The sequence below is a fragment of the Pristiophorus japonicus genome, chromosome 4 (genome assembly GCF_044704955.1).
Source record: "Pristiophorus japonicus isolate sPriJap1 chromosome 4, sPriJap1.hap1, whole genome shotgun sequence".
Classification (NCBI taxonomy): Eukaryota; Metazoa; Chordata; class Chondrichthyes; family Pristiophoridae; genus Pristiophorus; species Pristiophorus japonicus.
In genome coordinates, this window is record NC_091980.1 from 17,022,880 (window position 1) to 17,167,058 (window position 144,179).

The window sequence follows — 144,179 nt, forward strand, 5'->3', positions numbered from 1 at the left end:
CTGACCCATCACGCCATCACTGACCCAACACCCCATCACTGACCCATCACGCCATCACTGACCCAACACCCCATCACTGACCCAACACACCATCACTGACCCATCACCCCATCACTGACCCAACACCCCATCACTGACCCAACACCACATCACTGACCCATCACCCCAAAACCCCATCACCCCATCACTGACTCATCACCCCATCACCCCAACACCCTATCACTGACCTAACACCCCATCATTGACCCAACACCCCATCACTGTCCCAATACCCCATCACTGACCCATCACCCCATCACTGACCCATCACCCCATCACTGACCCAACACCCCATCACTGACCCATCACCCCATCACTCACCCAACACCGCATCACTCACCCAACACCCCATCATTCACCGTACTTCCCATCAATGACCCAACATCCCATCACTGACCCATCACCCCATCACCCCAACACCCCATCACTGACCATTCAACCCATTACTGACCCGACACCCCACCACTGACCCGACACCCCATCACTGACCCGACACCCCATCACTGACCATTCACCCCATCACTGACCCAACATCGCATTACTGACCCAATGCCCCATCACTGACCCAACGCCCCATCACTGACCCATCACTCCATCACTGACCCAACTCCCCATCACTGACCATTCAACCCATCACTGACCATTCACCCCATCACTCACCTAACACCACATCACTCACCCAACACCCCATCATTCACCGAACTTCCCATCAATGACCCAACACCCCATCACTGACCCATCACCCCATCACCCCAACACCCCATCACTGACCATTCAACCCATTACTGACCCGACACCCCACCACTGACCCGACACCCCATCACTGACCATTCAACCCATCACTGACCATTCACCCCATCACTGACCCAACATCCCATTACTGACCCAATGCCCCATCACTGACCCAACAACCCATCACTGACCCAACACCCCATCACTGACCCATGACCCAATCACGGACCCAACATACCATCACTGACCCATCACCCCATCACTAACTCAACACCCCATCACTGACCCATGACCCCATCACTGACCCAACACCGCATCACTGACCCAACACCCCACCACTGACCCGACACCCCATCACTGACCCAACATCACATCACTGACTATTCAACCCATCACTGACCATTCACCCCATCACTGACACAACACCCCATCACTGACCCAATACCCCAACACCCCATCACACCAACACTACATCACTGACCCAACACCCCATCACCGACCCATGACCCCATCACTGACCCAACACCTCATCACTGACCCAACTCCCCATCACTGACCCATCATCCCATCACCCCAACACCCCATCACTGACCCATCGCCACATCACTGATTCAACACTCCATCACTGACCCAACACTCCATTACCCCAGCACCCCATCACCCAAATATCCCATCGCTGACCCAACACCCCATCACTGACCCAACTCCCCATCACTGACCCATCATCCCATCACCTCAACACCCCATCACTGACCCAACTCCCCATCACTGACCCATCATCCCATCACTGACCCAACACCCCATCACTGACCCAACACCCCAACAATGACCTAACAGCAGAGGTCCCTGGCACCAACCTCGCTCAGAGACAGTGGACGGTGCTCAACCCAATCCGCACGGGGCATGGACGATGCGGCCACCTGGCCCACAAGGAGAAGGTGAGGGTCGACCCGAGGTGTGACTGTGGCCATGAGTCCCAGACCATGGAACACTGCCCACTGAGATCTGTAATGGGAGGCACTTCATTTCTCCACTTGGCATCTCAGGAGACCGTTGACTGGACAGCCATACTAGACATCCCATTAAAACATTTCCCATCATATGAAAGTAGTATTCAAAATTAAACCGACTGCCCTGCTATCTCATAAGAATATAAGAACACAAAAAATAGGAGCAGGAGCAGGTCATATGGCCCCTCGAGCCGACTTCACCATTTAATACGATCATGGCCGATCTGATCATGGAATCAGGTCCACTTCCCTGCCTGCTCCTCATAACCCCTTATCCCTTTACTGGGTAAGAAACTTTCTTATCTCTGTCTTAAATTTATTCAATGAACCAGCTTCCACAGCTCTCTGAGGCAATAAATTCCACAGATTTACAACCCTCTGAGAGAAGAAATTCCTGCTCATCTTTGTTTTAAATGGACGGGCCCTTATTCGAAGATATATTCTTATAGCATCCTCTGCTTAAATTGCCTCAAATACTCTAGGCTTGTGGTCATTCCCTCAACTACTTCCAGTCGCAAAGTATTCAATGCTGCTACAATCTTGGCATAAAGAAACTGTTGAGGGGTACAGGAAGTTGGAGCAGGACCCAGTTCTGCCAGGGTTCTGCATGACAAATTCTGGTGTGGGGTGGTGTAGTGGGATGGGGGCAGAAGAGGGGTTGCTGGAGGGCAAATACTTCACCTCCCATCCCTTGTCATGGAGCAATCCCCAGGCTATGCCAAGAATTCCATCCAGTACACCCTCGGCAAATCCCAGGAGAACATCATCATAGGCAGTCCCTCGAAATTGAGGAAGACCTGATTCCATTCTAAAAGTGAGCTCTCAGGTGACTGAACAGTCCAATATGGGAATTACCATCTCTGTCACAGGTGGGACAGACAGTGGTTGAAGAAAAGAATGGGTAGGGAGTCTGGTTTGCCGCACGCTCCTTCACTGCCTGCGCTTGTTTTCTGCATGCTCTCGGCGACGAGACTCAAGGTGCTCAGTGCCCTCCCAGATGCTCTTCGTCCACTTAGGGTGGTCTTTGGCCAGGAATTCTCAGGTGCCAGTGGGGAAGTTGCACTTTATCAAGGAGCGTTGAGGGTGTCCTTGAAACGTTTCCTCTGCCCACCTGGGGCTCGCTTGCCATGTAAGAGTTCCGAGTAGAGCGATTGAGTTGGGAGTCTTGTGCCGGACATGCGAACAATGTGGCCCACCCAACGGAGCTGGTCGAGTGTGGTCAGTGCTTCGATACTGGGGATGTTGGCTTAATCGAGAACACTGATGTTGGTGTGTCTTTCCTCCCAGGGGACTTGTAGGATCTTGCCGAAACATTGTTGGTGGTACTTCTCCAGTGCTTTGAGGTGTCTGCTGGAACTCTAATCAGGTGATAGTTGGCGTGAGGTTCCAGAAAAGGCCCTAAAACTACACCGGGCATTCAGTAATCAAACCCGAGAGCCCCCTGGGGAGTTGAAGATTTAAACTCCTACCTTTTTTGACCTGAACCTTTTTAATCCATCAGAAGAGCAGAATGGGGTGGATGCCTTAACATGACTGCACTGCAGTTCAAAGTAATTAATTGTATGTGAGCATCTTTTGGACACTACTATGTGAGACATTCTTTGTTTCTTTCAGTGGAACAGTGTAATAATTTATTGTTGGTATGTGGGATATGTATTTGTGGTTATATAATGTTTTCTCAATCTGTTCCACTCACTGACTCATGGTCCACAATCTTTCTTTAATTAATTCTTGGGACATAGATGTCGACGTCAAGGCAAGCATGTGTAATTCCCTTCGGGGCCTTGTTAGCATTCAACCTCCTTCCTTCTATGGTTCAGCAGCACATTTTGAGTAAGCATGAGACACTGTGCAGTGGAGTGTATGGAACAGACTTTATTGATACCTAGGCTGATGGATGAGCTCAATCCTGATCAGAGAGCAGCTTTTCAGTTCCGGAATCTTTCGAGCCCTCTGAATTACTACTGAAAACCATTCTCCTTTATACACCAGAAAATGATGAAAGGTTTTGATAGAGTAGACGCAGAGAGAATGTTTCCAATTGTGGGGAAGAGCATAACTAGAGGCCATCAATATAAGATCGTCACCAAGAAATCCAATAAGGAATTAGGAGAAACTTCTTTACCCAGAGAGTGGTGAGAATGTGGAACTCGCGACCACTGGGAGTTGTTTAAGCGAATAGCGTCTATGCATTTAGGGGGGGCTGGACAAGTATATGAGGGAGAAGAGAATAGAGAGATAAGCTGATAGATTTAGATGAGGAAAGACAGGAGGAGGCTCGAGTGGAGCATAAACGCCGACATAGACTGGTTGGGCTGAATGACCTGTTTCTGAGCTGTATATCCCATGTAATCCTATGTAATATTTTGCCTAAATCAAAGGTACATGTCAGATAAGACCTCACGAAATATCTATTCCCTAAACATTTGAAGATAGACATTTGTAGTTGTTCACTCCAAAGCTATTTCTTTTAAACAAAACTTCCTGTGTAAAGCATTAGTTAGACCACAGCTAGAGTACTGTGTGCAATTCTGGTCATCCCACTCCTGGAAAGATGTGATTGCAGTAAGGCGGCTATAGACGGGTCGGGCAGGAGCTGAAACTCGTACCAGCGGTACAACCAGGGGTGTTGCACGCCAGGCCCAACTCTTCCGGGCGGTGCTGCTGAGTGCCGCTGCAAAACCCGACCTGAGGATCGCGGCAGATCTCACCGCCGCCATTCATGCCGCTCCGGGGTGCAGCCCGGAGCGCAAAGGACTGGAAAATTCAGCCCATAGTCTTTGGCACATCGTACTTCAAAATATCGAGGTAAAGCCTGAAAAGATTACAGGACTCCCTCCTCAGAGCCGCCTGTTCAGATGCTACATTTAAATAAGATACAAGACCTGGGAATAATCTTCTCGCCTGGATCTCCTGGATTGGAACAGAGGAGGCTGAGGGGAGACCTTATTGAGGTGTATAAAACTATGAGGGGCTTAGATAGAGTGGATAGGATGGACCTATTTCCCTCAGCAGATGGGTCAACAATAAGGGGGCATAGATTTAAAGCAATTAGTAGAAGGTTTAGAGGGAATTTGGGGGGAAATGTTTTCACCCAGAGGGTGGTGGGGGTCTAGAACTTACTGCTTGAAAGGTAGCAGAGGCAGAAACCCTCACCACATTTTAAAAATAACTGGATATGCACTGGATAAGAGCTGGGAAGCGGGATTAGGCTGGATAGCTCTTAGTCGGTTGGCACGGGCACGATGGGCCGAAATGGCCTCCTTCCGTGCTGCAAATTTCTGTGCATCTATGATTTTATATGCTTTATCAAGTGTCATCTTTCCATACTATCGCCAATGGATATCTCAACCTGTGTTTATTACCCTAGCCCTGAAACTTGCACTTTAATCACTCATGACTGACGTCAATACTGCCAGGTATTTCTTTGCAAACATACTTTACATATCAAAAGACTTACTACGCTTTCCTCTCACTGCATTTCAAAGTCGTCCTGTGTGTATTGGAAAGTCTATCGCTCCACGATACAAGGAAGCTCGACTGTTAATCCTTTAACATGTCTCGATGACCAAACGGCCTCACCATCCCAGGCCTAGAAATTGGACTGCGCAGCGCCCGATTTTCAGGCGTAAACCAGGTGCAGAAGGGTCTAATGCGGAGTGCAGACACTCATTTTGCCTCCAAGTGTATGTCGCACCCCATACTGGTTCGGCTGTCCTGCAGTCATTTAGAGTGTCTGCCTAAATGAGGTGCAAGACCCATTGCCCTTGACAATCAGAGGATATGCCTTTATCTTTGAGAGTAGAGGCAGGAATATTCACCACACTTAAAAAGTATTTGCGTTATGTATCTAACCCTTTGTAACTTGCATTCCACCTGACCAGCAGAGGGCCCACCTGTTGGAGTCCCAAGGGATCCCAGCATCCCTTGGGAGCACAGTATATAAGCCGGCCACCCATGAGGTACCTGCACTCTGGAACCTTAATAAAGGAGCTAAGGTCACACTTGCTCATTACACACAGTACTCAGTCTCACCATTTATTATGAGTATAACAATTGGCGATGAGGTAACGAACAACCGCGCGAAAATGCAAAGAACAGTCGGCATCCTGGAGAAGTTCTCAAAAGGGAACAATTGGGAGGCCTTTGTGGAGAGACTCGACCAATACTTTGTGGCAAACGAGCTGGAAGGGGACAAGAATGCCACCAAACGAAGGGCGATCCTCCTAACTGTCTGTGGGGCAACAACCTATGGTCTCATGAAGAATCTCCTGGCCCCAGCAAAACCAACAGAAAAATCCTACGAAGAATTGTGTTCCCTGGTCCTGGAGCATCTAAATCCTCAGGAAAGCATTTTGATGGCGAGATATCGGTTCCACACGTGTCAATGATCGGCGGCCAGGAAGCGGCGAGCTACGTCGCCGAACTAAGGCGCCTCACAGGACCTTGTGAGTTTGAGGGATTCTTAGAACAAATGCTCAGAGACTTTTTTGTACTGGGCATCGGACATGAGACGATCCTTCACAAACTGTTGACTGTAGAAACTCCGAATCTGAGTAAAGCCATAACGATAGCCCAGTCATTTATGTCCACCAGCGACAACAGCAAACAGATTTCGTAGAACAAAGAAGTTTCGGCCAGTACTGTGCATAAAGTAACATCAGTTTTGAGCAGAAATGTACAGGGCAGAATGTACACGCCGACTGCTTTGGCCCAACATCAATTGACCCAGAGTCCACCATCATCTGTTAATGCGAGGCAGTTAACACCCTGTTGGTGCTGCGGGGGTGATCATCGGCCCCATCAATGCCACTTTAAGCACTACGCGTGCAATGGTTGCAGAATAATGGGACACCTCCAACGAAAGTGCAGGCGAGCTGCAAACCCTGCAAACCACCACATTGCAGATGAAGATCGATCCACAGTGGATCAGACTGAGTTGGAAACTCGTACGGAGGAGGCAGAAGTGTACGGGGTACACACGTTCACGACAAAATGCCCGTCAATAATGTTGAAAGTTGAATTGAACAGCATTCCAGTATCTATGGAGCTGGACACAGGGGCAAGTCAGTCCATAATGAGTAAAAAGGCCTTCGACAGGCTGTGGAGAAAGAAGGCACACAGGCCCAAGCTCAGCCCCATTCACACTAAACTAAGAACTTACACCAAGGAACTAATCCCTGTAATTGGCAGTGCAGAAGTCAAAGTCTCCTATGATGGAGCAGTACACGAACACCCGCTGTGGATTATGCCAGGGGATGGCCCCATGTTGTTTGGCAGGAGCTGGCTGGGACAACATCAGAGCGCTTTCATCCGCCGACGATGCCTCATGTACCCAGGTTCTCAGCAAGTTCCCATCGTTATTCAAGGCAGGCATTGGAAGCTTCTTGGGGGTGAAAGTGCAGATTCATTTGGTTCCCGGTACGTGACCCATCCACCTCAAGGCTCGGGCGGTACCGTACATGATGCGTGAAAAAAGGAAATTGAGCTGGACAGGCTGTAACGTGAAGGCATCATCGCATCGGTGGAATTCAACGACTGGGCCAGTCCTATTGTCCCAGTACTCAAGGAGGACGGTACAGTTAGAATTTGCGGGGACTATAAAATAACGATTAACCGTTTTTCGCTGCAGCACCAGTACCCACTACCCAAGGCAGACGACCTATTTGCGACTCTGGCTGGAGGGAAGACGTTCAACAAGCTGGACCTGACCTCGGCCTATATGACGCAGGAGCTGGAGGAGTATTCGAAAGGCCTCACCTGCATCAGCACACACAAAGGTCTGTTTATCTACAACCGGTGCCCGTTCGGGATTCAGTCGGCCGCGGCGATCTTCCAGCGGAACATGGAGAGCCTGCTAAAGTCGGTTCCTTGCACAGTGGTCATCCAGGACAACATATTCGTTACAGGCCGGGAAACCATGGAGCATTTGAAGAATCTGGAGGAGGTTCTTAGTCGGTTGGATCGCGTGGGGCTCAGGTTGAAACGCTCGAAGTGTGTTTTCCTGGCACAGGACGTTGACTTCTTAGGAAGGAGAATTGTAGCAGACGGCATCAGACCCACCGAAGCCAAGACGGAGGCCATCAAGAACGCGCCGCGACCACAGAACGCGCCAGAGCTGCAGTCATTCCTGGGACTCCTTAACTACTTCGGTAATTTCCTACCTGGGGAACCCCGACATGCGCTACTGCACAAGGGAGACGACTGTGTATGGGGGATTTCACAAGAGGCTGCCTTTAAGAAAGTCAGAAATTTATTGTGTTCTAACAAACTGCTTGTCCTGTATAATCCATGTCAACAATTAGTGTTAGCTTGTGATGCGTCGTCATATGGGGTCCGGTTTGTGTTACAACAGGCTAAAGATTCGAGGAATTTTCAACCGGTTGCATGTGCATCCTAGAGTTTGTCCAAGGCCGAAAGGACCGACAGCATGGTTGAAAAAGAGACTCTGGTGTGCGTTTACCTGGTTAAAAAAAAATGCACCAGTACTTATTTGGCCTCAAGTTCGAGCTTGAAACTGACCACAAGCCACTCATATTGCTGTTCCCTGAGAGCAAAGGGATTAATACCAACGCCTCTGCCCGCATCCAAAGATGGGTGCTCATGCTGTCGGCATACAACGATGTAATCCGCCACAAACCAGACACAGAGAACTGCACAGATCTTTTCAGTCGGCTACCATTGCCCACCACCAGGGTGGAAATGGCACAGCCAGCGGACTTGCTCATGGTCATGGAGGCATTTGAGAACGAGAAGTCCCCCGTTATGGCCCGCTAGATCAGGACCTGGACCAGCCAGGATCTTTTACTGTCCTTGGTAAAAAACTGTGTCCTCCATGGGAGCTGGTCCAGTGTCCCAGTGGAGAAGCAGGAAGCGATTAAGCCGTTCCACAGACACAAAGAATATTTGTCCCTGCAGGCGGGCTGTCTTTTATGGGGCAATCATGTGGTCTTGCCCAAGAAAGGCAAAGACACATTTATTTGTGAACTGTACAATACCCACCCAGACATCATAATGATGAAAGCCATAGCCAGATCTCACGTGTGGTGGCCGGGCATCGACTCAGATTTAAAGTCATGCGTGTGCCAGTGCAACACTTGCTCTCAGTTGGGCAATGCACCCAGAGAGGCACCGCTAAGTTTGTGGTCGTGGCCATCCAAACCAAGGTCGAGGATCCATGTAGACTATGCGGGCCCAGTCCTAGGCAAAATGTTTTTGGTTGTCATCAACGTTTACTCAAAATGGATTGAATGTGCAATAATGTCTGTAAGCACATCCACGGTCATCATTGAAAGTCCATGTTTGCCACGCACGGCTTTCCTGATGTCTTAATCAGCGACACTGGGCCGTGCTTCACCAGTGCTGAATTCAAGGAATTCATGACACGCTACGGGATCAAACATGTCAAACAGTCAGAATCAGGGGAAGTCATAACGGGGAACAAAGAAATGGCAGACTAATTGAACAAGTACTTTGGTTCGGTATTCACTAAGGAGGACACAAACAACCTTCCGGATATAAAAGAATTCAGAGGATCTAATAAGAAGGAGGAACTGAGGGAAATCCTTATTAGTCGGGAAATTGTGTTGGGGAAATTGATGGGATTGACGGGCGATAAATTCCCAGGGCCTGATGGACTGCATGCCAGAGTACTTAAGGAGATGGCCTTGGAAATAGTGGATGCATTGACAGTCATTTTCCAACAGTCCATAGACTCTGGATCAGTTCCTATGGAATGGAGGGTAGCCAAAGTAACCCCACTTTTTAAAGAGAGAGAGAAAACAGGGAATGATATACCGGTCAGTCTGACATCGGTAGTGGGTAAAATTATGGAATTAAGGATGTCACAGCAGTGCATTTGGAAAGAGGTGACATGATAGGTCCAAGTCAGCATGGGTTTGTGAAAGGGAAATCATGCTTGACAAATCTTCTGGAATTTTTTGAAGATGTTTCCAGTAGAGTGGACAAGGGAGAACCAGTTGATGTGGTGTATTTGGACTTTCAGAAGGCATTCGACAAGATCCCACACAAGAGATTAATGTGCAAAGTTAAAGCACATGGGATTGGGGGTAGTGTGCTGACGTGGATTGAGAACTGGTTGGCAGGCAGGAAACAAAGAGTAGGAGTAAATGGGTACTTTTCAGAATGGCAGGCAGTGACTAGTGGGGTACCGCAAGGTTCTGTGCTGGGGCCCCAGCTGTTTACATTGTACATTAATGATTTAGACAAGGGGATTAAATGTAGTATCTCCAAATTTGCAGGTGACACTAAGTTGGGTGGCAGTGTGAGCTGCGAGGAGGATGCTATGAGGCTGCAGAGTGACTTGGATAGGTTAGGTGATTGGGCAAATTCATGGCAGATGAAGTATAATGTGGATAAATGTGAGGTTATCCACTTTAGTGGTAAAAACAGAGAGACAGACTATTATCTGAATGGTGACAGATTAGGAAAAGGGGAGGTGCAACGAGACCTGGGTGTCATGGTACATCAGTCATTGAAGGTTGGCATGCAGGTACAGCAGGTGGTTAAAAAAGCAAATGGCATGTTGGCCTTCATAGCGAGGGGATTTGAGTACAGAGGCAGGGAGGTGTTACTACAGTTGTACAGGGCCTTGGTGAGGCCATATCTGCAGTATTGTGCACAGTTTTGGTCTCCTAACTTGAGGAAGGACATTCTTGCTATTGAGGGAGTGCAGCGAAGGTTCACCAGACTGATTCCCGGGATGGTGGGACTGACATATCAAGAAAGATTGGATCAACTGGGCTTGTATTCACTGGAGTTCAGAAGAATGAGAGGGGATCTCATAGAAACGTTTAAAATTCTGATGGGCTTGGACAGGTTAGATGCAGGAAGAATGTTCCCAATGTTGGGGAAGTCCAGAACCAGGGGTCACAGTCTAAGGATAAGGGGTAAGCCATTTAGGACCGAGATGAGGAGAAACTTCTTCACCCAGAGAGTGGTGAACCTGTGGAATTCTCTACCACAGAAAGTTGTTGAGGCCAATTCAGTAACTATATTCAAAAAGGAGTTAGATGTAGTCCTTACTACTAGGGGGATCAAGGGGTATGGCGAGAAAGCATGAAGGGGGTACTGAATTTGCATGTTCAGCCATGAACTCATTGAATGGTGGTGCAGGCTCGAAGGGCCGAATGGCCTACTCCTGCACCTATTTTCTATGTTTCTATGTTCCTATGTCACATCTGACCAGGTCAAGCCCGCAAAAAACAGCCAGGCAGAACGGTCAGTTCAGACCATCAAACAAAGCTTGAAATGTGTGTCGAAAGGCTCCCTGCAGACCCGGCTGCCCTAAGTGCTGCTCAGCTACTGCACCAAACCCCACTCACTCATTGGGAATCCCTCAGCTGAACTGCTCATGAAAAGGGCACTTCAAATAAGGCTCTCTCTTGTCCACCCTGAACTCCATGATCACGTGGAGGGTATGCGGCATCAACAAAGTATGTACCATGATCGCGCAAATTTGTCACGTGACATTGAGATCAATGATCCTGAGTTTGTGCTCAATTATGGACATGGTCCCAAATGGCTTGCTGGCATGGTAACAGTCAAAGAGGGGAGTAAGGTGTTTTAGGTCAAACTGACCAATGGACAAACACACAGAAAACATTTGGACCAAATCAAATTGTGGTTCACCAACAGCTACGAACAACCCGAAGAGGTCACCACCAACTTTGACCTTCCAACACACACACAAGTGGCAACTGACATCATAGTTGACCACGAAACCGAACTCATCATCCCCAGCAGCTCGATAAGGCCGGCTGCCCAACAGCCCACTGAAGAAATGAGCAACCCACCCACACCAACATTTGTACCAAGACGATCGACAAGGGAGTGCAAAGCCCCAGATCGTCTCACCTTGTAAATAAGTGTACTGTTGACTTCACGGGGGAGTGATGTTATGTATTTAACCCTTTGTAACTTGCATTACACCTGACTACCAGAAGGCCCACCTGTTGAAGTCCCAAGGGACCCAGCCATCCCTTGGGAGCACAGTATATGAGCAGGCCACCCACGAGGTACCTGCACTCTGGAACCTTAATAAAAGGAGCTAAAGTCACACTTGCTCATTACACACAGTACTTAGTCTCACCATTTATTATGAGTATAACAGCTTGGATATGCACTTGAAGTGCCGTAACCTACAGGGCTACCAACCAAGAGCTGGAAAGTGGGATTAGGCTGGCTAGCTCTTGGTCGGCCGGCGGGGACACTGTGGGCCGAAATGGCCTCCTTCTGTGCTGTAAGTTTCTATGAGGCTATGATTGATCAAGGGCCCCATTGACTGTTTGAGGCCCATTCCTGAAACTGATTGGTGCCTGTCATCAGCAGGCGCCGTACCTGCTGTGCTCAGCTTTCCCCGGTGAAGCGCGGCCGAACCCACGATCCTTTAAGAGGCTGCCATAAACCTACCTGAAGTGCTCCTTCTGGTTCCACTGCTGGCCACCATTTGGCCCCCTGCTGCTCTGCTCCCCCTCCCCCACCAACCCCCCCTCCTGGACAGGTGGTTGATCCAATGCAAACGTCCCCACCGGACGATTGCCAATCTCACAATGATCTGCCCACGGCATCTTGGGGCACGACTGGCATCCCCAGCACACTGCTCATGCCCCTGATGGTGCAAGAGGACTAATTTCAGGTGGTCCTTTCGCCCCATCAGTTTTGCTGTAACGGTTCAGGCACAAACCAATTTCCAAGCCCCCTTTCTCTATAACCTCCTCCAGTACTCCAGTACGCTCCATAAATTCCTCTGCCTTTGGTCTCATGAAACCCTCCTTCCTTTTTTTACCTCACCACTGGCATCGTGCCTCAGCTGCCTGGGCTCCATGCCATGAAATTCCCTCTGTGAAATATCTTGGGCAGTTTTTCTGTGTTAGAACCGCTCTATAAATGTGAGCTTTTGTTGGGAAATTAGATATTTCCACCCCCATCCATGTCCTTAAACATTAATTCCTTCCACCGGCGCTCCATGGCTGCAGTGCGTACATCTACAAGATGCACTGCTGCAACTCACCAAGGCTTCTATGACAGCACCTCCCAAATCCGCGACCTCTACCACCTAAAAAGACAAGGGCAGCAGGAGCATGGGAACACCACCACCTCCACGTTTCCCTGCAACTCACACCCCACCCTGACTTGGAAGTATATCGCCGTTCCTTCATCGTCGCTGTGTCAAAATCCTGGAACTCCCTCCCTAACAGCACTGCAGGAGTACCTTCACCACACAGAACTGCATCGGTTCAAGAAGGTGGCTCACCACCACCTAGTCAAGGGCAACTAGTGATGGGCAATAAATGCTGGCCTTGCCAGTGACACCCACATCCCAGAACGAATAAAAAAACATCTTCTCTATTTTTCTTCCATCTCTCCTGAAGGTGTTGCCTCCACCTGTGGTATGACTCCATGGAACGGAGCAGCCCTCTGTGACATTAACCAAACTGAACACTTCACAAGTGGCAACAGCAAGCTATTTGACCTTGAGGAGCATCACAGCTGAGCCTGAGACCTGTTCCCATCATCAGTGAATATTTACACGGGCACGTCCCAGCGGGCGTCATTGGACAGCAATTGGGAATGAACTGGTCCCACACTGCATGGTTCCCCATGAAGTGACCAAGTAAGCCACTGAGGTTAACAACAATCACTACTGCGGCAACTCGGCATGGGAAAAAATGTGGCCTTGCCAGCATTGCACATATCCTGGGTCGGGATTCAGGAAAGATACAGCACTGACCAGCAGGAAGGTCGGGACACGAGGCCAGAATACGTGTGGTCACTAGTAAAGAACCAACGACCAAAGTGTGAGCGGCTGGAGGGAGCGCAGAACAGCGCAGGAGAGCCTGAGCACTGGGGGCCGAGGTACAGTGTCAGTATTTTATCGAAAAATTCACAACTGCTCCAAGATCAATGTGCTCACCGACACTGCGATCTCTGAAAATCAGGGAGAGAGGACCTGAGGGAGGGAGGGAAGGGGTCAGTAGGAATATGAGTGCGTGTGTGTGTGTGCTAGGCCCATGCAGCAGAGACTGGTGACCAATCATAGAATTATAGAATCATAGAAATTTACAGCACGGAAGGAGGCCTTTTCGGCCCATCGTGTCTGCGCCGGCCGACCAAGAGCTATTCAGCCTAATCCCACTTTCCAGCTCTTGGTCCATAGCCCTGTAGGTTATGGCACTTTAAGTGTACATCCAAATACTTTTTAAATATGGTGAGGGTTTCTGCCTCTACCATCCTTTCAGGCAGTGAGTTCCAGACCCCCACTACGCACTGGGTGAAGAAATTTCCCTTTGTATCTCTTCTGTACAGCAAGTAATCAGGAAAGCAAATGGAATGTTGGCCTTTATTGCAAGGGGGATAGAGTATAAAAGCAGGGAAGTCCTGCTACAACTGTACAAGGTATTGGGGAGACCACACCTAGAGTACTGCATACAGTTTTGGTCTCCATATTTAAGGAAGGATATACTTGCATTGGAGGCTGTTCAGAGAAGGTTCACTAGGTTGATTCCGAAAATGAGTGGGTTGACTTATGAAGATAAGTTGAGCAGGTTGGGCCGATACACAATGGAGTTCTGAAGAATGAGAGGTGATCTTATCGAAATATGTAAGACAATGAGAGGGCTCGACAAGGTGAATGCAGAGAGGATATCTCCACTGATAGGGGAAACTAAAACTAAGGGGCATAGACTCAGAATAAGAGGCCGCCCATTTAAAACTGAGCTGAGGAGGAATTTCTTCTCTCAGAGGGTTGCAAATCTATGAAATTCTCTGCCCCAGATAAATGTTGAGGCTGGGTCATTGAATATATTTAAGGCGGAGATAGGCAGATTTTTGAGTGATAAGGGGATAAGGGGTAATGGGGAGCAGGCAGGGGAGTGGAGCTGAGTCCATGATCGGATCAGCCATGATCTTATTGAATGGCGGATAAGGCTCGAGGGGACAAATGGCCTACTCCTGCTCCGATTTCTTATTTTCTTATGTTCTTATGTACCTCCCCACAATTACTTTAAATCTATGCCCCCTGATTGTTGACCCTTTTGCCTAGGGAAACAGGTCCTTCCGATCCATTCTATCCAGGCCCCTCATTATTTGAGACACCTCAATCAGGTCTCCCCTCAGCCTCCTCTGTTCCAAAGAAAACAGACACAGCATCTCCAATCTTTTCTCATAGCCAAAATTCTAGTGAATTTCTAGCCCATATTGTTTGAAAATAGGGTTTGCACTTTGAGTTGCTGAGAATTGCATGAAATGTACAACACAGAAACAGGCCATTCAGCCCAACTGCTCAATGCCAGTCTTTATGCTCCACTCAAGCCTCCTCTCCCCTTAATTCATCTCACCCTCGCAATGTAACCTTCTAATCCTTTCTCCCTCATGTACTTAAATTCACTGGTGTTCATTCACTTCAGCCACTCCCTGTGGTAGCGAGTTGCACATTCTCACCACTCTCTGGGTAAAGACATTTCTCCCGAATTCCCTGTTATTTGAATCAGTGACTATCATATATTGAGGAGTTGGGAATGTCCTCTGGCAATCGGACACTCCCCAACCATTAGTTTTGTACTCTCCCGCAGCAGAAACTTTGAGGGCAATTTTACCCCCGAGAAATGAGTGTGTTTGGTTTGCATGGGAAGTTAAAAAGTGAAAACTCTGAAAGAGGAAACCGGACCTGCCCACTTACAGTTTTAACAGAGGTGGGACGAGGGGAGGGCGGCCAATCCGAATTCAGGAGGCCTGTTGGTCATTTAAATATTTTAATGAGGCTGCGTGCCTTACTTTTAACAATGATTCTATTTTTAACTATGGATGGCCAGGTTTCCCAAGCCTCGGAAAATGCGGCAGGTGAAAGGAGGCCAGAAGGGCTGAATCCGTGAGGTTCAGGTCTTTACAGCTCAGTTTGTGGGTCAGGAGGAGCAGGAGAGTTGCCTACAGGCCTAACAAGCTTACCCGCAAACCTCCAAGCCCGCGATCTGTCTGCCCCCCACCCCCGCAATCGGAACCCTCGACCACAATCTGCCCCTCCCCTCTGGCAATCGAACACTCCCCAACCATTAGCCCTTTCCCCGCTAAACCTGTATTGAACCTTGTTTAGACCACACTTAGAGTGCTGCGTACAGTTCTGGTCACCATATTGTAAAAAGGACATAGACTCACTGGAGAGGGCGCAGAGAAGATTTACAAGGATGATACCAGAAATGCGAGGGTATAGATATTAGGAAAAGATGAACAGACTGGGTCTCTTTAGTCTTGAAAAAGAAGGCTGAAGGGTGACCTAATAGAGATCTTTAAAATTATGAAAGGTTTTGATAGAATGGATACAGAGAGAGTGTTCCCATTATATGATAGTCACCAAGAAATCCAATAGGGAATTCAAAAGAAACCTCTTTACCCAGAGAGTGGTGAGAATGTGGAACTCACCACCACAGGGAGTGGTTGAAGTGAATAGTATCAATGCATTTAAAGGGCAGGCTTGACAAGCATATGAGGGACTAGGGAATAGAGGGTTATGCTGATAAATGGCGAAAGGCGGAAGGAGGCTCGAGTGGAGCATAATCACCGGCATGGACTGGTTGGGCCGAATGGCCTGTTTCTGTGCCGTATAGCCCATGTAATCCTCTGTAATAATCTTTCCCACCTCCCCACCAGACCTACCGGCCCTCAGCCCAGCTCGCCTGCGGCCTTGTGCTGCAGGCTCTCCCACCCGATAGTGGGTAAGAAACCTAGAGAACAAATTCAAAAGACTTCCTGCAGTTAAAGGCTGCAGGGCGTGCAGGAAACCTTCCGGTACATAACTATCCCCCTCCCCCCACCTCACGGTGTACGCACCTCAGCAGTAAGATCACAGCCTCGCCTGTTCTGGATTAAAGAACTCCCTCACCCTGTTCAGTCTTTTCTGACAGCTATGACCTGGTATCATCTTTGTTAAATAAAAAAGACTTTCATTTATATAGCGCCTTTCACGACCACCAGACGTCTCAAAGCGCATTACAGCCATTGAAGTACTTTTGGAGTGTGGTAACTGTTGTACTGTGGGAAACACAGCAGCCAACTTGCACACAGCAAGCTCCCACCAACAGCAATGTGATAATGACCAGGTAATCTGTTTTTGTTACGTTCATTGAGGGATAAATATTGGCCAGGACACCGGGGATAATTACCCTGCTCTTCTTCAAAATAGTGCCAAGGGATCTTTTACATCCACCTGACAGGGCAGACGGGGCCTCGGTTTAATGTCTCACCCAAAAGACAGTGCAGCATTCCCTCAGCATTGCACTGGAGTGTCAGCCTAGATTTATGTGCTAAGTCCCTGGAGTGGGTCTTGAACTCACAACCTACTGACTTGTAAATCTTGTTTGCAGCTTCCCCAGTGCCGGTGCACAATTCTCCAAGTTGTGGAGGCTGGGAGGGGTATCTGTGCTATGATTGGTGGCGTTTGTTGACTCCTTAAATTGTAACTCTGTTTGTGAAGGTTTCTTCTGTACGGTATCTCTGGCCAAATCAGAAATGGGTTCTTTTGAAAAACATTGGCTGTCGCGTTTGCCTACATAACTGTGACTGCACTTCAAAAAAAAATGTAATTCACTGACTGTGAAATACTTTGGGATATCCTGGGATCCTGATAAGAAGCGATAATAAATGCACATTCTTTCTTGAGAGTATGTTTGCAATTTGAGTGGAAATACTAACAGTAGAGAATGACACAAATGTTGCCATGGGGCCAAGCAGGCAAGGGGCAGGGGATTCACACAATATAAGAACATAAGAATTAGAAACAGGAGAAGGCCATTTGGCCCTTCGAGCCTGCTCCGCCACTCAATAAAATCATGGCTGATCTTCTACCTCAACTCCACTTTGCTGCACTTATTCCTTAAATCCCCAAAATGTATCGATCTCTGTCTTGAATATACTCAAAAACTGAGCATTCACAGCCTTCTGGGGTTAGAGAATTCCAAAGATTTACAAACCTTTGTGTGAAGAAATTACTCCTCATCTCAGTCCGAAATAGCCGACCCCTTATCTTGTGAAATTTGTAAAACTTTTGAAGAGCAAGGAAGAGACGCTGAATGTTGTGCCCTCCATCCTGCAGAACATGGGCAGTAGAACGTTTTTTTTTTGCCAGTGTTATCATCTAGTGCCAACTTCCTCCCAAATCCACATTCTCTATCGCCAAGAAGGACAAGGGCAGCAGGCACATGGAAACACCACCACCTTCACCTTCCCCTCCAAGTCACACACCATCCTGATTGATATAATAACATAAGAAATAGGAGCAGGATTAGGTCATTTGGCCCCTCGAGCCTGCTCCGCCATTCAATAAGTTCATGGCTGATCTGATCATGGACTTAGTTCCACTTATCTGCCCACTCCCCGGAACCCTTTATTCCCTTATCGCTCAAAAATCTGTCTATCTCTGCCTTAAATATATTCAATGACCCATCCTCCACAGCTCTCTGGGCAGAGAATTCCATAGATTTACAACCCTCTGAGAGAAGAAATCCCTCCTCATCTCAGTTTTAAAAGGCGGCATCTTATTCTGAGACTACGTCCCCTAGTTTTAGTTTCCCCTATGAGTGGAAATATCCTCTCTGCATCCACCTTGTCGAGCCTCCTCATTATCTTATATATTTCGATACGATCACCTCTCATTCTTCTGAACTCTAATGAGTATAGGCCCAACCTACTCAACTTATCTTCATACGTTAACCCCCTCAGTAGACACCTCAAAGCACTGGAGAAGTACCACCAACGCTGCCTCCGCAAATGCAACGTCAGTGTTCGCACTCAGGCCAACATCCTCAGCATTGAAGCACTGTCCACGCTCGAGCAGCTCGGATGGGTGGGCCCCATCATCTGCATGCCTGACACTAGACTCCCAAAGCAAGCGCTCTTCTAGGAACTCCTACACAGCAAGCGAGCCCCAGGTGGGCAGAGGAAACGCTTCAAGGACATCGTCAAAGCTTCCTTGATAAAGTGTAACATCCCCACTGATACCTGGGAATCCCTGGCCCAAGACCGCCAAAGTAGAGGAAGAGCTTCCGGGAGGCATTGAGCACCTCGAGTCTCGTCGTCGAGAGCATGTGGAAACCAAGCGCAGACAGCGGAAGGAGCGTGCGGCAACCCAGGCTCCCCACCCACCCTTTCCTTCAATGACTGTCTGTCCCACCTGTGACAGAAACTGTAGGTCCCGCATTGGACTGCACAGTTACCTGAGAACTCAATTTTCGAGTGAAAGCAAGTCAGCCTCGACTTCGAGGAACTGCCTATGATGATCTTACAAATGCCTCACCTGCGACTTCATCTCAGTGTCTCCCCTCTGGCTGCCTCATGGGCCTGGGAAGGCTGCTGTGTTCCCTGCGTGGAAGCTACAGATATCCTTCTAGGACGCCCTCGTGCAGATTTTGGCCTGGAAGAGCGGGCTGGAGACTGGTCAACGCCCTCCTGGGAGGGTTCAGTCTGACTTGGCTCGGGAGAGGCCATGCTTGGAGGCACTGGCAGAGTGACAGGTCTGGGGCCAGGAATGTTGCGAGCCAGAGGGAGCGCATCATCTGTATCCTGACCCGAGGAGCCTGAATAACTCACCAGGGGCAGCACAATACCACCACCACCAATCTGAGAGAGCTCAGGTCGATGCTGTGGCATCACACTGGAAGGTCCCCCATGGCCCGTGGTGGACCCAGCCGCAAAGGCAACACTGAGGTCTCGGGGGGCTTCCAGATGAGACTGCATGCAAGCAGCCACAGTCTGAAAGCCACCAGATATGACAGCACTTAGACGCTAGGTCGACTCTTGCAGAGCCACGGCCATCCTCTCCAAAGCAGCATCGATACGCTCATTCTCTCACGCCTGTGCTGTAATGGCAGCTGCCACATCACCCTAAGGGTGAATTTCCCATGGGATTAACGCCCCAATTAAGACTGAAAACTTTCAGGTTTTTAGGGCTAATAAGATTGTAACACTTTTTTGTGGTCAAAAAGCTGAATTTGGATCCAATGGCCGCTGCAAACATTGTGGCGCTAATCGACAAACAAAGTCCTTAACACCACCAGCTTTCTGGCTGCACTGAATTTCAGTCCCACGTTGTTGAACACACAGTGGCCGAAATTTCCCCCCGCCCAAAAATGGGCGCATGCGCCCTGTTGCAGTGGTTTTTACAACTGCTGTGTTTGAGGTCGCCGCTTGAACAACATTCTGTTCTTGCTTTTTTTTACTTGGATCCAGAACTGGATCATAATGGGGGCGGTGACTACACCTGAGTGGCGGAGGTTAGGGGGGTGTGGAGTGACCACCGTGGTGACCTCATCACGGTGCTGCGTCACCATGGCTCTCCCCTTCACTTAAAATTCGTTTTTAAAATTCGGGCCAGTGGCCTGGCACACAAGACTATAAGACCATAAGAAATAGGAGCAGGAGTAGGCCATTTGGCCCCTCGAGACTGCTCCGCCATTCAATAAGATCATGGCTGAACTGATCATGGGCTCGGTTCAACTTCCCTGCCCGCTTCCCATAACCCTTTATTTCCTTATCGCTCAAAAATCTGCCTATCTCCGCCTTAAATATATTCAATGACCCAGCCTCCACAGCTCTCTGGGGCAGAGAATTCCACAGATTTACAACCCTCTGAGAGAAGAAATTTCTCCTCATCTCAGTTTCAAATGGGCAGCCACTTATTCTGAGATTATACCCCCTTGTTTTAATTTCCCCTATATGTGGAAATATCCTCTCTGCTTCCACCTTGTTGAGCCCCCTCATTATCTTATATGTTTTGATAAGATCACCTCTCATTCTTCTGAACTCAAATGAGTATAGGCCCAACCTACTCAACCTATCTTCATAAGTCAACCCCCTCATCTCTGGAATCAACCTAGTGAACCTTCTCTGAACAGCCTCCAATGCATGTATATCGTTTCTTAAATACGGAGAACAAAACTGTACTCAGTACTCTAGGTGTGGCCTCAGCAATACCCTGTAGAGTTGTAGCTGGACTTCCCTGCTTTTATACTCTATCCCCCTTGCAATAAAGGCCAACATTCCATTTGCCTTCCTGATTACTTGCTGTACCTGCATACTAACCTTTTGTGTTTCATGCACAAGGATCCCCAGGTCTCTCTGCACTGCAGCATTTTGTAATTTTTCTCCATTTAAATTATAATTTGCTTTTCTATTTTTTCTGCAAAAGTGGATAACCTCACATTTTCCCACATTATAATCCATCTGCCAAATTTTTGACCATTCACTTAGCCTGTCTATATCTCTTTGCAAATTTCTTGCATCCTTCTCATAAATTGCTTTCCAACCCATCATTGTATCATCAGCAAACATGGCTACATTACACTCGGTCCCTTCATCTAATTCATTAATATAGATTGTAAATAGTTGAGGCCCCAGCATCGATCCCTGCTACACCCCAGTTATTGTTTGCCACCTGGAAAATGACCCATTTATCCTGACTCTCTGTTTTCTGTTAGTTAGCCCATCCTCAATCCGTGCTAATATATTACCCCAATCTCGTAAACTTTTATCTTGTGCAGTAACCTTTTAATGTGGCACCTTATCGACTTCTGGAAATCCAAATACACCACATCGACTGGTTCTCCCTTATCCGCCCTCTTCGTTACATCCTCAAAGAACTCAGCAAATTTGTCAAACATGATTTCCCTTTCATAAAACTAAGCTGACTCTGCTTAATTGAATTATGCTTTTCCAAATGCCCCGCTACTGCTTCCTTAATAATGGACTCCAGCATTTTCCCAACGACAGATGTTCGGCTAACTGGCCTATAGTTTCCTGCTTTCTGCCTGCCTCTTTTTTTAAATAAAGACGTTACATTTGCAGTTTTCCAATCCGCTGGGACCACCCCAGAATCCAAGGAATTTTGGTAGATTACCACCAATGCATCCACTATCTCTGCAGCCACTCCTTTTAAGACCCTATGATGCAAGCCTGCTCCCTGGTTGGTTCCGCAACATACTGTTCAAGGAAACTCTTCTGGATACACTCTATGAACTCTTCCTCAAGGCAACCCTGGCCAATTTGCTTTGTCCAATCAATCTGGAGGTTAAAACCGCCCATGATTATAGCCGTTCCTTTTTTACAAGCCTCCGTTATTTCTTGATTTATGCTCCGTCCAACAGTGTAGCTATTGTTAGGGGGCCTATAGACTGCACCCACCATCGAAGTTTTTCATTTATTATTTAACATGGCAGTCGGCCGACAGAAGAAAAAAACAATGGGAGCAGCAGCAGTGCGCCCTCCCCTTTAAGTCGTCCCAGAAAGCCACTGGACCACCTTTAAAAACCAGGTTTGGCACTGCTGGACGGGCCAAAGATTTTCAGAGGAAATTGTCGCCATTGAGGTTGACGCGGGGGGGGCGGCGGGGGGTAGATTGGCGGTGCGCATGTGATGAAGCACTTATTGCGGATTGGCAGCGGTGGTATGGTGGGTCAGGAGGGTGGTAATCGAGGCACCCCCGGGAAACCGCGGAAGGGCAATTGGGCTAGCAGCAGCCACTCCACAAAACGTCTGTGGCCACTCTACTCCGCAGCATGGCCGCCGATTTGTGGTGCTCACAGGCCTCAAGGAAAGGGGCAATTTCGGCCCCACAGAGTATTGGTGCAGCCTCATCACATGGTAAGAAATTCCGAAGTGGCAACGGTGGTGTAGTGGTTATGTGACTGGGATTAGTATTCCTAATGATCCCGAGCCATGAGTTCAATTCCCCCCATAGCAGCTATAGAATTTTAAATTCAGTTAAATTAAATAAGTTGAGAATAAAAAGCTCGTATAAAAAATGGTAGCCGTGAAACTACTGGATTATTGGACAACCCCACTTGGTTGAAAGGAAAATCATGTTTGACAAACATGAGTTTTTTGAGGATGTAACTGATAGAATAGATAAGGGAGAACCAGTGGATGTAGTGTATTTGGATTTTCAGAAGGCCTTTGATAAAATCCCACATAAGAGGTTAGTGTGCAAAATTCAAGAACATAGGTTTGGGGGTAATATATTGGCATGGATTGAAAATTGACAGGAAACAGACAGTATGAATAAATAGGTCTTTTTTGGGGTAGGGGTCAGTGATAGAGAATTCAAACAGGCTGCAAACATGCTGCAGAGTTGAGAAAACATACACCCGATGTCTACGTGCTAGTGAGCACATTGCATTAAGTCATCAATCAACTTGACGTTTCAGGACCTTTGGCAGTGAGCCAATTAGGGGTTAACAATATATCACTTGAGTCAATAAGGTCAAAGAAGGCGAGTTCATTTCTGTAAATTGATCCAGGATAAGAATAGCCATTTTTGCCATGTGTTCTCAGAAGGACAAAGGACCTGGCATAAGGCCAGAGCTTGTTGCAGCTGCCAGAATAAAATTATTTTAAAGATCTACAACCGGAGTTTGCATCTCATTGAAAATTAAGAGATCTAACAATGTTGGCATCATGAACACGATCGCTGAGAGAAGAAACTGAATTTTGGACATTGGACCTACATACTGAGGTAAGGACTCCTCTTTATAAAAGTCCTCGGTCAATTGTCTAAATTCACCTCCCCTTCTACGCAATTCCAAAAGCCTCCGGTTTGCGAACCCGCCGGTTGGTGATCGGCTCGAGATCCCATAGATGTCTAAACTTCGGCGGTGTGTTAATTAATTCATCACCGACCTACTGATTCGGCTGGAAAGCCTACAACTCGAGACCCCAGTAAAGAAATTAGTAATATGGCAACAGAAGATAAGAGCAAAGAATTGCCTACAACTGTTAAAGGTGGGCAGGCACCACCTGAGGTTTCGATAGATGAAATCCTTGAACAGTTGAAAGAATACATAGAGTAACAATTTGACTTATCTAAAACCTGTATTAAGATCGAACGAAAATACGGTACCTCCAAAGGACAATGGTCCTTGGACGAGATCAAAAGGGTCTGGAGAAAAACGACCTGTATGAAAAATAAAGAACAAACCAGATGGTCCCTAGCCGTTATGAGACAGATCCGACAGCGGAATGAAATTATAACACGTTCCCAACATGATCGAGAACTGACCAGTACAAAGGATCAATTGCAAGCAGCTTGTGCACAGCTGCGACAGAAAAAACTTGTACTTGAAAAGTCGGAAACGGAAGTTAAAGATCTTAAAGGTGAAATTAAAGAATGGAAAAAATCATTAGGTCAAGAGACATTAATAGGAAAAGGAAAATGTATCGGCCAATTCCCAGGGTACCCATGTTTGGATAAATTAAAAGTGCAAACCCGAAGACACGACCGAGGAATAGATACGGATTCTGAATCCTCTGACGATACAGGGTCGGAGGATGAAAAATTAGGGGTGCACTTTGCCCTGTTTTAAAAAAAACAAGTTGTAGTCAAATCAGAAGAACCTGCGGATGAGGACGGAACCAAAAAAACAAAGAAAAGGCTGTATGCAAAATTCTTAGTTCATGATCTGGCAGACCCAGAGAAAATTGATAAATGGTCCAAGGAGTTGCCCAATCCAAAGAAAGGGGGAGTGAAAATGTGGGACCAATTGGACCGCTTAAGAAATATATATCAACTTCATACCTGGGACGGAGTGCAAATTCTGACATTAATGGTGCCAAAAACACAAGGAAGAAAATTGCACAACAAGGTAGAAGAAGCTTTGGGGCAGGATGAGCAAGAATTAAATGAAGGGTGGGAGGCGATTAAACACTGGCTGCAAGCCTTCAGTCCAGCTAAGACAGACTGGGGAAAATTTGCAGCCTGCCAACAGAAAGGAAAAGAGGAGGTCCTGGAGTATGACGAGCGGTTTCGATGCAAGTGGCTGGAACATTCGGGTATGAATAATACGGATGAGGAAATGGATGAACAAGTGTTTGGAACCTGAAAGCAGCTTTTGTGGCAGGTCTAAAACCAGAACTGTCCAAAATGCTTAAGGTAGTGTTACCGAACTGGGAAGGTAGGGGAACTACCTTTGCAGCATTGGTGGATCGATGTAACCAATTAGACCGGGATATGGGAGCTAAAGACTGAGCTGTACAGGCTATGGGACGGAAATACCAGGATTCCGATAAACAGTCATTCGGAAAATTACCCGGAAAATGTCATTATTGTGGGAAAGAAGGTCACTGGGCCAAGACTTGCAGGGCAAAACAGCAAGGTCATGGCCAGGGAAGAGGATGCAGCCAGGGATGCAATTCAGCCAACAAACCAGGCTTGTCACAAGATAACGACCTCATAGAAGCATTTAAGCGACTGACAATACATCAACAGAAGGAGTTACTTGGGATAGCAAAAAACAATGAGAGCCCGCCCTGGCCCCCCTCCTCGCACTAATACAACAGAGGGGAGTTGGGCTATATATAACTGTAGGGTGGGCGATAAGGATGTGGACTGTCTTTTAGACACAGAGGTGGAATTAACATGCTTACCCCTACAATATGGAGACTTTTTGCCGTTGGATGGTAGGGCACGTACAGCCTATGGAGTTGGGGGCCATAAAATCGAAATTAAAGTACTTATAGGGCTGGGTCCACATGAACTAACCACGCTGGTCTGGATAAGCCCAGTAGATCAACCCCTTTTGGGAATGGACGTTCTAATCCAAGTAGATTCATCGTTGCATTTCGAGGATGGTCGGGTGACATGGTCAATTAGAACTTTGAAGAAAGAAGAATTGAAGGAACACCCGATATGGGCTAAAGATAAGAACGACTGTGGCCTACTCCAGATGGAGCCTGCGTCATTTACCGGGACCAAGCCTCCATGCACTAAACAGTATCCCATCAGTCCAACTGCCATCGCGGGAATCTTACCAGTTATTCAGCAATTGGAGAAACAAGGGATGCTTATTAAAACGCATAGCTCCTCCACTAGCCCCGTGTGGCCGGTACAGAAATCTAATGAGACTTGACGTTTGACTGTCGATTATAGGAAAGCTAACCAGTGTATTGATCAAAAAGCTCCTTTGGTCGCAGATCCCTCCACCATTTTTAATGCCCTTAAACCGGAACATAAAATTTTCTCGATTATAGATATGGCCAATGGATTTTGGTCGGTGCCTCTGGCACCGGAGGTTCGACAGTGGTTTGCTTTCACGGTCCAAGGACAACAGTATACTTGGACCCGGTTACCGCAGGGTTTCCACAACAGCCCTACGGTATTCCACATGGCTTTACAAAGCCATTTGCGAGAATTACCTCCCCTGTCATCCACAGTCATCCAATATGTAGACGATATCCTGCTCGCTTCAAACACGGAAGAACAGCATGAACAAGATTTACAAGCTTTGCTGGACCACCTTTGGCTGAAAGGACATAAAGCCAGCATCGGCAAAGCACAAATATCCCAAGAAGAGGTTGTATATCTGGGACAAAAGATTTCACAAGGAAAGAGAGAACATACCCAGAATAGAACTGCAGCCATTCGGGCTGCTAAAAAACCTACCACTATTTAGGAATTAAGGTCTTTTTTGGGATTGTGTGACTTTAACAGAAATTGGGTGGACTCCTTCACACAGCTTGCTCAGCCATTGAATGATATCTTAAAGGGGAAACGTGCCTCTAAAGAAGCCATCACCTTCACTAAGGAACAGCAAGAGGCCTTCCTGAGTTTGAAAAAGGCTTTGTGTTGGGCACCGGCTCTGGGAATCCCCGACAGTGGTAAGCCATTTACCCTGTTTGTCCATGAGAAAGAAAGATACATGACAGCTATACTGACACAAGAACATGGGGATCGGAAAAGACCTATTGGCTATTATTCGGCAAAACTGGATGCGGTAGCCCTCGGATGGGGAAGTTGCCTAAGGGCCATGGAAGCTACATGTCGAGCGGTAATGATCATTGCAGGTCTAGTCCTTAACCAAAAGCTGATTGTCAAGTGTCCCCACACCGTACATGCTTTGCTGTCTATGAATAGAATGTCTCAGGTGACGGCAGCTAGATGGACCCACTGGACAGCAGTTTTGGAAGCTCCTAATCTCCTAATCATCCGGGCCAGCCCAGTTAATCCCGCAACTATGCTCCCGATGTCAGAATCGAGGAGCAAGAGGGGGGAGAATGTGAAGAGCATGACTGCGTGCAGATTTTAAAAGAAACAGAAGAAGCAGCCTGAGCAGCAGAGGAGCCTCTGCACAACCCAGACCTCAACCTGTTTACAGATGGTTCCTCCTTTGTTGACAATGGTACCAGAAAAACAGGATGGGCAGTTACAACCTTATATGAGGTAGTGGCAAAAGGATGTTTACCCTCAGGAACGTCAGCACAACAGGCCGAGTTACGGGCCCTGTCAGAAGCATGTCGAATAACAGAAGGACAGACCCCTAATGTCTACACAGATTCGCGTTATGCTTTTGGAGTCGCTCACGAATTTGGTCTGTTATGGCGGAAAAGAGGATTCCTCACTGCTGCTGGTACACCTATCCGAAATGGAAAAGAAGTCCGAGACTTACAATTACCTCAGGAAGTGTCCATCCTGAAGTGTAAGGCCCATACCAAGGAAAATACCACAGAAGCTCAGGGAAATGCCCCAGCCGACCAGGCAGCTAAAGATACCGCCTCACAGGACGCTCCCCCAGAAGAACCAACACAGATGTGCAGATTGAAAGCACTCAGGACTCTGACACGAGACCTTCAAACAATGCAAGGCGAGTGCTCCCAAGAGGAAAAATGGACATGGATTGAGGCAGGAATTAAGCTATGTGAAGATGGTGTCTGGAGGCAAAGAGTTACCAACAAGCCAGTCGCGCCACAAGCCTTTTTTAGCCCAACAGATCCACTCGTGGGGACACTTGGCCTCACAACAGATGATGGCATGGTTCCAGAAAAGCTGATGGGGTCGGGGATTTAAAAAACATGCCCAGCTGGTAGCAGACCGCTATGTGGTCTGCCAGAAAAATAATTCTGGACCCATCACGGTAATGCCCCAACTGAGGCCCCCTGCCCCTGTCGGACCATTCCAGCAACTGCAGGTTGATTATATACTAACATTCTTGCCATGGTCGACAGATTCTCTAGATGGGTAGAAGCTGTCCCAACTAAAAGAGCCACAGCCAATCACACTGCAAAGGTCTTGTGTAAGGATTACATTCCCTGATGGGGAGTCCCGAGTAGCATTGACTCAGATCAGGGAACACACTTCACAGGTTCTGTCTGCCAAGAAGTCTGTATGTTACTGAACATTACATGGGATTTACACTGTCCTTATCATCCACAATCATCAGGACAAGTAGAACGAATAAATCAAACTCTGAAACAACGGCTTGCCAAATATCACCAAGAAGGAACACCATGGCCCCAGGCACTACCAATAGTGCTATGTAGCATTAGGGCAACCCCAAACAGAACTACAAGTCTAAGCCCATTTGAAATTATAACAGGAAGACCCATGTCGCTGCCAGAAACTATTGATTTACGGAAAGCTGATGTTCACTTAATGAGTGACACTTTGTTATCATACTGTCAGAACCTAACCAATGCTATTAGTTCTGTTTCCCGACAGGTATCGGTAGCTTGGGGTAATCCATCCGAAGGAGGACACGATATCATCCCGGGAGTCCCGGTGTATGTGAGAAAGTTACATAAAGAATCTTTGGTTGCCAAGTGGGAGGGACCTTACCAAGTGTTATTGACCACCCAGGCAGCTGTTAAAGTCCAAGGAAAGAAAGCCTGGATCCACGCTTCACACGTTAAATGAGCACCCGTAACTGAAGCTGAAATCTGATAAGGACAATTACTTTTTGCCAAAATGTATAAATTTACTGCATTACTGACTGCAGGTATTCTCGACATTTGCCTTCTTCTTATTAGTCGACCCTCTGCACCAAAGGGAAATAGTAGAGTACCCAGGGAATTACATGTAAAAACCTTTTTACATATGTCATATATTTATGCCAAACAAAGTAACATTCCTAGTTGTTGGGTGTGTGCGCATATTCCTATTCACTCAAAGGGAGGGATTCACTTGAGGCCAGTTCCCTTGAATATCTCGGAAATGGCTGAGCGGATAATTAATCAAAACAAAACAGGCAATGCGTTTCGGGATACGGAAAACTGGGCACGTAAATGGAAGTCAGCAGGTTATAACCTGACTACCTTTGAAGGTGGGTACCAACCGTGCTACAATAATTCCAAATGGCCCCCATTTTTTGTTATCACTAATACAACAGGGATAGGAAGCCGGGGGAATCGGTCTGTCTGATTAGAAACATCAAAGGAGGCCAAAATATGGGGTTTTGTAACTGCTCCCGGAATTATAATGTAATCAAGCCACGGAACCGTCCAAACTGGGCTGATGTGGGAATTCTTAACGTAACAGGGATTCTGAATAAAACTGATGGAAAAGCCTAGACAGGTCCCGGAGTGTTGCTGACAAAGAAACAGCTAACATTCATTGCCTATAATGGCACCTATTGGGTATGTGGTCACAAGACCTACCCTTGGCTGCCCCAGAATTGGATGGGATCCTGCTATTTAGCCTACATTGTGCCATATATGTATCATATAAAGTCACTGTCAGAACATCTACACCGTCCTAAGAGAGCTATCACAGAAACAGAGAGGTTCTTTGCCATCATGATCCCAGGTATAGGACCACCAAACTGGCAAGGGAATCCATTAACATGGCATCCGTTGTGGAACGGGTAGCCAATGATACTTCAGAGGCCAATGATAAAATCAATGCAGAAATGGTAGCAATCCGCACAGTAGCCCTACAGAATAGACTGGCCCTTGACTACATTCTGGCTGAAAAGGGAGGTACTTGCGCCCTACTCGGAACTGAGTGTTGCACATATATCCCAGATAGCTCCGAAGAAATTACCTACTTAGCGGAGCATATCCAAAAGGAGGTCGAAAAACTGAAGCAACCCCCATCATTCACTTTGTGGAATGGAGCCACTAAATGGCTAGGTTCAATAGGAACTTCATTGGTGGAAGGTTTAATTCTATTTGTTGTAATTATTTTACTTTTATATTGTTTGTTTATGTTGATTAAATGTTGTTGCAACCAGGCGGCTGCAGCTGCTATCCCGCAGGTGAGACACCTTGCAGGTCCCAGCAGACCATCTGTACATGGCAGAGGGGTATGTTATGCTTAAGGGAAGGTTGTTTACTGGTTGAATTAAGATATTGATTTGGATTAAATTAGAATGAGGTTAATTAACCTACTAAAACCAGACTTCCATTGTGGCCACGATGGAATTCGGGTTGATGTAAATTTGTGTGGAAGCTACTAGTCTGTATATGTGGCGAAACACATCAACAAATTTTAGAAGGAAACTCTATTAACATGTATGAAATTATTTTGTAGAATGTGTAACCAGTGATACCTGATGTTTTATGATTCGGTTTGTGAAAGAAGCAAAGGGGGGATTGATAGAGACTTCAAACAGGCTGCAAACAGACTGCAGAGTTGAGAAAACACAGACCCCATGTCTACGTGCTAGTGAGCACATTGCATTAAGTCATCAATCAACTTGACATTTCAGGACCTTTGGCAGTGAGCTAATTAGGGGTTAACAATATATCAATTGAGCCAGTAAGGTCAAAGAAGGCGAATTCATTTCTGTAAATTGATCCAGGATAAGAACAGCCATTTTTGCCATGTGTTCTCAGAAGGACAAAGGACCTGGCATAAGGCCAGAGCTTGTTGCAGCTGCCAGAATAAAATCATTTTCAAGATCTACAACTGGAGTTCACATCTCATTAGAAATTAAAAGATCTAAGAGGCTAGTGGGGTATCACAGGGATCAGTGCTTGGGCCCCAGCTATTCACAATATATATAAATGATTTGGATGAAGGAACCAAATGAAATATTTCCAAGATTGCTGACGCCACAAAACTAGCTGGGGTTGTGAGCTGTGAGGAGGATATAAAGATGCTGCAAGGTGATTTAGATAGGTTGAGTGAGTGGGGAAAATGTTGGAATCAATCATTAAGGATGAAATAGCAGTGCATTTGGAAAGCAGTGACAGGATCGGTCCAAGTCAGCATGGATTTATGAAAGGGAAATCATGTTTGACGAATCTTCTGGAATTTTTTGAGGATGTAACTCGCAGAGTGGACAAGGGAGAACCAGTAGATGTGGTGCATTTGGACTTTCAAAAGGCTTTTGACAAGGTCCCACACAAGAGATTGGTGTGCAAAATCAAAGCACATGGTATTGGGGGTAATGTACTGACAGACAGGAAGCAGAGAGTTGGCAGACAGGAAGCAGAGAGTTGGGATAAACGGGTCCTTTTCAGAATGACAGGCAGTGACTAGTGAGGTGCCGCAGGGCTCAGTGCTGGGACCCAAGCTCTTTACAATTTTACATTAACGATTTAGATGAAGGAACTGAGTGTAATATCTCCAAGTTTGCAGATGACACTAAGCTGGGTGGTGGTGTGAGCTGTGAGGAGGATGCTAAGAGTCTGCAGGGTGACTTGAACAGGTTAGGTGAGTGGACAAATGCATGGCAGATGCAGTATAATGTGGATAAACGTGAGGTTATCCATTTTGGGGACAAAAACACGAAGGCAGAATATTGTCTGGATGGCGGCAGATTAGGAAAGGGGGAGGTGCAACAAGACCTGGGTGTCATGGTTCATCAGTCATTGAAAGTTGGCATGCAGGTACAGCAGGCGGTGAAGAAAGCAAATGGTATGTTGTCCTTCATAGCTTGGGGATTTGAGTATAGGAGCAGGGAGGTCTTACTGCAGTTGTACAGGACCTTGGTGAGGCCTCACCTGGAATATTGTGTTCAGTTTTGGTCTCCTAATCTGAGGAAGGACATTCTTGCTATTGAGGGAGTGTAGGAAAGGGGTACTGAGGGAATGATCAGCCATGATCTTATTGAATGGCGGTGCAGGCTCGAAGGGCCGAATGGCCTACTCCTGCACCTATGTTTCTATGTTTCTATGAACACATGGCAGATGCAGTATAACATGGATAAATGTGAAGTTATCCACTTTGGTAGGAAAAACATAAAGACAAAGTATTATTTAAATGGTGATAGTTTGGGAAATGTTGATGTACAAAAGGACCTGTGTGTCCTTGTACACCAGTCATCCAGTCATTGAAAGCATACATGCAGGTGCAGCAAGCAGTTAGGAAGCCAAATGGTATGTTGCAAGAGGATTTGAGTACAGGAGCAAGGATGCCTTACTACAGTTATACAGGGCCTTGGTGAGACCGCACCTGGAATATTGTGTGCAGTTTTGATCTCCTTACCGAAGAAAGGATATACTTGCCATTGAGGGAGTACATCGAAGGTTCACCAGACTGATTCCTGGGATGGCAGGACTGTTATATGAGGAGAGATTGGGTTGACCAGGCCTGTATTCACTAGAGTTTAGAAGAATGAGAGGGATCTCATTGAAATGTATAAAATTCTGATGGGGTTGGACAGACTAGATGGGAGAGGATGTTCTCCCTGGCTGGGAAGTCTAGAACAAGAGGTCACAGTCGCAGGATACGGGATAGGAAATTTAGCACCAAGATGAAGAGAAATGTTTTTACTCAGAGGCTGGTGAACCTGTGGAATTCTCTACCACAGAAGGCTGTGGCGGCCAAGTCACTGAATATATTTAAGAAGAAGATGGATGGATTTCTAGAAACAAAGGGCAATAAGGGGTATGGGGAAAAAGCAGGAATATGGTGTTGAGATAGAGGATCAGCCATGATCATGTTGAATGGCGGTGCAAGCTCGAAGGGCCGAATGGCCTACTACTGCTCCGATTTTCTCTGTTTCTATGTTTTTAATGACCTTTAGGGAAAGAAATCTGCCGTCCTTATCCGGTCTGGCCTATATGTGAGCCTAGACCCACAGCAATGTGGTCGACTCTTAACTGCCCTCTGAAATGGCTGAGCAAGCCGTTCGGTTGTCAAGAAGGTGACTCACCACCATCACCTTCTCAAGGGTCAATTAGGGATGGGCACTAAATGCCGGCTTTGCTAACGACGCCCACATCCCATGCAGGAATTTAAAAATATACAGGACAATGAATAAGAACTGCTGCCCATCAGAAATTGTCAGGTCGCAAAAGCTGCTCTGACCTCTGGAGCCAACGCTGTATTGGCAGCCAACTAGTTGCCACTCAACCTATAAAACGCATTACCTCCTGTTATGCTAAGTTCTGTTGGACAAGATAAATCAAAGCAGTCAGGGTCGGGAACAGTGCCAAAAAAAACGATACAATAAAATCATTCAGGTTGCAAAGACGGCTGTGTAAGCAAAGTAGCTGAAAGGGCAGTGAAGTAGCGCGTTGTGGAAACAGTAATCAGGTAAAGCCAAAAATAGGAGGGCCAGGGGAACATCAATTTAAATTCATCAAATGCTAATTTAAAGCGGACATTAGGAAGATCAGATTGCTCACAAAAAAAAGTAATCCGTTGACTGTAAAGTGATTTGGGATGTCCTAAGGATGTGACTGTTACTGTTATGTATCAATGAAGGTTCTCTTTCTATAAATCTGAAATTATGCTGCGCAAAGATTAGCATATGATAAATGAACATGCTAATTTTAAGCTCTGGAATTCCCTCCCCAAACCTCCGCCTCTCTACCTCTCTCTGACTTTTAAGAAGCTCCTTAAAAACTACCTCTTTAATCAAGCTTTAGTTCATGTGTTCCAATATCTCTGGCTCGGTGTCAAACTTTGTCTGATAACACTCCTGTGAGGCGCCTTGGGATGTTTTACGAAGTTAAAAGCGCTAGATAAATGCAAGTTGTTTTTGTTTAAAATATCTAGGTTAATGTCTGCCATGTTTTAGGATTTTTGTTTACCATTTATTTCACCGAAATTATTCGAAATGAAAATTGACTTTTAGATGTTGGCTTCAGAAAGTAAAGTGTATTCATACAAGTTTTTAAAAAATGGCAGCGAGTGGTTACAATGCTAATGAGCTACGATTTCATGTTATGGCCCCATAGACTGTAAGTAATAACCAATTTGTTTGCTTGTCTTGGCAATCGCTAAACACCTCACCCCTACTGGGTTGGGAAGTCTTTGGGAGCGGTAACTTTGGCGAGGCGGGACTTCCCGTGCCCGCGGCTGAAATTGAGGCTACCGCCCTCTAGAGGAAGTGAAGCTCGATGTCGGGCACTCCACTTCCTCTCGGGGAGGAGGGGGGGGGGGAACGGACGGATCTGTGGCACTAACCTCGGCAATGTCAGAGTGCTAAGCGGACCCTCCGTGTAGCGCCGACGCGATCACAGAGCCCTCCCCTAAACTGCGAGCTCCGCATTGGTTTTGAGGAGGCCTCCCCATGGCCACCGGGGATGCGGACATCGCCCACAGCAGTCCCTCACGGGCCACATTTCCGCCGTGGGGTGAAAACGGACCACGCGGGGAGAAAATGGGGCGCTGCGCATGGTGATGATGTCATCGCCAGAGGCGCAGCGGCACGGCGAGAGCGGGGCGCTATGTGTTTTGTGCCTACGCTGACTCCACGTAATTGTCGCGGGAGCCAGTTGCGCCACACCCCTGCCCCCACCCCCTGCCCGGGCGAGAAATGGTTTGCGCCCCGTTAGCATCCCCAGAGGCACTAAAGGCAGTCGCAAACTATGCAAATTTTTACCCCTTCCTTACGGCTGGTGAACACAGAACGATAAAAAAAAGCAGAGGCAGAGACACAGGCAGTCAGACAACTTATACAAACAGCGAATTGCATAGGAACGCTTCAGCCAGGCTTAGAAGGAGTTCAGTTAGGAGTCATTCTGTTTAAGTCGAGTAAGTCAACCCAGTGATATGGAAGAAGGGGTGACCAAAATTGCTGGAATGGGGCATAAGAACATAAGAAAGAGAAACAGGAGTAGGCCATCCAGCCCCTCGATCCTGCTCCACCATTCAATAAGATCATGGCTGATCTGATCATGGACTCAGCTCCACTTCCCTGCCCGCTCCCCATTACCCCTTATTCCCTTATCTCATAGCGTGCCCTGAGTTGGATTCTTTTCCCCAACCTTCAGCTCAAAATATCTGTGTCCCGCAAATTGGGGGAAGTGGGAGTTGATAGCGGCGCAGCGAGGTCATCGAAGCATCTGGGACCTTGGTGCATGAAGGGACCGACAGTCTATCTCCTGCACCAATCAGATTTGAGAATTGAAAAGAAACAGAGGAACCACGGAGAAGGAAATCGGGTGATTTAGAGTCATGGCTTGTCAGCTGTGGCTCATTGCGTAGCACTCTTCCTTCTGAGTCAGAAAGTTGGGGGTTGAAGTCCTACCCCGCTAACATAAATACAAAAATCTAGCCTGACACTCCAGGGCAGTGCTGAGCGCGTACTCGGCTGTCAGAGGTGTCGTCTTTCATATGAAAAGTTAGACGTCTGCTCTCTCGGGTGAATGTAAAAGAACCCATGGTACTCTTTCAAAGAAGAGCAGGGGAGTTATCCCCAGAGTCCTGGCCAATATTTATCCCTCACAACATTACCAAAAAAAAACATTATCTGGTTCTGCTCTTCCTCCATGTCCCTGCAATTTTTTCTCCTTCAAGTATTTAGCCAGTCATCTTCGTCATCATATGCAGTCCCTCGGGGTCAAGGATGACTTGCGAGGTCTTGGTCCAGTGGCAAGGGGATCCAAGACGACTGGAGACTAGACTCCGCCGCATGTGCCAATACATACACACAAACTCAAACATACTGCTACATACTCCTTCCTTTCTCCTTCCCATATGTACCCTTTTGAAGGCTACGATTGAATCCGTATCCACCACCCTATCTGGCAATGCATTCCAAATCCTCACCACTCGAGCCAAAGGCAAAGGAAGGTTGTTGGTTCCGGTACTTCACCACACGCTCTGCAGAGTGGTCCTTCAGCGCAGTACTGAGGGAGTGCTGCATTGTTGGCGGTGTCTTCCTTCCAAATGAAATCATAAGTGGAGGTCTTCCCTGCCTGTTCCAATGATGCAGGTCCCATAGTAATATTCGAAAAACAACAGACAATTTTTCAGCTGTGCTGTCTGCTATCTTGCCCTCAAACCAATACCATCAAAAACAAATTAACGGCTTTATTTTATTCATGAATGTTTATGGGTTGTTGCTAGTGCAGAATGGTTGCATTTCCAAATATAATTGATTGGGTGAATGTAATTTGAGACAGGAAAAGCACGAACACGTGAACATCATAAAGAAAAGCAAACCAATTTAAGACTCTCAAACAAAATTTGTTGCTAAATTGTTCGAATGGCAGAAAATAGATTCAGTACAACAACAACTTGCATTTAGAGAGCACCTTTAACATAGCAAAATGTCCCAAGGTACTTCACAGGAGCGTAATCAAACAAAATTTGACTGAGCCACATAGGGGCTATCAGGACAGATGACCAAAAATCTTGTTCAAAAAGATTTCCAGCCATAGAGGTAGCTGTGCCAGCGTTCACATGCGTAGTGGCAAGCGAGTGCTTCACGTTCCCCTGTAGAGTTTTTACGTTCTGCAAATGAGAGCGTGCGAGAGGCGAAGGCTACTGGGCATTCCAGGCCATCAATCCATTGTGAGAGCACAGCACCCATGGCGGTACCTGATGTATCCGTGGTGACGTACGATGTGGCATTCAGATCAAGGTGTGCGAGGATAGGAGGGAATGTGATTTTCTCCTTAAGCATGGTGAATGCCTGAGCCTGGGAATCTGTCCATTCCCAAGGGATGTCCTTGCACAGCAACTTACGAAATAGTTCAGCAATGTGTGCTGTTAGATCTCTTAATTTCCAATGAAATACGAACTCCAATTGTAGTTTTAATGTCACTTTATTTTGGCAGACAGCAACAAGCTCTTGGCTTTAAGCCAGGTCTTTGTCCTTCTGAGACCACATGGTCAAAATGGCTGTACTTATACCTGGATCAATTTACAGAAAAGAACTCGCCTTCTTTGACCTTATTGGCTCAATTAATAGTCTTTTAACCTTTTAATTGGCTCGCTACCCAAAGGTCCTAAAATGTCAAGTTGATTGATGGCTTAATGCAACATGCTCCCACTCACGTAGCATCTCTGACTTGCTGTCTGTGAATTTTCACAGCTTGTCTGAATGCAGCCTGTTTGAATTCTCTATCATGTGCGTAGTGTGGGACGAACTTCAGATAAAAGTTGCAAGTGCCGAGGAATGATGAAAGTTCTTTGATATGATCCAGCGAATGCAGGAAGCTACCAACGTCAATGAAACCTTGTGCTGTGAATCTGTAGCCCAGAAAGTATATTCTCCAGCAGCGAATGTACACTTATCGGCAATAAGTGTGATGTTATGTGTAGCAAGTCTAGCTACAACTGCGTGAAGTTGCTGGTCATTCTTTCATTGTCCGTCCATGGACGGCAATATTGTCAAGCAGATTGAGGGCTCCCTCTATACTTGCCAGCATAGTAGTGATAATCTTCTGAAGTGCACTTGGTGCAGAAGATAGATTGGAGGGCATGCGTCTCCGGCGTATGTCGAGTTTCGTAAAAACTATTGAGCCATGGAATTCTGAATACAGTTCGTCAATGATAGGAAGCGGGTACTTGTCAGGGATGATGGCCTTGTTGATCTCTTTCAGGTTGATGCAAAGGCGGATCTTCCCATTGTTACGCCAAGCAATGACTAAGTTTGAGATCCAGGGTGAGGAGTTGATGCTCTCAATGATTCCCTCAGATTCAAGTCACATTAATTCTGTGGATACGTGGTTGCAAACCGCAAATGGGAGATGGTGAAGTCGCTGCGTAACCGGTTTGACGGGTCAATGCGGGGACGATGGCACAATTTTGTTGTCACTCCAGCCCTGTGAAGATTGAGGGATACTGCTTGTCAAAGTCCACCATGTACACAGGTGTGCCGGTTGGGTCATAAACTTTGAACCCAAGCTTGTCAAAAAGGTCAACGCCCAAGAGGCTTCGTCCCTTCTGACATGAAAGGAAAAGTTCTCCAACGTTATGTCCTTGTTGTGTATCGGGACAGCTATGATCCCAAGTGTTATGTATGCAACAACTTGTAACCAGCATTTTACCACCAACAGAGGGTGCATCTGCTGGAGTCCCAAGGGATCCCAGCATCCCTTGGGAGCACTGCATATAAGCAAGCCTACAATGCTGTGCCTGCACTCTGGAGTCAAAATAAAGAGACTAAGGTCACACTTGCTCAAGTCTACAGTACTCAGTCACGTTGCTTTATTTGAGACTTAACAACTGGCGATGAGTAATAGATAAAGAACCATCACGCGAAAATGCAGAGAACTGTTGGTATCCTGGAGAAATTCTCAGATGGTGATGATTGGGAAGTCTTCGTGGAGCGACTCGACCAATACTTCGTGGCCAACAAGCTGGAAGGGAATGAGAATACTTCCAAACGAAGGGCGATCCTCCTCACTGTTTACGGGGCAACAACCTATGGCCTCATGAAGAATCTTCTTGCTCTGGTGAAACCAATAACCAAATCATTTGAAGAACTGTGTACGCTGGTCCGGGAACACCTAGATCCAAAGGAGAGTGTTCTGATGGCAAGCTATCGATTTTATACATGTGAACGCTCTGAAGGTCAGGAAGTGCCAAGGAGGAAGAAGTGTATGGGGTACACACCTTCACCACGAAATGTCCATCGATCATGTTAAAAGTTGAATTGAACGGAATTCCAGTATCCATGGAATTGGACATGTTTGCGAGTCAGTCTATCATGAGCAAAAAGGCCTTCGGGAGGCTGTGCTGCAACAAGGCACAAAGGCCCAAGCTGAGCCCTATTCATACCAAGCTGAGAAATTACACTAAAGAGCTGATCCCTGCAATTGTCAGTGCAGCAGTAAAAGTCTCCTATGATGGAGCGGTGCACGAACTGCCACTTTGGATTGTACCAGGAGATGGCCCCACACTGTTCGGCAGAAGCTGGCTGGGAAAAATTCGCTGGAACTGGGACGACATCCAAGCACTTTCGTCTGCCGACAACGCCTCATGTGCCCAGGTTTTGAGCAAGTTACCATCATTGTTTGAGCCAGGCATCAGAAAATTCTCTGGGTGCATATCCACTTGGTTCCCGTTACACGACTCATCCACCACAAGGCACATATATGATGTGAGAGAAAGTGGAGATCAAGCTGGATAGGCTGCACCGAGAGGGCATCATCATGCCGGTTGAGTTCAATGAGTGGTCCGGTCTGATTGTTCCGGTTCTCAAGGGTGATGGGACGATCAGAATTTGTGGGGACTATAAAGTAAAGATTAACCGTTTTTCGCTGCAGGACCGGTATCCTCTACCAAGGCAGGTGACCTATTTGCGATGCTGGCAGGAGGGAAGATGTTCACCAATTTGGACATGATCTCGACCTATATGACGCAGGAGCTGGTGGAATCTTCGAAAGGCCTCACCTGCATCAACATGCACAAAGGTCTGTTCATCTACAATAGATGCCCGTTTGGGATTCGATCGGCCGCGGCTATTTTTCAAAGGAACATGGAGAGTTTGCTAAATTCGGTTCTGCGCACCATGGTTTTCCAGGATGAGATATTGATCACAGGTCGGGACGCCATTGAACACTTGCAGAACCTGGAAGGGGTTCTAAGTCAGCTAGATCGTGTGGGACTCAGGTTGAAACGCTCGAAGTGTGTTTTCCTGGCGCCAGAGGTCGAGTTCTTTGGGAGACGAATCGCAGCAGACGGCATCAGATCCACCGATGCCAAGACGGAGGCCATCAAGAACGCGCCGAGACAACAGAACGGACGGAGCTGCGGTCTTGTGGGACTCCTCAATTATTTTGTTAATTTCCTACCCGGGTTAAGCACCTTGCTAGAACCTCTACACGTGTTGCTACGCAAGGGAGATGACTGGATAAGGGGGAAATCACAAGAGATTGCTTTTGAGAAAGCCAGAAATCTGTTATGTTCAATGAACTGCTTGTTCTGTATGACTCATATAAACATTTAGCGTGTTACAACAAGCAAACGAATTGGGAAGATTGCAACCGGTCGCTTATGCACCCAGGAGTTTGGCCAAGGCCGAAAGGGCCGACAGCATGATTGAAAAAGAAGCTCTGGCATGCGTTTACGGGGTGAAAAAAATGCACCAGTATCTGTTTGGGCTTAAGTTCGAGTTTGGGCTTAAGTTAGAAACTGAACATAAGCCACTCATATCGCTATTCTCAGAGAGCAAAGGTATTAATACCAATGCCTCTGCTCGCATCCAAAGATGGGCGCTCATGCTGTCTGCATATAACTATGTAACTCGCCATAGGCCAGGCAGAGAGAACTGCGCTGATGCTCTCAGTCGGCTACCATTGCCCACCGGGGTGGAAATGTCACAGCCTGCAGACTTGCTCTTGGTGATGGATGCATTTGAAATCGAAAAGTCACCCGTTACAGCCCGCCAGATCAGAACCTGGACCAGCCAGGATCCTTTACTGTCCCTTGTAAAAAACTGTCCTCCATGGGAGCTGGTCCAGCATTCCAGCGGAGATGCATGAAGAAATCAAGCCTTTCCAGCGGCGCAAAGACGAAATGTCCAGACAGGTGGACTCTCTTTTGTGGGGTAATAACGTAGTTTTGCCTAAGAAAGGCAGGGAAATGTTTATACATGACCTACACAGTACCCACCCAGGCATAGTAATGATGAAAGCTATAGCCAGATCCCATGTGTGGTGGCCCGGCATCGACTCAGATTTGGAGTCTTGCGTGCGCCAATGCAACAATTGCTCTCAACTGAGCAATGCACCCAGGGAGGCACCGCTGAGTTTGTGGTCATGGCCCTCCAAACTGTGGTCCAGGATCTACGTTGACTTTGCGGTCCTGTTTCTAGGCAAAATGATTTTGGTTGTTGTGAATGCTTATTCAAAATGGATTGAGTGTGTAATAATGTCTGTAAGCATGTCCACTGCCACCATCGAAAGCCTACGAGCCATGTTTGCCATGCACGGCCTGCCTGATGTCCTTGTCAGTGACAATAGGCCGTGCTTCACCAGCGCAGAATTCAAGGAATTCATGACCCGCAATGGGATCAAGCACGTCACATCTACCCCATTCAAGCCCGCATCGAAGAGCCAGGCAGAACGGGCAGTCCAAACCATCAAGCAAAGCTTCAAACGTGTGTCGGAAGGCTCCATGTAGACCCTCCTGTCCCGAGTCCTGCTCAGCTACCGCACAAGACTCCACTCGTTCACTGAGTTTCCACCTGCGGACTGCTCATGAAAAGGGCACTCAAGACAAGGCTGTCTCTAGTCCACCCTGATCTCCATGATCATGTCGAGGACAGGTGACATCAACAAAGCATGTACCATGATCGTGCAAATTTGTCATGTGATATTGAAGTTAATGACCCTGTATTCAACCAAGGACAAGGTCCCAAATGGCTTGCTGGCACTGTTGTAGCCAAAGAAGGGAGTAGGGTGTTTGAGGTCAAACTTGCAAATGGACTAACTTGCAGAAAGCATTTGGACCAAACCAAACTGCGATTCACAGACAGCCACGAGCAACCTGAAGAGGACACCATCAACTTTGACCCTCCGACACACACACAAGTGGCAACCAACAGCACAGTTGACCATGAAGCTGAACTCATCATCCCCAGCAGCCCAGCAAGGCCAGCTGTGCAGCAGCCAAGCGAAGGCCCAATCAACTCACCTGCACCTGTGTTTGTTCCGAGACAATCGACTAAGGAGCGGAAAGCCCCAGATCGTCTCACCCTATAAATAAGTGTATTATTGACTTTGGGGGGGGGGGAGTGATGTTATGTATGCAACACCGTGCACTGCATATAAGCAGACCTCCCATGCTGTGCCAGCACTCTGGAGTCAGAATAAAGAGACTAAGGTCACACTTGCTCAAGTCTATAGTACTCAGTCACATTGCTTTATTTGAGACTTAACACCAAGTACCTCAATTTTGGAGTCGCAGTACGCATGTAGAGTGGAAGTTGCGGGCTGCAGTGGACAGTGCGTGAAGTGGGTTTTGTACACAGCCTCGCTCAATATGGAGTCTTTGGCTCCAAGTTCAATGAGGAGGCTGATGGGCGTGCTGTCAATGTTTGTATCACAGTCCTTGAATTTACCTGAACCGATGTGCATTGTCACTAACAGTGTAAACCATATTGGGTTCATCACTATTAGGGTTGTCCACATGCTGCAATGAATGACAGACATTAGCAAAATGGTTCATTTTAACACATGCAGATTATTTCTTCCCACGTGCAGGGCAGTTAGGACTCTTTGCTGAATACGATTTGTCCCCACAGTTAAAGCAGTGGAAGTCTAGTCTGCGATCCGTAGTGGGTGGCTTATTACTAGCCCTGGGTCTCTGCTGTGATTTCTGGTTTGGACGAACGCCTTGCACATGGGCTATAGCTGCAGTCTGCTGCACAGAGGGAGCAGGGGATCTGATCGCTTTTGAATCGGAAAGCGCTAATTCGATTTGGAGGGCCAAATTATTTGCTTTATCCAAAGTCAATTTGTCATCCTCCATTAGCAAACGTTCCCGCATGCGAGGGATCGTTGTTTTCTCAATAATTTGATCCCTGATCATTTCCTCTGTGAGTGTTCCAAAGTTACACGTAGCGGCCAGTCCAGTTAATGAAATGATATACTGTTTGATTGGTTCACCGTTCCCTTGAACCCCTTTGACGAAAATTGTATCTCTCCATCATGATACTTTTCTTTGGCCCAAAATACTTCTCGAGGGCGCTTACCGCTTTGTCATAGGACTCCGTGTCTTCGATTTGGCCGAAGAAGCTTTGGCCTTCAGTACCGAGGCAGTGGATAAGTATTGCACGGCGGCAAGCTGGTGTTACGTTGTTGCTGTCTAACCCACTCACCGTGATGTCCATCTCGGCCATGGGATTGGAGGGTCCCCGGGTGTGGAGAGGAAAGGTGGGCGGGGGTAGTGAGGTTAATTTGATTCATCCTCATCGCGAAATTATGTTGTGTACATAAATAAACATTCAAACTGAACCAGGAGTAAAGTAACTAACTGTGTCCTTTATAGCAACACCCAAAATGGTGTCCCAAAACCAGCATGAACCAGAATGTTTACAGCAACTGTGAAAAGCTGCCACAGTGTCCTAATGCCTGTCTAGTGTCCCGTAACAAACAAATAGAATATGAACATATCACATCTCATCTACTCTGGCTTTGTATTGCCAGTGACGATAGCTAACAGTATATAGTTGTGTACTGGATCTATTCTTCATTATCAGTGCAAATTTTGAAACTGGATTCAAAATGGCCGCATGGTTACACTGAAGATATTATGATATATTGGTGTCTCCGCTGAGCCTTACCAACAACAACATCTTGTGCTTCTCCATGGGAACAGTAGCCGAGTTGTTATGTTCCAGAGACCTGGACTAATGATCCGGGGAAGTGAGTTAAAATCCTACCATGGAAGCTGAGGAAATAAATTTAGTTAATTAAATAAATCTGGAATTAAAATGCTGGTTTCAACAATGGTGACCATTAAACTACCAGATTGTCATAAAAACCCATCTGGTTCACTGAAGGAAATTTGCCAACTTTACCTAGTCCGGCTTATATTGACTGCAGACCCACAGCAATGTAATTGTCTCTTAACTGCCTTCTGAAATGGCCTAGTGAGCCAATCAGTCATACAAAACTGTTACGTGAAACAACATCGACTGAATACGATAACAGCACAATTCCCTATGGGAGCACCTTCACCACACGGACTGCAGCAGTTCAAGAAGGCAGCTCACCACCACTTCTCAAGGGCAATTAGGGATGGGCAATAAAGACTGGCCTTGACGCCCACATCCCTGAAACAAAAACAAAAATGATATAGTGCCTTTAATGTAATAAAACCTCCCAAGGAGAATTATCAAACAAAATTTGACATCGACCCACTAAAGGAGATGTTAGGGCAGGTGACCAAAACCTTGGTGAAAGATGTTGGTTTTAAGAAGCGTCTTAATGGAGGAAAGAAAGGTAGAGAGGCAGAAACGTTTAGGGAGGGAATTCCAGAGCTTGGAGCCTTGGCAGCTGAAGGCACAGCCACCAATGGTGGAACGATTAAAATCGGGGATGTTCAAGAGGCCAGATTTGGGGGAGCAGATATCTCGAAGAGTTGTAGGGTTGGAAGAGGTTACAGAGGTGGGGAGGAGCATGGCCATGGAGGGATTTGAAAACAAGGATGAGAATTTTTAAATCGAGGCATTGCTTAACCACATGCACAAGGGCGATGGGTGAATTGGACTTGGTGCTAGTTAGGACACAGATGCGACATTTAGCTACAGCATGGGGACTTAAAAGATCCCATTGCACTATTCTGAAGAAGAGCAGGGGGAGTTCTCCCCGGTGTCCTGTCCAATATTTATCCCTGAACCAACATAGAATCATAGAATTATAGAATCATAGAATGGTTACAGCATGGAGGGAGGGAATTCAGCCCGTTTTGCCCGTGCCGGCTCTCTGCAAGAGCACTTCAACTAGTCCCACTCCCCCGCCCTTGCCCCGTAGCCCTGCAATTTTTTCCATTCAGGTACTTATCCAATTCCCTTTCGAAAGCCATGATTGAGTCAGCCTCCACCACCCTTTCAGTCAATGCATCCCAGATCCTAACCGCTCGCTGTGTAAAAAAGTTTTTCCTCATGTCGCCTTTGGTTCTTTTGCCAATCACCTTCAATCTGTGTCCTCTGGTCCACGACCCTTCTGCCAATGGGAAAAGTGTCTCTCTATTTACTCTGTCCAGACCCCTCATGATTTTGAACACCTCTAACAAGTCTCCTCGCAACCTTCTCTGCCCCAAGGAGGCATCACTGAGAAAGCAGATTACCTGGTCATTATCACATTGCTGTTTTGGGCATCTCGTTGGGCACAAATTGGGCTGCTGTGTTTCCTCCATTACAACAGTGATTACATTTCAAAAGTCCTTGATTGACTGTGAAGCGCTTTGAGATGACCTGAAGTGGTGTATAAAAGCAAAGTCTTTTTCTCCTTCTTCAAACTGTGCTGCAGCTCAATTTACAGTTTGTAGATAGGCAGCAGCGTGACTCCGTGACAAAATTCAGTGAAGGCCCTCATTATTTATAAAATGTGATGAGGCACCAATATATTGAAGATAATTCAGAAACCTGAAATGGTTCAGCAAGCGAGGACTTAGATGTGAATGATAGCAGTGTAAAAGCTAACAGCGTTAAAAGGTAGGCTGCAGTGATGATACTTGGTGCAATGCCTCATACTGACAGAACAGTTGAATTCAGCAAAAATATCACCACTTGGCTGAAATGAGTCTGATTGCCCCGTGTGACAGTAAGGAAATTATTTGCATTTATATAGCGACCTTCGCAACTGCAGGTTGTCCCCTCACTGACAATTAAGTACTTTTGAGGTGTGGTCACTGTTGTAACATAGGGAAATACAGAAGCCAATTTCTGCAAAGCAACAAGGTAAATGACTCGATCATTTGCTTTAACGGGGAGAACTCCCCTTTTCCTCTTTGAAAAAGTGCCGTGGAAGTCAGGGCCTCAATTTAACAACTTATTCAAAAGACGGCACCTTTGACAGAACAAAAGAATATAAGAAATAGGAGCAGGAGTAGGCCATTTGGCCCCTTGAGCCTGCTCCGCCATCCAATAAGATCATGGCTGATCTGATCTTGGCCTCAACTCCACTTCCCCGCCCGCTCCCCATCACCCTTGACTTCCTTATTGTTCAAAAATCTGTCTGTCTCCACTTTAAATATATTCGATGACCCAGCCGCCACAGCTCTCTGGTGTGGAGAATTCCAAAGATTCACGACCCTCTGAGAGAAGAAATTCCTCCTCATTTCCATTTTAAATGGGCTACTCCATATTCTGAAACTATGCCTCCTAGTTCGAGATTCCCGTACGAGGGAAAACATCCTCTCTGCATGTATCCTGTCCAGCCCTCTCAGAATCTTAAACGTTTCAATAAGATCACCCCTCATTTTTCTGAACTCCAATGAGTATAGGCCCAACTACTCAGCCTTTCCTCATAAGACAACCCCTTCATCTCAGGTGCAGCACTAGATTTCTGCGCAAAAGTCTCTTGCAGTAGGACTTGAACCTACAATCATTTGACTAAGAGAGTCACTACCCACGGAGCCACAGCTGGCATTGTATTACGCCATTTGACATATTCTAATAAGCTTTCAGCACCCGCGATCATGATGAATGGATTTAATTTAGATGGATTGACACTTTTGTTGAAGTAGGCGGGGGGACCTCACATAACACGAGGTAATTTTAACGTTTATCGCCAGCCGACAAACGGGCTGGCAACCGTTTTTACACCTCGTCCTAAATTGTAGCTAATTTTGCACATTGCGCTTACAAGCCATGGGTAACATAAGAACATAAGAAATAGGAGCAGGAGTAGGCCATTTAGCCCCTCGAGCCTGCTCCGCCATTTAATAGGATCATGGCTGATCCGATCATGGACTCAGCTCCACTTCCCTGCCCGCTCCCCATAACCCTTTATTCCCTTATCGCTCAAAAATCAGTCTATCTCCACCTTAAGTATATTCAATAACCCAGCCTCCACAGCTCTCTGGGGCAGAGAATTCCATACATTTACAACCCTCTGAGAGAAGAAATTCCTCCTCATCTCAGTTTTAAATGGGCGGCCCCTTATTCTGAGACTGCGTCCCCTAATTTCCCCTATGAGTGGAAATATCCTTTTTGCATCCGCCTTGTCGAGCCCCCTCATTATCTTATAAGTTTCGATAAGATCACCTCTCATTCATCTGAACTCCAATGTGTATAGGCCCAACCTACTCAACCTATCTCCATAATCAACACCCTCATCTCCGGAATCAACCCAATGAACTTTCTGTGAACAGCCTCCAATGCAAGTATATCCTTCCGTAAATATGGAGACCAAAATTGTACGCAGTACTCTAGGTGTGGCCTCACCAATATCCTGTACATTTGTAGCAGGACTTCTCTGCTTTTATACTCTCTCCCCCTTGCAATAAAGGTCAACATTCCATTTTCCTTCCTGATTACTTGCTGGACCGGCATACTAATTTTTTGTACTTCATGCACAAGGACCCACAAGTCCCTCTGTAGTGCAGCACTTTGCAATGTTTCTCCATTTAAATTATAGTTTGCCTTTTTATTTTTTCTGCCAAAGTGGATAACCTCACATTTTCCCAAATTTTTGCCCACTCACTTAGCCTGTCTATGGGCCAGACTTTCAGGGCCATTGTCAGCGATTTTCTGGGCGTTAGAGCTGGTTTTTCGCCCGGCGAGAGTTTCCACGTAAGTTTTTGAACATTATCGCCCACATCTGAAGACGCCGGCCGGGACCAAACCGCCCACGTGCAATGCTGAGAACAACCGCCAGGGCATAAGTTTGGCCTCAACCGCCGACATCCAGATCACCGAGAGACCCGCCCTGTCAAAGCTGCTTAAACAGGGCGGTAATGGGGGAAGCGGCAAAAAAGTCAAAGGTTCTTTAATTATTTTTTTTTTAATTTTAAAATGGCGATTAGGGTTAAAACCTTCTTGAGAATGGTTTGTACGTGTTTATTTTTATTTAATGGAAATTTTTTTTTTAAGATTTCCCCCCTCCCTAGGCTCAACCACAGCCTTGAACTAAATTTTTCTATTTACCGTGCATTCATAGAAACATAGAAACATAGAAAATAGGTGCAGGAGTAGGCCATTCGGCCCTTCGAGCCTGCACCGCCATTCAATGAGTTCATGGCTGAACATGCAACTTCAGTACCCCATTCCTGCTTTCTCGCCATACCCCTTGATCCCCCTAGTCATAAGGACTACGTCTAACTCCGGGAATGATTGCCCATTTGTCTAACTTTGCATTTACCCACCTAGAAAACTGCCCAGAATGAATGTGCAACACCCATTTTCTCGCCAGGCGATCAGTTCTCCTTACTTTTACCTTCAAAATGGAAATTCTCGCCCGCTTTTTTCGCCGAATGTTAGCGGTCCTTCCCAGCGGGCAATCGGGCATTGAGGGCCTTTATGGAAAGTCTGGCCCTATATCCCTTTGCAGATTTTCTGCGTCCTCACAATTTGCATTCCCACACATTGCCGTGTCTTCCATTTGAATCCATTTGAAACTCTGGATTATCTAGTTTCAGATTCAGAATTTAAAGCTGAAAAGGCTTTGGCAGTACCCTGTCCTGCGCCCCAAAAAAAATAACAAAGAGAGGGAAGCTAAAGTATGAAAGCTAACTAGCATGAAATAAAAAATAGATAGTAAGAGTTTCTACAGGTACATAAAAATGAAAAGAGTGGCTAAAGTAAATGTTGGTCCCTTAGAGGATGAGACTGGGGTATTATTAGTGGATAACAGGAAAATGGCAGACTTTGAACAAATATTTTGTATCGGTCATCATAGTGGAAGACACTAAAAACATCCCAATAGTGGATAATCAAGGGGCTATAGGGAGGGAGGAACTTAATATAATCACTGTCACTAAAGAAGTAGTACTCGGTAAAATAATGGGACTAAAGGCGGACAAGTCCCCTGGATATATCCTCGGGTCTTAAAAAAAAATCGGCTGCAGAGATAGTGGATGCATTGGTTGTAATCTACCAAAATTTCCTGGATTCTGGGAAGGTCCCAGCAGATTGGAAAACTGCAAATGTAATGCCCCTATTTAAAAAAGGAGGCAGATAGAAAACAAGAAACTATAGAGCAGTTAGCTGACCATCTGTCGTTGGAAAAATGCTGGAGTCCATTATGAAGAAAACAGTAGCAGGACATTTAGATAAGCATGATTCAATCAAGCAGAGTCAACATGGTTTTATGAAAGGGAAATCATGTTCGACAAATTTGCTGGAGTTCTTTCAGGATGTAACGAGCAGGGTGGATAAAGGGGAACCAGTGGATATGGTGTATTTGGAATTCCAGAAGGCATTCGATAAGGTGCCACATACAAGGTTACTGCACAAGATAAAAGTTCACGGGGTTGGGGATAATATATCAGCATAGATTGAGGATTGACTAACTAACAGAAAACAGAGAGTCAGGATAAATGGGTCATTTTGCGGTTGGCAAACAGTGACTAGTGGGGTGCTGCAGGGATCGGTGCTGGGGCCTCAACTATTTACAATCTATATTGACTTGGATGAAGGGACTGAGTGTTTTGCAGTCAAGTTTGCTGATGATACAAAGATGGGTGGGAAAGCAAATTGTGAGAGGACATAAGAAATCTGTAAAGGGATATAGACATGTTAAGTGAGTGGGCAAAAATTTGGCAGATGGAGTATAATGTTGGAAAATGTGAGGTTATCCATTTTGGCAGAAAAAAATAGAAAGCAAATTATAATTTAAATGGAGAAAAATTGGAAAGTGCTGCAGTACAGAGGGACCTGCAGGTCCTTGTGCATGAAACACAAAAAGTGCAGGTATAGCAAGTAATCAGGAAGTCAAATCGAATGTTGGCCTTTATTGCAAGGGGGATAGAGTATAAAAGCAGAGAAGTCCTGCTACAACTGTACAGGGTATTAATGAGGCCACACCTGGAGTACAGTTTTGGTCTCCATATTTAAGGAAGGATATACTTGCATTGGAGGCTGTGCAGAGAAAGTTCACTAGGTTGATTCCGGAGATGAAGGGATTAACTTACGAAGATAGCTTGAGTAGTTTGGGCCTATGCTCATTGGAGTTCAGAAGAATGAGAGGTGATCTGATCGAACGTGTAAGATAAAGAGGGGGTTCAACAAGGTAGATGCAGAGAGGATTTTTTCACTCATAGGGGAATCTAAAACTAGGGGCTGCCCATTTAAATTGGAGATGAAGAGGAATTTCTTCTCTCAGAGGCTTGTAAATCTGTGGACTTCTCTGTAGAGGCTGGATTATTGAATATATTTAAGGCGGAGATAGACAGATTTTTGAACGATAAGGGAATAAAGGGTTTTGGGGAGCGGGCAGGGAAATGGAGCTGTATCCATGATCAGATCAACCATGATCTTATTAAATGGCGGAGCAAGCTTGAGGGGCCAAATAGCCTACTCCTGCTTCTATTTCTTATGTTCAATTCTGGGCACCACACTTTTAGGAAGGATGTTAAGGCTTTGGAGATGAGTGCAGAGGAGATTTACTGGATGTGTACCGGAGATGAGGGACTTCCAGAAGACACTCGATTAAGTCTCTCATAATTAAACGTTAGCTAAAGTTGAAGCCATTGGAATTGAAGGCAATTTTTTGACCTGGTTAGGAAATTGGTTGAGAGGGAGGAGACGGAGAGTAGGGATAATGAGCATCTAATCTAACTGGCACGATGTGACTAGTGGCATCCTACTGGGATGTGTTTCGGGGCCTCAACTATTCAGCATATGGGCAGCAGAGATATGGATGAGCTCGAGTTTATGGAGGGTGGAAGTTGGGAGGAAGTTTGCATGAGGTTGTTCCAGTGTTGTGGAATGGAAACATTTCAATGTTTTACCTATTTGGTCTGGAAACGATTTGGGATTCAATTTATACTATTGTGATGAAAATCTGCGGTAATCCCAATCATCTCTCACAATTACTCTGGCGGGAAACAGCCTGGTCCTTTTGCCAATTATCTTAGTGATGAATAAGATTTGGGATGTGGATTAAAAACAGAAAATGCTGGAAGTACTCAGCAGGGCAGGCGGCATCTGTGGAGAGAGAAACAGAGTTAACGTTTCAGGTTGATGATCTTTCGTCAGAAGTTAGAGATTTTGCATTTTTTACCAAGTACAGAGACAGTGAATGAAGCGGGTGGGGGTGGCAATGAGAACAAAAGGGAAGGTCTGTGATAGGGTGAAGGGCAGGAGTGGTTAAATGACAAAATGGATGATTGTGCAAGGCAAACAGGGATGGTAATCGGACAAGTAAAGAAACAAGGGATGGATTTAGAGGAGGGGATTTGAAGTTCAGCTCCAGGTCAAAGAGAACTTGCATGAACACTGAGAGATCAGAACTGAACAGTGAGTTGTGTATGCTTGTATAGTCAGGAGTGTATACATGTATAGTCAGGCATGTATATATGCACAGTCAGACATGTTTCCATTCATCGTCGGTCATGGTTACATGTTTAGTCAGATGTGTATATATACTTAGTCAGGTGTGTATACATGTACAGTCAGGCATGTACACATGTACAGTCAGGCATGTATAAGTGTATAGTCAGATGTATATACATGTACAGTCAGATGTGTATATATGTACAGTTAAGTATTTATTGTGTATATATGTACAGTTAGGCATGTATGTATTCACAGTCAGGCATGTTTCCATTCATAGTCAGGCATGTTTACATGTTTAGTCAGGTGGGTATACATATTTAGCCAGGTGTGTATACATGTACAGTCAGGTGTGTATACATATACAGTCAGGCATGTCAACAGGGAAGGCTGGTAGTTATTTTTCAGGTTGCATACAGTTAACTAGTCTTTAGTTTGGTGAGTCCATGTTACGTGCTAAGTGTCCCATTCAGATGAGTTTTTTCACTGTCGCAGATCGCCATTAATATTTAATGAAAATCAAGGATTGTCTACTTGCATTATGCAGTGTTATGGTATGTGACATCGCTGCTGTCTATCAAATAAGTGTAATGCAAGCCAGGCCGATGTTATTCTTTCTACTTAGTATTCGGAGTCACTTGAACCTATCTTCACCCACTCACTCACATGCATATTCCGGGGCTGTATAAAGATTTTGAGACAAAATATACATTTGCAGCAGTGTGAGTTTGATGAGAAATTGCAGGGTAGGATACCTGCAATACTACATTTACACTCTTGTCACCCTGTTCCTGATAGCAGTGCTCTTAGTTAAATTATGCGGAATTTCTGTAACATGGTGTCAAGAAAGAGATTGAAATTGTGCACTATATTTAGCTACAGATATCTGGATTAACATCTCCCTCGCTTGCTCATTCTAAATTACAAATATACCACTCAATGCAATCATCCTCCATCCTACATTCTCCCTGCACTGGAATTGGCACTCATCGTTAACAGGAAGGAAAAATTAACTTTTATTTATCATCATCTTACGCAGTCCCTCGGAATCGAGGAAGACTTGCTTCCACTCCTAAAATGAGTCCTTAGGTAGCTGTACATCCAATACGAGAACCACAGACCCTGTCACAGGTGGGGCAGATAGTCATTGAAGGTAAGGGAGGGTGGGACAGGTTTGCCGCACGCTCTTTCCGCTGCCTGCGCTTGTTTTCTGCATGCTCTCGGCGATGAGACTCGAGGAGCCCAGTGCCCTCCCGGCTGCACTTCCTCCACTTAGGGCGGTCTTTGGCCTGGGACTCCCAGGTGTGAGTGGGGATGTTGTACTTTATCAGGGAAGCTTTGAGGGTGTCCTTGTAACGTTTCCTCTGCCCATCTTTGGCTCATTTGCTGTGATGGAGTTCCGAGTAGAGCTCTTGCTTTGGGATTCTCGTGTCTGGCCTGCCCACAATGTAGCCTGCCCAGCGGAGCTGATCGAGTGTGGTCAGTGCTTCAATGCTGGGGATGTTGGCCTGGTCAAGGACACGAATGTTGGTGCATCTGTCCTCCCAGGGGATTTGTAGGATCTTGCGGAGACATCGTTGCTGGTATTTCTCTTGCGACTTGAGGTGTCTACGCTACATGGTCCATGTCTCTGAGCTTTTCATAACCTTACATAGTGTCTTTCACAACCTCTGGACATCTCTTAAGGCGTTCTGCAGCCAATAAAGCACTTTCGAAGTGTAGTCATTGTTGTGCCAAGTCAGACAATTTGCACACAGCAAGCTTCCACAGACAGCAACATGATAATGACTGGATAACCTGCCTTTTGTGATGTTACTTGAGGGATAAATATTTGCCAGGACACTGGGGAGAACTGCCCTGCTCTTTTCAAAATAGTGCCATGAGGTCATCTAAGTCCACCTGAGAGGGAAAACAGGTCCTTGGTTTCATGTCTCATCCCAAAGACAGTGCAGCACTCCCTTAGTACTGCATTAAAGTGTCATCCTCGATTTTGGTGCTCAAACATCTGGAGAGGGGTGAAAATCCACAGCCTTTTGATTCAGGGCTGAGTGAGCTACTCATTGAGCGACAGCTGACACATGGTACCAAAAATTCCGGCCTCACTGGGTCCGTACGAAGTGCGCACGCACCCGGCGAGGCCTCGCAAAAGCTGGTATTCGGGGCGCGATGCGCTAGCACCGAAAACTGGCTTTTCCGATCTGTCAAGATTTCTCTTGACAGAACTTCCGCGTCCCCGGGAGAAGGCCATCCACGCGGTAAGATTGAGCTATTTGCCCAACTCATGCGCAGCGAATGTCCTTCAAACTCTTACACCTGGTACTTTTACCAGCGTAAGAGCTTTAAAACATATAAAAATTAAATTTAATCATTCGTTTTTATGTTAAAAATAACTGTCCATTAAGGTAAGTTAATTTAACCCTATTAAAACACTTAAAAAAATTCCAAAAGATATATATTTTTTCTAAAATGTTTAATTACATTTAATTTCAATTAATTTTAAATACATGAGGTGTTTTTTTAAATTTATTATGCTGTGTTTCCTGTTTTAGGGGGGTTATTCTCATTGAGTGATCTCACACAAACGGAGCTCCCAATATTATCAATGAGAATACGACCTAGTGATTGGTGGTCCAGGCCCATGTGACTCCAGCATGTACGTACATACGGGAAAGTCAACTCCCTGTACGCTGTGCATCGAATGAAGGCCTCCGACCGCAATCGAAGGCGTCTCCTTGACTACCACGTATTTTGATAAAACATTTTCGGGTCTGAAGGAAGCCTCCGACTGCAATTTTCCTCCCATTGTCACCCAACCTAACTCATTCCTTCCAAGAACCTCAGACTTTCTTACTCGCATCATTTTTAGGTTTGTAAATCTTACAATTGGGGCTCACCAACTCACTTTTCGTGAATTTTATTATCTACTGTTAAGCTTTTGAATGATCCCTAGGTGGTGCCCTGCACTTTGGAATCTCAGTTAATTAGCTGTGAAGTCATTGTCTTCGGCTGCCCACCATTTCATAGCCAGCGATTCCATCCTCCTACCGAGTCATTGTCTGAGGCTGTTTGTTCATAACCTTGCCAACCTATTTGACCTCGAATTGAGGTTCCGGCGCCTCATCCTCTCCATTGCCAAGATCACCTCTGTCAACCCCCATAATATAGAAACATAGAAACATAGAAAATAGGTGCAGGAGTAGGACATTCGGCCCTTCGAGCCTGCACCGCCATTCAATAAGATCATGGCTGATCATTCCTTCAGTACCCCTTTCCTGCTTTCTCTCCATACCCCTTGATCCCCTTAACCATAAGGGCCGTATCTAACTCCCTCAATAGCCAGAACATCCTTCCTCAGATTAGGAGACCAAACTGAACACAATATTCCAGGTGGGGCCTCACCAAGGCCATGTACAACTGCAGTAAGAATTCCCTGCTCCTATACTCAAATCCCCTTGCTTTGAAGGCCAACATATGATTTGCCTTCTTCACCGCCTGCTGTACCTGCATGCCAACTTTTAAAGACTGATGAACCATGACACTCAGGTCTAGCTGCACCTCCCCTTTTCCTAATCTTCCGCTATTCAGATAATATTCTGCCTTCGTGTTTTTGCCCCCAAAGTGGATAACCTTACATTTATCCACATTATACTGCATCTGCCATGTATTTGCCCACTCGCCTAACCTGTCCAAGTCATCCTGCAGCCTCTTAGTGTCCTCCTCATAGATCACACCGCCACCAAGTTTAGTGTCATCTGCAAACTTGGGGATATTACACTCAATTCCATCATCTAAATCATTAATATATATTGTAAAGAGCTGGGGTCCCAGCACTGAGCCCTGCGGCACTCCACTAGTCACTGTCTGCCATTCTAAAAAGGACCCGTTAATCCCGACTCTCTGCTTCCTTTCTGCCAACCAGTTCTCTATCCACATCAGTACATTACCCTCAATACCATGTGCGTTGATTTTGCACAACAATCTCTTGTGTGGGATCTTGTCAAAAGCCTTTTGAAAGTCCAAATACACCACATCCACTGGTTCTCCCTTGTCCACCCTACTAGTTACATCCTCAAAAAATTCCAGAAGATTTGTCAAGCATGATTTCCCTTTCATAAATCCATGCTGACTTGGACCAATCCCATCACTGGTCTCCAAATGTGCTGCTATTTCATCCTTAATGATCGATTCCAACATTTTCCCCACCACCGATATCAGGCTAACTGGTCTGTAATTACCCATTTTCTCTCTTCCTCCTTTTTTAAAAAGTGGGGTTACATTAGCAACCCTCCAGTCCAGAGGAACTGATCCAAAGTCGATAGACTGTTGGAAAATTATCACCAATGCATCCACTATTTCTAGGGCCACTTCCTTAAGTACTCTGGGATGTAGACTATCAGGCCCTGGGGATTTAGAAACATAGAAACATAGAAAATAGGTATAGGAGTAGGCCATTCGGCCCTTCTAGCCTGCACCGCCATTCAATGAGTTCATGGCTGAACATGCAACTTCAGTACCCCATTCCTGCTTTCTCACCATACCCCTTGATCCCCCTAGTAGTAAGGACTTCATCTAACTCCTTTTTGAATATATTTAGTGAATTGGCCTCAACAACTTTCTGTGGTAGAGAATTCCACAGGTTGACCACTCTCTGGGTGAAGAAATTCCTCCTCATCTCGGTCCTAAATGGCTTACCCCTTATCCTTAGAATGTGTCCCCTGGTTCTCGACTTCCACAACATTGGGAACATTCTTCCTGCATCTAACCTGTCTAACCCCGTCAAAATTTTAAACGTTTCTATGAGGTCCCCTCTCATTCTTCTGAACTCCAGTGAATACAAGCCCAGTTGATCCAATCTTTCTTGATAGGTCATGTCCCGCCATCCCGGGAATCAGTCTGGTGAACCTTCGCTGCACTCCATCAATAGCAAGAATGTCCTTCCTCAGGTTAGGAGACCAAAACTGTACACAATACTCCAGGTATGGCCTCACCAAGGCCCTGTACAACTGTAGCAACACCTCCCTGCCCCTGTACTCAAATCCCCTCGCTAAGAAGGCCAACATGCCATTTGCTTTCTTAACCGCCTGCTGTACCTGCATGCCAACCTTCAATGACTGATGTACCATGACACCCAGGTCTCTTTACACCTCCCCTTTTCCTAATCTGTCACCATTCAGATAATAGTCTGTCTCTCTGTTTTTACCACCAAAGTGGATAACCTCACATTTATCCGCATTATACTTCATCTGCCATGCATTTGCCCACTCACCTAATCTATCCAAGTCGCTCTGCAGCCTCATAGCATCCTCCTCACAGCTCACACTGCCACCCAACTTAGTGTCATCCGCAAATTTGGAGATACTACATTTAATCCCCTCGTCTAAATCATTAATGTACAATGTAAACAGCTGGGGCCCCAGCACAGAACCTTGCGGTACCCCACTAGTCACTGCCTGCCATTCTGAAAAGTCCCCATTTACTCCTACTCTTTACTTCCTGTCTGACAACCAGTTCTCAATCCATGTCAGCATACTACCCCCAATCCCATGTGCTTTAACTTTGCACATTAATCTCTTGTGTGGGACCTTGTCGAAAACCTTCTGAAAGTCCAAATATACCACATCAACTGGTTCTCCCTTGTCCACTCTACTGGAAACATCCTCAAAAAATTCCAGAAGATTTGTCAAGCATGATTTCCCTTTCACAAATCCATGCTGACTTGGACCTATCATATCACCTCTTTCCAAATGCACTGCTATGACATCCTTAATAATTGATTCCATCATTTTACCCACTACCGATGTCAGACTGACCGGTCTATAATTCCCTGTTATCTCTCTCCCTCCTTTTTTAAAAAGTGGGGTTACATTGGCTACCCTCCACTCCATAGGAACTGATCCCGAGTCAATGGAATGTTGGAAAATGACTGTCAATGCATCCACTATTTCCAAGGCCACCTCCTTAAGTACTCTGGGATGCAGTCTATCAGGCCCTGGGGATTTATCGGCCTTCAATCCCATCAATTTCCCCAACACAATTTCCCGACTAATAAGGATTTCCCTCAGTTCCTCCTCCTTACTAGACCCTCCGACCCCTTTTATATCCGGAAGGTTGTTTGTGTCCTCCTCAGTGAATATCGAACCAACGTACTTGTTCAATTGGTCCGCCATTTCTTTGTTCCCCGTTATGACTTCCCCTCATTCTGACTGCAGGGGACTTACGTTTGTCTTTACTAACCTTTTTCTCTTTACATATCTATAGAAACTTTTGCAATCCGTCTTAATGTTCCCTGCAAGCTTCTTCTCGTACTCCATTTTCCCTGCCCTAATCAAACCCTTTGTCCTCCTCTGCTGAGTTCTAAATTTCTCCCAGTCCCCGGGTTCGCTGCTATTTCTGGCCAATTTGTATGCCACTTCCTTGGCCCTAATACTATCCCTGATTTCCCTTGATAGCCATGGTTGAGCCACCTTCCCTTTTTTATTTTTACGCCAGACAGGAATGTACAATTGTTGTAGTTCATCCATGCGGTCTCTAAATGTCTGCCATTGCCCATCCACAGTCAACCCCTTCAGTATCATTCGCCAATCTATCCTAGCCAATTCACGCCTCATACCTTCAAAGTTACCCTTCTTTAAGTTCTGGACCATGGTCTCTGAATTAACTGTTTCATTCTCCATCCTAATGCAGAATTCCATCATATTATGGTCACTCTTCCCCAAGGGGCCTCGCACAACGAGATTGCTAATTAATCCTCTCTCATGACACAACACCCAGTCTAAGATGGCCTCCTCCCTAGTTGGTTCCTCAACATATTGGTCTAAAAAACCATCCCTTATGCACTCCAGAAAATCCTCCTCCACCGTATTGCTTCCAGTTTGGTTAGCCCAATCTATGTGCATATTAAAGTCACCCATTATAACTGCTGCACCTTTATTGCACGCACCCCTAATTTCATGTTTGATGCCCTCCCCAACATCACTACTACTGTTTGGAGGTCTGTACACAACTCCCACTTACGTTTTTTGCCCTTTGTTGTTCTGTAGCTCTACCCATATAGATTCCACATCATCCAAGCTAATGTCCTTCCGAACTATTGCCTTAATTTCCTCCTTAACCAGCAATGCTACCCCACCTCCTTTTCCTTTTATTCTATCTTTCCTGAATTTTGAATACCTCTGGATGTTGAGTTCCCAGCCCTGATCATCCTGAAGCCATGTCTCCGTAATCCCAATCACATCATATTTGTGAACATCTATTTGCACAGTTAATTCATCCACCTTATTGCGGATACTCCTTGCATTAAGACACAAAGCCTTCAGGCTTGTTTTTTTAACACCCTTTGTCCTTTTCGAATTTTGCTGTACAATGGCCCTTTTTGTTCTTTGGCCTTCAACCCCGTCAATTTCCCTAAGATAATTTCCCGCCTAATAAGGATATCCTTCAGTTCCTCCTTCTCACTAGTCCTTCGGATCCCTAGTACATCGCGAAGGTTATTTGTGTCTTCCTTTATGAAGACAGAACCAAAGTACTTGTTCAATTGGTCTGCCATTTCTTTGTTCCCCGTTATAAATTCATCCAAATCCGACTGCAAGTGACCAACGCTGGTCTTCACTAATCTTTTTCTCTTCACTTACCTATAGAAGCTTTTGCAGTCATTTTTTATGTTTCCGGCAAGCTTCCTCTCGTACTCTATTTTCCTCCTCTTAATTAAACCCTTTGTCCTCCTCTGCTCGATTCTAAATTTCTCCCAGTCCTCTGGTTTGCTACTTTTTCTGGCAAATTTATATGCCTCTTCCTTGGATTTAACACTATCCTTAATTTCCCTTGTTAGCCACGGTTGAGCCACCTTCCCCGTTTTAGTTTTACTCCAGACAGGGATGTATAATTGTGGAAGTTCATCCATATGATCTTTAAAGGTCTTTGAGCCTTTAGAATTCTGCTGTAAAGTGGCTCTTTTTGTTTTTTGCCTTGGCTTTCTCTGCCCTCCACTTTTACTATTCCCCTTTCTATCTTTTGCTTCTGTCTCCATTTTATTCCCCTCTGTCTCCCTGCATAGGTTCCCATCCCCCTGCCATATTAGTTTAACTCCTCCCAAACAGCACTAGCAAACTCTCCTCCTCGGACATTCATTCCAGTCCTGCCCACGTGCAGACCGTCCGGTTTGTTCTGGTCCCACCTCCCCCAGAACCGGTTCCAATGTCCCAGGAATTTGAATCCCTCCCCTCTACACCACTGCTCAAGCCACGTATTTGTCTCCACCCCGCCTTAAACTATCTGCTGCTGAAAAACTCAGTCATGCTTTTGTTATCTCGAGACTCGACTATTCCAATATTTTCCAGGCCAGCCTCCCACCTTCCACCCTCCATAAACTTCAGCACATCCAAGGTTCTGCTGCCCATTTCCTGACTATTTCAATGGCCTCCCAACTTGCATCCTCTATAAACTTGAGCTCCTCCAAATCTCGGCTGCCCGTGTCCTAACTCACACCAAGTCACACTCATCCATCACCCTCCATGCTCGCTGACCTATCTTGGCTCCCATTCAAGCATTGCCTCAATTTTAAAATTCTCATCCTTTTGTTCAAATCCCTCCACAGCCTTGCCCCTCCCTATTTCTGTAACCTCCTCCAGCACTAAAACCCTCTGAGAACTCTGCACTCCTCTAATTCTAGCCTCTTGTGCAGCGGTGATTTCTTTTGCCCCACCATTGATGGCCGTGACGTCAGCTGCCTGGGCCCCAAGCTCTGGAACTCTACCTCTCCAAACCTCTCCGCCTCTCTTTCTCTCTGCCCACCTTCTTAAAACCTAACATTTTGACCAAGCTTTTGTTCACTTGTCCTAATATCTCCTTATGTGGCTCAGTATCAAATTTGGATTGATTACGAACCTGTGAAGCTCTTTGTGATGTTTTACTACGTTAAAGGTGCTACATCAATGCAAGTTGTTGTTGTTGTAACAATAGTATGGGCTCGACTTTCCCGAGAGCCCCTCATTGCCTGATTGCCCGATCAGAAAAAACACGAACATTTGGTGAGTAACGCTGGCGAGAATTTCGACTTTTATGTTAAAACTAATTAAATCCAATCGCCCGGCAAGAAAATAGGCCTTGCACCTTTATTCTCGGCGGTTTTCTCGGCAGTTAAGGCGAAACTAAGTAAAACAGCCGTTTATTAAAAAATGTAGTCCGAGGCTGCGGTTGGGCCTAGGGAAGGGGGGGAAACTTAAAAAAAAATTTCAATTAAAAAAAACGAAAAAGACATTCTCATTACACTTTTACATCTAATGGCCGTTTTAAAATTAAAACTAAATGAAGAACTTTAACTGCCCTTTCTTTGCAGAGTACTCACCTACCGTCCTGTTTAAGCAGCTTTCACCGGGCGGTTCCCTTGGCGATCTGGACATGCTTCCGTTGAGGCCAAACTTACCCCCTGGCGATTTTCTCGGTGTTGCAATTCGGCGGTTTGTTCCCGGCGGGCGTTTTCAGATTTGGGCAATACCACTAAAAAAACAAAGGGGGAAACTTTTGCCGGGTGGAAAAACAGCTGTACCGCCGAGAAAATCACCAAGTACCTGCCGAAAATGATAGGAAAGTCTAACCCTATAACTCACAATTAATTTTTCACAGGTACGGATGCAGTTTAAACCATCTGAATTTTCCATGGTCTGCCCTGCTAGCTTGATACAGTATCACCATCTCAATACAATATGCCATTCACATCTCATAAGACATGCATAACCTTTCTCAGATGAATCCTGTTGAATTTACAACAAGATGATGGACTCGAATATTCATAAAAATGTCTCTGGATATCTTTGCACCACGACTACCAAACTACCAATAGATGTCAAGATAATATTTCAATGAAAGCATCTCAGGGCATATATTTTCCACTTAGCACAGGATTATACACTAAATAATTAATACCCATCTATTAATAATAAACTAAATTTGTGTTACATTTTTCATCTGACTCTGTATGAAGAGAAGCAGGATGCCATATCTCGGCATTCCTAAAATTATAATATTATGCAAGCTATCATAGATCAAGCATCGCATTCTGTAAGGCTAAATAAGTTAATTATTATTGGATAACTCTTTCGTTAACATACACCTATATCAACATTTTTAAAATTGTCCCCAGGGCACCATTCACCTAAATTTAGACTAAAAATCCATTGGTATTTCCATACCTGCATGCACCGGAATTTTGAATACGACTTCATTCATCACAACATTGACATGTCCACACACTAGTTATCCAGTAATTAAACTTGGCAAGATTAGCGCCAAGGTTTCCTTCTCAACGATACAATTCTTTTCCACATCTCCCAGCAGGCCGACCGACACGTCGTCTAGGATGGATCTTTCTTCATCCATTGACATTCTTGGTCCTGTTTTCTCAAATGAGATTCCCACCTCTCTTCTATTGTTAAAGGTGCCTGCAGAAAAGCTCAGGGGCCGAAATTCCCCTGTTGTGCGCCTCCAGTTAGAAACATAGAAACATAGAAAATAGGTGCAGGAGTAGGCCATTCCCGCAATAGCAAGAATGTCCTACCTCAGATTAGGAGACCTAAACTGTACACAATATTCAAGGCTAAATAAATTAATCATTATTTGATAACTCTTTCGTTAACATATACCAGTATCAACAAGGCCCTGTAACAACTGCAGTAAGACCTTACTGCTCCTATACTCAAATCCCCTCGCAATGAAGGCCAGCATGCCATTTGCTTTCTTTACTGCCTGCTGTACCTGCATGCCTACCTTCAGTGACTGATGTAGCATAACACCCAGGTCTCATTGCACCTCCCCTTTTACTAATCTGTCACCATTCAGATAATAATTTGCCTTCCTGTTTTTGCCACCAAAGTGGATAACCTCACACTTATCCAAATTATACTGCATCTGCCATGCATTTGCCCATTCACCTAACCTGTCCAAATCCCCCTGCAGCCTCCTAGCCTCCTCCTCCCAGCTCGCACTGCCACCCAGCTTAGTGTCATCTGCAAATATTACACTCAATTCCTTCATCTAAATCATAAATGTATATTGTAAATAGCTGGGGTCCCAGCACTGAACCCTGCGGCACCCACTAGTCACTACCTGTCATTCTGAAAAGGACCCGGTTATTCCCACTCTTTGCTTCCTGTCTGCCAACCAGTTCCCTATCCACATCAATACATTACCCCCAATATCATGTGCCTTAATTTTGCACACTAATCTCCTGTGTGGGACCTTTTCAAAAGCCTTTTGAAAGTCCAAATACACCACATCCATTGGTTCTCCCTTATCCACTCTACTAATTACATCCTCGAGAAGATTTGTCAAGCACGATTTCCCTTTCATAAATCCATGCTGACTTGGACTGATCCTGTCACTGCTTTCCAAATGCGCTGCTATTACATCTTTAATAATTGATTCCAGCATTTTTCCCACCACCGATGTCAGGCTGACGGATCTATAATTCCCTGTTTTCTCTCTCCATTCTTTTTTAAAAAGTGGGGTTACATTAGCTACCCTCCAATCCATAGGAACTGAACCAGAGTCCATGGAATTGATCACCAATGCATCTACTATTTCTCAGGTCATTTCTTGAAGTACTCTGGGAAGCAGACTATCAGGCCCTGGGGACTTATCAGCCTTCAGTCCCTTCAATTTCCCGAACACCATTTCCTGACTAATAAGGATTTCCCTCAGTTCCCCCTTCTCGCTAGGCCCTCGGTCCCCTAGTATTTTCGGGAGGTTACTCGTGTCTTCCTTAGTGAAGACAGAATCAAAGTGTTTGTTCAATTGGTCCGCCATTTAGCGCCTCCAGGGGGGCGCTAGTGGGGCCAGAAAAGTGTTTTCGCCGGGGGGTTGGCTCTACCAGCTCACGAGAAATTGTGCGAGAGTTAGCAGAGGCGCGAATGTGTTAGCGGCGCGTTCCCATTGGTAGTGCCTGAGCAGCCGCACATGGCAATGACATCATCGCTGTGCGCGGCGACCCCTGTTCGCCTAGCGGCAGAAATTGGGCGGCACCCCGTGAGGCCGCCGCAGCCGATGCCCACGCCGGTCTCGTGGGTCGCAAAGCGGGCCGCGCACCCCTCAGCCCTGCTGGCCCAGTGGAGGCCATCAAAAGGGCCTGCAGAGCCCTCAGCGTCCCTTCCCGCGGTGCACCCGGGTAGCGCCTTCGATCCTGCCCCGAGAGGAAGTTGAGCACGGGACATTGCACTCCACTGCCTGTGAGGGGCAGTAACCGGAATTTCGCTTCCATGGAGGGACCTCTGCTATGGACGCAGAATATCTGTCCCCACAAAAGTTACCACCCCGATTGGGGCGATAGGGAATTTCACCCCCCCAATATCCTTTTTCACGGCACACACTCATTTCCCCACAACTCCTAGTGCTCTATAACCTCTATCGTCCATCCAAGACTTAAGCAATGCTCTCATATCTCATGAAGCTCTTCAAGGACCTCTCTCATGCTCTCTCACGCTCTTGCACATGTTACAATAAAAGGGATGTCACCAGACAGGCAATCCTCTCAACTCCAGCCTCCAAACCTTTTCTTCTCTACATCTGAACCGTTCTTCATTCGGTTTCAAATTCTCGATTTCCAAATTCTCATCCTTGTTTCCAAAACCCCTCCCTGGCCTCGCCCCTCCCTACCTCTGTAATCTCCTCCAGCCCCACAAGCCCCCCGAGTTCTCTGCGCTCTTCTAATTCTGCCCTCTTGAGCATCCCGATTATAATTGTTCTACCATTGGTGGCCGTGCCTTCTGTTGCCTGGGCCCCAAGCTCTGGAACTCCCTCCCTAAACCTCTCCTCCTTTCTGCCTCCATTTCGTCCTTCAAGACGCTCCTTTAAACCTACCTCTTTGTCTAAGCTTTTGGTCACCTGTGCTAAATTCTACTTAAGTGGCTCGGTAATTTCTACGTATATGGCTCAATACTCCTGTGAAGCGCCTTGGGACGTTTCACTACATAAAAAGGTGCCATATAAATACAAGTTGTTGTTGTTGTTATCTCTCCATGTCATTGATACCACGAATACTGCTCCTCTGCATTTTCTAATTCTTCCATCGTCCCTCGCTCTGTTAATCGGTCGACCTTTTTACCTGCAACCTTTTATTTCAGGAAAGGAAACATTACAAGAACTTAGGTTTACTAGTTGGGACAGGAAAACATAGCAATCTGAATGATTGAAGTATAAACATTTCTTTGAATTTTAAATTCACACAAGCTCTTTGTTCCCAGGTTTTCACACTGATGTGGGAGTGGGGAATTTTACAAATCCATTCTGCTCAGAAAATCATGGGTAATGCATGACCAAATTTTCAATAAACACTGCAGCATAATGCCACACAATCAGCTTCCACAGCAGTTCCAGGAGAACTTACAGTGATGGACTAATTACGCATATTTGTAGTAAAGGTATTAAAACCCCAAGTTCACTATCCTCCAATCATGATCCTCCAATCACAAATCAAGAACATAAGAGCATAAGAAATAGGAGCAGGAGTCAGCCATTGTGCCCCTCTCGCCTGCTTCGCCATTCAATAAGATCATGTCTGATCTTCGACCTCAACTCCACTTTCCCGCCCGATCTCCATATCCCTTGATTCCTCCAGATTCCAAAAACCTATCGATCTCAGCCTTGAATATACTCAATGACTGAGCATCTTCAGCCCTTTGGGGCAGTGAATTCCAAAGATTCACTACCCTCTGAGTGAGGAAATTCCTCCTGACCTCAGTCTTACAAGGCCCTTATCCTGAGACGATGCGCCCTAGTTCCAGGCTCTCCTGCCAGGGGAAACAATCTCGCAACAGTTTTCTTGCCAAACCCCCACAGAATCTTATGTTTCAATGAGATCACCTCTCATTTTTCTAAACTCCAGAGAGTATAGGCCCATTCTACTCAATCTCTCCTCATAAAGCAACACTCTCATTCCAGCGATCAATCTAATAATAATAATATTAACTTTTATTTATATAACACCTTTAACATAGTAAAACGCCCCAAGATGCTTCATAAGAACATAAGAACATAAGAACATAAGAATTAGGAACAGGAGTAGGCCGTCTAGCCCCTCGAGCCTGCTCCGCCATTCAACAAGATCATAGCTGATCTGGCTGTGGACTCAGCTCCACTTACCCACCCGTTCCCCGTAACCCTTAATTCCCTTATTGGTTAAAAATCTATCTATCTGTGATTTGAATACATTCAATGAGCTAGCCTCAACTGCTTCCTTCGACAGAGAATTCCACAGATTCACAACCCTCTGGGAGAAGAAATTCCTTCTCAACTCGGTTTTAAATTGGCTCCCCCGTATTTTGAGGCTGTGCCCCCTAGTTCTAGTCTCCTCGACCAGTGGAAACAACCTCTCTGCCTCTATCTTGTCTATCCCTTTCATTATTATTTTAAATGTTTCTATAAGATCACCCCTCATCCTTCTGAACTCCAACGAGTAAAGACCCAGTCTACTCAATCTATCATCATAAGGTAACCCCCTCATCTCCGGAATCAGTCTAGTGAATCGTCTCTGTACCCCCTCCAAAGCTAGTACATCCTTAAGTAAGGTGACAAAAACTGCACGCAGTACTCCAGGTGCGGCCTCACCAATACCCTGTACAGTTGCAGAAGAACCTCCCTGCTTTTGTACTCCATCCCTCTCGCAATGAAGGCCAACATTCCATTCGCCTTCCTGATTACCTGCTGCACCTGCAAACTAACTTTTTGGGATTCATGCACAAGGAACCCCAGGTCCCTCTGCACCACAGCATGTTGTAATTTCTCCCCATTCAAATAATATTCCCTTTTACTGTTTTTTTTTCCAAGGTGGATGATCTCACTTTTTCCGACATTGTATTCCATCTGCCAAACCTTAGCCCATTCGCTTAACATATCTAAATCACGTTGCAGCCTCTCTGTTTCCTCTACACAACCCGCTTTCCCACTAATCTTTGTGTCATCTGCAAATTTTGTTACACTACACTCTGTCCCCTCTTCCAGGTCATCTATGTATATTGTAAACAGTTGTGGTCCCAGCACCGATCCCTGTGGCACACCACTAACCATCGATTTCCAACCCGAAAAGGACCCATTTATCCCGACTCTCTGCTTTCTGTTAGCCAGCCAATTCTCTATCCATGCTAATACATTTCCGCTGACTCCACGTACCTTTATCTTCTGCAGTAACCTTTTGTGTGGCACCTTATCGAATGCTTTTTGGAAATCTAAATACACCACATCCATCGGTACACCTCTATCCACCATGCTCATGATATCCTCAAAGAATTCCAGTAAATTAGTTAAACATGATTTCCCCTTCATGAATCCATGTTGCGTCTGCTTGATTGCACTGTTCCTATCGAGATGTCCCACTATTTCTTCCTTAATGATGGCTTCAAACTTCACAACAGTGTTACAGACAAACAGATAAATTTGACACCGAGCCACAGAAATATAAATTAAGGCAGATGATCAAAAGCTTGTTTAAAGAGGTAGGTTTTAAGGAGCATCTTAAAGGAGGAAAGAGAGGTGGAGAGGCAGAGAGGTTTCGGGAGGGAGTTCTATAAATTAGGGCCCAGGCCGCTGAAGGCACGGCCACCAATGGTTGCGCAGTTATAATCAGGGATGTTCAAGAGGCCAGAATTTGAGGCGCACAGACATCTTGTGGGACTGTGAAGCTGAAAAGAATTACAGAGATAGGGAGGGGCAAGTCTATGAAGTGATTTGTAAACAAGGATGAGAATTTTGAAATCAAGGCATTGTTTAACTGGGAGCCATTGTAGGTCAGATAGCACAGGGGTGATGGGTGATCTTGACTTGGTGCGGGTTAGTACACGGGTTGCTGAGTTTTGGATGAAATCTAACTAAAATCTCGTGAAACTTTGTTGCACCGCCTCTAAGGCATGTATGGCCTTGCTCAGATAAGGAGACCAAGACTGTGCACAGTACTCCAGGTGTGGTCTCACCAAAGCCCTATACAATTGTAGCAAGGCTCCCTTACTTTTGTACTCCAACCCTCTCGCAATAAATCCAAACATGCCATTTGCCATCCTAATTACTTGCTGTACCTGAATGCCACCTCTCTGAGCTTCTCGTACGAGAACACCTTTGGATTACCTGAGATTCCCTTAACCCTGGTTTTGTACTGCACTTTGACCCTTGACTGTTTACCTTCACTTCTCAATAAACAAAAGTTCAAATAATTGGAGCATGATTCAATAAGTTAACATTTGGAAATGTCTCGAACAACAATCCTCGCTACAGAAAACAGTCATTGGTAAGTGGAAGAGTAGGAGAGGCCCCTGGACAGCGTGGCAGTCCTGGGAGCACCGTGCAGGCATACCACTTCAGGGAGCAACTCGAACTGGTGCCAGAGGGCGACAGCAGTGAAGAGGGCGACTAGATTGGACGTCACCAAGGTCCAGGCCAGTGATTGGAGTGTGGGCAGGTACATCGGGAGCAGCGAGTGATTGTGGAGTGACGTGAAAGGGGCCCAGAAGAGGCATGAGTTTGGGGGCTAGAAGAGGATTGAGCCCAGGGACAGCACGGGCCAGCCCACACTGCGATATGTGTGCGCACTAGATCCGTGCAGCAGAGCAGATCTCCAGTTGTCTTGGGTAATCCTTGCCACTGGACCAAGACCTAGCTCTGTAAAGCCCGTGTGGTGGCTGGTGTGCAACGGCCACCACATGTTAAAAAAATCCACGCTCAGACATCTTCCAGACTTCAAGATGTAATTCTGGACCTGGAATATTGGGTCCTTCACTGAAACACCTGTGAACTCATTCATTTTTGGCGTGAAACAAGTCATGCTCAATACGAGGGACTGCCTATGATGATGATGATGAGGAGAGGCATTAAAATTCTTGAAGAATATAGAGATTTGTGCTGGAAAGATCATCGAGGAACTGTAATATTTGAATGTTCGACATGAACTGGAGCCAAATACATTTCAAATGGAAGATAAGCAAACGGTAGTTAAAATATTTTGCAGCTGAATAAGTTCATAGAATCATAGAATCATCGTCATAGGCAATCCCTCGGAATTGAGGAAGACTTGCTTCCACTCCTGAAGTGAGTTCTTTGGTGGCTGAACCGTCCAATACGAGAGCCACAGACTCTGTCACAGGTGGGACAGATAGTGGTTGAGGGAAGGGGTGGGTGGGACTGGTTTGCCACACGCTCTTTCTGCTGTATGCGCTTCATTTCTGCATGCTCTCGGCAATGAGACTCGAGGTGCTCAGCGCTCTCTTGGATGCACTTCCTCCACTTCGAGCGGTCTTAGGCCAGGGACTCCCAGATGTCATTGGGTTGTCGCACCTTACCAGGGAGAGGCTCTGAGGGTGTCCTTGTAGCTTTTCTGCTGCCCACCTTTGGCTCGTTTGCCGTGAAGGAGCTCCGAGTAGAGCACTTGCTTTGGGAGTCTCGTGTCTGGCATGCGGACTATGTGGCCTACCCAGCGGAGCTGATCGAGTGTGGTCAGTGCTTCAACGCTGGGGATGTTGGCCTGATCGAGGACGCTAATGTTGGTGCATCTATCCTCCCAGGGGATTTGTCGAATCTTGCGGAGACATCGTTGGCCATATTTCTCCAGATCGGAATCATACAGCACAGAAGAAGACCATTTGGCCCATTGTTCCTGTGCCAACTCTTTGAAAGAGGTATTCAGTTAGTCCCACTACCCAGCATTCCCACCTCCCCCCGACGCCCCCCCCCCCCCCCGCCACAGTCCTGCCAATTTTAACCCTTAAATTATTTATCCAACTCCCTTTTGAAAGTTATTATGGAGTGTGCCTCCACCAACCTTTCAGGCAGTGCTTTCCAGATCATAACAACTCTGTTACGTTTTCTCATCTCACCTCTGCTTCTTTCGACAATTACTTTAAATCTGTGCCCTCTGGTTACTGACCCTTTTGCCACTGGAAACAGTTTCTCCTTATTTACTCTATCAAAAGCCTTCATGATTTTGAACGCCTCCATTAAATCTCCCATTAACCTTCTCTGCTCCAAGGAGAACAAGCCCAGCTTCTCCAGTCTCTCCACATAACTGAAGTCCCGCATCCCTGGTACCATTCTGGTAAATCTCCTCTGGACCCTCTCTCAGGCATTGACACCCTTCTTAAAGTGTGGTGCCCAGAACACGATGGCCTGGAAATCCCGGCCTCCCCGGGTCCGTACAAAGTTTCTACAGACCTGGGAAGACATCGGAAAAGCGGTTTTTAGCGCACAATGATCTGACAAGCTGGAGCTAGACAGATCCTAGACAGGTCGGGAGCGAAGACATTTGCTTTGGCAAGATTGCGGGATTTACCCATATCTTGTCAGCAAATGTCCTCAAAATTCTTGTGCCTGAAAAAGCAGGCACATAGTCTACTTTTACAGGCGCAAGTGTTTAAAACATACATAAACACAATAAAATTAAATTAAATAAACACATTTTATTGTTAAAAACTCTGCCCACTAAGGTAAGTTTATTTTTAACTCGAATTGCAAAACTTTAAAAAAATTGGAAAAATATTGTTTTTTTCTAAGGCTTTAATTTCAAATAATTTTAATTATGTAAGATATGTTTTTTATTTTTTATTAGTGCGTTCATTTGTTTTTTTCCCCATTAATAGCACTGAGAACTGGTAGATACGGAGTTCCCGTTGCTATTAATGGGAAAGCTGTAGAATACTGTACCTCATTGGCTGAGCAGTCACATGTGACGGCATCTTTTGCGTGGGAACCCTCCGGATGGGAGCGCGCTTCGCAGCGCGGGAGGAGAAGGCCTCCCCAACGGAATCCAGGGCGCCTCCGAGACCACCAGGTACTTCCGTAAAAATTCTCCAGTGGGAGGCAATTGTCCGCGGGAAGCCTCCGCCTGGAATTTCAGGGCCAATACTCCAGCTGGCCTAACCAGTCATTTAGAAAGATTTAACACAACTTCCTTGTTTTTTTCTCTTTTTATAAAGCAAAGCATCGCATATGCTTTTTTAACATATGCCTTCTTAACCGATAAGGGTATCAGGGGTTCTGGGGAATGGGCAGAGAGGTGGACCTGAGTCCATGATCAGATCAGCCATGATCGTATTAAATGGCAGAGCAGGCTCGAGTGACCGTATGGCCTACTCCTGCTCCTATTTCTTATGTTCTTATTATTGTGTTCCTAACACAGATGAGGCTGCACGCAGAGAGGTTAAAGTAACAGTGACCTCAGTCTTTAATAAGACACTCCAGAGTGAGGAACATGCCTTAGGGGCCGGCTTATATACAGTGTTCCCAAGGGATGCTGGGATCCCTTGAGACTTAAGGGGATGAGCTCCCTGGTGGCGGAACATGGGAATGCATGCTTTACAGATACACAACATCACTTCCCCCAAAGTCATTTTACCGTGTCTCAGGACCTTGTTTGATCTTTGCTCATGCTGGGTACTCTTTTCGCTGATGTGTCGGTTTGCGTCATACCATTCCCCATTTATCTCTCCTGTTAGGACAAGATATACTGAAAGGCAACCTTCAAAAAAAGTACAGATACACAGTTCTCAACCTAATCCTTGTGCTTACGTGCTTATGTCTGATTATATTTCCAGCGTTGTCCCACTTCACTATAACTTCTTCCATTCTGTAAAACAAGCCTTGACCGTTACTGTCTGCTTCCTGTCGCTTAGCCACTTATCGACTCAGTCACTTCCCCCTTAATCTCATGTGCTGCAATTTTGCAAACAAGTCTATTGTGTGGTTTTTATCAAACGTCTTTTGAAAGTCCATATACACAGCATCAACCGCACGACCCTCATCAGATCGAGTAAACCTCTCCATTCCTTCATCAGGGATGAAGTTCCCGCATAACACCAGAAGTCTAGCAAATAGCTGCTGATGTAGTTGGTGGTTCTAATTATTGGTGCTTCAGGCGACTGGCATGTTCAAGGAAAATTAGGTCTCATTGGACTAACCATCTCTTTTCTCCTTTGCTTTCAACACATGCATGCTGAGGCTGGGGGGGATGACACATCGGGAGAGGGCAGCAGCAGCCAAGTTCATGGCACCGTGGCTGGCTCTGTTGCACAGGAGGGCAGGAAAAAGAGTGGGCGAGCGATAGTGATAGGGGATTCAATTGTAAGGGGAATAGATAGGCGTTTCTGCGGCCGCAACCGAGACTCCAGGATGGTATGTTGCCTCCCTGGTGCAAGGGTCAAGGATGTCTCGGAGCGGGTGCAGGACATTCTAAAAAGGGAGGGAGAACAGCCAGTTGTCGTGGTGCACGTTGGTACCAATGACATAGGTAAAAAAAGGGATGAGTTCCTACGAAATGAATTTAAGGAGCTAGGAGCTAAATTAAAAAGTAGGACCTCAAAAGTAGTAATCTCGGGATTGCTACAGTGCCACGTGCTAGTCAGAGTAGGAATCACAGGATAGCTCAGATGAATACGTGGCTTGAGCAATGGTGCAGCAGGGAGGGATTCAAATTCCTGGGGCATTGGAACCGGTTCTGGGGGAGGTGGGACCAGTACAATCCGGACGGTCTGCACCTGGGCAGAATCGGAACCAATGTCCTCGGGGGAGTGTTTGCTAGTGCTGTTGGGGAGGAGTTAAACTAATATGGCAGGGGGATGGGAGCCAATGCAGGGAGATAGAGAGAAACAAAAAGGAGGCAAAAACAAAAGACAGAAAGGAGATGAGGAAAAGTGGAGGGCAGAGAAACCCAAGGCAAAGAACAAAAAGGGCCATTGTACAGCAAAATTCTAAAAGGACAGAGGGTGTTAAAAAAACAAGCCTAAAGGCTTTGTGTCTTAATGCAAGGAGTATCCGCAATAAGGTGGATGAATTAACTGTGCAAATAGATGTTAACAAATATGATGTGATTGGGATTACGGAGACGTGGCTCTAGGATGATCAGGGCTGGGAACTCAACATCCAGGGGTATTCAACATTCAAGAAGGATAGAATAAAAGGAAAAGGAGGTGGGGTAGCATTGCTGGTTAAGGAGGAGATTAAGGCAATAGTTCGGAAGGACATTAGCTTGGATGATGTGGAATCTATATGGGTAGAGCTGCAGAACGCCAAAGGGCAAAAAACATTAGTGGGAGTTGTGTACAGACCTCCAAACAGTAGTAGTGATGTTGGGGAGGGCATCAAACATGAAATTAGGGGTGCGTGCAATAAAGGTGCAGCAGTTATAATGGGTGACTTTAATATGCACATAGATTGGGCTAACCAAACTGGAAGCAATACGGTGGAGGAGGATTTCCTGGAGTGCATAAGGGATGGTTTTTTAGACCAATATGTCGAGGAACCAACTAGGGGGGAGGCCATCTTAGACTGGGTGTTATGTAATGAGAGAGGATTAATTAGCAATCTCGTTGTGCGAGGCCCCTTGGGGAAGAGTAATATGGTGGAATTCTGCATTGGGATGGAGAATGAAACAGTTAATTCAGAGACCATGGTCCAGAACTTAAAGAAGGCTAACTTTGAAGGTATGAGGCGTGAATTGGCTGGGATGGATTGGCGAATGATACTTAAGGGGTTGACAGTGGATGGGCAATGGCAGACATTTAGAGACCGCATGGATGAACTACAACAATTGTACATTCCTGTCTGGCATAAAAATAAAAAAGGGAAGGTGGCTCAACCGTGGCTATCAAGGGAAATCAGGGATAGTATTAAAGCCAAGGAAGTGGCATACAAATTGGCCAGAAATAGCAGCGAACCTGGGGACTGGGAGAAATTTAGAACTCAGCAGAGGAGGACAAAGGGTTTGATTAGGGCAGGGAAAATGGAGTATGAGAAGAAGCTTGCAGGGAACATTAAGACGGATTGCAAAAGTTTCTATAGATATGTAAAGAGAAAAAGGTTAGTAAAGACAAATGTAGGTCCCCTGCAGTCAGAATCAGGGGAAGTCATAACGGGGAACAAAGAAATGGCGGACCAATTGAACAAGTACTTTGGTTCGGTATTCACGAAGGAGGACACGAACAACCTTCCGGTTATAAAAGGGGTCGGGGGGTCTAGTAAGGAGGAGGAACTGAGGGAAATCCTTATTAGCCGGGAAATTGTGTTGGGGAAATTGATGGGATTGAAGGCCGATAAATCCCCAGGGCCTGATGGACTGCATCCCAGAGTACTTAAGGAGGTGGCCTTGGAAATAGTGGATGCGTTGACAGTTATTTTCCAACATTCCATTGACTCTGGATCAGTTCCTATGGAGTGGAGGGTAGCCAATGTAACCCCACTTTTTAAAAAAGGAGGGAGAGAGAAAACAGGGAATTATAGACCGGTCAGCCTGACATCGGTAGTGGGTAAAATGATGGAATCAATTATTAAGGATGTCATCGCAGTGCATTTGGAAAGAGGTGACATGATAGGTCCAAGTCAGCATGGATTTGTGAAAGGGAAATCATGCTTGACAAATCTTCTGGAATTTTTTGAGGATGTTTCCAGTAGAGTGGATAAGGGAGAACCAGTTGATGTGGTATATTTGGACTTTCAGAAGGCATTCAACAAGGTCCCACACAAGAGATTGATGTGCAAAGTTAGAGCACATGGGATTGGGGGTAGTGTACTGACATGGATTGAGAACTGGTTGTCAGACAGGAAGCAAAGAGTAGGAGTAAATGGGTACTTTTCAGAATGGCAGGCAGTGACTAGTGGGGTACCGCAAGGTTCTGTGCTGGGGCCCCAGCTGTTTACACTGTACATTAATGATTTAGATGAGGGGATTAAATGTAGTATTTCCAAATTTGCGGATGACACTAAGTTGGGTGGCAGTGTGAGCTGCGAGGAGGATGCTGTGAGGCTGCAGAGCGACTTGGATAGGTTAGGTGAGTGGGCAAATGCATGGCAGATGAAGTATAATGTGGATAAATGTGAGGTTATCCACTTTGGTGGTAAAAACAGAGAGACAGACTATTATCTGAATGGTGACAGATTAGGAAAAGGGGAGGTGCAAAGAGACCTGGGTGTCATGGTACATCAGTCATTGAAGGTTGGCATGCAGGTGCAGCAGGCGGTTAAGAAAGCAAATGGCATGTTGGCCTTCATAGCAAGGGTATTTGAGTACAGGGGCAGGGAGGTGTTGCTACAGTTGTACAGGGCATTGGTGAGGCCACACCTGGAGTATTGTGTACAGTTTTGATCTCCTAACCTGAGGAAGGACATTCTTGCTATTGAGGGAGTGCAGCGAAGGTTCACCAGACTGATTCCCGGGATGGCGGGACTGACCTATCAAGAAAGACTGGATCAACTGGGCTTGTATTCACTGGAGTTCAGAAGAATGAGAGGGGACCTCATAGAAACATTTAAAATTCTGACGGGGTTAGACAGGTTAGATGCAGGAAGAATGTTCCCAATGTTGGGGAAGTCCAGAACCAGAGGTCACAGTCTAAGGATAAGGGGTAAGCCATTTAGGACCGAGATGCGGAGGAACTTCTTCACCCAGAGAGTGGTGAACCTGTGGAATTCTCTACCACAGAAAGTTGTTGAGGCCAATTCACTAAATATATTCAAAAAGGAGTTAGATGAGGTCCTTACTACTAGGGGGATCAAGGGGTATGGCGAGAAAGCAGGAATGGGGTACTGAAGTTGAATGTTCAGCCATGAACTCATTGAATGGCGGTGCAGGCTAGAAGGGCCGAATGGCCTACTCCTGCACCTATTTTCTATGTTTCTATGTTTCTATGTTTTTAAATGCACGGCTAATGTTGCAGTAATGTTATAAAGCTATTCAAACAACAAAAAAAATGTTCTCATTACTGTAACATTAAGCCTGAAATACCAAGCAGCCAAAGGACAGTTTTTAATAAAGATAATTACAAAAAAATTCAGCCTTGAAGTTCTCTTGTAACAGCTGTCTCTTGGAACATCAAGCAAGTCGACTAAGTTCTGAGACCTTGATGTTTTGTCAGTCTCCAGATCTTCCCACTTTTTAAAGATCAATCTGACCCCTGGTGAATTCCTCTTTCTCCTTTTACAGCATCCTTATATTATTGTATCCATTAGTAAACTAAGAAAATGTGGCAGGATTTAATTATGCTGTAGGATCTCTTGCTCAGAATTCACACTCTTGCGGAATCAGGGAAAGAATATTGGAAAAATACTCAAGTGTGAGAGGGCTAATAGAAATTCCTCTTGTAATTTTGTAACCATAGAATCATAGAAATCTACAGCATTGAAGGAAGCCATTCCCATCATGTTGGTGCCGACCAACAAAGAGCTATTCAACCGAATCCCACTCTCCAATTCTTGGGGCTCAATGTTCCCCAGTGATTTGCGCTGTTTTTTTGGAGCAGGTTGCTTATTTTGGCCTAAGTTAAAAAAAAAAGTTTCCCCAATTAATTTGCACCAATGTAACTCAGTTAGTTATGATTTTTTTATGTTAGTTTTTTTTTCAGCCAAAGTGGGTGTAACCTGCCACCCGCGCCAATTCTGGCCAGTTAGGGAAGTTTGGCCAGCTGAGAGTTACTCCAGTTCTGCTTAGGCCAGCGTATGTGGTCTCTGCAGAGAAACCTTCTGGAGATTTAAAGAAATTGGCGCACAGAGAGAGAGAGAGAGAGACAGAGAGGGACCTGGACCGGGCCTCCATTTTTTTGCGATGTCAGGCGGGGGAGCGGACTGGCAGGTAAGTTGCTGCAATTTATTTTCATGTGTTTTTAAGTTGATGCAATGTGTTTTAACATGTTGGGAGCTGGCTGTATGTTTCACTTTGCAGCCTCGCCCGCATTGTATCCCTGTTTACCATGGAAGTCTGATCTTTTTGGCGCAGATCAAGGCTCTACCCCCAAAACTAAAGGACAGGTTAGGTCACGCCAAAACGAAGACATCCAACAGGGAAACTTGGAACTTTTTTTTTGGCCTACTTAGGCCCCCCAAAAATGGGCGTAACTCTTCAAGTACGCCAACAAAAAGCTTTGGTGAAAATTGAACCCTTGGTCGGTAGCCTTGTCGGTAACGGCATTTTAATTGCATATCCAAGTAGTTGTATTTTTTAACCCCCCAGAGATGTTCTGGGTCATTTGGGTTTATAATGTATCAGTTGTGTTTGCTTACATAATAACAGTTACTGAAGTTCATAACTTAAGAACATAAGAATATAAGAAATAGGAGCAGGAGTAGGCCATACGGTCCCTCGAGCCTGCTCCACCATTTAATGCGATCATGGCTGATCTGATCATGGACTCAGCTCCACTTCCCTGCCCGCTCCCCATAACCCCTTAATCCCTTATTGGTTAAGAAGCTGTCTATCTCTGTCTTAGATTTATTCAATGTCCTGGCTTCCACAGCTCTCTGAAGCAGCGAATTCCACAGATTTACAACCCTCTGAGAGAAGAAATTTCTCCTCACCTCTGTTTTAAATGGGCAGTCCCTTATACTAAGATGATGCCCCCTAGTTCTAGTCTCCCCATCAGTGTACACATCCTCTCTACATCCACCTTGTCAAGCCCCCTCATAATCTTATAGGTTTCGATAAGATCACCTCTCATTCTTCTGAATTCCAATGAGTAGAGGCCCAACCTACTCAACCTTTCCTCATAAGTCAACCCCCTCATCTCCGGAATCAACCTAGTGAACCTTGTCTGAACTGCCTCCAAAGCAAGCATATCCTTTCATAAATATGGAAACCATAACTTCAAACAGTAAAAAGCCCCAAGACCCTTCGGCCCTCCACAGAGACATTATCAAACAAAATTTGTTACCGCGCTGCATAAGGGGATATTAGGGCTGATGAGCAAAACCTTGGTCAAAGAGGTACGTCATAAAGGAGGAGAGAGATTGAGGCAGAGAGGCTGAGAGATTGATGGAGGGAATTCCAGAGCTTGGGGCCCAGCTAGCTGAAAGCAAGGCCACCATTGGTGGAGCGATTGGAATGGGGGATACTCAAGAGGCCAGAATTAGAGCAGCACAGATATCTCAGGGGTTTGTGGGACTGGAGAATGTTACTGAGATTGGGAGGGGGGTGAGGCCATGGATGTGTAAACAAGGATGAGAATTTTAAAATTGAGGCGTTGCTTAACCAGGAGCCAATGTAGGTCAGCGAGCACAAGGCAGCTTTAACCATAATGTTGGAAGCCGTTTCATCTCACAACTGTCGAGGAAATTATAATTTCTTCTAACCTCCAGTCTTTCAACTTTGACATAAGGAAGAGATAATGTGAGCGATATTGCCCCCGCGGTGGGTTTGGGACGCAGAACATGATTTATCCGACTTTCTATCGCCCGGTGGTAGGAGGATACATGAGCCCCGGAATTGGGCTCCTTACCCAAAAATATGCTTGTGATCGTGGGGGGCTCCTGGGGCGGGAGGGAGGCAGGAGCAGGGCGCTGTGAGTCAACGCCGCGCTAACTGAGTCAGCACGGCACTGAGGCATCACAACGTCCCTCCCCCTCTCTTAAAGGGGAGCAATGATGCAAAGCCTAGGGACGGCTCCATGGCACCCTCTCGGCCGACAGGGAGGGCTTCAGCTGGGTCAGTGGCCTAACACCCGAGAGGGGCTGCTGGGCTGCCTGTTGGCGGCCGGGCAGAATCAATGTCCGCCATTGTCGGGCCAACTCCAGAGTCGGCCGACAATTAAATTTCGATGGCAGCCGCGGCACTGGGCCCTCCCCTTTAAGGGAGACAGCAGTGACCCAACCACGGACAGCGCTCCTGCTGGGCACAAAGGGGTCGGCGCGGGGCGATAAGGGGTGCCAACGAGGGGACGCGGCTATTGGGGTAAAAAGAAGACTTCTTTTCCTTAAGGTGGACTCCCTGATATAAAGAATTGAAACCCGCCCGTATTCCCGTCCATATAGCGACCACGGAATCGCTCAGACTAAACCTCGGTTTAACCGATTTTTATTCAAGCATGCAGGGCAAGGGTTCCGATGGACACTTGACCGATCAGAGGTTTTACAATTACAGTTATACAGTTTTTGAGGTGTGCGACCCTCCAAAGAAATACCGATTGGCCGACTGCTATCAGCGAAGTTACATCGATTCGTCGACCCTTATCAGACTGGCTCTCCCCCACCTGTCCATCTCCCATCACGTCATCCTCCCGGAATGTGTTATTCAGTAGTGTCAGCTTTGCCTCAGTTCCTCATGATGTGTTGATTACCTTTGCTTTCCAGGGTGGTGCCTCCTTATCCCTCTCGCCAGAACTCTAGTCAAAACTACCAGTTGATACCATCCTGTTCCCATGCTGCTATAATCCATGTTCCCAAATATTTTACTCTCCTGGTTCTGTACTGAATACAGTTTCCATAAATCTGTACAACGTCGATGAATCAATGTAACTTCGCTGATAGTAGTCGGCCAATCGGTGGTTTTTTTGGATGGTCGCACACCTCGAAAACTGTATAACTGTAATTGTAAAACCTCTGATCGGTCAAGTGTTCATCGGAACTGTGATGTATGTAGCACTCAAATCACTGACTCCACACGGTCTGGTGTTGCAGTAACTGCTCTGACCTTGGTCCTTTATTGTGTAACTCCAGAGTGCCTCTGAGGTGTGGTGGGCAGCCTTTTATACTCTGTCTCTCAGGTACTTTCAGGTCTCCCACCACAGCGCCCTCTGTGGCGTACCATTGTAACCATACATTTAATGTACCTGGACAAGACATAACATTTCACTCCCCCCACCAGTTCCAAAAGCCATTGCCGGTAACTTCGGCCTTGTTCGTCCTGGTTGATTTGTGAGTGTGAGTCTATGACCATCCACTTCCCTCTTAACCCCCATGCAGAGATTATGCTTGTGATCCGGTGCAAGCATGTGGTGTTTGCAGTCCTTACATGGGTGATGAAGTACACGAGCATAACCTCCAACAGAAAGCAGGTACACATAGACAGTACATTTGTATGGTACATATAGATGCATTGAAGAATTATAACAAAAGATTGCAGGTACACTGAACAGTTATTAAATTCCAGCTCCACTGGGTGAGGTATGGTGATGGTATACTGCCCCTTTTTGCCCGAGGTAATGGGCTGCGCTGAGACAGAGTATCGCAACTAATGCGTTGCCTCTGTTCTCAGAAAGTAGTCGCCTTTGTGGCTCATCTGCAGCTGCTGAACCATTGCATGAATCACATAAAATCGGAAATCGCATTAATCCATTAGTCATGTTAGTCACAGATCCATTAATCCTTTTACCTGTACCTCGTGGTATTAACTCTTTCCGTAAATCCTATCCATCATTTTAACCACAGTAATCATTTCAGCATCAAAATATTAACTCTTGTCATAAATTACGTCATCATACAAATCACATTACTCATTTAGACTCGTTCTTGCGTTACAAAAGTCTCTTTGTGGGGACCGCCAATGGTGTAAGGCCCTTTTAAGACTTCCGGGTACATTTCCCTTTTAAGATGCCATCTTGTTTTCCCCACGAGGCTTCCACTGGGTGCCGCCATTTTAGGTGTTCTGCTTGCCTTTCTCTGCAGAGCTCTGCTGCCACAAGGTTCGCCACCATCTTGAGCTCGCTGTGCCCCTTTACATTGAAACAACTCCGCCAACAGTTTCAGCCATTTACAGAAAAGGAGGTTCCAAGCCAAACGAGACATAGCGTACCTGAAGAAATGGTACAGAAAAGGCATAGGTTAAACGCTCATTTTGTTGAGGAAGAGCTTCCTGCAATTACTGAAACAACTGAGGATGTGAGTGGCTTGACTGCACTGCTGAGCGAGTTTGAGAAGAAAAATGTGAATCTCGTTTCTGCTCTACATCTATTTTGCAAGCGCAGAGGATGCCGTCTGCATTTCCAAGAGGCTTCTGGCATGACATGTTACTCTCTTCGTGCAGTTGTGGATGGGGTTAAAGAAGGAATATGTGTCAGCAAAAAAAACGGCCAAGAACAATTGTGCTGGAACCGAAACCGCGGGACGCTTGGGCGTCCTTCATCACTCGCACCTCGGAGATCTGCCCGTACCTGGGGAGCACTTCTTCCAGGGCGTCCTTGATCACTTGCACCTCGGAGATCTGCCCATACTTGGCGAGCACTTCTTCCAGGGCCTGCTCGTCTGTGTCAAGATTGAGACCGCCGATGAACAGCTTTCCCTCTTCGGACCCTTTTGCGAGGTTGGTTTGCTGGGTGTTTTCCCTGCTGGACTCTAGCCTGCTGCTGCCTTCCAGTTCGCTCTCGACTCTCTCTCTCGAGATCCACCACACTTCGACTGCACCCGGGAGCCACAACGCACCGGCCCCCGCACCGCCGCATCCTCAGGTGCCGGCCTCTGCCTGCTGGCCGACGGTGCCTGCTGGAGCAGCCCGTCTAGGCCCTTCTTTCTGCTCCAGCTCGGTCGGCGCTGCACTTTGGGAACCCGGGGGACAGCGGTCTGTGGAGGAATGGAGTCTTCCCAGTTCCCATGGACCGTCCCCATCCACCTCCTGCTGAGTAGCGTCGTCCCATTGCCTGCAATGGTTCTGGAAAGTCCTGTCCCCTCAGTACAGATTCACACGAGGCATGTAGTGAAGTCAAGATCACTCTGGACCTGCACCTTTATTTCACAGCTCTGGAATGCTGCACTTGCCTGAGACCTCTGCTTATATATCTCTCTCTTGCAAGTGCACCCCTGGTGGTAAGGTATGCTGGTGGTTAAGGTCATATCTTATTACAGTCATGCATAGCATGTTAGGATACAGTTATATATAATAATGTAAGATACATGACATCACCCTCCCCCAAGGTCTTATTGTCTTTATAGGTTCAGTCTCTCAGGTGGTCTACGCTCTCGCGAGGAGCGTCTGAGTTGTGGTTCAGTTGTTTGTCTTGGTGTCTGTTTTTCTTTGGGTGTGGTTGCTGGTATCTCGCCTGGGCTATCTGTTTCGATTTGTGTGATTGTTGTTGACTCGCCTGGGCTGTCTGTTGGGATTTCCCTTTCCTCAGGTTGTTCCCTCTGTCTGTCCACCAGGTGTGGTGCGAGTTCCACGTTGTAGTCTGCCTCTGGTTCCGCAGTGTTGTTGGTAAATCTGCTTTTGATTTGGTCAAATGCCTCCGGCAGGTTTTGCCATTGTCCATTTGTACTACCAGTAGCCTGTTTCCTTCCTTACCCATTACTGTCCCTGCAAGCCATTTGGGACCCCTGCCATAGTTTAGTACAAACACTTTGTCCCCTATCTCATTCCATCTCCCCCTCGAATTTCTGTCATGGTACTCAGTCACCTTACGACGCTTTGCCTCAATGATTACATGCCTGTCTGGGAGGATTAATGAGAGCCTTGTTTTTAAAGTCCTTTTCATCAACAGTTGCGCGGGGGGGGATCCCAGTCAATGAGTGCGGACGAGATCTGTATGCGACAGGCGACCCTGCAGTGTGGGACCTTGGATTTTAAGCATGCCTTGTTTAATGATTTGCACTGCTCTCTCCGCCTGGCCGTTGGATGCCGGCTTGAACGGTGCCGTCTTGACGTGATTTATGCTGTGGTCAATTATAACGTCTTGGAATTCTGGGCTGGTGAAGCACGGACCATTGTCACTGACCAATATGCCAGGGATTCTGTGCATTGCAAACATGGTTGCGAGGCTCTCCACAGTGGTGGAGGTTGTGCTCGAGTTTAAAATGGTGCTTTCGATCCACTTTGAAAATGCATCTACAACTACCAGGAATATTTTGCCCATGAATAGGCCCGCATAGTCTACGTGCACCAGCGACCACGGTTTGGTAGGCCAGGGCCAGGGGCTCAGTGGAGACTCCCTGGGGGCATTGCTGAGTTGGGCACAAATGGTGCACCTTCGGACACAGAGCTCCAAGTCCGCGTCAATACCAGGCCACCAGACGTGGGATCTGGCTATGGCCTTCACGAGAACGATCCCCGGATGCTCGCGGTGGAGCTCCCGGACAAATGCCTCTCTGCCTCGCAGAGACATGACTACTCGGCTGCCCAACATCAGGCAGTCTGCTTGTAGTGATAGCTCATGCATGCATTCCTCGGGGCAGGCATCGCAAGCCTCTGCCCAGTCACTGGTTAGGAGACATCTTTTTACTAAGGATAATGTGGGGTCACTAGCCGTCCAGGTTCTGATTTGGCGAGCCGTCATGGGCGAACCTGTGGACTCAAAGGCATTGATTGCCATGACTATCTCACAGTCCTGTTCGTCAGACCCTTCTGTGGTTGCCAGGGGTAGCTTGCTGAGCGCGTCGGCACAGTTGTCTGTGCCTGGTCTGTGCCTTATGGTATAGTCGTAGGACGCAAGCATGAGTGCCCACCATTGAATTCACGCCGAGGCGTTGGCGTTTATTGCCTTGCTCTCAGATAGGAGGGACGTGAGGGGCTTGTAGTCGGTTTCTAACACAAACTTGGCCCCGAAAAGGTATTGGTGCATCTTTTTGACACCGTACACGCACGCAAGCGCCTCCTTCTCGACCATTCCATATCCGCGCTCTGCCCGTGAAAGTGACCTGGAGGCATAAGCTGTGGGTTGTAATTTGCCCGCACTATTGACATGTTGCAAAACTCACCCGACCCCATACGCTGACGCATCACATGTGAGAACCAGCTTTTTACCTGGGTCAAAGAAATTCAAAACACTGTTGGAACACAGAAGGTTGCGTGCCTTTTTGAAGGCGCGTTCCTGGGCTTTCCTCCAAAACCAATCGCACCCCTTCCTGAGTAGCACGTGGAGAGGCTCCAGCAGCATGCTCAAGTTCTGCATAAAGTTCCCAAAGTAATTGAGTAGCCCGGGAAAGGCGCGCAGTTCTGAGACATCCCGGTGCCAGGCGAATTGCTTCTGTTTTGGACTCTGTTGGGCGGATTCCATCAGGGGCAATCCTTCTGCCCAAAAATTCAACCTCGTGTGTGAGAAACAGGCACTTGGATTTCTTGACTTGTAGGCCTACCCGATCCAACCGCTTTAGTACTTCCTCCAAATTACGGAGATGGGAGTCGGTGTCCCTGCCCGTGATAAGTTTGTCGTCTTGAAATACAACCGTCCCCAGGATGGACTTGAGCAGACTCTCCATGTTGCACTGAAATATGGCAGCTGCCGACCTGATGCCGAATGGGCATCGATTGTACATGAAAAGGCCTCGATGTGTGTTGATGGTGGTGAGTAGCTTGGATTCCTCGGTCAATTCTTGCGTCATATACGCAGATGTGAGGTCTAATTTTGAGAAAAAGTTTGCCTCCAGCCAATGTGGCAAATAAGTCCTCCGCTCTGGGCAGTGAGTATTGGTCCTGTAGGGAGACTCTGTTTATGGTAAATTTGTAGTCCCCACAGATTCGTACAGATCCATCAGGCTTCATGACTGGGACGATGGGACTTGCCCAGTTGCTAAATTCCACAGGTGATATAATGCCTTCCCACAGAACCCTGTCTAGTTCGTGTTCAATCTTTTCCCTCATCACATAGGGTACAGCTCTGGCCTTGTGATGGACCGGTCTAGCATCCTGTGTGATGTAGATTTTGACTTTGGCCCCTTTGAAAGTGCCCACACCTGGCTGAAAGAGATGTTCAAATCGCTTTATAACTATTGAGCAGGAGGTCCGTTCCTCTAATGACATGGCATGGACATCATCCCATTTCCAGTTTAGTTTTGCCAGCCAGCTTCTCCCCAGCAGTGCTGGGGGGTCTCCGGGGACAATCCACAGGGGAAGTTGGTTCACTGTCCCTTTGTGTGTGACAGAGAGCATGGTGCTGTCGAGGACTGGTACAATTTCTTTGGTATAGGTCCTTAGTTTGGTGTCGACTGTTATGAGTTTTGGTCTATCTCTTTTATGCGGCTACAGTTGTTCAAATTGTTGAGCGCCCATGAGAGATTGACTCGCTCCCGTATCCAGCTCCATGTTGACAGATATCCCGTTGAGTAGGACCCTCATCATTATAGGAGGCGTCCTGTTGTAGGAGCAGCGGCCATTGATCGTGTTGACCCGCTGTACATCGGTGTCCCGGGTACTGTCCCCACCATCTTCTGGTCCGCTTTCCAACCCATCCGATTTGTATACCAACCGAGCTGCCGTTTTTTTGCACATGTGGGCCAAATACCCTGTATATTCACAATTTCTGCAAACAGCCTGCTGAAATCAACATCCCCTTGACGAGTGCCCACCCCCACACCTCCAGCACAGACCTGTTCCATTGATCAAAGTGTTCCCAAAGAATGAGCTGCTCTCTCTTGAGCTTCTCTCAGTTTGTAGTTGACTGCTCGCATTGTGGGTTGATGAGGTGTGAACGGCCATTCCTGTGGCCCTTGATGGCTTCTGCCTGCTGTCGAGAGCCTGTTCTCCCGGTTTTGTCTGTGAGTGGGGGTAGCAGCTTGTTTAGTGCTGTGAACTTCTTGTTCCGATATTTCGTTAGTTGTCGTACCTGCATTGTAAATCAACCTCGTTTCTTCTTCCCCGACCAAGAATGTCTGTGCAACCAGTGCTGCTGCCTCTCGGGTCAAGTTCTTGGTCTCTATGAGCTTTCAGAATATGCCTGCGTGGCCTATTCCTTCAATAAAAAAGTCTCTCAGTACTTCTCTTCTTAGTTCATCGGAGAACTCACATGAACTAGCCAGCCTCCGAAGTTCCGCCACGAAGTCGGGTATGCTCTAGCCCACACAGCGTCTGTAGTTGTAGAACCTGTGTCTGGCCATGTGTAGGCTGCTCGCTGGCTTCAGGTGGTCACTTACCAGTGTGCTCAATTCTTCAAACGACTTGCTTGCTGGTTTCTCGGGTGCCAACAGATCCTTCATTAAAGCGTATGTTTTCAAGCCACAGCTGATCAAGAGATGGGCTCTTCTCTTGTCTGCCTTATCGTCGCCTAACCAGTCTTTGGTTACAAAGCTTTGCTGGAGCCTTTCTATAAAGTCCTCCCAATTGTCTCCCGCATTGTACTTTTCATCTGATCCATTGTTCGCCATTCTATGGATTCTGTAATCCCGTAATTCATCGCCACTGTAAAGTCCTGTCCACTCAGTACAGATTCACACGAGGCATGTCGTGAAGTTAAGGTCACTCTGGACCTGCACCTTTATTTCACAGCTCTGGAATGCTGCACTTGCCTGAGACCTCTGCTTATATACCTCTCTCTTGCAAGTGCACCCCTGGTGGTAAAGTATGCTAGTGGTTACAGGTCATATCTTATTACAGTCATGTATAGCATGTTAGGATACAGTTATATATAATAATGTAAGATACATGACAGGTCCAAAAAAGGTAAACCGTGCGTCTCACCACCGTGAGATACCTGCACATCCACTCTGCCAAGAACAGGTATCAGTTCCTTGCTGTAGGTACGCAGCTTCACCGTGACCGGGACCAGCTTGGGTCGTGCAGCTGGGTTCATCCACAGTTTATCAAAAGTTTCCTGACTCATCACTGAGTGTCCACTTCCATACTCACTGGGACTCCGTTAATCTTGACTTCCAAAACCACTGGGGCCGAATCATCGGTACAAGTATACAGTCCAAATGCCTCATCTTCTTCTCCCTGCTCCTCTCTGGATGGTGGATCATCTACCATCTCCTCAGCCACACGGTGGGTCGTGTTTCTTTTGCTCATACGCTGAAGATGGCCTTTCGTGTGGCAGGTATTGCATGTATTCTCCGCAAACTTGCACCGGTGAGCCCCATGGCTTCTTCCGCAGCGCCAGTATGGTGCTATTCGATTAGCCCCCTTCGGCGGACTCTGAATTCCAGGACCCCGAGGTGCGTGCTCTCTGCCCTGGGCAGAGCCACGTTCTGCAGTTTTGTCCATAAAGGGCGCTATCCTGTGGACAGTGACTGCCAGGTTCGAGACTGTGTGGATCGATCATCTGCTTGGTGCTGCAAGTCGAGGTCATAAATGCCCTGCTGATGTTGATGGCTTGCTGCAGGATGACTGTAGGTTCAGTGGATAGCAGCTTGTGAAGGAGACCCTCATGGCCAATCCCCACAACAAAAACATCTCGCAACGCCTCGTCAAGGTGTGTGCCAATATCACACGGCGCCGCGAGTCTCCTGATATCTGCAGCATATTTGGTGACATCCTGACCCTCAGGTCTGCAGTGGTGGTAGAATTTGTGCCTGTCCGTGAGGATGCTCTCCTTCGGTTTCAGTTGGTTACGAATGAGTTCAATCAGCTCCTCATATGACTTGTCCTTGGTGCTCGTGGGTGCCAGCAAATCCCTGACGAGACAGTAAACCTCATCGCCACAACTGGACAGCAATATCGCCTTACGCTTCTCTCTCAGGAACCTGTCAGGTCGTTTGCTATAAAGTAGTACTCGAGCCTTTCCGTAAAGGCCTCCCAATCAATACCCACTGTAAAATACTTTAGCGAGCCCAGAGTAGCCATGGTTGCATGAAGCTCGTCTGTGTCCTCGTCGCCAATTTGTGATGTATGTATTGCATCCATTTGTGGGACTTCGAGGAGGCTCTCAAAATGAAGCCACTTTCTTTAGGCCCAAGGACACTAATACGAACTTTAAAAAAAATTTGACCCTGAATATGTTGTCGGAGGATTCCCGCGGGGGAATGCCTTCGATCCGAAAATAAAATGCTCGCCTCCCTGGTGGTTCGGGAGCTACGGAGACTCACGGTCCTGGACCTCTCCGGGTAATGCGTAGATGCCCACGTAGTCCCAGGGGTGCAGGTGGTTCGCGAGCGCCCCTGGGGTCATGTGCACCGGCCCAACCAATCAAAGAAGAGATTTCCCCATTCATGCTTTTCGAGATTCCGTATGCATGGAACTCCCATAAGTATGAATGGGAATATCCCCCAAAATAGATCTAGACATCAAATAAATGAAGAAAAAGAAACATCACACATTTAAAATTAATTAAAATGACATTGAATTAAATATTTCATTTTTTTTTTACTTTTTCAAAAATAAATGTACATGTTTTAAAGGGGCTAAAAATAAATGTCATTTATTCTGCATGTCTTTAAATATATAAATTATTGATAGTTTATTTTTCTGCTTTGTAAAACTTTTACGCTGGCTTTTATCAGGCGTAAGAATTTGACGGGCATTCGCTGGGCAAATAGCCCAACTCTCCGCCCGGGGATGCCAGTGGATTTGTCAAGAGGATTCTTGGCAGATCACAAGTTCCGGGTTTAGACGCATGCGGTTCACATACCTTAACCCGGAACTTGTGGGGACCCTACGGGCGCGAACGTTCCTCGTACTGAATTATGGCCCTTTGGATGTGATTTTTAAAATTCATTTATGAAGAAACTAACTACTGTACACCAATATAACTAACAAATGGCACTGTGTTTTTTTTACATTTTCAGTTATTTAAAAATCAGCTTGCCAACAAATGGTGGACAATACACATATAAAGCCATTTTTTTGCGATACGCCCAATTTCAGATGTAATGATTAAACTGCACCAAGTTACCACGCTAAAAAACATCAAGGAATATTTTTCAAAGCAAAATATATATATCTTCTAATACGCTCTAAAAAGCTGCCCGATTGTTTCAGGGCAGATTTGTGAATTTGGCGTCATGGAAATGAGAGTGAGCAGAAACTGGAGAGGAACATACAGCGCTTCTCGAAGTTGTCATGTCTGAGACGGCTATGAGGAGAAAAGGCTGCCAGTGAAATTGTTCATGCTGCCGTGTCGCCGATTGCACCCAAAGAGGCATCTCTGCTCTGCTGCTTAATTGCTGGCAGCCCTCTCCCTATTCCGCCCACACTTCCAGCATGCCCGACACGGGACTCCCAAAGCAAGCGCTCTGTCGGAACTCCTGCACAGCAAGCGAGCGGCAGGTGGGCAGAGGAAACGTTTCCAGGACACCCTCAAAGCTTTCTTGATAAAGTGCAACATCTCCACCGACACCTGGGAGTCTCTGGCCCAAGACTGCTCAAAGTGGAGGAAGAGCATCCATCATCATCATATCATCCACGGCAAAAATAAAATGATGCGTTCACAGGTGTTTCGAATGAAGAACCCGAACTACATCCTCAAGGGTGGAAGATGCCTGTGCGTGGATTTTTTTAACGTGTGGTGGCCGTTGCACACCAGCCACCACACGGGCTTGACAGAGCTAGGTCTTGGTCCAGTGGCAAGGCTTACCCAAGACAACTGGAGACCTGCTCTGCTGCACGGGCCTAGTGCGCACACATATCGCAGTGTGGGCTGGCCCGTACTGCCCCTGGGCCCCTGGCCCCGAACTCACGCCTCCCCTGGGCCTCGATCACATCCCTCCACAGTCTCTCGCCGCTCCTTCGCCCCGATCTCGCTGCTCCTGCTGCATCTGCACACACTCCAATCACCGATGTGGACCTTGGTGACGTCACTCTTTGCTGCCGCTGCCCTCCTGCACCAGCTCGCGCTGTACCTTGTAGCGGCATGCCTCCAGCCTGGAAGAGCATCCAGGAGAGCGCTGAGCACCTCGAGACTCGTCGCCGAGAGCATGCAGAAAACAAGCGCAGGCAGCGGAAGGAGCGTGCGACAAACCAGACTCCCCACCCACCCTTTCCTTCAACGACTGTCTGTCCCACTTGTGACAGAGACTGTAATTCCTGCATTGGACTGTTCAGTCACCTGAGAACTCACTTTTACAGTGGAAGCAAGTCTTCTTCAATTTTGAGGGACAGCCTATGATGAACAATTAAATCTTAAAATTTAAACCGAAATTGCTTGTAAAATTAAGTCATGAAGTGCATGACTTTTTGGGGGGTTTAATTAAGTCACAAACATAGAGATTTACAGCACAGAAGGAGGCTGTAAGGTTAAGGAACAAGTTATTATTACAAGAACTAAGCCATAACATTTAAGAGCAATGATCTGAATAATTACCATTCATAAAACAAGCTAAGTAAACACAGCTAGGCCCCTTTAATGGCAAATTAAACAATTACTTATTGGTATTAACATCAAGCACTTTTAGTTATGAGAGGTTGTATTAAATATGTCTATAATTTAGTCAAACTATCTCAGAGAAATATGACAGAAATAAAAGGTATTTTTGAAATTGTTCATTCTCGGGATATCGGCGTCGCTGGTAAGGCATTTATGGGCCCTCGTTAGTTGCCCTGACAACTGAGTGGCTTACTAGGCCACTTCACAGGGCAGTTAAGAGCCAATTGCTTCGGTCTGAGACCGGAGTCACATATAGGCCAGACCGGGTAAGGACAGTGCTTCATTCCCTAAAGGACATGAGTGAACATCAGTTGGGTTTTTACGATAATCTGTCCGCCTCATGGTTATTTTTACTGATACTAGCTTCTTATTTCCTGCTTTTTTGCCGAACTGGATTCTAATTTTCCAACCGTCATGGGATTTGAACTCACGTTCTCTGGATTATTAGTCCAATAATGTGATCACTGCTCTACCGTACCCGGTAAAAGACATGCAATAGCAAGGTGTTCTCTTCATACTACATACAAATTAGGTGCAGGAGCAGGCCATTCGGTCCTTCGAGCCTGCACCGCCATTCAATAAGATCATGGTTGATCATTCAACCTCAGTACCCCTTTCCTGCTTTCTCTCCATACCCCTTGATCCCTTTGGCCGTAAGGGCCATAACTAACTCCCTTTTGAATATATCTAATGAACTGGCCTCAACAACTTTCTGCGGTAGAGAATTCCACAGGTTAACCACTCTCTGAGTCAAGAATTTTCTCCTCATCTCGGTCCTAAATGGCTTACCCCTTATTCTTAGACTGTGACCCCTGGTTCTGGAACTCCCCAGCATCAGGAACATTCTTCCTGCATCTAACCTGTCCAATCCCATCAGAATGTTAGGTTTCTAAACTCATTCTTCAAAACTCCAGTGGATAGATCGATAACAAGCAACCCAAATGAATTAAGACAAACCGCTTCTCTGTGAAGCTCAGCTATCTTAAGATTGTGTTAGTGTAGTTGCCACACTTACCCACACAAAGTTTGAAGAGTGTTTTCTTTTCATATGAAAGCTGCCATCTGAAAAATAAAATCTAAGGTTTTTACAGTTTGAAGCACTCTGCTTTCATCACACTGCCCGCCTTGTGTGTTACCAAGACTGTTGAAGAGTCTTACACGAGCCACCGATGGACTAATTTTCAAGAAGGGACATTTCAAAACCTGAAAATCTAACTATAGTTCTAATGGGTCAGTAGACTCAACCACCTCAGCAATGCTCAAGTAGATCTGAGCACAAGTGAATGGAGGCTCACTATTTAACTTAAAAAAAAAAGTTTAAGGGCAGGACGGAGACATTTGATTTTCTTCCTTGTGTATTTAGAGCAGGATTATGGCACTGGATTCTGAAAAAAGCCAAGACTTGGTGAAGATTATAAATGGTGTTTCTTTCAAAGTGCACCATGTCTATTATTGGTAGGTTCTTGTGATTGGTCATTCAGAATTGGTTGTTTCTTAAGTCCTCAGTAGTTTCTCATTGGCAGTTTTCTGCTGCTTTTTAAGTTTTTGGTTCAAACATTCATAGAAACATAGAAATAGAAACATAGAAAATAGGTGCAGGAGTAGGCCATTCAGCCCTTCTAGCCTGCACCGCCATTCAATGAGTTCATGGCTGAACATGAAACTTCAGTACCCCCTTCCTGCTTTCTCACCATACCCCTTGATCCCCCGAGTAGTAAGGACTTCATCTAACTCCCTTTTGAATATATTTAGTGAATTGGCCTCAACTACTTTCTGTGGTAGAGAATTCCACAGGTTCACCACTCTCTGGGTGAAGAAGTTTCTCCTCATCTCGGTCCTAAATGGCTTACCCCTTATCCTCAGACTGTGACCCCTGGTTCTGGACTTCCCCAACATTGGGAACATTCTTTCTGCATCTAACCTGTCTAAACCCGTCAGAATTTTAAACGTTTCTATGAGATCCCCTCTCATTCTTCTGAACTCCAGTGAATACAAGCCCAGTTGATCCAATCTTTCTTGATAGGTCAGTCCCGCCATCCCGGGAATCAGTCTGGTGAACCTTCGCTGCACTCCCTCAATAGCAAGAATGTCCTTCCTCAAGTTAGGAGACCAAAACTGTACACAATACTCCAGGTGTGGCCTCACCAAGGCCCTGTACAACTGTAGCAACACCTCCCTGCCCCTGTATTCAAATCCCCTCGCTATGAAGGCCAACATGCCATTTGCTTTCTTAACCGCCTGCTGTACCTGCATGCCAACCTTCAATGACTGATGTACCATGACACCCAGGTCTCGTTGCACCTCCCCTTTTCCTAATCTGTCACCATTCAGATAATAGTCTGGCTCTCTGTTTTTACCACCAAAGTGGATAACCTCACATTTATCCACATTATACTTCATCTGCCATGCATTTGCCCACTCACCTAACCTATCCAAGTCACTCTGCAGCCTAATAGCATCCTCCTCGCAGCTCACACTGCCACCCAACTTAGTATCATCCGCAAATTTGGAGATACTGCATTTAATCCCCTCGTCTAAATCATTAATGTACAATGTAAACAGCTGGGGCCCCAGCACAGAACCTTGCGGCACTCCACTAGTCACTGCCTGCCATTCTGAAAAGTACCCGTTTACTCCTACTCTTTGCTTCCTGTCTGACAACCAGTTCTCAATCCACGTCAGCACATTACCCCCAATCCCATGTGCTTTAACTTTGCACATTAATCTCTTGTGTGGGACCTTGTCGAAAGCCTTCTGAAAGTCCAAATATACCACATCAACTGGTTCTCCTTTGTCCACTTTACTGGAAACATCCTCAAAAAATTCCAGAAGATTTGTCAAGCATGATTTCCCTTTCACAAATCCATGCTGACTTGGACCTATCATGTCACCATTTTCCAGATGCACTGCTATGACATCCTTAATAATTGATTCCATCATTTTACCCACTACTGAGGTCAGGCTGACCGGTCTATAATTCCCTGTTTTCTCTCTCCCTCCTTTTTTAAAAAGTGGGGTTACATTGGCTACCCTCCACTCCATAGGAACTGATCCAGAGTCAATGGAATGTTGGAAAATGACTGTCAATGCATCCGCTATTTCCAAGGCCACCTCCTTAAGTACTCTAGGATGCAGTCCATCAGGCCCTGGGGATTTATCGGCCTTCAATCCCATCAATTTCCCCAACACAATTTCCCGACTAATAAAGATTTTCCTCAGTTCCCCCTCCTTACTAGACCCTCTGACCCCTTTTATATCCGGAAGGTTGTTTGTATCCTCCTTAGTGAATACCGAACCAAAGTACTTGTTCAATTGGTCCGCCATTTCTTTGTTCCCCGTTATGACTTCCCCTGATTCTGACTGCAGGGGACCTACGTTTGTCTTCACCAACCTTTTTCTCTTTACATACCTATAGAAACTTTTGCAATCCGCCTTAATGTTCCCTGCAAGCTTCTTCTCGTACTCCATTTTCCCTGCCCTAATCAAACCCTTTGTCCTCCTCTGCTGAGTTCTAAATTTCTCCCAGTCCCCAGGTTCGCTGCTATTTCTGGCCAATTTGTATGCCACTTCCTTGGCTTTAATACTATCCCTGATTTCCCTAGATAGCCACGGGTTGAGCCACCTTCCCTTTTTTATTTTTACGCCAGACAGGAATGTACAATTGTTGTAATTCATCCATGCGGTCTCTAAATGTCTGCCATTGCCCATCCACAGTCAACCCCCTAAGTATCATTCGCCAATCTATCCTAGCTAATTCACGCCTCATACCTTCAAAGTTAGCCTTCTTTAAGTTCTGGACCATGGTCTCTGAAATTACTGTTTCATTCTCCATCCTAATGCAGAATTCCACCATATTATGGTCACTCTTCCCCAAGGGGCCTCGCACAACGAGATTGCTAATTAATCCTCTCTCATTACACAACACCCAGTCTAAGATGGCCTCCCCCCTAGTTGGTTCCTCAACAGATTGGTCTAGAAAACCATCCCTTATGCACTCCAGGAAATCCTCCTCCACCGTATTGCTTCCAGTTTGGCTAGCCCAATCTATGTGCATATTAAAGTCACCCATTATAACAGCTACACCTTTATTGCATGCACCCCTAATTTCCTGTTTGATGCCCTCCCCAACATCCCTATTACTGTTCTCTCTCCTATTCTGATGTACTGGTGTTTTACTTTGAGCCAATCAACAAATTATAAAGAAAGAAAAAGGAAGAAAGCCACAGTATTAGCAAAAGTATGACATTATGGAAATTAACTTTTACAAACAGGAAGCATACATTAGACTTGAGACTTTTAATATTAAGCAGATTAGATGGTAATGAGGAAAGTTCAGCTTCAGTTACGACAGTGACCATACCAGATGTTTTCTGTGAGTAAGAATATAATACAGTGATGCATGCAGTCATATATCATCTTTACAGGCCAAATTGTGTGGATTGTTACAGTTATCTCCTCGTGTACTGATTATCCTTACAGATTTTACATTGTTTTCAATCATCGATGTATTTGAGGTGAAGGTGTTATGAATTTATTTTTTTAAATTGTGAATTCCCCAAATAACCTGGTGAAAATATTGGATTCCCTGGATTCTCTTGAGCATCCCTGATTATAATCGCTTAGCCATTGGTGACCATGCCTTCTGTTGCCTCGGCCCCAAGCTCTGAAATTCCCTCTCTAAACATCTCTATCTCTCTTTCCTACTTCAAGACGCTCCTTAAAACCTATCGCATTGATCAAGCTTTTGGTCACTGTCATGTATCTCACATCATTGTATATAACTGTAGCTTACCATGCTATACATGACTGTAACTAGATATGATCTGTAACCACAAGCTTACCTTACCACCAGGTGTGCACTTGCAGGAGACACTGCATACCTGTCCCACACAGGTATATAAAGGCAGGTCTCAGGCAAGTGCGGCATTCCAGAGCTGTGAAATAAAGGTGCAGGTCCTGAGTGACCTTGACTTCAGCATGTGTCTCGTGTAAGTCTGTACTGTGGGGTCAGGACTTTACAGTGGCGACGAGTTACGGGATCACAGAATTCACAGAATGGCTACCAACGGCTCAGATGAGAAATACAATGCTGGAGATAATTGAGAGGACTTTATAGAAAGGCTCCAGCAAAGCTTTGTAACCAAAGACTGGTTGGGTGATGATAAGGCAGACAAGAGAAGAGCCCATTTCTTGACCAGCTGTGGCTCGAAAACATACGCCTTAATGAAGGACCTGCTAGTAACCGAGAAACCAGCAAGCAAGTCGTTTGAAGAGTTGAGCACACTGGTGAGAGACCACCTGAAGCCAGTGAGCAGCCTACACATGGCCAGACACAGGTTCTACAACTACAGACGCTGTGTGAGCCAGAGCATAGCCGACTTTGTAGCGGAACTTCGGAGGCTGGCTAGTTTATGTGAGTTCTCCGATGAACTAAGAAGAGAAGTACTGAGAGACTTTTTTATTGAAGGAATAGGCCACGCAGGCATATTCCGAAAGCTCATCGAGACCAAGAACTTGACCCGAGAGGCAGCAGCACTGGTCGCACAGACATTCTTGACAGGAGAAGAAGAAACGAGGTTGATCTATACTGCGGATACGACAACTAATGAAACATTGGAACAAGGGGTTCACAGCGTGAAACAAGCCGCTACCCCCACACACAGACAAAGGCAGGAGATCAGGCCTTCAACAGCAGGCAGTGGTGCCAGAAGCCATCAAGGGCCACATGAACGGCCGTTCACACCTCATTAACCCACAATGCGAGCAATCAACTACAAACTGAGAGAAGCTCAAGCAAGATCAGCGAGACACAGCTCATCCTTCGGAAACAATGGAAGTGGTCTGTGTTGGAGATGTGGGGGAAGGCACTCATCAAGGGGGTGTCGATTTTAGCATGCCGTTTGCAGAAACTGCAACTATCCAGGGCATCTGGCCTGTATGTGCAGACAAACAGCAACTCGGCTGGTATACGAATCGGAAGGGTCGGAAAGCGGACCAGAAGACGGTGGGGACAGTGCCTGCGACACCGAGGTACAGCAGGTCAACACAATCAATGGCCACTGTTCTTGCAACAAGACGCCTCCAATAATGATGAGGGTCCTACTCAACGGGATACCCGTCAACATGGAACTGGACACGGCAGCGAGTCAATCTCTCATGAGCGTCCAACAATTTGAACAGCTGTGGCCGCACAAAAGCAACAGACCAAAACTCACAAGGGTCGACACCAAACTAAGGAACTATAACAAAGAAATCTTCCCAGTCCTTGGCAGCGCCATGCTCTCAGTCACACATAAAGGGATGGTGAACCAACTTCCCCTGTGGATTGTCCCCGGAGATCTCCCAGCACTGTTGGGGAGAAGCTGGCTGGCAAAACTAAATTGGAAATGGGATGATGTTCACGCCATGTCGTCAGAGGAACGGACCTCCTGCTCAACAGTTCTAAGTCGATTGAACATCTCTTTCAGCCAGGTGTGGGCACCTTCAAAGGGGTAAAGTTAAAATCTACATCACACAGGAAGCTAGACCGGTCCATCACAAGGCTAGAGCTATGCCTTATGTGATGGGGAAAAAGATTGAACATGAACTGGACCGGCTTCTGCGGGAAGGCATTATATCATCCGTGGAATTTAGTGACTGGGCAAGTCCCATCGTCCCAGTCATGAAGCCAGATGGATCCGTACGAATCTGTGGGAATTACAAATCTACCATAAACAGAGTCTCCCTACAGGACCAATACCCACTGCCCAGAGCGGAGGACCTATTTGCCACATTGGCTGGAGGAAAACTTTTCTCGAAACTAGATCTCACATCTACGTATATGACGCAAGAACTGACCGAAGAATCTAAGCTAATCTCCACCATCCAACACTCATCGAGGCCTTTTCGTGCACAATCGATGCCCATTCGGCATCAGGTCAGCAGCTGCTATATTCCAGCGCAACATGGAGAGTCTGCTCAAGTCCATCCCGGGGCCGGTTGTGTTTCAAGACGACATACTCATCACGGGCAGGGACACCGACTCCCATCTCCGCAATTTGGAGGAAATACTAAAGCGATTGGATCAGGTAGGCCTAAGAGTTAAGAAATCCAAGTGTCTGTTTCTCGCGCCTGAGGTTGAATTTTTGGGCAGAAGGATTGCCGCTGATGGAATCCGCCCAACAGAGTCCAAAACAGAAGCAATTCACCTGGCACCCAGGCCCCGGAACGTCTTGGAACTGCAAGCCTTTCTCGGGCTGCTCAATTACTTTGGGAACTATATGCAGAACTTGAGCACGCTGCTGGAGCCTCTCCACGTGCTACTCAGAAAGGGGTGCGATTGGTTTTGCGGGGACACCCAAGAATGCGCCTTCAATAAGGCACGCAACCTTCTATGTTCCAACAGTGTTTTGACTTTTTTTGACCCAGGTAAGAAGCTAGTTCTTACATGTGATGCGACAGCATACGGGGTCGGTTGCGTTTTACAGCATGTCAATGGTGCGGGTAAATTACAACCCATTGCTTATGCCTGCAGGTCACTTTCGCGGGTGAAGCGCAGGTACTGTATGTTGGAGAAGGAGGCGTTCGCGTGCGTGTACGATGTTAAAAAGATGCACCAATCCCTTTTCGGGGCCAAGTTCATGTTAGAAACTGACCACAAGCCCCTCACCTCCCTGCTATCCTCGAGCAAGGCAATAAACGCCAATGCCTCGGTGCACATTCAACGATGGGCACTCATGCCGACGTCTTATGACTACACGATAAGGCACAGACCAGGCACAAACAGCTATGCCGACGCGCTTAGCAGGCTACCCCTGGCGACCACGGAAGGGTCTGACGAACAGGACTGTGAGATAGTCATGGCAATCAATGTTTTTGAGTCCACAGGTTCGCCCAGGTCGGCTCGCCAAATCAGAGCCTGGACGACCAGTGACCCCACGTTATCCTTACTCAAAAGATGTGTTTTAACTGGTGACTGGGCAGAGGCTCGCGATGCCTGCCCCGAGGGGATCAAACCTTTCTATAGGCGCATGCATGAACTATCACTACAGGCAGACTGCCTAATGTGGGGCAGCCGAGTTGTTATGCCTTTGCGAGGCAGAGAGGCGTTTGTCTGGGAGCGCCACTGCGAGCACCCGGGGATCGTTCTCATGAAGGCCATAGCCAAATCCCACATCTGGTGGCCTGGTATTGATGCGGACTTGGAGCTCTGCGTCCGAAGGTGCACCATTTGTGCCCGATTCAGCAATGTCCACAGGGAGGCCCTCCTGAGCCCCTGGCCCTGGCCCACCAAACCGTGGTCGCGGGTGCACGTAGACCAAGCGGGTCCATTCATGGACAAAATGTTCCTTGTAGTCGTCGATGCATTTTCAAAGTGGATCGAATGCACCAATTTAAACTCGAGCACTACCTCCACCACTGTGGAGAGCCTTAGAACCATGTTTGTAACGCACGGAATTCCTGACATATTGGTCAGTGATCATGGTCCGTGCTTCACCAGCGCAGAATTCCAAGATTTTATAGTTGACCACGGCATAAATCACATTAAGACGGCACCGTTCAAGCCGGCCTCCAACGGCTAGGTGGAGCGAGCAGTGGAAATCATTAAACAAGGCATGCTCAAAATCCAAGGTCCCACGCTGCAGAGCCGCCTGTCGAGACTGCTGCTGGCATACAGATCTCGTCCACAGTCATTGACTGGAGTCCCCCCCGCGCAACTGTTGATGAAACGGACCTTAAAGACTGGGCTCTCGTTAATCCCCCCAGACATGCATGAAATTGTTGAGGCAAAGCGCCGGAAGCTAACTGAGTACCATGACCGAAATTCGAGGGGGCGGTGGAATGAGATAGGGGACAAAGTGTTTGTGCTAAACTATGGCAGGGGTCCCAAATGGCTTGCAGGGACAGTAACAGGCAAGGAAGGTTGTACAAATGGACAATGGCCAAACCTGCCAGAGGCATGTAGACCAAGTAAAAAGTAGATTCACCAACAACACTGCAGAACCAGAGGCAGACTGCAATGTGGAACTCACACCACACCTGGTGGACAGACAGAGGGAACAAACTGAGGAAAGGGCATTCTCAATAGACAGCCCAGGCGAGATACCAGCAATCATACTGAACGAAACAGACAGCCCATGTAAGACACCAACAATCATATTGAACGAAACAGACAGCCCAGGCGAGATACCAGCAATCACACTGAAAGAAAAACAGGCACTAAGGCAAACAACTGAACCATAACTAAGACGCTCCACGCGAGAGCGTAGACCACCTGAGAGACTGAACCTATAAAGAAAATAAGACCTTGGGGGAGGGTGATGTCATGTATCTCACACCACTATATATAAATGTAACTTACCATGCTATACATGACTGTAACTAGATATGACCTGTAACCACAAGCATACTTTACCACCAGGGGTGCACTTGCAGGAGACACTGCACACCTGTCCCACACAGGTATATAAAGGCAGGTCTCAGGCAAGTGTGGCATTCCAGAGCTGTGAAATAAAGGTGCATGTCCTGAGTGACCTTGACTTCAGCATGTGCCTCATGTGAATCTGTGCTGCAGGGTCAGGACTTTACAATCACCTGCCCTAATTGTCCTTATGCGGCTCAGTGTCAAATTCTTTGGCTCTTAACACTCCAGTGAAGCGCCTTGGGACGTTTCACTACAATAAAGGCGCTAAAGGTGTTGATTCAATCCTCAATCAATGCGGAGTCTGTTCTGAGTCTGGCTGGCCTAGGTGAGTTGCTATCTTGAGCTTCAGCATTCCTTAGTGAGAGAGCAAGGCAAAAATAAGGCAGGATTCACTCTCCAGTTCACTCACCGCAAAATAATCCACCAAAAAAATGATGCATCATTGAATGTAGAGAAAACAGAACTGTCAGGGCCGTAGGTCATGCCGTTCTGCTAAAAAAAAGGAGTGGAAAGGAAGGTGGATTGGGGAATACGGGAGCAGGAGTAGGCCATTTAGCCCCTTGAGCCTGCTCCGCCATTCAATCGGATCATGGCTGATCTGTATCTCAACTCCAATTACCCGCTATAGCTCAATATCCCTTGTTAATCTCACCCCCCAAAAATCTGGCTATCTCAGTCTTGAAAGCTACAATTGTCTCCCAACATCCACAGCCTTTTGAAGGACAGAGTTCCAATGTCCACTACCCTTTGTGTGAAAATATGCTTCCTGATTTTGCTTCGAGCTCTAATTTTAAGATTGCATCCTCTCATTCTTTATTTTCCCCCATTTGAAGAAATAGTTTTTCTCCATCTACCCTAACAAATATTTTTTAGCATTCAATTTTCCGCACTCAAGGGAATGAACATAGCTTGGAAAGATTATAGCCAACACAGCTGCAATTTTAATGGAGCGACTTAAGTAACATACAGCTTAGTCTTAGAAGTAGGAATATTGGCTTGCATATGATTTCCGATTGGAGAGTAGGAAAAAACATTTTGCATTTATTTAGCGCTTTTCACAACCCAAAGAGCTTTACAGCCAATGAAGTGCTTTTGCAGTGTAATCACTGTTGTAAAGTAGGAAAAGCGACAGCCAATGTAAATTCAGCAAGGTCCCACATACAGTGTTGAGTTAATGACCAGATCATCTGTTTTTTTAGTGATGATGGTTGAGTATATAAGAACAACAGTTCAGAGAAGGTTCACTAGGTTGATTCTGGAGCTGAGGGGGTTGACTTATGAGGAAGGGTTGAGTAGGTTGGGCCTCTACTCATTGGAGTTCAGAAGAATGAGAGGTGATCTTATCAAAATGTATACGATTATGAGAAGGCTTGACAAGGTGTATGCAGAGAGGATGTTTCCACTGATGGGGGAGACTAGAACTCGAGGGCACGATCTTAGAATAAGGGGCCGCCCATTTAAAACAGAGATGAGAAGGAATTTCTTCTCTCAGAGGGTTGTAAATCTGTGGAATTTGCTGCCTCGCAGAGCTGTGGAAGCTGGGGCATTAAATAAATTTAAGACAGAAATAGTCAGTTTCTTGAGCAATAAGGGGATAAGGGGTTACGGGGAGCGGGCGGGGAACTGGAGCTGAGTCCATGATCAGATCAACCATGATCTTATTGAATGGTGGATAAGGCTCGAGGGGCCTTATGGCCTACTCCTGTTCCTATTTCTTATGTTCTTATGCTCTTATAAGAAATAGGAGCATGAGTAGGCAAAATGGCCCCTCGAGCATGCTCCACCATTATAAGATCATGGCTGATCTGCTCTTGACCTCAACTCCACCTTCCTGCCTGTTCCCCATAACCCTTGACTCCCCTATAGTTCAAAAATCTCTCCATCTCAGCCTTGAATATATTCAGTGACCCAGCCTGCACAGCTTTCTGGGGTAGAGAATTCCATAGATTCACGATCCTCCGAGTGAAGAAATTCCTCTGCACCTGCATTTTAAATGAGCGACCACTTATTCTGAAACTATGCCCCCTAGTTCTAGATTCCCCCACAAGGGGAAACATCCTCTCAGCATCTACCCTGTTGAGCCCCTTTGTAATCTTATATGTTTAAATAAGGTCACCTTTCATTCTTCTGAACTCCATTGAGTACAGGCCTAATCTGCTCAACCTTTTCTCATAAGACAACTGCTTCATCCCAGGAATCAACCTAGTAAACCTTCTCTAAATTTCCTCCAATCCAAGTATATCCCTCCTTATATAAGGAAACCAAAACTGTTCGCATTACTCTAGGTGTGGTCTCACCAACGCCCTGTACATTTGTAGCAAGACTTGCCTACTTGTATACTCATAAGAACAACATAAGAAATAGGAACAGGAGTAGGCCATACAGCCCCTCGAGCCTGCTCCGCCATTCAATAAGTTCATGACTGATCTGATCAGGACTCAGGTCAAATTCCCTGCCCACTCCCCATAACCCCTTATCCCCTTATAGTTTAAGAAACTGTCTATTTCGGTCTTAAACTTATTCAATGTCCCAGCTTCCACAGCTCTCTGAGTCAGCGAATTCCATAGATTTACAACCCTCTGAGAGAAGAAATTTCTCCTCATCTCAGTTTTAAATGGGCGACTCCTTATTCTAAGATCAGGCCCTCTAGTTCTAGTCTCCCCCATCAGTGAAAACATCCTCTCTGCATCCACCTTGTCAAGCCTCCGCATAATTTTATACGTTTCGATAAGATCATCTGTCATTCTTCTGAATTCCAATGAGTAGAGGCCCAACCTACTCAAACTTTCCTCATAAGTCAACCCCCTCATCCCCGGAATCAACCTAGTGAACCTTCTCTGAACTGCCTCCAAAGCAAGTATATCCTGTCGTAAATATGGAAACCAAAACTACACGCAGTATTCCAGGTGTTGCCTCAGCAATAACTTATATAGCTGTAGCAAGACTTCCCTGTTTTTAATACTCCATCCCCCTTGCAATAAAGGCCAAGATACCATTTGTTGTCCTAATTACTTGCTACCTTTTTGTGTTTCATGTACAACAATCCCTAGATCTCTCTGTACCACAACATTTGGTACTCTCTCCCCATTTAAATAATATTTTTTTTATTTTTTGCACCGAAGTTGTTAACCTCACATTTTCCCACATATATTCCATCTGCCAAATTTTTGCCCACTCACTTAGCCTATCTATATCCCTTTGCAGATTATTTGCGTCCTCCTCCCAACTTGCTTTCCCACCTATCTTTGTATCATTGGCAAATTTGGCTACAATCTATGATCTGTTTTCAGGTGTTGGTTGAGGGATAACTGGCTTGGGACAACAGGGAGAAGTCCCCCTACTCTTCTTTGAAAAAGTGTCATGGGATCTTTAACACCCACCTGAGAGGACAGACAGGTCCTCGGTTTAACGCCTCATCTTAAAGTTGGCACCGATGACAGAACAGCAAGCACTCCCTTTGTACTGCACTGAGGTGTCAGCTTGCTGTTGTGTTCAAGTTTAAAGGGGTTGCATTAACAGAAAGACTTGGGGTTTTGTGCACAAATCTTTGAAGATAGCAGGAAATGTTAAGAAAGTAGTTAATAAAGCATATGGATCCTGGGCTTTATAATTAGAGGCATAGTGCTGGATTTTCTGGTCTACTGCACTCCATTTTTCACTGCAGAGTGGTGGCAATGGTGGTGTGAAGTATTCTGGGTGGCCGTCAGTCTCCCAGCATCTCGCAGCGACTCTCAGGTCATATTTTGCGGCGGTGCGGAGCAGCAGCGCCCGGAAGAGCTGTGCCGGGTGTGCAACGCCCCTGGCTACGACACTGGCACGAATTTTGATCCTTGCCCTACCCGTCCACCTGGAATCGCGCTTCTCACTGACCGCCTGGGAAATCAGGGTAGCCCAGCAATCCTGGCGACGGAGAGGTGCGTAATGCACTCCTAAGATAAGTGCGCTTGTTTTTACTTTGAATTTTTTTTGTCAATTTGTGTTGTGGTGGCGTGGGCAATGATTTGGGAATGTTTTTGTGGTTTTTTTTTAATGTTTTGTTTAGCTTTTTCCCACCCTCCCAGATCTCTCTCGGAGCGCTCCCGGCCCGGCTCTTTAGCTCGGGAGTTTCCCATCTTTGCGCCAAGAGAGGTGTAAACCGCCTCCATTAGTGCTGTGCCCCCTGACTCAGGGCCAAATTGCCCAAACTTACCTACTGAGGTGCAAACTATTCCCGGCCACTAACTTTCCCGCCCCTCTGCCATTATTGCCCCAAAAACATAAAAGCCTTAAATCCAGCCCATATTGAGTACAAAAACCAGGAAATTATGCTACGCTTATTTACAGCACTAATTTGGCCCCAGGTGGAGTATTATGACCAATTCTGGGCACCGCACTTGAGAAAGGACATGCAAGCTTTGGATAGGGTACAGAAGAGATTTACTAGAATGGTTCCAGGGATGAGGGATTACAGTTATCTGGATAGACTGGACAAGCAGGGGTTGTTCTCCTTAGAGCAGAGAAGGCTAAGAGGAGATGGAAGAGGTGTTTAAATTTATGAAGGGTGTAGATAGAGTAAATAAAGAGAAACTGTTTACAATGGCTGAATGGATTCATTATGAGAGACTGTCAGAATGACCTAGAAATTGGGTTAAAAAGCAATATTCAAACTAAAGCAAGATGCAATGCTGTTGGCAAACACTACGGGCTCGATTTTCCCCAAAGCCATTTTTTGGCGCACTGCAAGATTTACTATTGTTTTTATTGGCCCCGACTACTCCAAAAAAATAACGAGCATGTTTCCTGTTCTACCTTTTTCAATTGGCGCCGCGCAGAATGTCCTTTAGCTTCGGGGGGTGGAGCCTAATGTCTGCGCCGAAAAAACGATGCCCCTCCATTCTGCGCACGTGCGGAAAAAAAACAGACGTTTTTGACGTGACTGCTATGGGTGTGCATGTCCAGTACAGCTCCCGGTCTGCACTCGGCGATTTTTTAAGAGCCAGTTGTGTGTGAGAACTTTAATTCTCATTGGAAAAATCAGAGCTGCAATACAATATGCAACGCGGCTCAAGGATCAAGAATGTCTCACAGGATGAAGTGGAGGCACTAGTTACTGTGATTCAGGCCAGATGGTAGGAGCTGGACACCAGCAGAGGTCACATAAAAGTTTCACCAAAAGAAATTAAGAAATGCTGGAACCAACCTGCAGAAGATTACTGTACAATGGTGGACCACCCCAAGGTCTGGATGCCAGTGCAAAAAGAAATGGCAGGACCTTGGTCAAGTAGTTAGTGTAAGTAATATTTTCATTTATTCACTGGAATTGCAATTGTAAATATGTCCATCTGTATGTCCCACCCAGCAGAAAAACACCCTCTCGAAAAAGTTATATTTTCATCTTTGAAGAGGAAGGGGCACACAGCAAACAAGAAAGAACTCGAACAGGAGGAGGCCTGGCAAATCTGTAGCCACTGACACACTTGGAAGACAGGATCGCTACTTTGATGGGTCCTGCCTGGAGAAAAGCAACCACCACTGCACTAGCTGTATCCACACTCGAGAGAGAGGGTAAGTCCTGCAAATTCCACAGTCTGGCTTTGCTAAAAGTTCAGTACTGTGCGGGCTCCCATGCTTTGGTTCATGGGGATGTCTCCGTCAGCTAAGCTTCATGCAATGTTGATGCAATGTGCTATCATTCATCGTGGTCCTTCAAATGAGCCTGCTGCCTGTGCTGTGTGACCCTACTCATGTCACTCTCCCCCTCCTCTGCTGCGAACCATTTGTCTGTGTTTTGTTATATTTTGCAGAACTTGAGGCCAAGGCTGACTAGGCTGAAGCCGATGCAGAAGAAGATTCAGACGTGGACGAGCTTGAAGAAGAGAACATCTTCCAATCCCACCTTCCAGACCAAGAGCATGAGAGTAAGGGGGAGGGGGAGGGGGAGGTGATGGATGAAACCCACATTGTTGTATCCACTCTTGAGGAGGTGCAGGTGCCGCCAATTGAGGTGCCAGGCACTTTCCTGAGTGGTATGTGTGTTGGGACATTATATGGTTTCTCACAGTCTGAGGCTGGGGATTCCAGTGGCGTGCAATGAGGCAGACCCAAGGCCCCACCATCCGAAGCTATGGGTCCCAGTGTGATGCAGCGAGGCACATCCAGAGCCCCACCATCCGAGGTTGCGGGTCCCAGTGGGATGCAGTGAGGCACACCCAGGGCCCCACCGTCTGAGGCTGCGGGTCCCATTGGGATGCAGCAAGCCACACCCAGGGTGAGAAAGGGAAGGAGAGCTCCTCACACATTGCTTTATCTCCCATCTTTGTATCATCAGCAAAGTTGGCTACAGTCCCTTCCTCCAAGTCGTTAATATAGATTGTAAATAGTTGGGGTCCCAACAGTGATCCCTAAGGCACCCCACTGATTACTGATTGCCAACCCGAGAATGAACCATTTATCCCAACTATCTGTTTTCCGTTCGTTAGCCAATCCTCGATTCATGCTAATACAAAACCCCCAACCCCGTTGTTATATATGCAAACTTGTATTTACTCTGTACAGCCACCAGAGGGGTCATCACCCGGAGTCCCAAGGGATCCCATAATCCCTTGGGAGCACAGGTGTTTAAGGAGGCTTCACAGGTTGGAGAGGCACTCTGGAGACCTGCAATAAAAGACTAAAGTCACACTTTACTTCGAGCTCACAGTGTTCAGTATGGCTTCTATTTCCATACACAACAACTGGCGATGAGATACAGATAGCGAAGCCAAAGATGCAGAGAACAGTGGGCATCCTGGAGAAATTCTCGGCGGGAGATGATTGGGAAACTTTTGTGGAGCGGTTCGACTAGTATTTCGTGGCCAAAGAGCTAGATGGGGAAGAGTGTACTACCAAACGAAGGGCGATCCTCCTCACTGTCTGTGGGGCACCAACGTATGGCCTCATGAAGAATCAGCTCACTCCAGCGAAACCCACGGAGAAATCATACGATGATTTGTGCACACTGGTCCGATAGCATTTGAACCCAAGGAAAGCGTTCTGATGGCGAGGGATTGGTTCTACACCAACAAAAGGTCTGAAGGCCAGGAAGTGGCAAGTTATGTCGCCGGGGCTAAGACACCTTACGAGACATTGCGAATTTGAAGGACATTTGGAGCACATGCTCAGAGACTTTTTCATACTTGTCACTGGCCACGATACCATACTTCGCAAACTTTTGACTGTAGAGACCTCAACCTTGAGTAAGGCCATAGTGATAGCCCAGGCTTTCATTGCTACCAGTGACAATACGAAGCAAATCTCTCAGCACACAAGTGCTGCTACAAGTACTGTGAACAAAGTGATATTGTTTTCGAATCGTAATGTATAGGGCAGGTCACACATACCTGCAGCTACACGTCAGCAGATGTCTCAGAGCCCACCAAGGGTGATGAATGCAAGGCTATTAATACCTTGTTGGCGCTGCGGGAGTGATCATCATTTCCATGCATGCCGATTCAAAGAGTACGTTTGCAAGGACTGTGGAACAATGGGACACCTCCAACGAGTGTGCAGACGAGCTGCAAAGCCTGTTAAACCTGCAAATCACCATGTTGCAGAGGAGAACAGATCCAGGAAGGATCACGACGAACCAGAGCCTCAGATTGAGGAGGCAGAGGTACATGGGGTGCACACATTCACCACGATTTGTCCCCCGATAATGTTGAATGTTGAACTAAACGGACTCCCAGTGCCAATGGAGCTGAACACGGGTGTGAGCCAGTCCATCATGGGCAAAACGACTTTCGAAAGGTTGTGGTGCAACAAGGCCTCAAGGCCAGTCTTAACTCCAGTTCGCACGAAACTAAGAACTTACACGAAAGAACTGATTCCTGTAATCGGCAGTGCTACCGTAAAGATCTCCTACTCGGGTACCGGGCGATGGTCCCACGCTGATCGGCAGGAACTGGCTGGGAAAGATATGCTGGAACTGGGACGACGTCCGAGCACTATCGCCCATTGATGAGACTTCATGTGCCCAGGTCTTAAACAAATTTCCTTCGCTGTTCGAACCAGGCATCGGGAAATTCCAAGGAGCAAAAGTGCAGATCCACCTAATCGCAAGGTGAGAGCAGTACCGTACATGATGAGAGAAAGGGTAGAGATCAAGCTAGACTGGCTGAAAAGAGAGGGCATCATTTCACCGATCGAGTTCAATGAGTGAGCCAGTCCTATCATCCCAGTCCTCAAAGGAGATGGCACCGTCAGAATCTGTGGCAATTACAAAGTAACTATCAATCGTTTCTCCCTGCAGGACCAATACTCATTACCAAATGCCGATGACCTTTTTGCTACGCTGGCGGGAGGAAAGACTTTCACGAAGCTGGATCGGACTTCAGCCTATTTGATGCAGGAACTGGAGGAATCATCGAAGGCCCTCACCTGCATCAACACGCACAAAGGTCTTTTTGTTTATAACAGGTGCCCGTTTGGAATCTGATCAGCGGCGGCGATATTCCAGGGAAACATGGAAAGTTTACTGACGTCAAGTCCTGCACACCGTGGTCTTCCAGGACGACATCTTGGTCATAGGTCGGAACACAGTCAAGCATATGCAGAACCTGGAGGAGGTTCTTAGTCAACTCAACTGCGTGGGGCTCAGGATAAAATGCTCGAAGTGCATTTTCCTGGTACCTGAAATGGTGTTCCTGGAAAGGAGGATTGCGACAGATGGCATCAGACCCACCAATGCAAAGATGGAGGCAATCAAAAGTGCCCTGAGGCCACAGAACGTGACGGAGCTGCGGTCATTTCTGGGACTCCTGAACAACTTTGGTAACTTCTTACCGGGTCTCAGCACACTGTTCGAACCACTGCATGTCTTACTATGGAAAGGGGACGAATGTGTTTGGGGCAAAAGCCAAGAAAATGCCTTTGTAAAAGCAAGAAAATTGTTATGCTCCATCAAATTGCTGGTGTTGTATGATCCATGTAAGTGTTTGGTACTAGCATGTGATGCATCGTCATATGGCGTCGGGTGTGTATTGCAACAAGCTAATGATTTCGGGAAACTGCAACCGGTTGCTTATGCATCCAGGAGTCTGTCTGCCACTCACGGCTTACCCGATGTCCTGGTGAGCGACAACGGGCCATGTTTTACCAGTGCTGAGTTCAAAGAATTCATGACCCGTAACGGGATCAAACATGTCACATCTGCCCCGTTTAAACCAGCGTCCAATGGTCAGGCAGAGAGAGCAGTGCAAACCATCAAGCAAGGCTTGAAGAGGGTAACTGAAGGCTCACTGCAGACTCGCCTATCCCGAGTCCTGCTTAGCTACCGCACGAGACCCCACTCACTCACTGGGATCCCACCTGCTGAACTGCTCATGAAAAGAGCACTTAAGACAAGGCACTTGTTAGTTCACCCTGATCTACATGAACAGGTAGAGAGCAGGCAGCTTCAACAAAGTGCATACAAAGATAGCGCAAATGTGTCACGCGAGATTGAAATCAATGATCCTGTATTTGTATTAAATTATGGACAACGTCCCAAGTGGCTTCCCGGCACTGTCATGGCCAAAGAGGGGAGCAGGGTGTTTCGGGTCAAACTTTCAAATGGACTCATTCACCGGAAACACTTGGAGCAAATCAAACTGAGATTCATGGACTATCCTGAACAACCCACCTTGGACCCCATCTTTTTTGATCCCCCAACATGCACACCAGTGGCAACCTAGCAAGAAGCAGAATCCATCATCCACAGCAGCCCAGCAGGGCCAAACACACCAGGCAGCCTAGCAAGGCCAGCTCGACAGCAGCCCATCGAGGGCCCAACAAATGATTCAACAAAACCAGCTTTCACACTGAGACGGTCAATTCCCAGTTACTAACTTGCTTTGGAGGCAGTTCAGACGAAGATTCACTCGGTTGATCCTGGAGATGAGGAGGTTGACTTATGAGGAAAGGTTGAGTAGGTTGGGTCTCTACTCATTGGAGTTCAGAAGAATGAGAGATGATCTTATCGAAACGTATAAGATTATGAGTGGGCTCGACAAGGTGGATGCAGAGAGGATGTTTCCACTGAAGGGGGAGACTAGAACTAGAGGGCATGATCTTAGAATAAGGGGACGCCCATTTAAAACTGAGATAAGGAGAAATTTCTTCTCTCAGAGGGTTGTGAATCCGTGGAATTCGCTGCCTCAGAGAGCTGTGGAAGCTGGGTCATTGAATAGATTTAAGACAGTTTCTTAACCGATAAGGGAATAAGGGGTTATGGGGAGTGGGCAGGGAAGCGGACCTGAGTCCATGATCAGATCAGCCAAGGTCGTATTAAATGGTGGAGCAGGCTCGAGGAACTGTATGGCCTAATCCTGCTCCTATTTCTTGTGTTCTTTAGCTCTACTGAGACTCTGAGCACTTATCAGTGATGCTGCAATGAACATTATTGCCGCCGATGCATTTTTATCAAGAAAGGATATGAAAAAGGCGCTTGAAGCTTGGAAATGATTATATTTTGTTGATGAATTTGAGACCAGTAATTTTTTGTGAGCAATCAGAGTTTGTAAATCAAGAGAACATAATTAAAACATGCGCTCTCAGTGTGTAACACCTCTGTCTTGTTGCATTCTATTCCGTGCAAGTCCAGCTATCTGTCACCGCTCAGTATTTTCCTGCTGCTGTCTAACCACATAAAGGTGTTCACATCTCCCTCCAAGTGGGTAATGTGATGAAAGCTTTCTAAAACCGCAATAGCTGTTGGGGCAAGATGTGACTTTCATTCTGTGGCAGTTTTATTGCAAAGAGACTCCCCGAGGGAAATGACATATAATTTGGGCATCAGTAACAATTCTGCTGCCCACAGAATCAATGTTTTGTATGTGAGAATCAACAGTGATAACTTATAAAGTAATATATAACGGCCAGCAGTGCTGTAGGGTGTTCTGTGTGTGTGTGAAATGACACTGACTATTCCTATTCATTGTCCTATTCTGGAGTTTAGAAGAATGTGAGGTGATCTCATTGAAACGTACAGTCTCTGGGACAGATGGAGGTTGAAGGGACAGGTGGGTGGGGTGCCTGGGTTGCCGCACGCTCTTTCCGCTGTTTACGGTTGGCTTCTGTGTGCTCCTGGAGAAGAGACTCGAGGTGTTTGGTGCCTTCCCAAATGCTTCTCCTCCACTTTGAACAGTTTTGGGCCAGAGATTCCCAGGTGTCGGTGAGGATGTTGCACTTTTTCAAGGAGGCTTTGAGGCGGCTGGAGTTATACTGCACCGTGTGCAAAGTCAAACAGATCTGTGACAATCTCCTGTAGCAGTTCCCATATCTTAGGGCCTTTGGCAAACTCCTGGTACTTTTGAATGGGTGTGTACTGTCATGTATGTATGCTTCAGGTTACTAACCACCAGGTGGCACCAGTGTCGGAGGTCATTGGGCTGTACGCACGTGTACGCGGCCCAGGTATAAAAGGCAAGCCATCATGTAATGTAATCACTTTTGGGCCCTAATAAAGCAGAACCAGGTTTGTACCTGTGTTAGTTGGTGAGAGGTGGGAGCAGCGTCGGAGCGGCCTATAAAAGGCGTACCAGTGCAGCTACAGCGGGAGAGAAAGCAAAAAAGAAGTAGAAAGGAATCAAAAGGTGGCTTCACTGCCAATGGGGTAAGTGATTGGCTGGTGATTGGTGAGTAGCTTTTCTTTTTATTTTTATATCAGTAAGTAAACTGTAGCATTGTTATTACCAATTTAAGGGTATCGAAGGGTTAAGGCATGGCAGGAGAGATTGGTCACGTGATATGCTCCTCCTGTGCCATGTGGGAACTCAGGGACGCTTCCGGTGTCCCTTACGACTACATGTGTAAGAAGTGTATCCGCCTCCATCTCCTGATTGACCGCGTTGCGGAATTGGAGCTGAGGGTGGATTCACTCTGGAGCATCCACGATGCTGAGAATGACATAAGTGGCACGTGTAGTGAGTTGGTCTTACCGCATGAGAAGGATCCACAGTCAGTTAGGGAATGGAAGACCAGCAGGAAGAGTAGTACAAAGAAGGTAGTGCAGGGGTCCCCTGTGGTCATCCCCCTGCAAAACAGATACACTGTTTTGAGTGCTGTTGAGGGAGATGACTCATTAGGGGAGAGCAACAGCAGCCAAGTTCATGGCACCGTGGCTGGCTCTGTTGTACAGGAGGGCATAAAAAAGAGTGGGAGAGTGATAGTGATAGGGGATTCAATCATAAGGGGAATAGAGAGGCGTTTCTGCGGCCGCAATCGAGAGTCCAGGATGGTATGTTGCCTCCCTGGTGCAAGGGGCAAGGATGTCTCCGAGTGAGTGCAGGACATTCTGAAAAGGGAGGGAGAACAGCCAGTTGTCGTGGTGCACATTGGTACCAACGACATAGGTAAAAAAAGTGATAAGGTCCTACGAGACGAATTTAAGGAGCTAGGAGTTAAATTAAAAAGTAGGATCTCAAAAGTAGTAATCTCGGGATTGCTACCAGTGCCACGTGCCAGTCAGAGTAGGAATCGCAGGATAGCACAGATGAATACGTGGCTTGAGCAGTGGTGCAGCAGGGAGAGATTCAAATTCATGGGGCATTGGAACAGGTTCTGGGGGAGGTGGGACCAGTACAAACCGGACGGTCTGCACTTGGGCAGGAATGGAACCAATGTCCTAGGGGGAGTGTTTGCTCGTGCTGTTGGTGAGGAGTTAAACTAATATGGCAGGGGGATGGGAACCAATACAGGGAGACAGAGGGAAACAAAAAGGAGACAAAAACAAAAGACAGAAAGGAGATGAGTAAAAGTGGAGGGCAGAGAAACCAAAGGCAAGAGACAAAAAGGACGAATGAATATAAAAGGGCTGCAGGAGGGGTAAAAACTAAAAATCATGGTTTAAAAACTAGGATGAAAACACTCTACCTTAATGCACGCAGCATTAGAAATAAAGTAAATGAGTTGACGGCACAAATCATTACAAATGGGTATGATTTGGTGGCCATTACAGAGTACATGGTTGCAAGGTGGCCAGGACTGGGAATTAAACGTACAGGGGTATCTGACGATTCTGAAAGATAGGCAGGAAGGGAAGGGAGGTGGGGTAGCTCTGTTAATAAAGGATGATATCAGGGCACTTGTGAGGGATGATATTGGCTCCAATGAACAAAATGTTGAATCATTGTGGGTGGAGATTAGAGATAGTAAGGGGAAAAAGTCACCGGTCGGCGTAGTTTATAGGCCCCCAAATAATAACTTCATGGTGGGGCGCGCAATAATCAAGGGAATAATGGAGGCATGTGAAAAAGGAACGGCAGTAGTTATGGGGGATTTTAACCTACATATCGACTGGTCAAATCAAATCGCAGGGGGTAGCCTGGAGGAGGAATTCATAGAATGCATACAGGATTGTTTCTTAGAACAGTATGTAACAGAGCCTACAAGGGAGCAAGCCATTTTGGATCTGGTCCTGTGTAACGAGACAGGAAAAATAAATGATCTCCTCGTAAAAGATCCTCTCGGAATGAGTGATCACAATATGGTTGAATTTGTAATACAGATTGAGGATGAGGAAGTTGTGTCAGAAATGAGAGTACTATGCTTAAACAAAGGGGACTACAGTGGGATGAGGGCAGAGTTAGCTAAAATAGACTGGAAACAAGGATTAAACGGTGGCACAATTGAGGAACAGTGGAGGACTTTGAAGGAGCTCTTTCATAATGCGCAACAAAAATATATTCCAGTGAAAAAGAAGGGCGGCAAGAGAAGAGATAACCAGCCGTGGATAACCAAGGAAATAAAGGAAAGTATCAAATCAAAGACCAATGCGTATAAGGTGGCCAAGGTTAGTGGGAAACTAGAGGATTGGGAAGATTTTAAGCAACAGCAAAGAATGACTAAAAAAGCAATAAAGAAAGGGAAGATAGATTATGAAGGTAAACTTGCGCAAAACATAAAAACAGATAGTAAAAGCTTTTACAGATATATAAAACAGAAAAGAGTGACTAAAGTAAATGTTGGTCTCTTAGAAGATGAAAAAGGGGATTTAATAATGGGAAATGTGGAAATGGCTGAGACCTTAAACAATTATTTTGCTTCCGTCTTCACAATGGAAGACACAAAAACCATGCCAAAAATTGCTGGTCATAGGAATGTGGGAAGGGAGGACCTTGAGATGATCACTATCACTAGGGAGGTAGTGCTGGACAGACAAATGGGATTGAAGGTAGACAAGTCCCCTGGTCCTGATGAAATACATCCCAGGGTATTAAAAGAGATGGCGGAAGTTATAGCAGATGCATTTGTTATAATCTACCAAAATTCTCTGGACTCTGGGGAGGTACCAGTGGATTGGAGAGCAGCTAATGTAACGCCTCTGTTTAAAAAAGGGGGCAGGCAAAAGGCAGGTAACTATAGGCCGGTTAGTTTAACATCTGTAGTGGGGAAAATGCTTGAAACTATCATTAAGGAAGAAATAGCGGGACATCTGGATAGGAATAGTGCAATCAAGCAGACGCAGCATGGATTCATGAAAGGGAAATCATGTTTAACTAACTTACTGGAATTCTTTGAGGATATAATGAGCATGGTGGATAGAGGTGTACCGATGGATGTGGTGTATTTAGATTTCCAAAAGGCATTCGATAAGGTGCCACACAAAAGGTTACTGCAGAAGATAAAGATATGCGGAGTCAGAGGAAATGTATTAGCATGGATAGAGAATTGGCTGGCAAATAGAAAGCAGAGAGTTGGGATAAATGGGTCCTTTTCCGGTTGGAAATCAATGGTTAGTGGTGTGCCACAGGGATCAGTGCTGGGACCACAACTGTTTACAATATACATTGATGACCTCGAGGAGGGGACAGAGTGTAGTGCAACAAAATTTGCAGATGACATGAAGATTAGTGGGAAAGCGGGTTGTGTAGAGGACTCAGAGAGGCTACAAGGAGATTTGGATAGGATAAGCAAATGGGCTAAGGTTTGGCAGATGGAATACAATGTCGGAAAGTGTGAGGTCATCCACCTTGGGAAAAAAAAAACAGTAAAAGGGAATATTATTTGAATGGGGAGAAATTACAACATGCTGTGGTGCAGAGGGACCTGGGGGTCCTTGTGCATGAAACTCTTTTAGGAGCAAACAAAAAAACATTAAACCGTGCTCCTTGTGCATGAATCCCAAAAGGTTAGTTTGCAGGTGCAGCAGGTAATCAGGAAGGCAAATGGAATGTTGGCCTTCATTGCGAAAGGGATGGAGTACAAAAGCAGGGAGGTGTTGCTGCAAATGTATAAGGTATTGGTAAGGCCGCACCTGGAGTACTGCGTGCAGTTTTGGTCACCTTACTTAAGGAAGGATATACTAGCTTTGGAAGGGGTACAGAGACGATTCACTCGGCTGATTCGAGAAATGAGGGGGTTACCTTATGATGATAGATTGAGTAGACTGGGTCTTTACTCCTTGGAGTTCAGAAGGATGAGGGGTGATCTTATAAAAACATTTAAAATAATGAAAGGGATAGACAAGATAGAGACAGAGAGGTTGTTTCCATTGGTGGGGGAGACTAGAACTAGGGGGCACAGCCTCAAAATACGGAGGAGCCAATTTAAAACCGAGTTGAGAAAGAATTTCTTCTCCCAGAGGGTTGTGAATCTGTGGAATTCTCTGCCCAAGGAAGCAGTTGAGGCTGGCTCATTGAATGTTTTCAAGTCAAAGATAGATAGATTTTTAAGCAATAAGGGAATTAAGGGTTACGGGGAGAGGGCGGGTAAGTGGAGCTGAGTCCACGACCAGATCAGCCGTGATCTTATTGAATGGTGGAGCAGGCTCGAGGGGCTAGATGGCCTACTCCTGTTCCTAATTCTTATGTTCTTATGTTCTTATGTTCTTAGTTTACAGTATTCAATCTATCAAGTTATTACATCCATAACATGTACCATAAACCAATTCTCACCGATATGAAAGAGCTAGTGTAACTGCATCTTACAATTCCCGATTGTCCACTGGGATGGTCAGTCCCTGGCAGTTGGTCAGAGATATTTAAATCCTTGTGGTCTGGAGGAGGGATAACTAGTTTCTGATAATTTTGGGAGTTAGCACTTTTTCATGTGCTCTGTCAGCTTTAGTGGTCCAGCTGGTCGCGCAAGTTCCTCATGTGGAGGATGAACACCAACCTAAACCAGTTGGTCTAAAAGACTTGTTTCAGTTAGTAACTTCTATGTAATGGCAGGAAGGCATTTGATTTACTTTCTCTGACAATCAATGTCATTGTCTTCTGTGACTTGCAGCAGAATTCAGCAAGGTCTATTGTCAAGGTCCTTGTATCTGAAGCTTCATAATTTGCCAATTTATGGAGGTCTTTCACACTTGTGACATCATTTCCATAACTCACCGCAATAAGTGCTTTGCAAATGTCAAGATGTATAATATTTATGGTATTTTCTTCCTCGATTAACTTGTTCATATAATTAAAAATGGATAAATTTGTCAACCATGATTTCCTTTCTTGTGAATCTGCATTGACGTTTATGATGTTTCATCTCAAAAAACAATCATGAAATGTTTCTCAGTGACATTTCTTTGTCTTTCAAGAACTGCATTATCTTTTTCAGTCTTAAGATACTTACTTCACTTTTCAGTGGACTACATGAGTTATCCCAACATCTTAGTGGGTATATATCCAGTCTAAAATGTCAGAGGTGAGTCCGTGGTGGCACTTTTGCCTCTGTGTCAGAAGGTTGTGGGTTCAAGTCCCACTCCAGAGACCTGAGCACAAAGATCTAGGCTGATGCTCCAATGGCAGTACCGAGGGACTGTGCAGAGGTGCCGTCTTTCAGATGAGAGGTTAACTCGAGGCCTCAACTGCTCTCTCAGATGAATTTAAATGATCTACTTCTTAAAAGACTGTTCTGGCCAATATTTATCCATCAACCAATATCGTTAAAACAGACTATCTAGTCTTTAACACATTGCTGTTTGTGGGAGCTTGCTGTGCACAAATTGGCTGCCGTGATGCCTACATTTCAACAGTAACTACACTTCAAAAGTACTGCATTGGCTGTAAAGCGCTTTGGAACGTCTTGAGGTCGTGAAAGGTGCTATATAAATGTACGTTCTTTCTTTTTACTGAGCCAGAGTGACCAGCTTTGATTCACAGTCTGTACTAAGTAAGTTGATTTCAGTCAGAGCCACGTCGGCAATACAATGATTGGCCTTTGCTTCCCAGAAGCAGATAGAAACAAAATTAGACAAGGCTCTATGCTCCTGATCTCCAGCTCCTGCTGCCAAGTAACCTCGGCTGGAACCTGCGGATGAGGTAACATTGGCAATGAATTCATGGCCCCCTACGGGCACGTACGAGCTGCACACATGCCTGTTGGGGCCCTACAAGTTCCAGGTTTAGGTATGCGAAGCGCAGGAGCCTAAACCCAGGAATTGCTATCTGTCAAAGAATCCCTTTGACAGATCGCACACATCCAGAAGTAAAGGGCCCCCTCGGGCGGAGAGTTGGGCTATTTGCCCAACTCCTTCCCTGCGACTGTCCTTCAAATTCTTACGACTGATAAAAACAGGCCTGCATAAGCCTTCAAAAGGACATAAAAATAAATTTTTTTCAATAATTTAAACATTTAAAATCTTGGTAATTGGGTGAGTTTATTTTCGACCCATTAAAATATGCAAATGTATTTTTCAATAAATATACTTTTTGTTTTGAATAATTAATTACATTCCATTTTGATTAATTTTAAATATGTGATGTTTTTAAAAATATATATATTTTAAGTGTTTGTGTGTTTTTGGGAGTATTCCCATTGATACTTACAGTGACTCACCACAAGCATGACTGGGAATACCTCGACTTGGATTGGTTGGTCCGGCCCATGTGATCCCAGGGATGTGTACGAAGCGCTTACGTCCCTGGGAAACGTGGGCCTCCATGCGGGTCTTCGCGTAGAGGCCTAAGACCGCAAGTCTCCACACCTCCTCGAGCCTTCGGGTAGATTTGTGGATCAGTTTCAGGTTGGAGACCTCCGACCGCAACTTCTGGTCCATTTTGTTATCAAAGGATTGGGATTGGTTCAATTCCACTTGTTTGGCTCTCAGGTGAAGAGTAACCAGTTGGAGAATGTCCCAGAAAATAACTGGGGTCTGTACAACGAGTCAGAATAATAAGGGGAAATATGTAATGGAAACAAACCGAGGTAGAGTAGAAACATAGAAACAGAGAAACAGAGAAAATAGGTGCAGGAGTAGGCCATTCGGCCCTTCGAGCCTGCACCACCATTCAATAAGATCATGGCTGATCATTCACCTCGGTAACACTTTCCTGCTTTCTCTCCATACCCCTTGATCCCTTTAGCCGTAAGGGCCATATCTAACTCCATCTTGAATATATCCAATGAACTGGCATCAACAACTCTCTGCGGCAGGGAATTCCACAGGTTAACAATTCTCTGCGTGAAGAAGTTTCTCCCCATCTCAGTCCTAAATGGCCTACCTCTTATCCTAAGACTGTGTCCCCTGGTTCTGGACTTCCCCAACATTGGGAACATTCTTCCCGCATCTAACCTGTCCCATCCCGTCAGAATCTTATACGTTTCTATGAGATCCCCTCTCATCCTTCGAAACTCCAGTGTATAAAGGCCCAGTCGATCCAGTCTCTCCTCATATGTCAGTCCAGCCATCCCTGGAATCAGTCTGGTGAACCTTCGCTGCACACCCTCTATAGCAAGAACGTCCTTCCTCAGATTAGGAGACAAAAACATAGAAACATAGAAACATAGAAAATAGGTGCAGGAGTAGGCCATTCGGACCTTCTAGCCTGCACCGCCATTCAATGAGTTCATGGCTGAACATGCAACTTCAGTACCCCATTCCTGCTTTCTCACCATACCCCTTGATCCTCCTAGTAATAAGGACTTCATCTAACTCCTTTTTGAATATATTTAATGAATTGGCCTCAACAACTTTCTGTGGTAGAGAATTCCACAGGTTCACCACTCTCTGGGTAAAGAAATTTCTCCTCATCTCAGTCCTAAATGGCTTACCCCTTATCCTTAGACTGTGTCCCCTGGTTCTGGACTTCCCCAACATTGGGAACATTCTTCCTGCATCTAACCTGTCTAACCCCGTCAGAATTTTAAACGTTTCTATGAGGTCCCCTCTCATTCTTCTGAACTCCAGTGAATACAAGCCCAGTTGATCCAGTCTTTCTTGATAGGTCAGTCCCGCCATCCCGGGAATCAGTCTGGTGAACCTTCGCTGCACTCCCTCAATAGCAAGAATGTCCTTCCTCAGGTTAGGAGACCAAAACTGTACACAATACTCCAGGTGTGTCGGCCTTTTGGCTAAGATCATGCGTAACTGACCTGACAGGGGAGTAACCACCATAACCCCAAGGTGGTTCTCCCTGGATCAGGAAGGTATATGCTTGCTTTTTTGGAAATAGGAGGTGGGTGGGGTGGCTTGACCCATCCACCTCCACGGAGGTGTGTGGGGGGCCTGACCCATCCACCTCCATGGCACGAACCTGGTATTGCAGTACTTCCAGGAACGGTGCAGTGGCTCTAGGCCTTTTGGCTAAGAGCATTGGCGCAGAGTGATCCTTGATGTGTGCAAAGTGACCTCTGGCGTCTGTGATTTGACAAAGAATTGGAAAGATTGGCTACGAATTTCAAAAAAAAAAAATACTCCAAGTGTGGCCTCACCAAGGCCCTGTACAACTGTAGCAACACCTCCCTGCCCCTGTACTCAAATCCCCTCGCTATGAAGGACAACATGCCATTTGCATTTTTCACCTCTTGCTGCACCTGCATGCCAACTTTCAATGACTGATGAACCATGACACCCAGATCTCGTTGCACCTCTCTTTTTTGTAATCTGCCGCCATTCAGATAATATTCTGCCTTTGTGTTTTTGCCAACAAAGTGGATAATCTCACATTTATTCACATTCTACTACATCTGCCATGCATTTGCCCACTCACCTAACCTGTCCAAATCACCCTGCAGCCTCTTTGCATCCTCCTCACAGCTCACACCACCACCCAGTTTAGTGTCATCTGCAAACTTGGAGATATTACACTCAATTCCTTCATCCAAATCATTAATATATATTGTCATGAGCTGGGGTCCCAGCACTGATCCCTGCGGCACTTCACTAGTCACTGCCTCCCATTCCGAAAAGGACCCGTTTATCCCGACTTTCTGCTTCTCTCACTGCCAACCAATTCTCTATCCACGCCAGTACATTACCCCCAATACCATGTGCTTTGATTTTGCACACCAATCTCTTGTGTGGGACCTTGTCAAAAGCCTTTTGAAAGTCCAAATACACCACATCCACTGGTTCTCCCTTGTCCACTCTACTAGTTACATCCTCAAAAAATTCCAGAAGATTTGCCAAGCATGATTTCCCTTTCATAAATCCATGCTGACTTGGACCAATCCTGTTTCTGCTCTGCAAATGCACTGCTATTTCATCCTTAATAATTAATTCCAATATTTTCCCCACTACTGATGTCAGGCTAACCGGTCTATAATTACCTGTTTTCTCTCTCCCTCCTTTTTTAAAAAGTGGTGTTACATTAGCTACCCTCCAGTCTGTAGGAACTGCTCCAGAGTCAATAGACTGTTGGAAATATGATCACCAATGCATCCACTATTTCTCAGGCCACTTCCCTAAATACTCTGGGATGCAGACAATCAGGCCCCAGGGATTTATCAGCCTTCAATCCCATCAATTTCCCCAACACAATTTCCCGCCTAATAAGCATATCCTTCAGTTCCTCCTTCTCACTAGATCCTCGGTCCCCTAGTACCTCCGGAAGGTTATTTGTGTCTTCCTTCGTGAAGACAGAACCAAAGTATTTGCTCAATTGTTCTGCCATTTCTTTGCTCCCCATTATAATTTCACCTGAGTCCAACTGCAAGGGACCTACGTTTGTCTTCACTAAATTTTTTTCTCTTCACATGTCTATTGAAGCTTTTGCAGTCAGTTTTTATGTTCCCGGCAAGCTTCCTCTCGTACTTTATTTTTCCCCTCCTAATTAAACCCTTTGTCCTCCTCTGCTGAATTCTAAATTTCTCCCAGTCCTCAGGTTTGCTGCTTTTTCTGGCCAATTTATATGCCTCTTCCTTGGATCTAACACTATCCTTAATTTCCCTTGTTAGCCACGGTTGAGCCACCTTCCCTGTTTTGTTTTTACTCCAGACGGGGATGTATACTTGTTGAAGTTCATCCATGTGATCTATAAATGTTTGCCATTGTCTATCCACCGTCGACCCTTTAAGTATCATTTGCCAGTCTATTTTAGCCAATTCACGCCTCATGCCGCGAAGTTAGCTTTCCTTAAGTTCAGGACCTTAGTTTCTGAATTAACTGTGTCACTCTCCATCTTAATAAAGAATTCTACCATATTATGGTCACTTTTCCCCAAGGTGCCTCGCACAACAGGATTGCTAATTCGTCCTTTCTCATTTCACATCTCCTAGTCTAGGATGGCCAGCTCTCTGGTTAGTTCCTTGACATATTGGTCAAGAAAACAATTCCTAATACACTCCAGGAAATCTTCCTCCACCGCATTGCGACCAGTTTGGTTAGTCCAATCTATATGTAAATTAAAGTCGCCCATGATAACTGCTGTAACTTTATTGCACACATCCCTTATTTCTTGTTTGATGCTGTCCCCAACCTCACTACTACTATTTGGTGGTCTGTGCACAACTCCCACCAGCGTTTTCTGCCCTTTGGTATTCCGTAGCTCCACCCATACCGATTCCACATCATCCAAGCCAATGTCATTCCTTACTATTGCATTAATTTCCTCTTTAACCAGCAACGCCACTCCACCTCTTTTTCCTTTCTGTCCATCTTTCCTAAATGTTGAATACCCCTGGATGTTGAGTTCCCAGCCTTGGTCACCCTGGAGCCATGTCTCCGTGATGCCAATTACATCATATCCATTAACTGATACCTGCGCAGTTAATTCGTCCATCTTATTCCGAATACTCCTCGCATTGAGGCACAGAGCCCTCAAGCTTGACTTTTTAACATACTTTGCCCCTTTAGAATTTTGTGCAATGTGGCCCTTTTTGTTTTTTGCCTTGGATTTCTCTGCCCTCCACTTTTACTCTTCTCCTTTCTATCTTTTGCCTCTGTCTCCCTTTTATTTCCCTCTGCCTCCCTGCCTAGGTTCCCATCCCCCTGCCATATTAGTTTAACTCCTCCCCAACAGCACTAGCAAACACTCCCCCTAGGATATTGGTTCCGGTCCTGCCCAGGTGCAGACCATCCGGTTTGTACTGGTCCCACCTCCCCCAGAATCAGTTTCAATGCCCCAGGAATTTGAATCCCTCCCTTCTGCACCACTCCTCAAGCCACGTATTCATCTGAGCTATCCTGCAATTCCTACTCTAACTAGCACGTGGCACTGGTAACAATCCTGAGATTACTATTTTTGAGGTCCTACTTTTTAGTTTAGCTCCTCGATCCATAAATTCGTCTCGTAGGACCTCATCCCGTTTTATACCTATATCGTTGGTACCTATTTGCACCACGACAACTGGCTGTTCACCCTCCCTTTTCAGAATGTCCTGCATCCGCTCCGAGACATCCTTGCCCCTTGCACCAGGGAGGCAACATACCATCCTGGAATCTCAATTGCGGCCGCAGAAATGCCTATCTATTCCCCTTACAATCGGTGCCATGAACTTGGCTGCTGCTGCCTTCCCCTGATGAGTCAACCCCCTCAACAGTCCCCAAAGCGGTGTATCTGTTTTGCAGGGGGATGACCACAGGGGATCCCTGCACTACCTTCCTTGCACTGCTCTTCCTTTTGGTCACCCGTTCCCTCTCTGGCTGTGTACCCTTTACCTGCAGTGTGACCAACTCGCTAAATGTGCTATTCACGTCATTCTCAGCATCGTGGATGCTCCAGAGTTCATCCACCCGCAGCCCCAGTGCCGCAATGCGGTCTGTCAGGACCTGCAGGCGGATACACTTCCCGCACCCGCAGTCGTCATGAACACTGGAAGCATCCCTGAGTTCCCACATAGTACAGGAGGAGCATGACACATGTCCGAGCTGTCCTGCCATGACTTAACCTTTAGATTAACTTAATTGGGTAACGACAATGCTAAAGGTTACTTACTGATAAAGAAAGAACAGGAAAAACTGGTTACTAATCACCAGCCAATCACTTACCCCCTTGGCTGTGACATCACCTTTCGATTTCTTTCTACTTCTTTTTTGCCTTCTCCCTGTAGCTGCACAAGCTGGGCCTTTATAGGCCTCTCGATCCTGGACTCACACCTCCGACGCACTCCCGCTGCCTCTCGTGGCCTTTTGTAGACCTCTTGAACCTGGACTCACACCTCCGACGCACTCCCGTTGCCTCTCGCGGCCTTTTGTAGGCCTCTCGACCCTGGACTCACGCATCCGACGCACTCCCGCTGCCTCTCGTGGCCTTTTGTAGACCTCTTGAACCTGGACTCACACCTCCGACGCACTCCCGCTGCCTCTCGCGGTCTTTATAGGCCTCTCGACCCCGGACTCATGCCTCTGTTGCTACTTTTGTTCAACTAGTCTTGATTGTTCCTCTCAAGAAGTCCTTGGCTAACATTCTTTCTGTCTATTCTGAAGTCCCCTCAGCCATCTCCGCTCCAGACAACACTCCTTCAATCTTTGGTTATGAATCGGTAGAATTATTTTTTGAAGGGCTTTTGAACTTTATATGTTCGAGTTAGCTTTGCTGTTAAATCTGCTTTGGCAGAAGAGACGTCCTCAGAGAAGGCGTGTGGAGGATAAATGAAGGATTTAAAACAACTCCAAATTTCAGTAAAGTGCCACTTAACAGCATTCGACTGTACAAAGTGAGCGAGTAACCTTATCATAGAGATGGAACTCACGGCAGAGTGACTGTGTGAAAGCAGTTCATCTGAGTGGAGCCTCATTGTCTGTCTCAACTGCCTTAACTAATCAGGTTGAGGAATTAAAAAGCTCAACAATTTTAGGATGTCATGCAGTGTATAAAAAATAACCTGTCCAAGAGACGGCTTATTTTCTCTTCTGTTCCATTTTTATGCTTCACCCTTCGAGTTGTCACGATCTCAAATGCACTGCCTGAAGATATAATGGTAAGTACTGCAGGGAATAGAATACGGCCAGGGTGATCTCCTGGACTGGTTTCGATTGCCTGGATGTGGCCGGAGAGGAATTTTCCCAGATTTTTTCTCCTTAAATTAGCCTGGGTTTTTATCTGGTTTTTGCCTCGCCCAGGAGATCACATGGCTCCGGTTGGGGTGAAGTGTAGATGCTTTCAGTATAAGGGGTGTCGCAGTTGTGTGAGGCGGACTGGTTGGGCTGGGTGCTCTTTGCCTTTCCGTCATTGTTCATAGGTTTATATGTAACCTTTAGGGCTGCTGACCAAGGGCCGTGCGGCTCTGTGTCGGCCGGCACAGACACGATGGGCCGAAATGACCTCCTTCCGCGCTGTAAATTTCTATTTCTATTTCTATAAAAGGGAATTGGATAAATACTTGAAAAGGGAAAATTTGCAGGGTTATGGGGAAAGAGCAAGAGAGTGGGACTAATTGGATCGCTCTTTCAAAGAGCCGGCACAGGCACGGTGGGGCCAAATGGCCTCCTTCTCTGCTGTACGATTCTGTGGGCTAGATTTTCGGCTTTGCTCATTTCGGGGCGGTAATGGCGACAGGGCGGTAAAATTCGTGCCCGAAACAGTTTGCGCCTCAGTCAGCAAATTTGGGCAGCTGGGCCCTGAGTGTGGGGTGGAGCGCTAAGGGAGGTGCACCTCTCTTCGGGCGCTAGGAAGTGCTGAGCATGCGAAAATCCCGAGCTAAACAGCTGGCCTGGGAGCACTCTGAGAGAGGCCTGGGAGCGAGGGGGGAAACAACCTGAAAGAGAACCATCAAAAGCATTCCCGATACATAATACACGCCACCACAACATAAATTGCAAAAAAAATATAGTCACACTGACCTGACCCGCTTTCACAGGCGGTCCCAGCAGGGGGCGCTCTATGGAGCACTACCGATCGGGTGGCAGCCAAAAATCGAGCTGGTGTCACAACCAGGGGCGTCACACATCGGCTCGCCTCTCCCAGGTGGTAATGCTTCACGCCCCGCCAAAACTGACCCCGAAAACCCCGGCGGGGCTCACCGCCGCCATTGTCGCCCCTCAGGAGCAAAAACAGTGTTGGACAGCACTGGAAAATCCAACCCTGTAATTCCACGATCGAGATCAATGGGGACATGGTGAAATATTTGCTGGGAATTCCATCCAAGCTGATCCCGCCATAACTTTGCCGGAAGCGCAGTGGAAATCTGTGTGTAAATGTGGTTCCGGCGACACTTCCGGTGATGGTAGGGTGAGGGAAGGGGGCGCAGCTCCGAGGGAATTTTCCGTCCATTATTCCAACATCACACGCTGGCCTTCAGATTAACTGGTCATCTCTGCCGTTCAGTGCGTGAGATTTTACCGGTGAACGAATAGCTCCGGCGAATGTACCTGCTGCAATTGGTAGATGTAGTGTCGGCTGTGGCTCAGTGGCTAGCACCCTCGCCTCTGAACCAGACGATTATGGGTTCGAGTCCCACTTCAGGGACTTGAGCTCAAAAATTCTAGGCTGAGAGTGCAGTGCTAAGGGAGCGCTGCACTGTCAGAGGTGCTGCCTTTTGGATGAGACGTTAAACCGAGGCCCCGTCTGCCCTCTCAGGTGGATATAAAAGAACCCATGACATTATTTTGAAGAAGAGCAGGGGAGTTAACCCCGGTATCCTGGCCAATATTTACCCATCAATCAACATAACAAAAAACCAGATTATCTGGTCATTATCACATTGCTGTTTGTGGGAGCATGCTGTGCGCAAAGTGGCTGCTGTGTTTCATACATTACAACAGTGACTACATTTCAAAAGTGCTATACTGGCTGTAAAGTGCATTGAGACGTCCGGTGATTGTGAAAGGTGCTATATAAATGCAGGTCTTGCTTTCTTTTTGCGTCTCCATTCTTTATGAAGGCTCAGGCATGATGGGCTGAATGGTCTCCGTCTGCGGTGTATGGTTTTGATGATTCTCTCGACAGGCAATGCGGGGAGGCATTTTGCCAGTGCCCTTTCCAGAATGAAACTGGGCGATGACCAGTGCTCAGACCAGCCTGAGTGACCCAGCCTACCAAGAATCTAGAACTAGGGGGCATAGTTTCAGAATAAAAGGCCGCCCATTTAAACAGAAATGAGGAAAAAAATGTTCTCCTAGAGTGTCGTAAATCTGTGAAATTCTCTGCTCCAGAGAGCTGTGGAGGCTGGGTCATTGAATATACTTAAGGTGGAGATTGATCGATTTTTGAATGATAAGGGAGTGTCAAAGGTTATGGGGAGCGGGCAGGGAAGTGGAGTTGAGGCCAAGATCAGATCAGCCATGACCTTATTGAATGGCGGAGCAGGCTCGAGGGCCAAATGGCCAGCTCCTGCTCCTATTTCTTATGTTCCTATGTTCTCCTTTCCTGTGGGTAGTGCCCGGCTTCTGCTTTGGCAACTGGTAGCAATGATACAGCCAAGATCACGAGCTCCAGAAGAGGTTGAGGTTTATAAATGTCACAGTAATTAGCAGATGTCTGAAGACTGGACAAATCCTGGGTGTTAAGTACTTGAATTACAATCTGTACACCCAAGTCACCCACTGGTGCCAAGGACATGGCCTGATCAAGAACTAAGTTGTCATATGGGCCTTCAAGAGTGGCCAAGTTGCATCTACATACAAAAGCAAAATTCTGCGGATGCTGGAAATCTGAAATATGAATAGAAAATGCTGGAAATGCTCAGCAGGTCAGGCAGCATCTGTGGGGAGAGAAACAGGATTAACCTTTCAGATCGGTGAACTTTCATTACAACCCAAGGTGATGAAAGGTCACCGACCTGAGCGGCTAAAATTTTGATGGCTTAACGCTACCCTTTACCGGCAAATAATGGCCAAAGAACTGGTCCAGCGGTGTCCTCCATTTTTGACGTCCCCATTGGGCTGCCGGTTTGGCGTCCTGAAAATAAAAATGGCGGAGTGGTGACGTCAAGTCGGTGCACAACGCCGACTTAATGTTACCGCAGCAAACTTTGACCATTGTGCTGAGTTCAGCGCTGGTTCATCAGCACACCAGGGAAACCTAACTTGCAAGCAGCCTCACAAAGGTGCTGTCAGCACCTCTTGAAGGGACTCACACATCTTTCAGGCAAGTTTGCACTTAAACTTTCGGAGAGGGTTTTTTAAAAATGTTATTGAAGTAGTGGCTTGCTGCAGGAGATGTTAAAAGTTTTTCTTTAAGCATGTAGGGAGTGCTGCTGGATGCTTTCAAGGCCTTAGATGGTAAAGGAAGGTCTCTGAAAAGACAGAAAATGCTGCAAATACTCAACAGTTCAGGCAACATCTGTGGAGAGAGAAACAGAGTTCACATCTCAGGTCGAGATGCTGCCTGACCTGCTGAGCATTTCCACCATTTTATGCTGCCATTTCAGATTTACAGCATCTGCTCGCAGAGGGAAGAGGAATAAGCAGAAGAATAATTAGCAGAAGAGGAAGCAGCAGAAGGAAGGATGCATTCCACAGACCCTTTCTGGCCAGGATATCCGGGATGGAAGCATTCGCCTGCAGTCCCACTGACCACAACCCTGATTCCACTTTCAACATTGGTCTCACACCTGACCTTCCCTCTGTTACTGACCATCACTGCGTCCTCTTTGGCCACGATGTTGAAATAAAAGCCCCACAGAGCAAACTTTCCAGTCTAACATTCTACATCTGTCCATCCACTATGACATCAAGAAATCAACTCATCGTCCTTATATATTCTCTTAGTGACTGTCTTGCATGGGCCTTTGCCTATTGATGTCACACAGTGCTACCCCAGTGGCTGCAGCATGGCTGCTGGAAGGCTGCTGGCTTTCCGTGGGGGACACTGCAAATGGCCTTGATGGTCGACCTTGAAGTCTGCTGGCTGGGAGTGTCAAGTCAATATTTTTTTTCCCCTTCTCCTCCTCCTTCTCCTTCTCCTTCCCCTTCTACCTCTTCTTCCTATTCTTCTTATCCGTCTTCTTTTTCTTATTCTTCTCCTGCTCCTTCTTCTTCTTCCTCACTTTCTTGTCTCTTCTTGGTCAGGCTGCATTTCTGTGGTGTTTGAAGGGCACAAGGGTGGAATAGTGGTGAGGGGAGGAAAGGAAAGTTAGAGGTGCATGCAAGGAAGAGGATAACGTATGAGGAGACCAGCATCTTGTATCCTTGCCTCCCCTCTGCAGGCCAAGGGCTCAGAGTGGCCAGCACCGTCTCCTCCAAGGGGGTGAGGTGAGGCTAGGAATGGAAGATTGTTGGAAGGTGAGTGATTCTGGGGTGGGAGTCATGCATTGAGAAGTGTGTGAGGCTAGTGATGCAGTTGGTACGAGACAGCTTTTGAAGATGCATTCATTGACCTTGACCATTGGTCTGAGGTCATGAAGCTTTTTGGGCACTGGAGCCAGGTCGCGGGGGCAGCACTGCTGGCAGTGATGGCCTCAGCCATGTGTTCCCATATCGTACATTTTGGTGGGCCTCCTGGCCCCTGTGGGTAGAGGACCTTACTTGAAATGTTGACCTCTGCACAAAGCTGGATTGCTGCGTACGAGACCCTGGGTGCCCCTAACCCAGCTTGCTGAGCCATTTGTGTTAGTGTTGGACCACTTTTCTCATTGTTTGAGATTCGGAAGGAAATTCAGCTTTAAGTACTGGATTCTTTTTCATGGTAATGTTTTTATTGAAAGGCAGTAAGGGGCCGAAAGCTGCCTTTTGATTTTAATTACCCATTTAATTCATGGTCCCTTTAATTGCCCACAATACCTTGCGAACACCACAGCCTCGCTCCCACAGGCTGTAAAAAGCTGCAACGCTGACTGTGGATGGGAACTTTGGGTCTGAGGCTTCCATTAACGCCAGCAGGAGGGCATTGCACAGTAAATTAGTGCCGCACTCTTCCAACCCTGAGAGCCAATTTTAACCTGTAGCACTGGGTCCATTTTCAGTGGCCGTTAACTCGAGTTGCCGATGACATCGGCAATTCTCATGGCCTGCACCAATTTTTTACCATTAAGTCTGCTTCTCGCTCCACAGGTGCTGCCTGACCTGCTGAGCATTTCCAGCATTTTCTGTTTTTATTTTGTAATTTACGTACTCTTTTGACTTCTTGTTATCCTCTTTTCACTGTCTTCCTCTTCTTTTTGTCTCTCTCTCTCCTCTCTTTCCCATTCACTCTGCACAGCCTTCCTGTCTGTAGGATTTTGAAATTCTTTCTCTCATTGGAGAACAGCAAATGGCAAGAAACAGCTATGGAGACATGGTTATCCCAGCATTCATAGAAAGAAAGAAAGACTTGCATTTATATAGCAACTTTCACGACCACCGGACGTCTCAAAGTGCTTTACAGCCAATGAAGTACGTTTGAAGTGTAGTTACTGTTGTAATGTAGGCAACGCGGCAGCCAATTTGCGCACAGCAAGCTCCCACAAACAGCAATGTGATAACGGCCAGATAAACTGTTTTAGTGATGATGATTGAGGGATAAATATTGGCCAGGACACCAGGGATAACTCCCCTGCTCTTCTTCGAAATAGTGCCATGGGATCTTATGCGTCCACTTGAGAGGGCAGACGGGGCCTTGGGTTAACGTCTCATCCAAAAGACGGTAGTAGTGAAAGTCCATTATTAAAACTATTGAGCCTCTATTTTAATAGAGAGCCTTCACAAATGTCAGCATCCATAGTAATTTCCAGCTGTCTGTGCACAGCAGGAGAAATCAAATGGATGTGTTGAGATTTACCAACACGGTCCATTAACATAGGACACTATAATCCTTAGGTAGAAGCATGGGATTTTCCAGGTGAGTAACTGGCTGAATGCAAAATAGTTGACAGATCTGCTAGTTGGTTCACAGAAAAAGAATGGCAGTATGCCTCTTATTAGAAGCAGATGTCATACAAATATGAATGAAGAATTCAATTGCACCTCAGTTCTATTAGAATCATAGAATGATACAGCACAGAAAAAGGTTTTTCAGTTCTTCATACCGGCTCTTTGAAAGAGCTATCCAATTATCCCCCTCCTCTGCTCTTTCCCCACAGCCCTGCAAATTTTTCCTTTTCAAGTATATATCTAATTCCCTTTTGAAAGTTACTATTGAATCTACTACCACTGCCCTTTCAGGCCGTGCATTCCAGATCATAACAATTCATTGAGTTGTGCACAGAAACAACTCGGGAAGTCATGTTTGACAAAGTTGCTGGAGTTCTTTGAGGATGTAATGAGCAGGATGGATAAGGGGGAACCAGTGGATGTGGTGTATTTGTATTTCCAGTTGGCGTTCGATAAGGTGCCACATAAGAGGTTACTGCACAAGGTAAAAGTTCATGGGGTTGGGGGTAATATATTAGCATGGATAGAGGATCAGCTAACTAACAGAAAACAGAGAGTCGGGATAAATGGGCTATTTTCAGGTAGGCAAACAATGACTAATGAGGTTCTGCGGGAATCGGTGCTGGGTCCTCAACTATTTACAATCTATATTAATGACTTGGATGAAGGGACCGAGTGTAATGTAGCCAAATTTGCTGATGGTACAAAGCTAGGTGGGAAAGCAAGTTGTGAGGAGGACACAAAAAATCTGCAAAGGGATATAGACAGGCTAAGTGAATGGGCAAAAATTTGGCAGATGGAGTATAATGTGGGAAAATGTGAGGTTATCCACTTTGGCAGAAATAATAGAAATGCAAATTATAATTTAAATGAAGAAAAATTGCAAAGTGCTGCAGTACAGAGGGACCTGGGGATCCTTGTGCATGAAACACAAAAGGTTAGTATGCAGGTACAGCAAGTAATCAGGAAGGCAAATTGAATGTTGGCGTTTATTGCAAGGGGGATAGAGTATAAAAACAGAGAAGTCCTGCTACAACTGTATAGGGTATTGGTGAGGCCACACCTAGAGTACTGCTTCCAGTTTTGGCCTCCGTATTTTAGGAAGGATATACTTGCATTGGAGGCTATTCAGAGAAGGTTCACTAGGTTGATTCAGGAGTGAGAGGGTTGACCTATAAGGCTAGGTTGAGTAGGTTGGGCCTATACACATTGGAGTTCAGAAGAATGAGAGGTGTTCTAATTGAAACTGATAAGATAAATGAGGGGGCTCGAAAAGGTGGATGCAGAGAGGATATTCCCACTCATAGGGGAAACTAAAACTAGGGGACACAGTCTTAGAATAAGGGGAAGTCCATTTAAAACTGAGATGAGGAGAAATTTCTTCTCTCAGAGGGTTGTAAATCTGTGGAATTCTCTGCCCCAGAGAGCTGTGGAGGCTGGGTGATTGAATATATTTAAGGCGGAGATAGACAGATTTTTGAGTGATAAGGGAATAAAGGGTTATGGGGAGCGGGCAGGGAAGTGGAGCTGAGTCCATGATTAGATCAGCCATAATCTTCTAAAAGGCAGAGCAGGCTCAAGAGGGTGAATGGTCGAATTCTGCTCCTATTTCATATGTTCTTATATTGCACAAAAAAAAAATGTGCCTTCATCTCCCCTTCGGTTCTGTTGCCAGTGATCTTAAACCTGCTTCCTCTTGTTAATGACCCTCCTGCCAGTGGAACTAGCTTCTCTTTATCTACTCTATCAAAACCCTCGTAATTTTGAACTCCTGCATTAAAGCTCCCCTTAACCTTCTCTGCTCCAAGGAGAATAAATAACCCCAGTTTCTCCAGTCTCTCCGCTGAACTGCAGTCCCTCATCCCTGGTACCATTCCAGCAAATCTCCTTTGTAGCCTCGCCAAGGCCCTGACATGAATAGATTCTTCAATTATGTTTCCTATCCTCAAGTCAAGCTGCTATTGTTGCCTCAACTCAATACACTGATTGAGTATTTTGTGGTGATGCTACAATAAAGGTGGCATTGTGAAAAATTCGAGCAGATATAATGGAAAATTGAACAAAAAGCTGAGAAAGTTGTTGTGTATGGAGAAAGAGTCAGACTGAACACGGAGCTCAAAGTAAAGTGTGACCTTAGTCTTTTATTGCAGGTCTCCAGAATGCCTCTCCAACCTGTGAAGCCTTCTTTAATACCTGGGCTCCAAGGGATCCCTTGGCACTCCGGGGAACGAGCCCTCTGGTGGCTGTACAGAGTAAATACAAGTCCACATATATAGCAACATTCCCCCCCCCCAAAGTCAATAGTGTAACTATTTACGACGTGAGTCGATCTGGGGCCCTTCTTACCCTGGTTGATCATCTCGGTGTGAAAGCTGGTATTGTTGAATCATTTTTTGGGCTCTCGCTGGGCTGCTTGGTGTGTTGGGCCCTGCAGGGCTGCTGTGGAGGATGGGTTCTGCTTCGTGGTCAACCGTGGTGTTGGTTGCCACTGGTGTGTGTGTTTGGGGATCAAAAAAGGTCGGGTCCAAGCTGGGTTGCTCAGGGTAGTCTGTGAATCTGAGTTTGATTTGGTCCAAGTGTTTCCGGTGAATGAGTCCATTTGAAAGTTTGACCCGAAACACCCTGCTCCCCTCTTTGGTCACGACAGTGCCAGAGAGCCACTTGGGACCTTGTCCATAATTTAATACAAATACAGGATAATTGGCTTCAATCTCGCGTGACACATTTGCGCTATCACGGTATGCACTTTGTTGAAGCCGCCTGCTCTCTACCTGTTCATATAGATCAGGGTGATCTAACGAGAGCCGTGTAAGTGCTCTTTTGATGAGCAGTTCAGCAGGTGAGATTCCAGTGAGTGAGTGTGGTCTCGTGCGGTAGCTAAGCTGGAATCGGGATAGGTGAGTCTGTAGTGAGCCTTCAGTTACCCTCTTCAAGCCTTGCTTGATGGTTTGCACTGCTCTCTCTGTCTGACCATTGGACGCTGGTTTAAACGGGACAGATGTGACATGTTTGATCCCGTTACCAGTCATGAATTCTTTGAACTCAGCACTGGTAAAACATGGCCCGTTGTCGCTCACCAGGACATCGGTAAGCCGTTTGTGGCAAACATGGCCCGCAGGCTTTCAGTGGTGGCAGCGGACGTGCTAGCCAACATAATCTCACATTCAATCCACTTGGAGTACGCGTCTACAACCACAAGGAATATTTTACCCAAGAACGGGCCTGCATAGTTGACATGTACCCTAGATCACGGTTTGGAAGGCCAAGACCATAACCTTAGCGGTGCCTCCATGGGTACATTGGGTAACTGCGAGCATCTATTACATCTGTGAACGCAGGACTCTATGTCCGCATCGATACCGGGTCACCACACGTGGGATCTGGCTATCGCTTTCATCATTACGATGCCTGGGTGGGTACTGTGAAGGTCATTGATGAAGGTGCCTCTGCCCTTCTTGGGGACCACTACTCGATTGCCCCACAGAAGGCAGTCTGCCTGTATAGACATTTCATCTTTGCACCGCTGGAACGGCTTAATCTCTTCATGCATTTCCACTGGGACACTGGACCAGCTCCCATGAAGCACTCAGATTTTGACCCGAGATAATAAGGGGTCCTGGCTTGTCCAGGTTTTGATCTGCCGAGCAGTGACGGGTGATTGCTCACTCTCAAATGCTTCCATAACCATGGCTAGATTTGTGGGCTGCTCCATTTCCATCCCCGTGGTGGGCAATGGCAACCTATTGAGAGCATCGGCGCAGTTTTCTGTGCCTGGTCTGTGGCGGATGGCCTCGTTGTATGTGGCCAACGTGAGTGCCCATCTCTGGATGCGGGATCATGCGTTGGTATTTATCCCTTTACTCTTGGAAAACAGGGATATAAATGGCTTATCATCAGTTTCCAATTTGAATTTTAGCCCAAACAGGTATTGATGCATTTTCTTTACCCCATAGACACACGCTAACGCTTTTTTTTCAATCATGCTGTAGGCACTCTTGGCCTTAGGCATACTCCTGGATGCATAAGTAACCGGTTGCAGTTTTCCGAAATCATTGGCTTGTTGCAATACATACCCGACGACATATGATGACACATCACATGCTAATATCAAACGCTTACATGGATCATACAACACAAGCAATTTGTTTGAGCATAACAATTTTCTCGCTTTTACAAGGCAATTTCTTGGCTTTTGCCCCAAATCCATTTGCCCCCTTTTTGTAGTAAGACATGTAGTGATTCTCGCAGTGTGCTGAGACCCGGTAAGAAGTTACATATGAAGTTCAAGAGTCCCAGAAATGACCACAGCTCTATCACGTTCTGTGGCCTCGGTACATTATCGATTGCCTCTATCTTCGCGTTGGTGGGCCTGATGCCGTCTGCCGCAATCCTCCTTCCCAGGAACTCCACTTCAGACGCCAGGAAAATGCATTTCGAGCGTTTTAACCTGAGCCCCACGCAATTGAGTTGACTAAGAACCTCTTCCAGGTTCTGCAGGTGCTCGACTGTGTTCCAACCTGTGACCAAGATGTCGTCCTGGAAGACCACAGTGTGCGGGACCGACTTCAGTAAACTTTCCATGTTTCTCTGGAATATCGCCGCCACTGATCGGATTCCAAATGGGCATCTGTTATAAACTAAAAGACCTTTGTGCATGTTGATGCAGGTGAGGGCCTTCGCTGATTCCTCCAGTTCCTGTGTCATGTAGGCTGAAGCCAGGTCCAGCTTCGTGAATGTCTTTCTTCCCGCCAGCGTTCAAAGAGGTCATCGGCTTTTGGTAGTGGGTATTGGTCCTGCAGGGGGAAGCGATTGATAGTTACTTTGTAATCGCCACAGATTCTGACGGTGCCGTCTCCCTTGAGGACTGGGACAATAGGACTGGCCCACTCGCTGAACTCGATCGGTGAAATGATGCCCTCTCGTTGCAGCCGGTCCAGCTCGATCTCTACCTTTTCTCTCATCATGTACGGTACTGCTCTCGCCTTGTGACGTGCCCCCGGAATTAGATGGATCTGCACTTTTGCTCCTTGGATGCTTGGTTTAAACAGCGAAGAAAATTTGTTTAAGACCTGGGCACACAAAGTGTCGTCAGCGGGGGTTAGAACTCGGACATCGTCCCAGTTCCAGCGAATCTTTCCCAGCCAGCTTCTGCTGAGCAGCATGGGGCCATCGCCCGGTACCACCCAGAGTGGTAACTTGTGCACCGCTCCATCGTAGGAGACATTTACGGTAGCACTGCCGATTACAGGAATCAGTTCTTTCGTGTACGTTCTTAGTCTCGTGCGAACTGAAGTTAAGACTGGCCTTGAGGCCTTGTTGTACCACAATCTTTCGAAAGTCTTTTTGCCCATAATGGACTGGCTCGCACCCGTGTCCAGCTCCATTGACACCGGGCGTCCATTTAGTTCAACATTCAACACTATCGGGGGACAATTCGTGGTGAATGTGTGCATCCCATGTATCTCTGCCTCCTCTATCTGAGGCTCAGTTTCGTAGTGATACTCCGTGGATCTGTCCTCCTCTGCAACGTGATAGTTTGCAGGTTTAACAGGCTTAGCAGCTTGCCTGCACACTCGTTGGAGATGTCCCATTGTTCCACAGCCCTTGCAAACGTATCCTTTGAATCGGCATGAATGGAAACGATGATCACCCCTTGCATTCATCACCCTTGATGGTGGACTCTGAGACATCTGCAGACATGTAGCTGCAGGTATGTGTGACCTGCCCTGTACGTTATGATTTGAAAACAACATCACTTTGTTCACAGTCCTTGTAGCAGCACTTGCGTGCTGAGAGATTTGCTAAGTATTGTCACTGGTGGCAACGAATGCCTGGGCTATCGCTATGGTCTTACTCAAGGCCATCACAACCCTTTTCTTCGGGTTCACATATTCTCGGACCAATGTGCACAAAACGTCATATGATTTCCCCGTGGGTTTCGCTGGAGTGAGCAGATTTTTCATGAGGCCATACGTTGATGCCCCACAGACGGTGAGGAGGATCGCTTTACGTTTGGCAGCGCTCTCTTCCCCATCTAGCTTATTGGCCCCGAAGTATTGGTCGAGTCGCTCCACAAAAGTTTCCCAATCATCTCCCTCTGAAAATTTCTCCAGGATGCCCACTGTTCTTTGCATCGTTGGGTTCGCTATCTGTATCTTGTCGCCAGTTATTGTGTATGGAGAAAGAGTCAGACTGAACACTGCGAGCTCAAAGTAAAGTGTAACGTTCGTCTTTTATTGCAGATCTCCAGAGTGCCTCTCCAACCTGTGAAGCATTCTTAAATACTTGGGCTCCCAAGGGATTATAGGATCCCTTGGGACCCCGGGGAATGAGCCCTTTGGTGGCTGTACAGAGTAAATACAAGTCCACATATATAACAAAAACAACTTGTTAGAAAGAAAAGTAAGACTTGCATTTATATTGCGCCTTTCACAAACTCAGGTCATCCCAAAGCAGCGAATAAAATAGTTTTGAAGCATAGTCACTGTTGTAATGTAGGAAACACAGCAGCCAATTTGTGCACAGCAAGCTCCCACTCACAGCAAATGTGATAATGACGAGATAATCTGTTTTCTTGTGATGTTGAGCGAGGGATAAATATTGGCAAGGACACCGGCAAGAACTCCACTGCTCGTCTACGAAATGGTGCCATGGGATCATTTCTGCTGACTTGAGAGAGCAGATGGGATCATTGTTTGAAGGTCCCATCTGCCAGTGATGCACTCCCTCAGCGCTGCACTGAAGTGTCAGCCTAGGTTTTGTACTTGAGTCTCTGGAGTGGGACTTGAACCCACAACCTTCTGTCGCCAAGGCGAGTGTGCTGTTCACTCAGTCACAGCTGATATATAACAAGATCAACGTGCACTGATTAATAAAGATAATAAAGATAATATTGTAGGGCAAACCTGATGGATCTATTGCAAAATGATACTAAGCTAGACACAGGCATTATGGGGATTGACAGGGTAAATGCTGAGAGGATGTTTCCCCTGGCTGGATGTCGAGAACAGGGGACACAGTATCAGGATAAGGGGTCGGCCATTTAAGACAGAGATGAGGAGCAATTTCTTCACTCAGAGGGTTGTGAATCTTTGGAATTCTCTGCCCCAGATGGCTGTGGATGCTGAGTCTCTGAATATATTCAAGGCTGCGATAAATAGATTTTTGGAGTCTAGAGGAATAAAGGGTATGGGGATAGTGCGAGAAAGTGGAGTTGAGGGAGAAGATCAGCCATGAACTCATTGAATGGCGGAGCAGGCTCAAGGGGCTGGATGGCCTACTCCTGCTCCTAATTCTTATGTTGTTATGGTTTTTGAGTGAGATGGGGAGAGAATTGGTGGGGGCGTGCAGGGGAGACATAAGAACATAAGAACATAAGAAATAGGAGCAGGAGTAGGCCATTTTGCCCCTCAAGCCTGCTCCGCCATTTAATAAGATGAAGGCTGATCTGATCTTGGGCTCAGCTCCACTTCCCTGCCCGCTCTCCCTTATTACAAATAGTTTGTGAGTAAAATTGGAGAGGAACAATGAATTATATTGGCAGTCCTTTGCTTGCCTGAGGTTATGTAAGGAATCATGAATCTCATTCCTTCTCCACATACTTCAGTCACTTGACCCATCATCAATTGAAGCAGCATTGAATATTCTTGAGCTATGTTTTACTGAATTAAGAGCAAGGCGACTGACTGAAGGATGGGACGGAAAGTCGAGTTTATCAGTCTTTTCTCTCTCTCTTCAATCTGACGAGACAGTACACATGAAGTCTATTATTTGTTAGTCGATCAACCTTTGAAACTACAGTGTCTGAATACTGTACTTCCCACTCCAGTCGAGATCGGCCATACCTGAATGAAAGACTCTCTTGAGAATTTCTAACATGCGAGTAGGAGCTGAGCTGTCAACATTTAATCAGCGGCTATGGAGTATTTCGCAATCTCGGATCAGAACGTGGGTAAAACCTCATATAAACGAACTGCCTCTCTCATCTCAAACGAAGCCCCAGAGAGTATCAACAATATCGCCATTCCTTTAACATCCCTGGGTCAAAACCCTGGAACTCACTCCCTATCATCATCATAGGCAGTCCCTCGGAATCGAGGAAGACTTGCTTTCACTCTAAAAATGAGTACTTAGGTGGCTGAACAGTCCAATACGGGATCCACAGACTCTGTCACAGGTGGGACAGACAGTCGTTGAGGGAAGGGGTGGGTGGGACTGGTTTGCCGCACGCTCTTTCCGCTGCCTGTGCTTGGTTTCTGCATGCTCTCAGCGATGAGACTCGAGGTGCTCAGCGCCCTCCCGAATTCACTTCCTCCACTTAGGGAGGTGTTTGGCCAGGGACTCTCAGGTGTCAGTGGGGAAGTTGTACTTTATCAGGGATGTTTTTGAGGGTGTCCTTGTAACGCTTCCGCTGCCCACCTTTGGCTCATTAACCGTAAAGGAGTTCCGAGTAGAGAGCTTGCTTTGGGAGTCTCGTGTCTGGCATGCGAACAATGTGGCCTGCCCAGTGGAACTGATCAAGTGTGGTCAGTGCTTCAAGGCTGGGGATGTTGGCCTAGTCGAGGACGTTAATGTTGGTGCGTCTGTCTTCCGGGGATTTGTAGGATCTTGCGGAGACATCCTTGGTGATATTCCCTAACAGCACTGTGGTAGCACATTCACCATACGGACTGCAGCGGTTCAAGAATAATGCCCACCACCACCTTCTCAAGGGATCTAGGGATGGGCAATAAATGCTGGCCTTGCCAACAATGCCCACATCCCGTGAATTCATTTTAAGAAAGCATAACCAAACTCAGCTTTGAAAAAACAAGGCACCGATTGGGATTGAATCCTCGTGTACTGGGGAATTGAATGTAATAGTTCAATTGGAGATCGTGATCTGATGGTCTTAACTTTTAACCCATGTACACCACATTCAATTGCTCACTGTGGTAGATGGGGCTATTAATTCAATATTGCGCAATTCAATCAAATCACCTGAATGAAAGGCTGAACAATCCTCTATTTTCCATGAATGGATACTTTTTATTCAAGTGCGCTATAAATTAGTTAACAGTAAAGCAGTTAGGAAGAAAACTGCATAACATGCACAGAGTTTAATTCCAACAAAACAATAACATTAGGAAGAACGATAGAAAGACTTAAACATAGAAACATAGACATAGAAAATAGGTGCAGGAGTAGACCATTCGGCCCTTCGAGCCTGCACCGCCATTCAATGAGTTCATGGCTGAACATGCAACCTCAGTACCCCATTCCTGCTTTCTCGCCATACCCCTTGATCCCACTAGTAGTAAGGACATCTAACTCCTTTTTGAAGATATTTAGTGAATTGGCCTCAACAACTTTCTGTGGTAGAGAATTCCACAGGTTCACCACTGTCTGGGTGAAGAAGTTTCTCCTCATCTCGGTCCTAAATGGCTTACCCCTTATCCTTAGACTGTGACCCCTGGTTCTGGACTTCCCCAACATTGGGAACATTCTTCCTGCATCTAACTGTCTAAACCCGTCAGAATTTTAAACGTTTCTATGAGATCCCCTCTCATTCTTCTGAACTCCAGTGAATACAAGCCCAGTTGATCCAGTCTTTCTTGATATGTCAGTCCCGCCATCCCGGAAATCAGTCTGGTGAACCTTCGCTGCACTCCCTCAATAGCAAGAATGTCCTTCCTCAAGGTAGGAGACCAAAACTGTACACAATACTCCAGGTGTGGCCTCACCAAGGCCCTGTACAACTGTAGCAACACCTCCCTGCCCCTGTACTCAAATCCCCTCGCTATGAAGGCCAATATGCCATTTGCTTTCTTAACCGCCTACTGTACCTGCATGCCAACCTTCAGTGACTGATGTACCATGACACCCAGGTCTCGTTGCACCTCCACTTTTCCTAATCTGTCACCATTCAGATAATAGTCTGTCTCTCTGTTTTTACCACCAAAGTGGATAACCTCACATTTATCCACATTATACTTCATCTGCCACGCATTTGCCCACTCACCTAACCTATCCAAGTCACTCTGCAGCCTCATAGCATCCTCCTCGCAGCTCACACTGCCACCCAACTTAGTGTCATCCGCAGATTTGGAGATACTACATCATTTATGTAGCGCCTTTCACAACCAAGGATGTCCCAAAACACTTTACAGCCAATGAAGTGCTTTTTGATCTGTAGTCACTGTTGTAATGTCAGAAACATGCAGCCAATTTGAACACAGCAAGCTCCCATAAAAACAATGTGATAACAACCAGATAAACTGTTTTTGTGATGTTGATTGAGGGATAAATATTGGCCCCAGGACACTGGGGATAACTCCCCTGCTCTTCTTCAAAGTAGTGCCGTGGGACCTTTTGCATCCACCTGAGAGGGCCAATGTGGCCTCGGTTTAATATCTCATCTGAAAGACAGCACTTCCATCAGTGCAGCACTCCCTCACTGCATTGGGGTGTCAGGATGGATTATTGTGTTCAAATCATTGAAGTCACAACCTCCTGAATCCGAGGTGACAGTGTTACCAACGGAGCCACAGCTGATACAGTGTTTAGAGTCATAGAGCCACAGAATGGTTACAGCACGGAAGGAGGCCATCCAGCCCCTCAAGCCCATGCCGGATCTCAACAAGTTTCACTCCCTGCCCTTTCCCCATAGCCCTGCAACTTTTAAAATTCAGATACTTCAGTTCCCTTTTGAAAGATAAAATTGAGTCTACTTCCATCGACTTGAGTCTATTTTCAGGCAGTGCATTCCAGATCCCAACTACTCACTGTTTTATCTTACATCGCCTTTGGTTCTGTTGCCAATCACTTTAGATCTGTGTCCTCTGGTTCTCGACCCTTCTGCCAATGGGAACAGTTTATCTCTATCTATTCTGTCCAGACTCCTCATGATTTTGAACACCTCTATCAAATCTTCTCTCAATCTTCTCTGCTGCAAGGAAAACAACACTAGCTTCTCCAGTCTATCAATGTAACTGAAGTCCCTCATTCCTGGAATGATTCTCGTAAATCCTTTCTGTACCCTCACTAAGGCCTTCACATCTTTCCTAAAGTGCGCTGCGCAGAATTGGACACAATATTCCAGTTGGGGCAGAACCAGTGTTTTATATATGTTCATCTTAATTTCCACACCTTTTCAGTGAAAAGAAAACTATTTGGAACAAAAATGGAATGATCTTCAAAATACAATGATCACTTCACCAATTCTTCTACCAGCCAGAATTTTTCCATCCTGAAGTCACAGAAACTTATGAACAGTACCCACTTTCCGTTCTGCGCTCATTCACCCCGTAATCATCATTGTCGTTAATTTTTAAGTAGTATGAGAATAAAGCTGCTTGCAATAAAAATTCTGTACAGACTAAGTGTATTGTAGCTCAGGCAAAAAGGAGGGAGAGAGAAAACAGGGAATTATAGATGGGTTAGCCTGACATCGGTAGTGGGAAAAATGTTGGAATCAATTATTAAAGATGTAATAGCAGAGCATTTGGAAAGCAGTGAAAGGATCAGTCCTAGTCAGCATGGATGTATGAAAGGGAAATCATGCTTGACAAATCTAGAATTTTTTGAGGATGTAACTAGTAAAGTGGATAAGGGAGAACCAGTGGATGTGGTATATTTGGACTTTCAAAAGGCTGGTGTCAGCTCAAACCTCGACACAGGATTCAGGCTAACCTTCACTCAGAAAGGGCAGCATCCACGGCCAAACTGCTTCACATCAGTGCGAATGTTGTAGTGTAAGTGCACCCTAATCAGATGCAGATAATAATAGACAAATGTCTGAAGTGGGAAAAGGCCATTTGGCCCATCTAGCCATAATGTATAATGTGAGATTATCCACTTTGGTGGCAAAAACACGAAGGCAGAATATTATCTGAATGGCGGCAGATTAGGAAAAGGGGAGGTGCAACGAGACCCGGGTGTCATGGTACATCAGTCATTGAAAGTTGGCATACAGGTACAGCAGGCGGTGAAGAAGGCAAATGGTATGTTGGCCTTCCTAGCGAGAGGATTTAAGTATAGGAGCAGGGAGGTCTTGCTGCAGTTGTACAGGGCCTTGGTGAGATCACACCTTGAGTATTGTGTGCAGTTTTGGTCTCCTAATCTGTAGAAGGACATGCTTGCTATTGAGGGAGTGCAGCGAAGGTTCATCAGACTGATTCCCGGGATGGCAGGACTGACATATGAGGAGAGACTGGATCAACTGGGCCTGTATTCACTGGAGTTTCAAAGGATGAGCGGGGATCTCATAGAAACACATAAAATTCTGACAGGACTGGACAGGTTAGATGCACGATGAAAGTTCCCGGCGTTGGGGAAGTCCAGAACCAGGAGACGTAGTCTAGGGATAAGGGGCAAGCCATTTAGGACTGAGATGAGGAGAAACTTCTTCACTCAGAGAGTTGTTAACCTGTGGAATTCCCTACCGCAGAGAGTTGTTGATATCAGTTCATTGGATATATTCAAGAGGGAGTTAGATGTGGCCCCTACGGCTAAAGGGATCAAGGGGTCTGGAGAGAAAGCAGGAAAGGGGTACTGAAGGAATGATCAGCCATGATCTTAATAAATGGTGGTGCAGGCTCGAAGGGCCGAATGGTCTACTCCTGCACAATGTTTCTATATTTCTATTCCATCCCGAGCCCATTCCCCAACACCATCACTTCATTATCCTCAATGCTCAGCTACAAATGCCTTGCACAAACATGCTTCAAGTGCTCAAGGGATACCTAAGCATCCAATGCACTCGTTGCCGCCATTTTGGTAAAGGCAGAAAAAGGCGTCCAGGGCCCACGCCTGAAACCTTTGTAAAAACAAACAGAGGAGGTTAACGCTGTGAGGCCCCTTTCCTACAAAATTTCCGTTCACATGGGTCCTAACTTATGATCCGTAAAGCGAATGCTGGAGGCCTCAACCATAAAAGTTTTTTTCAAAACACTTAACTGAATGTAGAGCTGATCATTTCCCCCCATCCCGATCACATTCTCCCCTCTCCTGCTTACTTACCCCTCTCCCAATCTGTTCACTCCTCTCCAGATAATTTTGCTCCCTGGCTTCCCCCCTCTCCTGTTCACTTCCTCCTTTCCCGATCACTTCCCCCCTCTCCCAATCACTTCCCCCCTCTCCCAATCACTTCCCCCCTCTCCCGTTTGCTTTTCTCCTCTCCCGATTGCTTCTCCCTCTCCCCATCACTTCCCCCTCTCCCAATCGCTTCTCCACTCTCCCAATCACTTCACCCCTCTCCCAATCACTTCACCCCTCTCCCAATCACTTCACACCTCTCCCAATCACTTCCCCCTCTCCCGATCTCTTCCCCCTCTCCCGATCACTTCCCCCCTCTCCTGATCAATTACCATCTCCCAATCACTTCCCCCCTCTCCCAATCACTTTCCCCTCTCCCAATCACTTCCCCCTCTCCTGATCACTTCCCTCCCTCTCCCGATCACTATGCCCACTTCCCAATCACTTCCCTCCTCTCCCGATCACTTCCCTCCTCTCCCGATCACTTCCCCCCCACTGCCGATATCCCTCCGCTAAAAGGAAAATATCTCCTTGACATCTAAACTGGTGTGTGCTTACATATCGCATGCAGTCCTCCCTGAATAACCTACAATGACAACAACTATTGCATTTATATGGCACCTTTAATGCAGCAAAACATCCCAAGGCGCGTTACAGGAGAGTTATCGGAAACAAATTTGACACCGAGCTGCATAAAGATATGTTAGCACAGGTGAATAAAAGCTTGGTCAAAGAGGTGGGTTTTAAGATAATTCCAATAATCTTTCCACAATCTAGTTTCTTCATTATTTTAAATACCTCAATCAAATCTCCTTCAAGCCGAGGTGCTCCTCGAGTAAAATGTCCCATCTCTCTAAGCCTATTGTGATAACTAAGGTATTTTAAACAAGGTAGCATTCTAATGGCCCTCTGCCACCACGTCGTGGGACCAAACACAGTATGTAACATTCTAGGTGAGGTCTAACCAAGGTTTTGTTCATACTGGTCGAGAATTTGCACTCCCCACGGGTGCGTACGAGGTGCGCATGCTCCTGTGGGGTCCCGTAAGTTCCGGGTTTAGGTATGCAAAGCGCATGTGCCTAAACCCGCAACTTGCGATCTTCAAGAATTCTCAGATCCACCACATCCGAAACTAGAGCCTCAATGGGCAGAGATGTGGGCTATTTGCATAAGGCTTTACAAGTACAGAAAACATTTAAAAAAAATTAAATTAAACATTTTAAATACTGTTAAGTAACGCAAGTTTATTTTTAAACCCCTTAAAATATTGTACATTTATTTTTGAAAAATTTCCATTTTTGTTTTAAATAATTAATTAAATTACATTTATTTTTATTCATTTGAAATGTATGATTTTTTTTAAGCCACTGTCAGTGTTTCTCTGTTTTGGGGGGTATGCCTTGGGACCCAGCTAAACTAACAGGGACAAACAAATTCTTCCTGGTTGCCCAGTAATTTTATGTATTTATGCAGGTTTTGCTGTAAGGTATGAGGCGAGTTAAACTTTTTATAGTGGTTCTCTTTTTATTAATCATTTTGTACATGCAGAACTCACATAAGTATGAATGGGGATCCCCTTACTCTGATAGGTTGGACCGGCCCACATGATCCCAGTGATGCGTACGAAACCCGTACGATCCTGGGATACGTGTGTGTCTACGCAGGCCTTCGCGTAGAGCCCCAGGACCAGAAGTCTCCAAACCTCCGGGACCACCAGGTGCTTTCGTAGAAATTTTTGCGGTCGGTGGCATCTGCCCGCGGGAAGCGTCCGACCACAGATTCTGGGCCAAGGATGTTAGTTGCATGAACATAGCAAGAGGAGCAGGCAATTTAGCCCCTTGAGCCTGCTCCGCCATTCAATGAGATCATGGCTGATCTGTGTTCTAACGCCATACACCCGACTTTGGCCCATATCCCTTAATACCTTTGGTTAACAAAAATCTATCAATCTCAGATTTAAAATGAATAATTGATCGAGCATCAATTGCCGTTTGCGGAAGAGAGTTCCAAACTTCTACCACCCTTTGTGTATAGAAGTGTTTCCCAATTTCAACCCTGAAAGGCCTGGCTCTAATTTTTAGACCATGCCTCCAAGTCCTAGACCGATCAACAAGTGGAAATAGTTTCTCTCTATCTACCCTATCTGGTCCCCTTAATATCTTGAAAACTTAGATCAAACCTTCAAAATTCCAGGAAATACAAGTCATAACAATTCCAGAGGGGTGCATGTATGCAAGTCCATGAGAAAAGCAACACTTTCAGTTATAGGATCTGATACAAAAACCCGTGTAACCTCTTCAATATTAATCGTGAACTCTCAAAGCACTTTACAATTACATGAGGTTTCCTAATGATCCAAGGACGTCTTTATCCAGCTTGGTTGATCAGCATATTTTTGGCATGGGGTATAATGCTGAATTCAATCACAAAACACAAAAAGTTAACATGCAGGTACAGGAAATAATTAGGAAGGTAAGGGGGATGGAGTATAAAAGTGTTGAAGTCCTGGTACAACTGTACAGGGCATTGGTGAGTCCACACCTGGACTACATAAGAACATAAGAACATAAGAAATAGGAACAGGAGTAGGCCATGCAGCCCCTCGAGCCTGCTCCGTCATTTAATAAGATCTTGGTTGATCCGATCACGGAATCAGGTTCACTTTCCTGCCCGCTCCCCATAACCCCTTATTCCCTTATCAGTTAAGAAACTGTTGTAGGGGAGGACGAAAACCCCTCATTTTACCCAGAAGAAAAGAAGCTGTGGGATCTGCCTGTGCTGCAATAAAACAGAAGGCCAGTGCCCTGGAAGGAACAGAGAACCTTGATCCAGGCGTGGGTTGCGACCGAGACGATGTGGCCTTGGCAGAGCAGTGATTGGATGGGGGAGGACACCGGAGGGCCAATGGTGGGACAGAGTCAGCCCAAAGCAAGGGGCTTCAAGCCAATGGGAGAGCACTTGCTCGAAAACTGTGGGACTGACTCATCACCATTATCGGGCTATTGTCTTCCCCATGTTTACACCATTATCGGGAAATTATGCAGACCTTCAGAAAACTAGGGAACCCAAAACAAACCAAGGGCCCACACAATGGCTACAGGAGGCCCACACCCTGCCAACCCAATCAACACCGACTCAACCCTTGAGTAGGTTAACATCGGAATGGTCAGTGGAAAAAACCCGTGAAATCTAACACTGTTGCATTTTTCAATTCACAAAGCCCACCAATGGGAAGGATCGATTTCAGCACGAGAGGCGGACTGGATATCTGGCTATAAGAAGGGGGTTCTGACCCAGTGTGTGTGGGTGTTCTGCTCTCGTGATCCAGCAACCAGCAAACCTCGCGATACAGAAGGAAGAACAGTGTCTGAAGACACCGAAGACAGAAGAAACAAACCACCAGACTGAAAAAGACACAGTTGTGAGTACTACCTCTCGTCCTCAGAACTCCCAACTCAGTTAGGTCAGAAAAGGTGGTAGGTTGGGCATTGTACTGCTAATACTTGTGTAAAAGTTTTTCGTTATGTCCGTTTAGTG